At 53.3% G+C, this 141,912-nt stretch overlaps 1 protein-coding gene and 2 long non-coding RNA genes across 12 annotated transcripts in view; 2 read left to right on the forward strand and 1 right to left on the reverse strand.

The window, feature by feature from the left end:
* Window positions 1–885, forward strand: part of LOC130708919 (uncharacterized) — a 2,844-nt gene extending 1,959 nt beyond the window's left edge. The window contains exon 3 of the long non-coding RNA XR_009009298.1: window positions 725–885. This is a non-coding gene — a long non-coding RNA (uncharacterized LOC130708919). The remainder of the gene's footprint in view (window positions 1–724) is intronic.
* An 8,326-nt stretch (window positions 886–9,211) lies between these two features.
* Window positions 9,212–101,317, reverse strand: ANO1 (anoctamin 1). 9 transcript variants are annotated; one of them, XM_057552909.1, is made up of 28 exons: window positions 101,040–101,316; window positions 100,460–100,632; window positions 92,378–92,710; window positions 77,529–77,627; window positions 76,631–76,782; window positions 75,049–75,103; window positions 71,790–71,841; window positions 69,408–69,473; window positions 68,866–68,921; window positions 65,317–65,358; window positions 58,789–58,853; window positions 57,837–57,971; window positions 53,320–53,480; window positions 41,731–41,813; window positions 39,786–39,797; window positions 39,090–39,161; window positions 36,941–37,018; window positions 35,942–36,016; window positions 32,432–32,633; window positions 32,147–32,258; window positions 30,921–30,978; window positions 29,072–29,172; window positions 28,359–28,504; window positions 25,423–25,575; window positions 19,136–19,188; window positions 16,965–17,149; window positions 12,623–12,728; window positions 9,213–10,946 (listed from the first exon to the last, which is right to left on the reverse strand). In XM_057552909.1, the coding sequence occupies exons 2-28, from the start codon at window positions 100,565–100,567 to the stop codon at window positions 10,698–10,700; spliced, it is 3,009 nt and encodes a 1,002-aa protein (XP_057408892.1). In that variant the 5' UTR covers window positions 100,568–100,632; window positions 101,040–101,316; the 3' UTR covers window positions 9,213–10,697. The 9 variants fall into 9 exon arrangements, with proteins under 9 accessions (XP_057408899.1, XP_057408892.1, XP_057408900.1 ...); XM_057552917.1 differs by lacking the exon at window positions 101,040–101,316 and adding an exon at window positions 100,795–100,911; XM_057552916.1 differs by lacking the exon at window positions 92,378–92,710 and having other exon boundaries at window positions 9,212–10,946; window positions 101,040–101,317.
* On the forward strand, window positions 41,550–48,032 carry LOC130708840 (uncharacterized). 2 transcript variants are annotated; one of them, XR_009009255.1, is made up of 4 exons: window positions 41,550–41,648; window positions 41,795–41,905; window positions 43,052–43,253; window positions 47,428–48,032. It is a non-coding gene; the product is annotated as an uncharacterized LOC130708840 (long non-coding RNA). The 2 variants fall into 2 exon arrangements; XR_009009256.1 differs by lacking the exon at window positions 43,052–43,253.
* Window positions 101,318–141,912: the final 40,595 nt, after the last annotated feature.

Genomic DNA, 141,912 nt, shown 5'->3' on the forward strand with positions numbered 1-141,912 from the left:
TACTGTACTGTAAGATAAAAAATGTTTTATTTTTTGTGTTTGTTTTTTTATGTATTATTTGTGTGAAAAGTATTATAAACCTATTACAGTACAGTAGTATGTAGCCGATTGTGTTAGTTGGGTACCTAGGCTAACTTTGTTGGACTTACAAACAAATTGGACTTACGAACACGCTCTCGGAACAGAACTCGTTCGCGTGTAGGGGACTTACTGTAATGCTACTGTGAGCTCTGAGTTACATTTTTATAGAATCACTGGGTAGAACCCAGGAGACTCCACAGTAATCCAGATGAGAGGTGCAGCCTTCTTTTGATTTTGGGGTAAACGAGATTTTGTATGTAAACGAGAGGCATTGAGGATGCTTGTAAGGTCTGAAAGATGGAGCGTCCATTGGCTGACCTGGGGAGGGTGTGGGTGGGGTTGAGGCAGGAGATAGACGGGCCCCAGTTTAGACATTTACAACTAGCCTCCTATTTATGCTTTAAAAATAAAGATAATAACAGGAACAGGATAAGCAGCTGGACTTTGTCTCCTGTGGACGCTTCAAGGGAAAGGGAACGGCAGAAACAGAGAGGGGCTGACCCCTGCTGGCATAAAAGACAAAGAGACCACACAGTTCTCATTCTTGGGGCCAAGGAGACCCTCCCCCCCCCCAGACTACGCATGTGCAGAAAGGTTAAAGGGAGGGGGCGCTAGACCATAATATGTTCTGTTAACCTCTCAGAGACCCTTGCGCTGGAATCCATCTTGGCTAAAAGATGCACGTGCACACAGGGGAGGACCCTGAGTCAGACCAGATATGGACTCAGAGCCGGACAAAGCAAGATGATTGGCCAGAGGGAACCTAGAAGAACTTACCCCATATGATTTAAACCACCCCCAAAGGCACACGCCTCTCTCTCTCTCTCAGCCTGCCTGTGCTTTCTGTCTTCTCTCCTAATAAACACTTGACTTGCCTCACTACTTTTCATCTCTTTGCTGAATTCTTTCTTCAAAGCAGATGAGAGCCAGGGCCCTGCTCCTAGCCAATATTCCCTGGTGGTCTAGTGGTTAGAATTCGGCACTTTCACTGCTGTGGTCCGGGTTCAATTCCCAGGGAACTGAGATCCCACTTCAAGGTGCCGCTCACTGTGGTCGCTCACATCCACCTGAGATCAGAGTGAGTTTGGGGGAGGATCTAGTAGAGATGTTGACTGGATAGTGGGATGCGTGGACCAGGGTTCGGAACAGAGATCTGGGCAGGAAATGTGAAGTTGGGAGTATCCTGCAGATAGATGGTGTTTGTGATGGTTAATTTTATGTGTCAACTTGACTAGGCTAAGGGGTGGCTGGATAGCTGGTAAAACATTATTTCTGGGTGTGTCTGTGAGGGTGTTTCTGGCAGAGATTAACATTTGAATTGACTAACAAAAGCAGATGGCCTTCCCCAATTTGGGTGTCATCATCCAAATAGAACGAAAAGGCAGAGGAAGGGAGAATTCGCTCTCTCTGCTTGAGCACCGTTGCCCCCCTCCCCTCCCCCCCAATTTTCAGGCCTTTAGACTCAGACTGAATCACACACCAGCCTTCCTGGTTCCCAGCTTGCAGATGGCAGACTATGGGACTTCTTGGCTTCCGTCACTGTAAGTGAGCCAATCTTACAATAAACCTTCTCATTTATCTCTATATATCCTGTTGGTTCTGTTTCTCTTGAGAATCTTGACTAATACAGTATTTAGATCACCCACAGAATGAGGTCACCAATAGAGGGAGAGGAGAAAGAAAAGAGGACCTAGGTCCGAGGCCAGAGGGCGGCTAATGTAAGGGAGACATGGAGGAGCCAGGGGGGAGGCTGGCGTGGGAGGGTTAAACCACATCCCCATCTGCTGGATCCCCAGCCCTGCTGCCGCATTTCTTGGTCCCCGGCATGTGGCATCTCCTGACTTTACTACACATTTTGCTTCCTGCTCTGTTTTTTGCCCGTCTCCCCTGCAGAACACTGTAGAAGAGCCCAGAACACTGGCTGGCACTTCATAGGAGCTCACAAAATATTTCTGACTGAATGGATCTTGTACAAGGCTTGGTTAATCTGAATCTCCATTAGCACAATTATCCCTGCGTCTGACCCACTACCTCGCAGTTTGTAGCTTATCTTTTTATCCTCTTTACATGATCTTTCACAGGGCAAAAATTTTAACTTTGGATGAGGTCCAGTTCATCAAATTTTCCTTTTATGGATTTGATGGTTATAAGGCTATTCAAATTGTCTATTTCATCTTAATTGAGTTTTGGTAGTTTGTGCAGTTTTGAGGAATTTGTCCATTTTTCTAAGCCTTAGACTTTATGAACATGGTGATTTGTAGTATTCGCTTATTTTATGTCTCAGTCCATTTTGTGCTGCTCTAGAAAAGTACCATAGACTGGGTGGCTTATACACAACAGAAATTTATTTCTCATGGTTCTGGAGGCTGGACTTCTGTGATCAGGGTGCTAGCAGGGTCACATCCTGGTGAGGGCCTGTTCCAGAGTGCGGACTCTGAGTTCTCATTGTAACCTCACGTGGAGAAGAACAGAGAGGGAAGCAAGTTCTCTCCAGACTCTTTGAAGGGCACTAATTCCATCATGGGGGCCCCATCTTTGAACACCATCACAAGGGGGGAGGGTAGAGTTTCAACATGTGAATTTTGGGGGAACACATTCAGTCTGTAACATTATCCTTTTAATGGCTATGAGACCTATAATGAACCCTCAATTTCATTCCTGAAATTGGTGATTTGTGTCTTCTCTCTTTAAGTTTCTCTGTCTTGCTAGAGGTTTATTGATTTTTTTTTATTTGTAATGAACCAGCTTTTTGTTTCAATGATTTTTCTCTATCTCCCCCCCTCCACTTTTTATTTCATTTTTTTTTTGCTTGTCTTGGCTATTTTATTTCCCTCTCCTTGCTTTGGATTTATTTTGCTCTTTTTTTGTTCGAGGTTGTTGAGGTAGGCACATAGGCTATTTATTTCTAAGGTAAGCATTTAGTTTTATGGATTTTCCTTTCAACATTATGTTAGCTTTGTCCCACAAATTTTGATATGCTGTGTTTTCATTTTCATTCATTTCTATGTATTGTTATTTCCTCTGGGACTTTCTCTTTGACCCCTGGATTATTTGGAAGTATGCTGTGTAACGTACATGTGTTTAGAGATTTTCGTGTTGTCTTTCTGTCATTGATTCCTAGTTTGATTCCCTTATGGTAGAGAACACACTCTGGATGGTTTCAATTCTTTTAAACTTGTTGAGCTTGTTTTAGGGCCCAGTATGTGGTCTATCTTGGTAAGTGTTCCCTGGGTTCTTGAGAGAAAAAAAGGGTGCTCTGTTGTCATTGGGTGGCATGTCTATAGATGTCAAATAAGTCCTGGAACACCCCCCCACCCCCCGCAGCCCGCCCCAGGCTCCTTCTCATGCCTTCAAGTATTCTGATAGAAGTTCTGCCCACCTAAAGGATTTCTCTTCACTGCTGTCCCTCAGGGATGCCTCAGAGATGGGCTATAGTGCTGCAACTGTCCACTTTCAGGGGGTGCCTGTGTATCATGTAGAACCCCCCATAAACCAGGCCTGAGTGTTCTCTTCCTCTGTCAACTGATCATAGGGAACTCCCTGTGAAGCCACAGGTGAACATGAGTGTACAACTGTCTATTTGAGTCCCTGCTTTAAATTCTTTTGTTTATATATCCAGAAGTGGAATTGCTGGATCATACGGTCATTCTATGTTTAATTTTTTTGAAAAACCATCGAAGTGTTTCCTGTAGCAGCTGCACCATTTTACATTCCTAACAGCAATGCACAAGGGTTCCAATTTCTCCACAGCCTCAACAACTCTTATTATTTTGTGTTTTTTGGATAATAGGCTTCCTAATGTGTGTGCAGTGGTGTCTCGTGGGTTTGATTTGCGTTTCCCTGATGACCATCTTGAGCATCTTGAGTATCTTTTCATGTGCTTATTGCCCATTTGTATGTCTTCTCTGGAGGAATGCCTATTCAAGGCCTCTGCGCACTTTTATCTGGGTTGCTTGTCTTTCTGTTGCTCAGTTGAAGGGGATCCTTATATATTCCGAATATAAACCCCTAATTAGAAACATGGTTTGCAAATATTTTCTCCCATTTTGTGAATTGCTGTTTCACTGTTGATTGGGTATCCTTTGATGCAAAAAATTCCTAAATTTTGCTGAAGTCCAGTTTATGTGTTTTCCTTTCACTTGACATTGTCTCTTTAAAAAAAGAAATGAGAAGCCCGCGCACCACAACAAAGAGTAGCCCCGGCTCGCTGCAACTAGAGAAAGCCCACGCACAGCAACGAAGACCCAGTGCAGCCAAAAATAAATAAAATTTAAAAAAAAAGAAAGAAAATGCATCTTTTGCCTGTTTCATGGATGGACATTGGTCTTTATTCATGAGGACGGTGAACAGAGTTCCTTTCCTTTCTTTTTCTCCTGTGTCGTCTCACTGTGCTCTGGGCTCTTTCTTTTTCTGTTTGTTTTGGTCTTTCTCATTCCTTTTGAAGTCTCTCCTTGGATATTTGGGACTCTGGGCTTTGCTTGAGGGTAGTTAGTTTTTTCCAAAAAAAAAACCAAAAAAAACCTCCTTGCTGGGGGCAGGGGTACATGGTGGACAGGACAATGGCCCCCAAGGTGTCCAACCCCAATTCCCAGACCTTGTGAACAAGTTAGTTTACATGGCAGGAGTGACTTTGCAGGTGTGATGAAGATGAAGGACTTTGAGATGGAGCGATCATCCTGGGTTATTCCAGGGACCCAACCCATCACGGTCCTCATGAGCGGAGAGCTGGAGAGACAGCCGCGAGAGAGGGACTGGCCACCACAGCTGGCCTGGAGATGGCGGGAAGGGCCCAGCCCTGCCCACACCTTCCTCTTAGCCCAGTGAGACTTGCGTCAGACATCTGGCCCACGGAACTGTAAGGTAGTACGTTGGTGTTTTAAGCCACTGGGTTCGTGGTCATCTGCCACGGCCACAAACAGAAAACCTACACAGGCCCCACATGCTGGGTATCTTTCTTCCCTAAGGGCAGTTCCCACAGACAGCCAGCAGGAGGCGGCAGCCACCTACAAGCGAAACCAGACAAACACTCCTGCTGCGATCAGGATAGGGATCAGGACAGGGTGACAGCTGGGTGAGGAGGGGTGACCAGAGGGGAGCACCAAAGGAGGCTTCTTGGGTGCTGTAACATTCTGAGTCTTGACTACAGAGGTGTGTGATTTCTGGGGAAATTGCTTGTATACTCAAGATCTGTGTAGTTTTCTGTATGTTATACTTTAATAAAAAATGTTGGGGGAGAGAGAGATGAGGGGGAGGGGGCGGGGGGTGTGGAGAGGGGACAGCAGGAATGGGCACACTAAATAAATTACCTGGCAGAGCTCAGGAAATCAGACCTTAGTATGTACAAGGTTGCCTTTTTCCCAGGGGTGCATCCTGGCAGGCTCTTGGCAGGGGCAATGTCCACCAGCCCTTCTGAGCAAACCAGGCTTAAAATGCTTGTGCTGAGCCAAGTCGGTGTCTCTGGGCATCAGATGTATCTTTGCTACAGGCTTCTCTGACAAAGGCTGTGAGTGAGCATGGGGTGGGCTACTTGCTGTGGGCATATCTGTGGTCCAGAAGGCACCAGACCTTACCTCCCATGGGCCCCTTACCTCCTCCACCACCATCCCTGTCAGCTTGACTCAGAGGTCCACTCGGCTCAAAGGCAGAAAGGCCCAGTCATCAGTCTTTTTGCCATCCATCCATCCATCCAAATGTTCATCCATCCATCCAAATGTCTATCCATCCATACATCCAAATATCCATCCATCCATTCAAATGTTCATCCATCCATCCATCCATCCATCCATCCATCCATCCATCCATCCATCCATTCAAATGTCTATCCATCCATCCATCCAAATGTCCATCCATCCATTCAAATGTTCATCCATCCATCCATCCATCCATCCATCCATCCATCCAAATGTCTATCCATCTATACATCCAAATGTCCATCCATCCATCCATCCATCCATCCATCCAAATGTCCATCCACCCATCCATCTAACTACCCAACCATCCATCCATTCACCCATCCACCCATCCACTCATCCTTCTATCCTTCCACCCATTCAAATGTCCATCCATCCATCCATTCAAATGTCCATCCATCCATCCATCCATCCATCCATCCATCCATCCATCCATGCATCCACCCATCCACCCATCCACTCATGCATCCATGCAAATGTCCATCCATCCATCCACCTTTCCTTTCTCCCTCCCTCCCTCCCTCCCATATCCATCCACCCATCCATCCATCCATCCATCCATCCATCCATCCATGCATCCATCCATCCATCCATCCACCCATCCACCCATCCACTCATGCATCCATGCAAATGTCCATCCATCCATCCACCTTTCCTTTCTCCCTCCCTCCCTCCCTCCCATATCCATCCACCCATCCATCCATCCCTCACTCACTCACTCATTCATTCAGCACTTTCTGGTGCCTCCTCCGTGCCTGGCACTACGTCAGTGCTGCTTCCTGGCCTCTTTTCTGGCGAGTGTTAGCATTCCTCTACTTTGCTGTGGCTCTTACAAAACATGGATGGGTGAATGAGTGTTGCCGAAGTGCGGGGCACACACCACCTGTGGTGGGGGGCACGGGAACCTGTAGGTGAAAGTGTGTGGGTGCTGGGGATGTGGGTGCTGGGGGCAGGGGCTCTGAGTCCAGCCTTGGGGAGGGGACAGCCCTGTCTCAGGCACACACCTTGGCCAAGCTCTGTTCCAGGGAAGCCCACAGCTGGTCCTGGATCCCAGGACAGGGACCGGGCCTGAGGCTTGTCTAGAAGGGCCCGTGACTCCAGGAGCTGCAGTCTCAGCCGCCCCCTCAGCCAGTGGGAGAGTGGGGAGAGGGGCCGTGATCGTCAGAAAGGACACGTGCCTTCTAAAGAAGAAGGGCCACCACTGGTCTCCAGTCAAGTGCAAGAATGTGACATGCTGAAAAATACAGCTGTGTCATCAGATGGCGTGATTTTTCAAGAGAACATACAAATCTGGATTTTTATGTGTATGTACCGGGTTTTTATATATTAAATTAACTAAAAAAATTTAACAAGCACTGAACCTATCAAACAGAGGCATCTTGGGCTGATTGCAGCTCACAGCAGGCTCCACCTTCAAGAGAGCTGCTGAGTCCCCATAAAAGATGCTGGCATGAGTGCCCCCGGCCCCAGACCTCAGGCCCCCTGCAGGCCCTGGTCCTTCACTGTCTGTGCTTGGGGGCCCAGCCCTGCCCAGCTCCCGCCACACCACTCCGGGGACCAGAAGCAAAAACTGTTCAGCGCTGGGTGCCAGGGGCCTGGGTCCGAGGGATGGCTGTGTAGCCAGCTTGCTGTGTGACCGGAGCAGAGCCCTGACCCTCTCTGGGCTTCACTGTGTCCATCTGTGAAATAATGGCACTGTCTGACCAGCTCATCTCTGGGGGTCCTTTTGCTGCCAGATCCCAGGTCCTTGTGATGTTAATCTGTTGGCTTTCTTCCACCCACGGCTACCACCCTCGTCCAAGTCCCATCATTGCTCATCTGAATTTCTGCAACTCTCCTCTGTGGCTCCCCACCCCACTGCAGTGTCCACCCAGAGCCACCAAGACCTCAAAATGTGAATCAGGTCCATCACTGCCCTGGTTAAGACTGCCAGCCCCTGCCGTGGACTTACCACCAAGCTCGAGGTCCTCACTAAGCCGGGGGCTGGTGCGAGTTGGTCCCCGATTCCTGCCGCCTCCTGCCCCATCTCCTGCCACCTCCACCCCCGTGCCTCCCCTCCAGGCATGATGAACTTCTTGCTGCTCCTCCAAATCACCCAGCACACTGCTGCCTCAGGGCCTTTGCACATGCGCTCTGCTGCCTGAACCATCCTACCTTCCTCCAGGGTTTTACATTCTGGCTCCTCCTTGTTCAGACTCCAGGGGCCTCCCTGCCCAGCTTGGTCACTCTGAGTGACTCTCAGTCACACCCCTGTTTTATTTTCATCAGCGCCCCTTCCTTCCTCTGAGATGATCTGGTGCTGGGTTCATTTTCTCGTTCAGCCTCTGATGCCCACTGCAAGAGGTCATCCCCTGAGGGAAGGGGCAGTGTCTCCCTTGCTCACGGCTTCATCTTGAACGTTGCCTGGATGGATCTCTCTAAGGGGTGCCAAGGAGCCCTGTCATCTTGGGCAAGTCACCTCCCCACTCTGAGACTGTTCGCTCATGTACTCATTGGGGTCAAAGATCCTCCCCCTGGGAGGACCCATGAAAGGGGAGGGCTTCCGGCAATGCTGGCCCTGAGAGCCACCCTCATCAGGACTAAGCAAGAGGTTCCAAAGCTTTAGAAGGAACTTTTATTTTTTTATTTTTTAATTTATTTTTTGGCCGCCTTGCACAGCATGTGGGATCTTAGTTCCCCGACCAGGGATTGAACCCGCACCCCCTGCAGTGGAAGCGCGGAGTCTTAACCACTGGACCGCCAGCAAATTCCCCAGAAGGACATTCTTGACCGAGCAGCAGTCAGGGCCTCGTGAGCTCGGGTTTGCTGAGACTTCCCTGGGGATGCAGCAGCACAAGGGGCGCCCGAGGCCCGCCCTGGCCCTGCAGGTGTGCGGGTCAAGGCCTTGCTGACGTTTGAGTGCGAAAGATATTCTTTCTTTCATGAAATGATGGTGATTATAGGTAATGAATTAAAGAAAAAGTGCCCCCACTTGCCCAAATGAAAGCACTGGCAACCCTGGGATGGTCCCAAAAAGGTTTGGGGGAAATTTTAGGTCCGCAAAATCCAAAATACTAAAATCTCTGTCGGGTTGCGGGCACCAGGGGTTGGGATTTGGGTATCGTGGAAGAGGCTGCTGGGAAGGTGTGACCACAATTCCCCCCCGCGCCCGGTGCACATACGTGTACAGGCATGCACACACACAGACAAAACAACACAAACGCATATGCACGCAAATCACACACGTGTGCACAGACACACACGCCCATGCACATACTCGCAGACAGACAACGTCCCAGGAACATCCTGAACGAGCCATGTGTCTGGGGCTGAGGATGCGGAGGCTTATGAGTCCCTCCGCATTTGCAGGTCCAACCACGGGGCTCTGGGGTTGGCCCCTCGAGTTTCCTGGGGCAAAAGTCACGCAGACAGGGTTTGAGAGGAAGGTGTCATGTATGCAAATTTATTCAGACGAGCGTTCAGCCACGGTCCTCTGTGGATTTGTGTACATTCACTTTTTTAAAAAAAAGAATGGTTTCCATAAAAGGATTTTTGGTAATCACCTCATTTTTAATACAATGTTTATATACAAAAAACCCCATTTCAAACCACTTACTGTACAAGAGAAAGGAGAAGCATCAGATTGCATGACTTTAGCAAATAACGAAAATCTGCTACACCTACGGACTTCCCCCCCTAGTTGACGGCTCACAGGAATGTCAGCGTCTCACCGACCACACGTTCAAGACAGACACGTTTATCTTTTCGTGCCTCCCTTCGGTGAAACATTTCTTTTATGTTTCTCTGGGTGCTTGAGAAATTTCAGATCATCGGTTAGTATAATGGCTGCAAATTGAGATCATTCTTATCAGCTATGAGATTTGTTTTCACAAGCTTTTAAAATGATAACAGTCCAACAGTAACATTCCTGTAAGTAAAAATATAGAGAAGTGTTACCAAAATAGAAGCCTTTATTAATAAAAATCTTTGGTATTAACAGTATTTTAAATTCCTCTCAATGATATTTGGTTAGCTAATAAAATAAACGCCTTCCGCCTTTGAGCTACAGAGAAAAAACCCTTACATCCACTGTAGAATTGATTTAAAAAAAAACCCAATAAATATTCTGAAGCTGCAAAAGTACCCCCAGAAGCCTTAAGACTTCTTGCAACCCTGAAGCCGTCTACAGAAATGCCTCCGAGGTCATAATCCCTTGCCGCCTGTTTTTCTGTCACCCTGAGGTGGGGGAGGCATGTGGCTGCTGGTGGGGACCCCAGAGGTGCCAGTCACCGCTCATTCAGGACACCTGCACCCCGCTAGTTCTCCAAGAGTAAATTCAGAGCTTCCTGGCCCTCTGGGTGGACAGAGCCAGGGCACCTCTCTTTCTGACCAGTGTCTCGGTTTCTGAATCCAGGGAAGGAAAAGGTGATGAAAAATCTCACTTTTTCAACCTAGAGACAGGTGATGTCTTTTGGAACTAGTGTCAGCATCGTTTATTCCTTACCCACTTCTCTGTTTGCCCTCAGATCTCGCACCAGCTTTTGTCTAATGCCTTGGAATACCACCTCGCCTCTCTCTTAAGGCATCAGGAGGATTAAAGACGATGTCTTCTGGGGGCTGTTGCTCACCGCCAACGGCCAAGGAGACCCCAGACTCCAAGCATCACTTCCGCAAAGCCCCTGTGTCCGCTGTGTATCACCCTGTCCCCAGCAATCACTCTGATTAACCTTGAATACTAAAGATAACAGAATTCCCTGCCTAATGGTTTTGTGCAAAAACAAGAAAAACAAAACAAAACAAAACAGAAAAAGACGGGGAAATATTGTCCTATCAGAAGAAAGTGGTCTTCCAGGCTTGTCACAAACCCAGGGGCCACTGGGCCAGGGGTTTGTGAGAAATCGCCTGCCCCGGGAGAGGGTGTGCGTCGTCGACAGGGATGCCCGGCAGCTACAGGGCGCCCCCGGGGAAGTCGGGGCTGTCTGGCGGGGCAGGGGGCGTGGGGCTGTGGTTGTTGAAGGGCTCCGCTTTCTTCCGGTCCTTCTCCATCCACGTGTCGAGCAGCTGCTGCTTGCCCTGTTCCTCCCTCATAAACAGCTCCACCATGAGGACCTTCTCCTTGTGCATCTGCTGGCTGATGTCCTTGGGGATGTCAGGGATGACCCAGTCCACAAAGTCGCTCATGAACATGACCAGGTTCTGGAAGGAGAGTCAGCACCAGGGGGTGGGAAGGAGGACCTGGGAAGCACTCCCACTTCCACCTGCATCCCACCTGGCAGTGCCTTGTCCCGTCACAGCCCGGCCCTGGGACCTCAGACACACCTGGACTTCCCAGGCCTTGGTTTCCCGGAAGGTATAAATGAAACAGGAAACCAGCCAGGGGTGGGCCTCCGGTGGCTGACTTTCTTGAAAGAATCTGAGCTCAGTAAATAGGAAACGTGTCTCTGAGTGGTTCTGAATCTCTTGGCTGGGAGGCTTAAGAAATGATCTGATTGGTTACACATCACCAAATATAACAAGTGTTAAGGCTTTAAGGGAAAACAGTCAAAATACAAAGAGCTCAGAAATGCAGGGAGCTTAAACTGTCTCTGATGATTCTGCAGGCCCTTCTGCCATTTGTAAGGTCTCCCGGGATCACCCTGAACGTTTGCCGCCTCCCTGGATGCATTTCTGGTCCATAAGGTGCAAATGAGTTGGCTTTTACGGAAAAACGGAAATCTCTGGTTTTTAAACTTCCGTCTGACCGGCACTTGTTAGTATGTATGGTTGAGTTAGTCACCTTGTCACGGAAGGTGCTGGTGCCCCCCCATCCGCCATCATCTTTCTGGGTTGACGCTCCCAGCCCCCAGCTGTGGTGGGTGCTGGCCGCTAAGGCTCACAGAGGCTCGTCTCCAGGGAACTATCCTCCCCTGTCTCCCCATTCCCGGCCTGGATGGCTGCAGCCAATGACTGGCCAGGTGGGCAGACTAAAGGCACTCTTTTGCATCAAGGTGGACCCACGTGTGTGGTGGGATTCATGGTCCAGCCCAGACTCCCTCCCAGCCGAGCTCTGTGCCCCCATCCCCTTGCAGGGCCTTCCCTCAATGGCCGGCTTGCACCAGAATCCTTGGCTCAGGCTCTGCTTCTAGGGAACTGGGCCCCGGACACTAGTTCTGGCTCCAGAGGGTTATGGAAAGCTGGCGGACAAGGCAGTGGGGCCTCGGGGGCCGGAAGCCCTGCCAGGGCCCACACTGTGTAGAAGGGGCAGGGCTGGGGCTTGAACCCAGTGTCTGGATTCCAGGTTCTGGGGGCCACACAGGAGGGCAACCCCAGCACGGCCTCCCCGGCTGGGACCTCAGGGCTGCGTGCATCAGCTGCTCCCCAGTCTGGGGTCCTGTCCACTGGGAATCGCTCGGGCCTCAGAGTTAGCCCCTCTCCCCAGAGACTGGGCCAGGCGGGGCCAGGTCCCCTGCCTGCGGCGGGGGGCAGGGGGGCGCTGGTGTCAGCCGGGAGCCCACTGCCCTCCTGTCCCTGCCAGCCCTGTCCGCTGGGGCGTGTCTCCCGCTGCACAGTGACAGGGGAGACTGAGGTGGGTCCCTCCCAGGTCTCCTTCAATAAAGATGCCTTGCATTTAACTAAACCTGCGTTCCCTGAACAACCCCAGTCCTTCCGGCACCCCTCCCGCCCTCCTTTAACTGAGGAGGGTCTGGGACCTGTCCTTGTCCAGGGCCTGGGGTCACCAGTACTCCCCACCCTTGGGTGCCCAGGGCAAGTCCTCCAGCCTCCAAGCCCCCGACGCCGGCCAGCTGCTGTCCCCCTGACCCTGTGCTGGGCATACAGCGCCTCCTCGGTGCCTCAATTCCCAAACCTTCCGGAAGCAGACAGGGCCCTCGCACCTGGAAGACGATGACAAAGGCCAGCCGGGCGGCCAGGACGGCCCAGAAGTCCTTGGAGATGTCGTACTTGTGTTCCGACCATGGTGGCTCCCGGTAATCTTTGTACCTGCAAAATAGAGGTGGGTCTTCGAGAGGAACTGGGGTCTGGCCGCACCGAGGGGCTTGTGAGCGTCAGGAAAGCCTGAGTCGGACCCTGGGCCAACTGTAGGACAGCACCCTCCCTGGAGGAAGAGGCCCCCCTCCAGCCCACTCACACGCCCAGGGAGTCTCCCCACGTTGGAGGGGGTACCAGCGCCCACGTGGGCTGGACAGGCCAGAGGGGCGTCCCCCTAAGTCCAGCCGTGGGCCCACAGAAGGGGGCTCTGGGACCATCGGGTCCAGGGGTTCCAAACTTCTGAAGGCAGTGGAGCCCATTTTCCAAAAAGAAATCCCACCTGAGACTCCGGTAGGTCACACAAAGCAAGTGGGGCCTCCCTGGTTGAAGAGGGGTGGGGTCCCTAAGCCTAGAACCTCAACCCAACCCCCATCATCCGCAAAACTCCAGGCAGGGTTCCATGAAATCCAGTTCTCCAGTCTCAACCCTCTCTGTCGGGGAAACGATTGGAAAAAATGAAACATTTTCTCAAAGTAGCCCTGGTATGACGTTAACCATACAGTTGGTGTGGTCAGGGCACCAGGGAACTGTCCCCAGGCCCGCCCTGCCCCACGGGGCCCAGTGCATGTCTCTCCCTCTCCCAACTGTTAGCTCCTTATCTCCGTGTAATAAATACCAGCCCACCCCTCTTCTATCACTTCCAGACATTGCCCACGAGCGCCTGCTGGGAGACAAGTTTGCTTACTTCCCTGGCTCCCAAGGTCCCACCTCTGTCCCTTGTGCAGCGGGAGTGGTGGGTGTCCCCTGGGCTTTAGGTCTGCCTTTTTCTCAGAGGCCCAGAGATGCCTGATGTGGGGCAGGTGAGGATGAGAACCCGGGTTTTGTCCCCACCAACCGCCCCCAAATTTGGGGGGTGCTTGGTTTTAACAGGACTGACCCCCTCTGTGGGGGAAAAGCTTCCATAAAGCCGTGTGAGGAAGCCGTGGCCGGGGCGGTTTCTAGGTGCTGGGCTGCAGGCGTGTCCTGCTGGTTACTTAAAAGCTGAGGCCCAGTTGGGGAGACCGGGAGAGGAGGCACCTAGCTCTGTGGGCACAGGCCTCGCATAGACCCAGAGCCGGCTCCCGCCTTGCTGTGCGTCCCTGCACCATCGCGTGGCCTCTCTGGGCCTCGGTCTGGCATTCCCTCACTTAGTCACATCACAAGTACTTATTGAGCAGCTACTGCATGTCCCTGCATTCCAGGGGCAGAGCTTGCAGGGGGCACAGACAGGGCCCCTCACCCACAGAGCTTTGTGTCTGAGGGAGCTGGATGGGAGTCTTGGAGGGCCTGTTCAGAGCTAAGCTGCCAACCCCAGAGATAGGATTGGGCTGGGAACACACCCTCTGGTGCCAGCTGCTGAGCCACGCAGAAGATGCACCACCTGATCTCCGATGGGAACAGGCATCCCCTGTTCTCCCAGCGTCAGAAGCCACACACATTTTCTCTTCCCTCTTCTTTCTGTTCTCAAGGCCAGCTGCACCAGGATGCTGGGAAATGTGTTTGGGTCACCTGGCAAACTCCTATGCATCCCTCAAAGCCCACTTACATAAAAACCGTCCAGATGCCAACCCCCACCACCTGCACTGACCTCTAACAGAGATGATCTTACAGTTTTCCTTGCTTTGCTCTTGTGCTAAGCCTGCCAGCTCTCCCTGGGGAGAATAATAATGCCCTCTCTGGGGCTGCTGTGAGCATTCAATGAGACCATGCCTGTTTCAGTGCAGGAATAAATGGTAGCCAGCAGTGGTCACAGTACTCAGCTCTGCTAAGCTGCCTCTCCCATACCTGCTGCCCCAGGCTGGGCTGGGTGCTGCTCCTCCCACAGCCAACCCCTCTGGGAGGCGGCTTGACAGGGGAGCGGCCGGCAGTACGGCCGGCACCTACAGCACTTAATAGTGGGCAACGGTTGGGTGGGCCTGGCTAAAGCCCAAATCCCAGGGAGCAGAGTGGACTGGCCCATGGCCTTCTTTCTCTGTGGGGGTAAAAGTAACAAGGGTCTCACTTAAAAACCAGGTCTCTGCTCTGTCTCCTTGGCCTCCCCCTGCGTGGCCAGGACTCCTGACCGATGCATGGATGGGGAGCTGCTTCCGGGGGCTGGATGCCCGATGCCCGATTCTTACCCAGGAAACACCAACACTGACATTTCTGAGGGAATTTATAATAAAATGACCACCTATACCCCTGCCTTCTTTGTTCTAAATCATTCTTCCTCTAAAATTCATTTTGAGTTAAATTGGTCGGCCTGAGTGTGTTCTTGGCGTGGGATGTTCAAACAAAGCGAGAGAAGTGCAGCGCTGGCTGAGAAGCGGCAGGGGTCCTGGACCGGAAGCTCGGGGGTCTCTGGGGCCCGTGCCTGAGGAGGAGGGGGAGGAAGGGACCTTGAGCCCCTGCCCTTGACCCCCAGCTCTCCAGGCCGACCCTGCCCGAGGCGACCATGCAGGGGGCTGAAGCAGATCACCTGGGCCTTTCCTGTGATGTACGTGCTCACATACATGTGCCTTGAAACATGCGGTGGGTGGGATTCTGAAAAGCGGGAAGCAGGTCGTGTTGCATGTTTGTCTGTCACCTGCCCTTTCTCGTTGGCAGGCCTGGCTGTACCGGGTCCCAGAGTAGGTGTGGTCCCTGCCCTGACACAGAACACACGGCATGTCGCGTAATTTCTCTTTAATCCCTCGGGGTCAGCCGGGCACATCCGCTGTTGCAAAGCCATCGGTAGCACCTATGCTGGATAGGTTTGCCTGCCTGTTCCAATGACCGCACGCGGTGCTGTTTTTCCATTTCTTGGGCCAGTTTTTTGTTTTGCAAGCAGCCACATGCCACTGCTCGTTGCTGTCAGCACCCTGGACCCTGGCAGCCTCCTCCACCTCCTGCTACTAGGGCAAGGGTATGAAGACAGACAGGTAAGCTTGATAGAACTATGGGCAAAGTAAGAGTAAACAGCCTTGGGGTAAGTTATCCGCCCTACGCAGAAAGGGCTGCGCGTCATCGCGTGGGCTTTGTGACACGTGTTCTGGCCCTTGCAGTCTTTCGTGTTCTGAATCTCAGCTGGGCTGGAGGCGGTTCGGACTGCCAACAGATGCTGAGCGTGCCCCACTCTGCCTCCCCGGTCTCAGCCTCATGGCAAAGCCCGTGGCCAATCACTCCACAGTCGTCTGTTTCCTGACCCAGGATGCCGTGCCTCTGCCTGCGCCTTCAGTCCTACCGTCCACCACGTTTCCCTTTACGCTTTACGCTCCAGAACAGGCTGCAGCTTCCCACCCACAGACACCCCTGCTCACCACTCTTCTTTTACCCACTTTGCCCCTCCCCTTGGAGTGACCCCTACTGCCTCCACCCTCTACCTGGGCTTCCGGCTACTATCACCCCTTTAACTCGATCTGTTTATGCTTCTGTTGCCCCTGCACAAAGTCCCTGGGCAGCAGGGATCACGTGGCCCACTCCCGAGCCCCCAGCCCTGAGCCCCCGGCCCCTAACCCAGCCAGGCTGGCACGGGGAAGATGCACAGCGAATAGCCAGGCCTGGCTCTGCCCCTCACTCGTGCCCCCCCACTTCCCCGCCTCCGTCTTTCCTGGGGTGCTCCCTGCCCGCCCTGAGTGTCTGGCCAGCTGACGGGGCCCCGCAGGTCGGACCCTCTCAGACTTCTGTTGCTTTTGCCTGCCCAGCACCCAGCACCTCAGTTTTCCTTGGGATGCCCCCCCAAATCTATGGCCATGACTCCATACCCTGGCACACGACCCAGACCTAGCCAATAAGAGCCCCGCACACTCTGGCAACAGTGATTGGTTCACGGATGGGCCTCTGACCCAAGACAGGTCACTGAGACTCAATCCTAGGACTTTTGCTGACTAGTGGGAAAGAAAGTCCCCCTACTGGGACTGCTGAGCAGAGAGGACTGCTGGGGGTCGCTTACTGCCTGTCAGGAAATGATGCCAACATGCAGGAATGTATAAAATCGGGAGGCGGTGTCAGAATGGGGCCAGATGACAAACGGCAGCCCCTGGATCCAGCCATGCCTGAAGCCTACCATGGACTTCTTAGTTAAAGAACTAATAAATCATCTCCTACCCCCACCCCAGAGATACTTTTTTTTTCCCTTGAAGCAAGATTGAGCTCTTCTGTGATTTGCCCTGAAAGAATCCTGGCTTGAACCGGGGTTTTCCCAGAAGCCCACCAAATGGGGCTCTTTAAAGAGAGCTGCCTGGGCGGTACCTGCAGATCTGCACCTCGTAGCCCAGGTCTAGGGGGTCGTTGGGGGCCGTGCCGTTCTGGAAGTCGCTGACATTGAAGGAGGAGAGGGTGTGGTTGACAAAGCCGTGCATGGTCCCGTTCTCACTGTACATGTAGAGGTACACCAGGCGAGGGATGAAGTCCGACGTGAAGGAGATCACGAACGCCTGGGCGGGGAACAGAGCAGTGAGTGCGGACGCCAGCTGGGAGGGGGAAGGGGACGCACCCCACCTGAGCCAGGGCAGCGCTGGCCCTAGGGCCCGGCCATGTGACCCAAGCTGGCAAACATGACCCCATGGCCTCGGCTCGTCAAGTGACAAACGAAGGGTTGGGGGCATTCCTGTCAGCCCCTCCAGCACCCTGAGGAGAGGGCCTGGGGGCTGGGAACAGGGCGCCCCTGTACGAGAAGGCTTGGGGACAATGCTGGCTGCCTCTCACTGGCTGTGTGGCCCTGGACAAATCGCCTGACCTCTCTGTGCCTCCATTTTCTCTTGTCAAACAGGGCTAACAGCGCCCACTCTAGGTGCTTCTCCTTCCTGGCTTGTTTGAAAGAGAGCAAGGCAGGGAGGAAAAGTGCTTTGTAGACTGTGAAGTTCAGATCCAGCTCACCCTATTCTAGAGCAGTCCCTGGGGCAGCGTAGTGTGAGGCCAGTATCAGAGCATGGACCCGATGGCCTGGGGTAAAGTCCAGCTCTGCCTCTTGTTGGCTGTGTGACCTTGGGCAAGTCGCCTGACCTCTCTGTGCCTCGGGTGTATCACTTGCAAGATGGGGCAATAACCCTCTGCCTCCATGGGCCATGTGTGCACTAGTGGGTGGGTGCACTGAATGGGCTTAGAAGGGCCTGGAGCATTCTAGATGCTCAATAAATGTTAGCTGCCATTATTATTATTGTTGCTGCTGGCTGTTCTCATGAGACGTCCAGCCTGTTCCTAGCTGCTCTGCTCTCAGCGCCCCCATGCTCATGCTCCAGAGGGGCTGTACCTTGGTGTTTCCAGCCTCTCCCCATCAAAATGTGCTCCCCAGCTCAGCCCGGGTCGCGGTGCGGAGATGTCGCTGTCCAGTGTGCAAGGTCAGCCCACGGCCTCCCTGTATAAGTGGGGTTTCAAAGCCTTAACCCAGGGAGCTGTCAGCCAGCAGGGAAAGCAGGTCTCAGGGCTCTGAGGTCCCTTCTCCTGGGCCGAGCATCACTTCCTGTGCCGTGGGGACTGAGTGTCAGGGCCTCACTGTGACCCTGACCCAGCACTGTGACCATCTGCTCCAGGGAGCTGCCTGCCCGCCCCCCACCGACTCTACAAGGCGCAAGGTGGCAGCTTCTGGGGGGCTCAGGCTTGGCCGGCTGGTGGAGGGGTTAGGGTCACAGGGCTGAGGCGTTGCAGACCCCACTGGGGTTCTCGTGGACCAGATGCCGGGGCAGGGCCATGGAGGGTGGGGCACTGTCCCCAGCAAGCTCATGTGTCTGTGTGTGCCTGTGTGCGTGTGTGTGCGACTGGCAGCTTCCTCTTCTCTCCGTGTTTCAGTATTCCTCAAACTTTCTTTAAAGAGCGGGCATGAGTTTCACATAAAGGGGGAAAGTTAATTTTGTTTTTTTGGCCGTGCCTCATGGCCTGCGGAATCTTAGTTCCCCGACCAGGGATCGAACCCGTGTCCCCTGCAGTGGAAGCACGGAGTCTTAACCACTGGACCTCCAGGGACGTCCCCAAATTAACTTTTTTAAAAAAGAGCAGAAGAGTTGCTAATGAGGAATCTCTGTGTCTCTCTCTGTCTCTGTGTCTCTGTGTGTCTCCCTCTCCCGCCCTCCCTGTCTCTGTCTCTCTCCCTCTCCCTCCCTGCCTGCCTCTATCTCCTTCTCTTGTTTGTTCTCAGGACTTGGGAGAGAGGGGACTTAGGGGCCAAGGTGGGCACGGTGGAGGGTTTTGCCCGCGGTTGCAGAGAAAGGTCGAGGAGATTTTGTCATTCCCGCCTGAGCCCGCCCCGCCCCCAACAGGACCCATCCCCTCAAGGGATGCTTCTGAAGAGGAGACGCCCCTGCCAGCTGGGAACCGCTCTGAGGCTGGAGGGACGGACCAGCTCCCTGCAAGGGGAAGGGGTGCCCGGCCACGTGGCAGCTGGGCTGGGCTTCCCGGCCGAGGTCCTGACGTCACCGGTCACTTACGTTGATTATGACAGCAAGCTTCCCGACGCCTCTGAGGATATTGTACCAGATTCCTGGTGGGGAGGGAAGCACAGGTTTAAAGACCCCCTTGCCCTGGCTCTCAGTAACCCGGGCTAGCAGGCAGCAGCCCGGCCTTCGCAGGGGCCGGTCTGGTCCTTTTCTGGGGCAGGTCAGACACGTGGTAACAGGGAGTTGTTTGGGGAGGGCCTGGGGGAGCCTGGCTGACAACAGAGCCCATGGCTTGTCCTGGCTCGTCAGCTATCTGTAAGCAAACTGTGTAGCTTCTCAAAGAGATGCTTAGAGACATCTGGTCCCTGGTTCTGAACAATCTCCTGCGAAGCTGCGTAAGCTACTGATCGGCTTGGATGGAGCCTTTTTCTAGAGAGACAAAGATTCCATTTGGATGCAGCTCCTGCCCCAAAGAGCCCACGCAGCAGTAACTGGAGACTGAAACCACGAAGTTTGATGTCCTATGCATTTTCCGTAGCTCTAGTGCCAGGAAAACTGAATTTAGAGACAGGCCAGATGCAGGGCCAGTGTCAAGGAGCAAAGCCAGGGCCCCCGGCTGGTGAGGCTGGGACCATGGCCTGGGTATAATGACTGGACAGCAGTGCGGTACAAACCGTTTCCCGTCTGGATGCCCCCTTGTTCCCGTCGCCCCAAGGTGCAGCACTGCACCTAATCACAGGTGAACAGGAGGAGGATTACACTGCACCTGGAGAATCACGCGCTGCTCCACTGGCCTCGCTCCCAGCAGAGACAAGGACCAGAAAGCCCAGGAAGGAAGCACTTTACCCAGGGCCAGCCACGCTCCTTAGGGCCTCAACGCTGCGACTCCTGGAAGGGCGCCCTGGGCCCCTGCTCGCCCCTGCCCCCGACCTGACCGCGTTCCTATCAGGCTAGGCACACATCATCGAAAAGTTGGGGCTAGAATCCTGTCCCAGGCACTCTCTCTCCCTGCCCAGAGCCAGATCTGAAGTGGTGACAACAGCACTTCTCAGAAAGGGCTGGAGGGGACAGTGGCCGGGGCTTGGGGGTCTCTACCCAGGGCACATAGAGCCGCTCATGGGCGTTCCTGCCCTCGCAGTGAGCGCCCGTCTCAGGGGTGTATGCTGGGGGTCTGCAGAGACAACAAGGGTTCAGGCCCATGTAGCCCAGAAGCTGGAAACCGCAGGCTGGGACCCAGCACCCGAGGTCTGCTGCGTGGGGGCTCCCCAGCCCCCGCCGGGCACCACTCCACGAAGCAAGCATTTACGATGCCCGCTGCAGACCCTTCTGCGGGGCCTCGTGGGAGTAACGCTCACCTCCCTGCCCATCAGCCGTCCGTGCAGGCTATCACCGAACCCGAGATGGGAAGTTCGTCCCGGTTCTGTTGGGTCTTCCCACGAGGGCAGCGGTTTTTGACTCACTTTCGCGCTGGAGCAGTGGCAGGGCGGTCACGGGGCCTGCGCTCCTCGGGGCGCTAGATCCACCCACCCTTCCCGTCTCTCCCGAAGGAAGCACTCGAGGTGCAAGTGAGCGGGAGGCGGCTCCTCGGGCAACGCGTCCTTACGGAATCAGGAATCAGCGCTGTGCACGGCCCACCCTCGCGGCCGGCCGTCTCGGGGGCTGGGAGCCCCTCTGCAGACCCCGAGCTCCCGGGGCGGCTGTGGACTGCACATCCCCCATCCCTCCCGGGCCTGGCACGCAGCCTGGCACGCGGGGCTGGTGCTGTTGGGTAAGCGTTGGCTGAGTGACTGTATGAACGTAGGAAGCCCTTCCAACTAGGCTTCCCGCCCGAGCAGAGGTTGTCACATCCAGGTGTCACATCCAGGGTGTTTCCTCGAGCTCGCCCGCTACTTAAAAAATGCTGATGGATGTTGACAGGTCGGGATGACGTATTATTTTTTTTTAAATTAATTATTTATTTTTGGCTGTGTTGGGTCTTCGTTTCTGTGCGAGGGCTTTCTCTAGTTGCGGCAAGTGGGGACCACTCTTCATCACGGTGCGCGGGCCTCTCACTATCGCGGCCTCTCTTGTTGCGGAGCACAGGCTCCAGACGCGCAGGCTCAGTAGTTGTGGCACACAGGCTTAGTTGCTTCGCGGCATGTGGGATCTTCTCAGACCAGGGCTCGAACCCGTGTCCCCTGCATTGGCAGGCAGATTCTCAACCACTGCGCCACCAGGGAAGCCCCGGATGACATATTTTTAAAAAGCGAAACTTGCTGCTTCTAAAGGAGCCTCAGCTCTGGGTCAGCAGCGGGCTGGCATCTCCATGACAACAGTTGGCCGTGGCTGGCAGTGGTGCCTCCTTCAGGCCACACAATGCACTGCCGGTCTCTCTGTACCAAGGCAACTCCCTTTATCACCACCAGTCGCTTAGAGAAACATTTATCCAAACCCAGACCTGACTAAAGTGGGGAGACAAAAAACCCCGAGGGTTGGATGTTTCGACGGAGCTGGGAACAAGCACGCCTGCTGCGTGTGTTTTGTCCACTTCTTCTTGCGGCCCCGCCTGGCCCCGAGGGGTCTGAGTTTGAGAACTCCGAGTGGGGGACTGGGGTGCTGGTGAGCCGGGCAGGTTGAGGTTTCTGGGTAGGGGGCTGCCTCGGGAGCTGGCTCCTGAGCACAGCAGGAGGAAACGAGTCTGCGGCCGGCCCAGGGAGTGGCCCAGCGGGCTGAGACAGGTGACAACAGAAAATGGGGTTGCTGAGCTGGGAGACGGATGGGCCAGTGAGAGCTTTGCCCGGCCCGGGACTGAGCCTGTCTTCCAGGTCCTACAGTGTCTTTATGTCCAGGCCGACGGTCCTCTGTGCGATCCCCACCCCAGAACTGTGGGCTCCTGTTGAAGAAATGCAAAACCCGGACGCCGCTCCGGCCCACAGGATCAGCCTCTTTTGGAGCCTTGACCCTGCGAGTTATTCAGACACACGCTCCGCACTCCAGGATAAGAATCATTGCTCTGACGACCTGGAGGTACAAGGGGCTGATGTTGTTTGGGACAAATCTTGGCTTCCTTTATGAAAATCTCGCGGGGCAGATGCCTCATTTCCATCTGCCTACTTCTTCAAGGCATCACTGCTGTCCCAGGAGACGCTAAGCCCCGTTTCCAAGCACACGTCAGGGAGGTGTGTAGACGTGCCTGTCAACTCTCAGCACCCAGGAGCTGAGCTCAGGCAGAGTTCCTCACTCGGAAGGCCCTGAAGAATGAGCATGAGGGCAGGAAGCACGCTGGTCTGGAGTCAAAGGTCAGGACTGGGATGCTGGAGCCGGTTCCCACGTGCGCACGGGGCCGGGTCCCCGCAGACACTCGCCCCGCCCCGCCCCCCCGCTCCAGGGCCAAGCAGGGCAGTCGTGGCGCCTGTGCTTCGTGGCAGAGCTTCCTCCAGACACCCCTGGCGCCGTGGGTGCAGGTCATGGGGGCCACTGGGGCCCTCTGTCCCTTCAGGGCCCTGCACGGATCACAGGAGGAATACAAAAGCCTCTTCAAGGAAAGGTTACCGTGGAGGAGTCCATAAACAAACCCAGATTATGCTCCAACTGACCAGGCAGGAACCAGGAAGTGAGCAGCCAATCCGTAAGGACTGGGAAACATCGAGGAGCCGTGAGCAGAAACCCTGAGGATATGATCCAAGCCCTGCTCGTGGTGGGAACGACAACGCCCACCAGGGCCGCGGAGGGCCGGTGGCAGCGTGGCGCCCTGGTGCTCCCTTCCACCCTGGGGGGCTGCAGGGTCTGGGTGCTGCTACAGGACACGGCCATGGCTCTGCCAGGCACAGATGCCAAAGCAAACTCTGGCCGCTGTGGACACGCCTGGGGCCTTCGGGCGCCTGAGAATCGGGCTTTTGTAAGCAACAAGTGGCGGGAGGCGACGCTCTTTTCTTCACGGCCACTGGGCACGGGCTCAGGATTCCCAAGGACTGTCCAGGGAGCGCCTGGCGGGCTGACCGTCTGCCCCATCCAGGCCTCAGGCGTGCACCTCACGGAGGTGTGCCGGGAGGGACCAAGGGCTTGAGTTCTCCGGTTCCAGCTCCGCTCCGCTAACCACCTGGCCTCAGTCTCCCCATCTGGAAAGTGGGACCAAGGATTTGCCCCAGCTTCCCCATGAGGCTCCTGGCGGGACTCGACAGCTGAAAGCCCCAGAGAAAGTTCAATGCCAGACACAGCTCTCTGGGGTCGTCCTCAGAGCAGGGCGTGGTACGCTTCCGAGAGCCCTGGGTTCCACATCACCTTGATCTCGAGACGGGGATTTGCAAATACGGCCTCTGGCCCAAATCAGTGCATGGCTGGTGCTTGTTCGGATGACCCACGAGCAAAGAACAGCTCTTGCATTTTCAAGTGTGAGTGAAAAAAGCGTGAGAAGCTTTGCCTTTCGTTGAGAATCCGACACATCACCTCACGGTCCACAGAGACAAAAACGTTTACTCTCCGGCCATTCATGGAAACGTGAGCCGGGCTCCGACTCAGCGCAGCAGCAAACCCACTGCTTTGGACTGCTGTTCCCCCCCCCCCGGCCCTGTGGCCACGGCCCTCCTGGCTCCTTAGGGGTGTGGTGTGAGGGGCGAAGGCTCGCTCCAAGGCCACAGATGAGGCAGAATCAGGGACCCTGGGGGCCAGAAGGGACTTCACAGGGCCAGTGAGTTCAGGGGCCTTAAAATCTTTTAAAATCATAAACGCAGTCTAGGAGGGAGGACATCTGTTTGCTGAGTCTTTGCTGATTGTCTGGGTCGTCCAGATAGGAAGGAGACTAAAGTGTCAAAACACAGGGCGATGACCTCTGTACTGGAGCTGGGCTTAGACGTCCCTCCTGGTGGAACAGCGAGCGTGCCTGGACCCTCTCTAAGCCTGGGGCCGGCAGGTCACATCATGGACCCCAGAGCACAAATGTAAACCAGGTGAAATCACCGATATCTGAGCGTGTTTGAATTGTGAAAACGGCAATTTCATCCGGTTTAACCTGAGAGGCTGCACCGTGTAAAGCCGGATTCCAGGCTTCTCGGGGGGCAGGGGTGGATGGTGGAGAATCAGTGGGCCTGGCATCATCAGCGGGTGGGGGCCGCACCATGGGGCCCAGCACGGGCCAAGGAGCCCCTGGCTGGGGAACGCAATGGCCTCAGGGGCGTTTTCAACAAGGGCGACCCAATGCCAAGGGCGAGAGAAGGTTTTGGAAGGAGTGATGAAGCCCCTGCATTTTTGCAAGATTATATTTGGGCTACAGAAGCCCAACCCAAAGATCTGTCTCGCTGGTGTGCAAACCTTATTTTGGTAAAATGACAGATAACATCCCTAACACACAATTCAATCTTGTTTATTCTAGGAACCAGCACAGAACTAGCACAGGTGCTGTTGTAACTAAAATTGTGTTCAATAGGAGATAAAACGAATATATTTTGTAATTTTCCATCTCATTTCAAGATAAAATCCCAATAAAGACTTTTTTGTTTTCACCCTGAAAATTGGGTCCCGGATTAAGTTGATTCCCTTTAAGATACGATGAGCATCATCCTTGCTGGTGAGGGCCAGCTCTGGCCAAGGCGTGCATGGGGCTCTGAGCCCTGCCTGCTAGATCCCCCCACTCCTGGACAGACGGGCACCCACATCTGCTTAAATGCCTCTGGTGACAGGGAGCTCACTACTCCGCAAGGATGTCGGTTCCACTTTCGACACCTTTGACTATTCGGAAGTTATTCCTTATGCTGGTGTTAAATGACCCCCAACCCCAAGTCCCTCTTCCACATGGATGAGGAGCCCCTTAGTGACTCGGGGTTAAAAAGCCCAGGCTGCTCTCGGCCCTGACCCGACAGGCAGGTGACACGATGCTCTTCCTTCATTGGTAGGAGGGGGCTCCCTCCTTCCTTTACTCTTCTGTGAACGTTAAATGACTAAATGATACACTCTATAGGAAGGCACTGCTGAGCAGCTAATATTATCTGGTCTGGCTCTGTGCTCTGGGGCCACGCAGACATCCGGGGAGGGGCAGGGGTGCTGAGGACCGTCAGAGGGAATGTATCTTGTGGACCTCCTGGAGCAGCACGCCGGGGAGATACTCAGACATCTGAGACACGCGCTCTTTCCCAAATGTTCTCCGCGGCCCACACATCTCAGGAGTTGGGAGTTCGGGGCGGGGTGGAGAGGGGCCTAGAGGTCCTGCATCCTCACCCCCTGCCCCATCTCTGACTCTCTCCCCAGGGCAGGTGCAGTGAGCAGCCCAGGACCCCACTTTGCCAGCTCTGCCTCTGGCTTCCGGGGAGCAGGATCCTTTCCCCAAGCCCAGTATGTCCTCCAACCCCAGTGCCCGGGGCACTCACCGATGTCCTTGGCTCTGACGGCCACCGGCCTTCGGAGCTCGGTGATGAACTTTTTGGCGTCCAGGCGGATCTCAATGATGTTGTTCAGCAGCGCAAAGAGCGGGGCCAGCGGGAAGGACGCAACGAACAGGGTGACAAAGCCGAACTGGATGACTGCAGACAGGAGGAGGCGGCGGTCAGCATGCACTGTCCCTGTTCCGGGATGGCAGGACCCCCGCCCCACGCACCCGGGTCGGACGGAGCCCTGCCTTGCGTGTGTAAGAGGGGATCTCGGACACGCCCAGGCCGGGAGGGAGCTGTGGGCAAGGTTCCAAGTTCTGCTCTGGACCTGAGTCTTGCCTCTTGAATAAAGGGCGTGTACTCACTTAGCATATGTCTGATCTTAAAAAATCACCAATAATGGGAAAAAGGTGCCCATGAGAACCAAGGCCCAGCCTCAGTCACCCTGTGTGCGGGCTGGGACGGTGCCCTAGTGCTTCCCAGGACCTGGGGGCCCGCGAGCATCACTGCGTCTCCAACAGCCCCCAGCGTCCCCCTCCATCAGGCCTCGGGGAGCCGGTCGGGGACCACCGCCCACCGTCCGGACAATCTCGCCCCTTTGCCGCACTCCCTTGCTTTTCCTTGTTCTCCTCATCATGGACCGGCAGGGCAGGTCGGGGAAAGGGTGCCGAATGGAAGCGAGTGGGGGAAGCTGGCTCAGGAACCGTACAGCCGGACCCTGCCCAAGGGCGCTCGGTGCCAGGCGGGAAACAAGGAAGCCGGCAGAATGTCGCCCCGGGCCCGGCGGGCTGAGCGTGACCATTGTTAGCGCGGCGGGGTGCGGGTGGAGGCCCCGTGTGATCCCTCATCCCAGAGCCACGTCCCTGGCCCCTCACGTGCCCCACGGGGGCTCCGCGGGATGCTTCTGTGGATGTTGGCCTCGCTTGAAGGCTCTGGAGATGATGGAGGGGATGGAGGCCACTGGATAAGCTCGGCGTTGTGGCCAGGGGGCTGCTGAGTTCCCCGACTCCCGAGTGACACTGCCTCCTCTTGCAGGGACAGCAGGGGGGAGGGCAGCTGGAGGTGCGGGTGGGTCATGCCCACTGGGCCTTTTCTTCCACCTACCCCATCCCAGCCCGAGTCGGCCGGGAGGAGACTGCCAGGCACGGGGCAGCTGCTCCTTGGGTGGGCAGGAGGGGCCTGCCCCAGGAATTTCATTTCACCAAACCCCAGAGGACCCAGGACTCTCCAGCCACCATAACAATTAAAATCTGGGGACTTCCCTGGTGGCGCAGTGGTTAAGAATCCGCCTGCCAATGCAGGGGACACGGGTTCGAGCCCCGGTCCGGGAAGATCCCACATGCCGCGGAGCAACTGGGCCCGTGAGCCACAACTACTAAGCCCACGCGCTGCAGCTACTGAAGCCCGCACGTCTAGAGCCGGTGTTCCACAACAAGAGTAGCCCCCACTCGCCGCAACTGGAGAAAGCCTGCGTGCAGCAACGAAGACCCAACGCAGCCAAAAAATAATAATAATAATAAAATTAAAAAAAAATTAAAATCTGGGGAAACGACCGACTGCAGTCTCTCAGCGGATGACCATAGGCTGCTGTTCTCGGTGTCCATCCTCCCACGGGGTCAGGCAGTGGAGACCCTCCTCCCAGGCCCCACGATGAGTATAAACAGCCGGGCAGAGGGCAGGCCTGGGGAGGCGGCACCCACAGGGCAGGGAGCTGCCCGCCTGCCTCGGGTTCAGCCTGGGTTTGATTCCGGGACAAAACAGAGGATGTCACCCAAACACCACACCATCTCCTTGTTTTAAGTCTCAGACTGTTATGGCACTGTCGTCCGGGAAGCTGGGAGTGACTTACTGGGACCAACTCTGCCAACAGGGATAGGGCAGGGAAGCGCCCGCGGTACAACTAAACAGAACCGCTCCTGCAACCCAAGGCCACCCCACCCCTGACCAGCTCACCCTGCAGACCAGTCCCTGGCTGGTTCGCCCAGGTGCCTGTTAAAATGCAGAGTCCTGGGTCCCACTCCGCGCAGACCAGGATTGGGCCCAGGAACCAGCATTAAAAAAATTTTTTTTTGGCTGCACAGCGAGGCTTGAGGGACCTTAGTTCCCCGGCCAGGGATCAGACCCGGGGGCCCGGCTGTGGAAGCCCGGAGTCTTAACCACTGGACCGCCAGGGAAGTCCCCCAGCATTTAGGATAAGCTGTCCATGGTGGTCAGGGGGCACGACACTGTGGGACCCCTCTGCGTTGAGTCTCAGCCTTCACTCATCCATTCATTCAGGGAGCACATATTGAGCACCCACTGTATAGCTGGACCTGTTCTAGGTGCAGGGGGTACAGCAGTGAAGAAGAAAAAAGACCTGCTTTCATGGAGCTTTGATTCTACAGGAGAGGCAGATGGGGGAGGAATGAGAAAGGGGTGGGGACTAAAGATATCAGCTGTGGTGAGAGCCAGAAAGCAGGGGGAGGGGCTGCCTCTAGTAAATGCTGCAGTTGGGAAGACCCCTCTGGTGGGGGACATTCGGAGCAGAGCCCTGGAGGAAGGGAGAGAGGGAGTGACGCTCATACCAGGGGAAAGCATTCCAGGCGGGGCACAGCCAGTGCAAAGGCCCCATGGCAGGAGTGACCTCTATGAGTTTGGGTAACAGCAAGGAGGCCAGTGTGGCCCAAGTGGAGGGAGAGGTCGGAGGTGGGGTCAGGGAGGCTCCAGGTGTCTGCCGTGCAGGCCACACCTGGCCTGTCCCCTCTCTCCCTCGCCCCACTCCTGGGGGTCATGTGCCGCCTCCGGCCATCCTCCCATCCAGCGACACAGCTGCAGGTGACACGGCTGAGTCCGGGGTGTGTCCCGCTCCGTGCAGGGACCACAGCGAGCCCCAGGCGGCCAGCTGGCCCTTTTCCGTCCTGCCCTGTCTCCCAGGACAGGATTCTCCCGTCACTCACTCATCTCCATGTACTCCGGGGTGAGGCCCGCGAAGGGCTCCAGTGTGTAATCCACCTCGTACCGCTGCTTCTTCTTCACGTACTCGTCGTGGTCAGAGGGGCTCTGGTGCTTCAGCCTCAGATAACGGATGAACTTCTTCATTTTCCTGAAAGACACACGACGTCACCTCGGTTAGGTTTCCAGGAAGGTGGGCTTGGGGGTCTGGCCCCTCCAAGTTGTTTCTCCAATTCTCTGAGGCATCGAGTGTTCTAAATCCTGAACTAACATCTTTGCAATGACCCCTCTGTGGATGATTTCCTTTGCCGTTTTCCCCAGGGGCAGGGGGCAAGCGTCACTGCTTTGTTTGTGACATAAGGAAACGGAGGCCAGGGAGGGCCCCTCAGGTGTCAGGGGTCTGGCTGGGCCCAAGCAGACTTGGCTGCCTTGGACCATGGAGGCTGGCACGTGGGTTTGGGGCCGCCTATGGGTACCCTGCATCCTCAGCCAGTTGGGAACAGGGGTCATCCTGGCCTCGTCCCTGCCCTCGTCCACTAGGGGTGGCTAATGCCCATCTTCCTCCTGTGTCCTCACCACCTCCCCGTTTCTGGTGCCCCCACACCCTGCTCCAGGCCCCACATCACCTGTCACCCAGACTAGTGCAAGGGTCTCCCGAGCAGCCCAAGGCCCTGATCTCCCCCCTGCTCCGCTGTGACCTGAAGCTGACGCTACTCACGGGATGCCAATCTCAAACAGGTTGTTCTGGATCAGCTGCTTCCCCAGCATGATAATGCTCAGCTGGATGCAGAGTTCCATCAGGCATCCCCCTGGGGCGCACTGCGGCACAGAGAACAGGGGCGTCAGCCCTGACCCCTGCCCTGCCTATCGGGAGAGACGACCCCAGCCCCCAGCGAGGGGAGGTCGGCCCCCGTGCTGAGGGTTGAATTGTGTCCTCCACATCCCAACCCCCGGAACCTTGGAATGGAACCTTATTTGGAAATAGGGTCTTTGCAGATGTGACCGAGTTAAGATGAGTTCGTGCTGGCATAGGGTGGACCCTGCTCCAATGGCTGGTGTCCTGATAAGAGGAGGAAACACACAGGCACACTGAGGGGAGGGGGCCCCGTGAAGACGAGGCAGAGATTGGAGAGGACCGTCGATTAGCAGGGGGACGCCAAGGATTGCCCGTGGCCGCCAGAGCTGGGAGAGAGGCCTGGAGGGACCCTCCCTAGAACCTTCGGAGTGAGCGTAGCCCTGCTGACACCTTGATTTTGGACTTCTGGCCTTTGGACCCATACGAGAATAAATCTCTGCTGTTTTAAGCCACCTGGTCTGTGGTATCTTGTTACAGCAGCTCCCGGAAGCTAGTACAACCTGGCTGACAGGCTCTCGGGGCTGGAACAAGGCTCAGAGAGCGAGCACACTGCCAGGGAGTAGGCAGCGGTGGGGCTGGATCTCAGGGCTCCTCCTCCCCCAGGGCCACGCAGGCTTGGGCTGTGCAGCTGGGAAGCCGCGGGGTGAGGAAGCCGGCCACCCCTCGGAGGCCTTAATGCCCTGTCCTTCGTGGGCTTGTACTGGGGGCTGGGCAGGCGGTCAGAAGCTTAACTTGTCCAAGTGAAGGGAACTCAGGGGACACTGGGTGACACTCTGGGGCACAGCTCACTCCTCTCTGAGTCCTGAGCAAAACTTTATACACCATTAGCAAAAAATTTATCTGGGACAGCCATCATCTCATTAAAAAAAAAATGTCCTCTGCTTTATTCTACTCCACAAAGGCATTTCCCCAACTTCTCCGACCATTAAAGAGCTTAACAGGGTGTCATCTATGTAAATGATGTGTTATATAGCAGGGGAGCACATCGTGGGCTTTTTGCAAACATCCCTTACTGCGGATGAGGCCTGTGTCTTGGGATGTTCAGGGGCCGGCATTCAGGTGGCTGAACTTCTAGACTGTGCCCCAGGCAGTCAGATCACCCCGTACCTGATGCCCACCCCAATCCTCCCTACCCTGTTTCACAGAATCTTTATCAAGAAGACCCTGATAAAAAAGAGCCTTCTTTTCCGATAAGCTGAATTATTCTGGAAGTTGGGAATTCGGACTGGTTTCCCTAAGACCTGAAGCCTGGCTTGGTCTGATGGAGCTGACAGAGCAAATCTGGGGGCCAGGACTCAGCGGCACAAGGCAGCTGGACGACTCACCAGACCTGGAGTGGCCGGAATTGCTGAGCAGAAGCCAAAGATCACCAGCATTGTGCTTGGCGAGGAGAGAGGTGGGCATTTTAATGTTAAAGTAAAAGAAGTCTGGCTGAGTCCTGTTTTTTCCTCACTAATTCATCTTAACCAAAGAGAAAAACATTCAAGGTCTTACAGAAAAAGAAAAAAAAAAGTGGGTGTAACTTTTTGGCTTCCATGACCCTGAAGAGACGTTCTCCTTTTAGGGTAATCCTATATGGACAGGCCACAGAAGATCGAAGCCCCATCCCTGCAGCTGGAGAACAGAGCAGGGGTCTTTCAGGGCAGGGAACTGTCAGGTTTGCTGTGTGAACAGAACCAAGAAAGCAGAGCAGCGCGTACGATCTTGTTACCTCTTCCATCCGGAAAGAACGGAAAATGTACACATAGTCTCCTGGGCGTCCGACGAACCTGCAACAATCGGGGGTCATTTAGAGAAGGGAGAGCGGGCTTGGGGAGACCCCCAGGTGGGGACTGGGCCGTGTCATGATTCCCCAGGTCAGAGCCTCCGGAATCTCACAGGCTTTTCCCTCCACCCATTTCACCAACTAAGAATCAGCCACAGGGGTTTTCTGTTGGTCGAACGTTCATGTGATTCCCAAACCAACAGGTGGGTAAGAAAACAGCTTCAACAGGAAACCGAGAGGCTGAAGGGCAGATGGAGGGGAGGGAGCCCAGGAGGGGCAGAAGGTACAGCAGCCTAAGGGCAGAGGGTGCCTCCCGCCGTGGCAGGATTACGGAACCACGCTGGGGACCGCGGACCGGCTGCGGTGCGGGTGGTCCCCGAGGCCGCCTCTCAGCCTCCTGTGGGATGTGGGAGTAGGGGGCCTCTGAGAGCCTGCTCCGATGTGGGTGCTCTCAGGGGGGCCTGGGCACCTTGGCCCAGCTCCAGGACCCCAGGGTGGAGTGGTACTTATAAATCACATGATGCCGAGGAAGGTGACTTCGGGAGGGGTTCTGGGATCAGCCCTGCCAGCCCCTAGGCGGAGGGGTGGTGGGGAGTCTTGGTGGGTGGGCCACAGGCCCCGATAAACCCAGGACGGCTCCAGAGGGTCAGGGCATGGGGTTCACCACCCCCCCACCAGCCTGGAACACCAGCGGCTGCCCTTCCTGCATCTTCTCCTGCAGCCCTCATCCCCTGCACTGCGGGAGCCCCTGGAGCTTGCTGCCTGGGGTCCCTGTTCCCTGGGGTCCCTGCTTCCCAGGGTCCTGTTCCCTGGGGTCCTCAATGTCTAGGGTCCCTGCTTCCCGGGTCCCTGCTGCTTGGGGTCCCTGTTCCCTGGGGTCCCTGCTTCCTGGGGTCCTTATTCCCTGGGGTCCCCGATGTCTAGGGTTCCTGCTTCCCAGGGTCCCTGCTGCCTGGTGTCCCCAGTGTCTAGGGTCCCTGCTTCCCAGGGGACCCTGCTCCCTGGGGGCCCAGAAGGAGCCAGGCCTCTCCCCAGACTCGGCGGCAGTGGGAGCCACACTGACTGCTCTGCCCTGGGCCCAGGTGCCTCCCCCCTGAAGAGAGATGAGGGAGGGGAGCCTTGTACCGGACTGGGGAAAAGCAGTGCGTTTCAGTCACTGAAGAAGCCCCTACCGGCCTTTGAAGAACGCCACGTAAAAGATGGGGGTGTAGGAATTCACGAACTTCAGCAGGAAAGCCTTGAAGATCAGCCTTTCCTCGAAGCTCTTCTCAGTCTTTGGAACCTCTAGAAGGAGTGAGACACACGCTGCTGAGCCACTGCCCCGGGCCAGGCTGACCACTTCCCTCAGCTGTCACAGCAGTGAGGCTCAGAGAGGGTGAGTGACCAGCCCAAGGCCCCACAGCCGGAGGGAGGCGACCTGGGGCCGCCTGGCTCCAGGGCCTGGCCGGGGCACTCACCGATCTTGGTGAGCCACCTGGCTATGCAGCCGTACACCTCGTCCAGCAGGATGATGACCACCAGGTTGATGATGACCGCCGTGGCCGTGACAGTGACCCGGATGTTGGACCGCACGGAGGGGGAGGAGTTCATGGCTAAGGCGGCGGCCGTAGAGATCCTGTAGATGATGACGCCGAGGACGATGGCGAAGGTCACTGCGATCTGCGGAGGGAGGAGGGGACTCTTGGATGGGTCCCCCTGGGCCCATTGGACCACCTCCTCCGGCTCCCTGGGCCCAGCTGTCCCCCCACCCAGGAGCACTTCCGCTTCAAAACAAAGATGGGTGTTTCCTGTCACCCACCAAATGCCACGGGCTTTATGGGTACTAACTTCACAGATGAATGAGTGGCTAGGTTCTGTTTTATAGAAGAGGAGACAGAGAGGTTGGGTCACCAGGCCAGGTCACCCAGCGCATGAACTGGGATTTTCCAGGGGGGGTCTACCAAGCTTGGAACGCAATGTTCTGTGCTGCTCGCTATGGGGCATCGCGACATCTTGCCCACTGTCCCCAACAGGATTTAGGGTCGCTGCAACCCCAGTAGCTGCCTGGCTCGTGCGACGGCAGGCTGACTACAGGGGGGGCTTCCCCCCAGCCTGGATGACCCTGTGTGGAAGCAGTGACGTTCTCGATGCTATTGCAGGAGGTGGGTGGGGCTTGGGGCGGTCTGGTCCCACTGGGCGACGCTGCAGGCCTGGCTGGGACAGACGGATGGGGTCCCTTCTCCCAACCTCCCCAGGAGCCTCCCACACCCTTCGGCTTGTCCCTGCGAACGAGACCCTCATCTTGCCCAAACCACTGTGGGACCAGAACATTCCCTGAAACTTGGACTGGCGGTTGCTCGAGAGAGCGGGCTGGGCGAGGATGACAGGTCTGTTCCCCGTGGAGCTGTCTGTCTGCCCGGGCTCTTCTTCCTTGCCCTCCAAGGCCCTGACGCAACCTGCAAGACCTTGTCCTCACTCTGTCCTGCCCTAAGCGTGAGGACGCCGGCAAAGCCCAGTCCTGAGGGGGACACTGAATGGAGGGCAGCTGTGCAGGGCGGTCACCCGAGCCCGACTACACTGCACCCTCTGTGTGTCCAGGGTCCCGGGCATGTCACTCGCACTGAGGCAGTGCAGGCCCACCCCTGCCAGAACGGCCCCGCGAGGCTCCCAGGACAGCCCCGGAGGGGCACCGAGCCATGCTGTGTGCCTCTGGTGGCAGCTCGGAAGGGCTGTAGCTGCTTCACCCCACAGGGAGGCCACAGCGACGGGCATCTCCCATGGGCATCTCCCAGGAAGCTCTTCTTGTAAATTTCGGACCAGTAACTCTGTAGCTGTCCACATCTGTGGGCGACTGAACGGTGACCACACATGCCCGGGGAACGTCCTGATGAAGGGGGGGGGGCCCTGTGGTGAGGTGTGGGTACCTCTCCCCGCCAGCTCCCAGCTCCCGGAATGCGGGCTTTCCTGGGAAAATCCCTCGCTCCTGCCAAGAGGCCCCTCCCAGGGGAAGGCACCGCCCTGGGCCCTGGGACGTCCCTCCTGCCTGTGTGTGGAGGTGCAGACGGGGCGCCAGGCCTGCAGGGTGACTCAGCAAGGTACCCCCTTTCCCTGTCAGAGGGCCGGTGCACCCCCATGACAAGCCCTATAGCTGCGTCACCTCCTGGGTGCAATGCCCCCTCTGGAAGGAAAGGGCTGTGAGGGCCAGGGTTCGGCCATTGTGCTCATACCAGCATCTCCAGGGCCAGGAGCATGGGGACACCTTGTAGGTGCTCGATTGCTATTTGTTCGGAGAATGAAGCTCCCGAGTGCAGGACAAAACTGATTCATCTGTGATGGGGTCCCCAGTACCTCAAGAGCCAGCTAGTTCCCTACCCACTGTCCCACCTTTGCGGCAGTGACAATGTGCCCATTTCCCCACCTCTCTGCAGACAGGGGTGGCCAGATGCAAGCAGAGGTGTGGGCAGGCCTTCTGGGAAAGCACATTCAAAGAGGGGCTGCCTCCGCTGGCCTCTGTCTCCTTCCCCTTCCTCCTGCCTGGAAAGTGGAGGTGATATTGGAGGTGGAGCAGCCATGTTGTGACCAAGAGGGACATAGGCACAGGACAAGTGCGCAGAAGGCCAGAGAAACCTTATGGAGGTGTGCCAGACCAGCCCTCCACTGCCCACCACCTTGATCCTTATTACGAGAGAAACTCAACCCCCCCTGAAGACTATTCAAGGAAGTAACCCGAGGACTCTTGTCTGAACTTGACGTGGCGCAGAAGGGCCCACAGCATCCCCCCTCCTGTCACCCCCTCACTGGACCTTCTGTGCTGACATTGCTTCTTCTCTGCCAGGAGGGGCTGAACCTTGGTGCCTGAGTCCCCTCTTTCCCGCACCCTGTCCCCCGTCGGGTGAGCCCCGGGGATGCTCTGGGCAGGGACCACGTCATCCTAGGTTACCCCATCAGCACTCCTGTGCGTTTGGGGGGTGTGCTCCAGGACCCTCAAAACACGGCTGGGCCCACTGCCACTCAGTCATCCTGACAGCCCAACGGCCCTCCCCCCACCCCCCAGTGGCTCCCACCCTGTGGTCTTGGGGGTCCCCACCATGGACTTCTTTACATCAGAGAGGTCCTTCTTGCCGTGTGAGAGAGCGTGAGGGGAAGCGGAGTCCTTCCTCTGCTTCAAACTATTCAGCTTAGGGGGCCTCAGATGCCACCCCCAGTGGAAAACCAAGGCAAGCCCACCTGTGTGTCTCCAAGTTCATACGGAAGGGTGGGGGCGTCTCAGGGCAGACTGTCTGCCTGGCCTCCGGCCTGGGGAGGGGATGAGACCTCTGGCCTCCGTTTCCTCATCAGCAGGAGGGGGACAGGCAGGTGTGAGGCCCTCAGGCCACTGGGCACAGCCCAGCCCTTGGTCCACAGCAGCCATGCGGATGACCTTGATAGCAAGGTCATCACTACAGTGACCACAGGTGGGGGGAATGAAAGCATGGCTAGCATGGGCCTGAGGCCTTCCAGGGATGCAGCCCAATTAACTGGGGATTGAAATCCCCTAATAGAGCCGGCCACGGTGTTGGCAATTTATTCAAATCAGCAGCGTCCGGATGAGCCTGGCATCACAGGCCCTCCAGCACCTGAGTGGCATCGTCCTGATTTTTGTCCTGTGTTCTTCACTGACTGGTTTTCTTTAAAAGCCCTCTGTTTTGTCTTAAATAATACCTGTGAACTCCTGGGTTTGAATGACTAGTTACTTATATGTGTCATTCTCAGAACGAAAGATGTGTGTCAGGGACCAAAGGAAACCACCGCACAGGCCCCAGGGCTTGGGAAGCCCCCTGGGGGTCACTGCAGAACCCTGGCCCCTCCCCAGTTTAGGGGGCTGGTGGAATCCCCCCATCACCCTGCCCAACCTGGGTTGAACACAACTGCCACGAGGATGGCTGGCCCCATCCAGGTGAACACCGCACACCTTGGTACACCTCCCTCCTTTACGTCCCAGAGCTCACCATGAAGATGATGGAGACCAAATTGGTGAAGTAGGCTGGGAACCGGTCTTGCCAGGTCAGCTTCACCTTGTCCGTCTACAACACGAACAGGGCTGGGTCAGCGGTGGGGACCATCCCAGTGGAAAGATGTGTGTGTGTGCACATGTGTATGGGCGTGAACAACTTGGACAACAGAAACACGGTTAAAAAAAAATGATGATGAACGAATGCAAACATCTGGCATCCGGGGCCTTATCCCCGATGAAGTGATGCTACGAAATGATAGAAATAATAGTTGTCTAAAGACGTGAGTCCTCTGTGTACGGGGCGTAATGGTGCCAGAGGCCTTTCTAAATTAGATGATCAGACCCCCGTCTGGGAGGAGCCCGGACTCCTTTTCTTGGCTGAAGGTCTCATTTCCAAGGCCAGAAGATCTAATCTGTTTTCCTTCGCCACCCAGACCATAATAGTAATTTTCCTTTGCAGAGCAAGTTGAAACAAGCCACCAGCCCTCTAAGTTCAAACGCTGCCCACCACACAGCAACGGCGGAGAGCGGGGACACGTGGTCCGAAGGCTCTGGCACAGGGAGAGCAGGGTCTGGAGGGACCTGAAGTGGACGCTTGTTGCTAACCCGGGATGTTTCAAGAATGGGGTGGATTTTTAACGGGAAAAAATGCATGGATGAGGTCAAAGAATGGTGGCAGGCATGACACCCGAGGCCACGCGTTCCAGGGCAGGTGGCATGCATGTTAATGAGACCAGGGACCGCTGGCAGGCAGCTGTGACAGGCACGTTTCACAAGCTCCAGAGACAGCCGAGCTCCCCCCCATGAACCCACCATAGCCATGCACAGACATCTCAACACACGTCACAGCCCGGGGGTGCTGAAGGAAGGCAAAGGAACGTGGATGTGAATGTTAAAAGGATGATACAGCAGTCAGAGTCGGTTGAGGAAAACACAGTGGACTTTGGTCATCTGCAAACACTCAAGACTCGCAACGGCCCGACGTGACATGTACCAATTTCACCCCCGCCATGGCTGTCTTAACCCTCTGCCTCCATTTGTTTGTTGGCTCCTCCGGAAGGTGCTGGCGCTTCTGGGGCGGGTGGAGGGAACAAGAGAGCACCGTGGGGTGAGACCGCCACCCAGGCCCCCATCGGCCCCCTGGGCAGCCAGTGCATCCCTGGCTGTGCCGGCTGCTGGGGCTGATTCAGGCTCTGGGCATCTTAAACCCATCAGAGATGGCAGAGACCCACATTCTAAAAGAAAGGCTGCCACAAAGGTAATGGAAATGAAAACTCCAGCCTGGAAGCTCGGTGGGCTCCAGGGGGCCCCTCTCACCAGACAGTGGCCGTAATTCGGACGGTGCATCTTATGCAAAGGCGAGGATGACCCTGAGCATTTTACGCCAACGAGAAGGAAGCCACGCTCAGAATCCTAACACGCCAATGAAGGGGTGGACCTTTTCTTTCCTAAACAAATTTGGTGCCGTAGCTGGGGGAAAAATTAAAACCACAAAGTTGGGAGCCAGGGAAACGGAGGAGAAAATCAAGGGAGGGTGTGGCCCCGCGGAGGCATTCAGGGCCTGACGTCACCACCGGAAGCTGGCAGAAACGAACCCCGACCTTTGTCTCTCTTGTGATCAAAGAGCTTGGGTCAAAGCCAAGAAGCAGATTGACCGGGGAATCTGGCATGGCTGCCCAGGCCCGGCGCTCGGGCTTGGTCGAGCCCCTGGCTTCAGTGGATGTGACGTGGGCCACTGAGCCCTTTTTCCCTTAGGAAGGAGTGAAATCCCATCCACGTTCACGCTATGAGGGGCCACCGTAAAGCTGTGGGCGAGGATGCCGCACGGCACGCGGGTCGTGGTGGCTCACCGTGGGGGCCTGGGGGCTTCAGAGCAGCGGCGATCACGCCTCCCCCTTTAGGAGAGGGGACGCAGCCCGGCGGTGGGGGGGGGGCTGTTGGAGCCCTTGGTTCAAGGCCACAGGGCGGCTGCTCTGAAGGCAACGTGCACAGGACATGCAGGCGTTCGGATGCGTTAAGTTAAACGGACGGTCTCCTCATTTGGGGCGAGGACTCACGCTTTTGTGCTTATTTTCTCTGCACCCGCGGTCCCTCTCGGACTCTGAGTGCAGGGAAGTGCACCCGCTTTCTGGCCGCAGGAGGACTGAGCTGGGCGTTTGCTCTGTTACGGGAACTGGGGCCTGAGAGGGGGTTTTGCTGCACCCACTTTGCCCCCCGCAGAGGGGACTTTTGGTAATTGGGACCCCCGGCCACTCTGTACCAGCAAACTCTGTCCATGGGACACAATGACAAGAAAAGATCAATGCAGGGGTTTGCTCTGGTCACTCCCAGCGGCCGAGGGTGCAGATGTGACCCAGAACACCGGGATCTGGGAAGAGTGTCCGCAATTGCTCCCCATCCCTTCAAGACCTGACTTTCCAGCCTCAGTGAGAGGTTGACAAGGGCCCGGGGGCTCTGTGCTTGTCCCATGTCATATAAAAAGGCTCCGTTAAAAAAATAACCAAGCACCCCCAGAGGTCTGTGAGAATTCAGGCTGCAAACATGACTGCCAGTTTGAATGAGAGGTTTTGGGGAAAAAGAAAGGCATTTGTTATAAAAAAGGTGATGGCTTCAGGAACATCACAAAAACACTTCTCTCTCTCATTCTCACGGTCTGTGAGTGAGACAAGGAACTGGCCAGCTGCTCAGGGACCCTGCTGGGGCAAACCCTTCCAACCATCATTCAATGTAGAACTGGAGGGCTGGACAGAATGACCACCCAGAGCAAAAAAGCTGCAAAGCTACTCGGTTCTTGATGTTGAAATGTTGGCTGAAGTTTGAGATCCCCCTCAGGATAGATCAAGAAGGTAGATCTCTACTCTAGCAGGTTTGACAAATCGACCCCTTGCTTGTTTTATAAATAAAGTTTTATTGGCACACAGCCAGACCCATTTGTTTACCTGTTGTCTATGGCTGTTTTTATCCTACAATGGCAGAGTTGAGTCGCTATGACAGAGGCCTGCAGGGTCTAAAATATTTACTATCTGGCCCTGTCTGGGGGCCGGCCCCCCAACTACACGGTGTTTGCTGATCCCTGGTCTGAAATGTTGATGAATGTAGAATGTTTTACTGCTGGGAAAGCCAACTGGCAGCAGCCACCGTACCTCTTTGTTTTTGGATTCTTTCCTAAGAGACTTCTCCAAAACTCTGGCTTCGTATTCGGCTCTGGGATGGTCCTGTGAAAGAAACCAAGTCAGCGGGGAGCCTTTGTTAATTTTGTGAGTTTGAGACCCTCAACAGGAGCACGCATGGCAAAATCAGCCCAGACATTCCCTTGGACACCCTTTGGGGCCAGTTCCTAGCTGGCTGTTTGTACCATTTCCAATTTAGAACTCATTGTATGCAGTTCATCCAGGATTCTCCACCTTGTGGGGAACCCTAGCCCACTTGGAAGGCCACAGAATCGGGCTCTGTGTCCTGCAGGCAGGTCAGTCTGCACCAGGCTGCAGCCCATCCTGCAGGCCACTCACTCTGAACACCCAGCCATGAACTGGCCCCTGAGACTATCCTATCTGGAGCCGTGGGGGTCAGAAGAGATGGCAGTAAGTGTCAGCAAGCGGGAGCAGACCAGAGGCACCAGACCTCGGGGGAGCCCAGAGCAGATCAGCGAAGGGCACTGGAACAGAAGAACAGGGGTTAAGAGAGACCCAGAGGTGAGGGAGGAAACGGAGACCCCTGCCCGCCATGGAAGAGCTGCAGGGAACCGCTCAGCAGAAACAGACGGATCAGGTGTGCGAGAAGGTCCCTCTCCCAGGGAGACAGGCTACCGGAAGACAGAGGAGTGACAAAAAATTCCAAACCTTGACAGCCTCCTTCCGGGAACCAGAAACGTAAAACAAAAACAAAAAGATTTCATTACTTGTGTTGTTTTTTTAAGAAACAGGCTACGTCTGCTAAAGATGATATTTTTAAGAACCTGGATGAAGGTAGTTGGATGTGGGTGGATAAGGAGGGCTCGCTAAAGGCTGATGCTACTTTAGGGTGACCATGTGTGTTGCTGCTTCTGCAGGTCACATGGTCTAGGTAATTCCCGAGGGAGTGCTAGGCTGAACTGTCTTAGACTCCGGGAAGGAACACACAGGCCAGATGACTGGGTACAGGTTTCCTTCTGCTCTGAGAGCGGACACCTGGGGTCCTGTCGCGAAGAGGCTGCCCCTTCGTCTCGGGTGATTAACCCCAGAAGAGGCCCTGGCCAGCCGTGGGGGGCTCGCTTTCGGGGACTCATTCAGGGCCCTTGGGGACGCAGTGGCTCTGATCGCCACCCCACCATCTAGGGTCTGAGCCATCAGGGTGAAGAGTTCATGGGACGGGTCCCCAAGGGGTCAAACTGCCCCAACCCCAGGGACATCATGAAAAGGGATGTTCTAAGTCTACTTCCAAAATAACAAGACAACCCTGCTTTTTGTTCTGTTTGAATCTTTAGAACACGCTCCGGCAGACAGCTGACCCAGGGCGCGTCATGGGGGATGGAGTTCCACGCCTGTCTCTACTCCTAAGGAGCCGCGTGTCTCTCCTTGCATCAGCCTCGGTCCCGCCATTTGTGAAACGGGACGATGAGACCCACTGGGGAAGAGGTTGAACCCAGAGGTGGGAGACGGGTTAAGGGACACCCGCTGGTGCCAGGCCCTGCTTGCAGTGCTTTATATCTGCTGACCCAGGGAGACCCCCTCAAACCCTACTCCTCCATCCCTGTTTGAGAGGTGAGGACACTGAGGCACAGAAAGGTTAAGCAACTTGCCCCAGGTCACACAGCGAGGGTGGTGCGAGGACAGCCTGGTCCCAGAGGCCGTCTCGTCTCCACTAAGCTGGTGCCTCTTCCAGCAAGCTAGTGCCCTTGTCTGTTGACAATACTTTCAGCACAGAGCCTGCACAGGGGATTCTCAGCTACACATTTGGCTAAAAAGTGATCCAGTCTTGGAGGGAGTGCATGTGTGGGGAAATATAATAATAGGGATGTTTAAAAAGATGATGGAAGAGATTTTCACATTACAGTGAAAACGGATGAGCAGTTTCTCTTTAAAAAAACTGAGCAAAAGATTTCATAGCATGAAGTTGTGGTCATTGTGGCCACACCTAATGGCTCTGCTATTTGGGAGACCTTGCTCCTTTTTATTCCCACTCATACCATGGGGATTCTGGCTGGAGCTGGCAATTCGGGATGGGGCAGTGGCAAAGTTTCTCCTGAGAAACCCCGGGGAGGGGGGTCCACCCGCCATCGCAGTGGCCATTCGATCCCGAATGCCCTTCTCTTTGGTGCACGAAGATGCCCAGTACGTGGCTTCCCTCTATTAGGGAAGGATCTGCCCCACTTCTCAGCCACGTCCGACTGCAGGCCAAGAGCTGGCTCTAAGGATCGTGGGTTTGGCGCCTGGGGCAAAGCCTCACGGCTGCCTTTGGGGACTCAGCCTCGTGGGTGGTGATGATCCCCTCCCCAGACCCGCGGTGCTGCCCCCAGACAGGATGAGATCAGCATGGTGAGCCTTGGCTGGAGTCCCCGACCACGCTGCTGGGTGGTGCGTCCATGTGAGCACGGAGATCAAAAACACTAGAACAGACATCATACGGTTGCCCTGGCAACTGCGGGGGAGTCAAACATCAGGGAGGTGAACTGAGAAGCAGGCAGGGAGCAGCCTCGCCTGGGCTTTAGGACCTAGGGCTTCCACGTGAGTCTCCCAGAAGGAGCAGGGTGGGGGCCCGGGGGGACACGGGGGAGGGCACGGGGGCACGGTTGCCAAGCCCACTCACCTCCTCCTCCTCGAAGCCTGTGAGGTCCCAGCGGTAATTGAGCCGCATCTGTTTCCGCTTCCAGTGCTCCATGAAGGTGGCGGCTGCAGGGAGGGAGGAAAACCGGGAAGTTAGGGGCTCAGAAGCCCCACGACATCAGATGCCATGAAAGCATTCTCCTCTTCTGCACCATTTGGTAAGTGAGGGCAACAAGTGCTGGACCAAGAACTTCACATGAATTAAACTGTTCAGCTCTCCCACTGACCCCGTGAAGCAGGGATGATCTATCGCTCATTTAAAAAAAAAAAAAAACTTATTTATTTATTTATTTGGTTATTTATTTATCTGGGTCTTAGTTGCAGCAGGCAGGCTCCTTAGTTACAGCACGTGGGCTCCTTAGTTGCAGCTCGCCGGCTCCTTAGTTGTGGCATGCGAACTTTTAGTTGCAGCATGCCTGTGGGATCTAGTTCCCTGACCAGGGATTGAACCCGGGCCCCCTACACTGGGAGCTCAGAGTCTTATCCACTGCACCACCAGGGAAGTCCTTATTGCTTACTTTACAGTTGAAAAAACTGAGGCACAGGGAAACCGAGTCCCAGCCAAGGTTATTCTGCCAGCTGGTGAGGGGCTGGGCAGGCTGGTCCCAGAGCTTGTGCTCTTAACCATCCTGCTCCATCGATCTTGGGGACCCCAAGTCACAGGTGGGGTCAGAAAGAGTGAAGGGGGAGCCAAGGCCACTCACTCAAGCTTCAAACCCCTGCAGGTGGCCTGACTTTAGAGCTGCACTCTTAGCTGCTACATCCTGCTTTGTAGTCCCAACAGACTAAGCATAGTTCAAATGCCACCTCCTCCAGGAAGCCTCCGATCATCCCCCTCAGTGTCAGGAAAGAAACCAACTCCTCTTGGGACCTCTCCTGTTCATGCTGTCCATGCCACCTTCCATTATGATCCCTGTCCCATGTCTCGTGGCCCTTCTGGGGTGTGGGGCAGGGATGGGGCCTTGCCATCTGGGTCCCCCACAGAGAGCCAACTGTCGGGCACAAACAGGTGCCTCAAGAGAGCTCACTGAATGAATGAATGGCTTTTATGAGTAGACACTTGCAAATGGAGATATCACTGACTGAAACATTTATCATTAATTCTTCCCACCCATAAGGGAAAATCAGCAGAGGCTGAGGGTTGGAGTAGTGATAAGGGTGGCCATAAAGTTAACCAGAGCTCCGTATTCTTGAGCTGCTATGTGCCAGGCACTGTTCAAAGAGCTATCACATGAAGTATTAATCTCATTTAAACCTCATAGTAATCATAGGAGGGAGGTGCTATAATTTTCCTCATTTTACAGATGAGAAAACTAAGGCTCGGCAGAATTAAATGGCTTATCTGATAAGTGGCAGTGTCAAGATGGACATTCAATGAGGACTTTACTGCAAATTCTCCAATGTCATCCTTCACCAGGAAAGAATACAGGCATTGGACCTGGCAAGAGATGGGTCTGAATCTGACTCACCTCCTGGTTCAGAGAACATGCCCGCCTCCCCATTAAGGTGAGGTGAGAACAGGGCCTCTGAGCTTGCACATATCTGTGCATAACGGGTATCTGCCCATCAAATATTAGCTATTGTACCAACCAGCTCCAGCCAGGAAACAGGAACCTCTTAGGTCTTTCGGACTGGGGTAATTTAATCCTGGGACTTGGCCACGTAGACAATGGGAAGAGCTGAGAAGACAAGCAGCGGATGGTGAGACCACCCAGAGATTAGCGATAGCAGGAAGCTGCTGCCTATCTAGGGGTGGCGGGACAATGGGAGGTGGTGTCCCCAGAGCCAGAAACTGGAGCTGCCCAGAAGAAGCTAGGATCATGGAGGAAGGGCTTTCTGGAGAGAGGTGGAGCCAGGGAGAAGGCAAAACCTTTGCCAGAGGTGCCCCAGGAAGCAGAGGAAGAGGAGGAGAAATACCCTGACTTCTCCCTTCCTCCTGCCTTCTGATCCCCCATCAGGGCTTCCCATTGGCTGAGCCTTCCAGGAAATGGGACAGCAAGGGAGCCTGGGAAATGTAGTTCCCTGTGATACAAATGTACTCTCAGCAGACACATATGGCTGGTGGGACAGGCCCATCTGCAGCCTGCACTGCCTCCTAAGAAGGAAGGTGTGAGGATGTTTCCTTCTGTCTCTTTCAACATGTCCCTGGGTCACTGTAGTGGAGGCCCTGGTTGGGGCCCATTCCCACACCGCCACCAGTTCTGGAAGGCCTGTCTCTCCTTCACTGTTCTGACAGCTGTCTCTCTCTGGCCTCCTCTGACTGCCCATGGCAAGGCCTCCTTTGAGACCTTGGGCTGAGTGGGGGAGGAGGGCTGGCTCCACTCACAGCAGGGGAGCTGGCCTGTTTACCTTCCCTGTCTCAGCCTCCCCATGTCTCCCCATTCCTAGGCTCACCGACCCACACCTCTACCTCCTGGACCTCCCCTTCCCTCCACTCACCAGCCTGCAGTGTGATAACTGTTACCTTTTAATGAGGACTCAGCCTGCACCAGGCTCTGTGCTAGTGATTTAGTGACACCAGTTACACGAACCCTCAAAACAACGCCATGCAGTAGGAGTGATTTCCACTCACTCTTTTACAAATGAGGACAGAGACTCAGGATTAAATGCTCTGCCCAAGGTCAACTTCAGGTTAACAGCAGGAGTGGGATTTGAACCGAATTCTATTTGACCCCAGAGTCTACACTTAACCACCATACTTGACCGACCTTCTGCACAGATATTTGATTTTCTTTACGGGAATAACAACTGTAGTCATAATAAGTCTGATGATTACAGCAAAACTTGTATTGCCATTTTATGGATGAGGAAATAGAGGCACAGAGAGGTTAAGTAATTTGTCCAAGGTCACACAGCTAGGCAGCTGGTATTTAAACCCAGGCATTCTTGCTCTAGAATTTTACTGTTAAATGTCTTAAGATAGATACAAGGGCCCTCTCCCAGGGGTATCTGTAGGTTGACCAGGACCGAGACTGGACCTGAGGTCACACCTTGGAGGCCAAGGAGTGGAGATGGTACATAGACAAGGCTTGTTGTGCTCGGCTATGTTTAAGAAATGCAGGCATTTTATATAAAATCATGGGTTTCCTGCTTCTCTTTTAAAAATCAGAAACTCTGGCACCAGAAGGCTAGGGCCGAGGAGTGACAATCCATTTGCCAAGGTTTGGGCATGCCTTCTCTGCTGGGCCACAGACCCCACCATGCCCTATTGCCTGGGCTCTCTGGCTCCGCGTTTGCCATGCCTTTGCTCTGCAGCAAAGGGGCGGAGCTGTGACGTTCAGGCTTGGCCAGTAGGACGGGCGACGGGAAGGCTAATGCTGAGTTGGGGGCAGTCCTGAGGTCTCAGCTCAGAATCAGGCATCGTGAGCAGCGTGAAAACCCACCTGCTACTGGACTGGGCAGAGGCAGGAAGAAAACCGAGGGCCCCTCCTTTGCAGCTGTGCTCCTGCAGCCCTCCCTCCCTATACCAGCCATGTGGACAGCAGCGGGTCCTGGCAGGTCCCCATCCCTTCCCTTCAAGGTACCCAATAATGGTTCTCCTGGCTGACGTGCCAACTACATCACACAGACGTAACGGGGTGTCTACCTGGTGTCGGGTGCTGGGTGGGCTTGGGGCATCTCCTTTCATCCCACCCGCAAGCCCTCAGCGCAGAGATAACGCACTCCTTCACACCGATGGGTAAACTGAGACCCTGAGGAGTCAGGTGACTGGTTAATATACAGCAGAAACCTGGATCCAGGACTTCTGACCCCAAGATCGACTGGGGTTAGGGGTGTGGCTTCCCACCCACTTGAGGACAAGCTGTGGGCCAAACCCGGTCCAGGGTACAAAAGACATGAAGAGATGGCCTTGACCCCAGCCGCCATACAAGGGGGCCAAGGAGACAAGACCATCCCCCCCAAATCCAGAGCCCAGAGGGCAGTGCAGCGGAAATCGCAGGTAGTGAAGAGGGAACCCAGGCCAGGGTGCAAGCAGGTGTTGGAGCTTCTCCCTTCACACATTTGTTTTAATGACAACGTGTTAGACAAACACATTCTTGTAGAGGAGGCCAGAGGCAGCAGGTCAGCGATGGACCCTGGATCTACCGTGGATCAAAGCAGGTATGAGCTTGGGCATGGGACCGCCCCCCCCACCTGCCTGCCAGCCTCAGTCTCCACGTGTGTACAATGGGTTTGACAACAGTGCCCGCCGTGGGGCCTACGGTGAGGCGTCCATAAGCCGATGCACCGCGGAGCCCAGGGCAGGGCCCACCCGTGACAAGGGGCTCGACAAAGGAGCGGTCCCATGACGTGGCTCACCTGAAGGATCTCCACCGCTTCTCATTAAGAGGCTGACGATAGAACAAAACGTATGGTTGGTTCCATTTATACAAAGCATCCAGAATATCTACAGAGAAATCCATCATAGAGGCAGAAAGCAGACTGGTGGTTGCCGGGGGTGGGGACAGGGGGAAAGGGACGGATTGTTAAATGGGCCCCAGGTTGCCACCTGGGAGGACGGTGGTAATGACGGCACGACATGGTGAGTGTACCAAATGCCACCGAACTGTGCGCTTAAAGCGGTTCATTTATGTTATGTAAATCTCACGTCAATTAACAAAGAAAAAGAATCACAGAACAATGGGTACAGATCCTGCTTATGGGCTTAAGTGCCCCTGCTGTAGGCTGGAGCTGCAGAGAAAATGGACCAGGACACACCCGCATGGTAACGTGGGGAGGGGACAATCTGTCCATTTCCCCCAGGATTTCTTAGAGTGTGGGCTGTACCGGAAGACGCACCGCAGGGGGCTTGCTGAAATACAGATTCCTGGGCACCACGCTGTCCTGGAATCTGCGTTCTGGACAAGCTCTGCGCGTGGCGCTGTCCACACAGGCGTCTGGACGCACTGACCTACTCACTCACTGTCTGTCCTTTCCTTCCATCCATCTCTCTACCCATCAGATGAGCTGCCGGTCTACCCCCCACGGGACCCCGGGCCTCTGCTTCGGCTCTCCTCCCAGGCCGCATCCCACCCTACCTCCCTCGGGCCCTGCTTGACCTGTCCAAACTGCTTTCACTCCTAGGCCTAACCCCAATTTCCCTAATTCTGGATGCTTCCTGGGCTGGCTGCTGACCACCCCCCCCCCCCCCCGCACCTTTCTGAGCTTTCACTCTCCCCTGAAACGCTGCTGCTGACCCTGTGGCACGATCTTGGACATGTCATTAGACGCTCCTGGGTCGGCCGTCCCGTGGTCTTTTGTGCCCGTGGGAACATCACAGACTCTCAGGCCTGCCGTGGGAATCTCACAGGCCACTGAGGGAAGGCTCTGACGGATGCTGGGGCGCTTCTGCGGCTGCCCGGAGAACAGCCCCGTCTCCCTGGTGAGGTCCAAGCTCCTTATGGGCCGGGGTCTTGTCTCCCAAACCTGTGCCAGGCACTCTTGAGCCTCGGAGGCCCCGGGGGCAGGCAGGGCCGCACCCTCCTTAAAACAAGACCCCTGAGAGCAGAGACCAGCTTCTCAAACCTCTGGCTGCTGACAGTCCGACGTCTGCTCAGCACAGACTCCTTTCTCTGAATGTGGAGATCAGAGATGCATGTCCTCGGGCTGCAGGAACCGGACAAGAGAGTGACCTGAAACTGAGCGGGGCCCTGCGGGGCTCCCTGGCACAGAGGCCCTTTTTGTCCCCCGTTTTTTATAGGCAAGACTGCAGCCCCCATGACCGTCCCTGAGTTCCGAAGGGTGGATTCAAACAGTTGCTAATCAAGGGAGAAGCAGCCAAGCAACCACCCGGGGCAAGATTAAAGGGACCAGAGAAACTCATCAAGATCAGGAGACAACCGCTGGGCTTCCCTGGTGGTCCAGTGGTTGAGAACCCGCCTGCCAATGCGGGGGACGCGGGTTCGAGCCCTGGTCGGGGAACTAAGATCCCACACGCAGTGAGGCAACTAAGCCCCCGCGCCGCAACTACTGAGCTCCGCGCCTCAACTAGAGAGAAGCCGGCGCACCACGATGAGGAGCCCACGTGCCGCAGCGGAGGATCCCGCATGCCGCAACTAAGGCCCGACGCAGCCAAAAATAAAATAAATTAAAAAATTGGGAGACGACCACCTGAGATGAGATTAAGGGAGTGCAGGCCCTGCTCACCACACCCTAATCTTGTCAGAGAACCACCCCCCCCGCCCTTTGAACCACTGCCATAAAGCCCTTCATCAAATCCTCTGGCGGGGGACACACACAGTTTTTCGAGGCAGAAACCGGCATGTCCCCCTTTGCCTGGCAAAGCAATAAAGCTCTCCTTTTCTACTTCACCCAAAACTCTGTCTCCGAGATTTGATTCGGCACCGGTGCACAGAGAGGCCGAGCTTTCGGTCACAAACACACCTGTCGGCCCACAGGGGAGACAGGGCTCCCGCACAAAGGCCCCCCGCCCTCCATTTTCTCACTGATTCTATTTATTTATCCCCTGAACAACTGTTCACTCACAAACCCGCTGCTGGCCTTTTAATTCCAGCAGAGACTCAGTCTCTCTCCCTTCGTCCCCACCCAGTGCGGGTGACTCAGCCGGTGACCTGCCCACTCCATTCAGAGTCTCGGGTGCAGCCCCCCCAGGAGGGGTTTCAATCACACCTGTCATTCCATTAATGCCGGGACCATCTTTCTCCAGCTCCCTGCAGCCAGGCTCAAATCAAATAACCCCCTTTGTTCTGCCTGGAACTGACAAGGCTTTAAAGCCCCATTATTATGCCATAATTTCAGAAAATTGATCCCGGGTGCCAACAGCTAAATGGAGCTCAAAGTTTCTTCGTGTTGACACCTTAGTGAATGAAGGCTTTGAATTGTCATAAATCCCAGGCAGGGGAGAGCTCAGCCAGAGCTCAGGGCTCCAGGACCAGCGGGTCAGCCTCTGGGCAAACCGGACCCCACAGCGGAGCAGAAGCGACATGAAAACAGCGGCCAGAGGTGACTCCTGGGGCGGTACAGCCCTGCTACCGTCAGTGTCAGGTTTGGGGTTGCTCTCTGTCACCGTGTGAGCAGAAACCTTAGCAGCTGGAGGACAGGAAAAGAAAGGACACAGCGGGAGAAGAAACACCAGTGGGAAAATGATCCTTTAGAGGATAATGAACAAGTAACTGAATAAGGGACTAAAAAAAACCCCTCAACAATGGCAAGCTCGCTGCTAATTACGCCTGACAGCGTAAAGTGTGAAAGAGGGACTGAATCCCCTTCCACCCTGGGGGCAGGGGCGGGTTGTCAACAGGCACCTCTCAGCCCAGCAGGCCCTTTCCTGTTGCTTCTGTCTTGATTTATAATAAGCTCCTCTTTCCGTTAGTGCTTCATGAGAGTGGTTTGGCTTTTTTGTTGTTTTTTTCTTTCTCCCCCAAATGGGGGGTGTGTAGACTGAACTTGCCCTTGACAGACAGGCACCTCTGTTGTCTCCTACGGTGCAAGTGGAGCTGGAGGACGTGGGGACAAACAGCGGAAACACAGATTTGCCCGTTTCCCTGCATCTTGGATAGGGGAAGGATGGGACCATCTGTTTTTCTCCCAAGGACGGGGCTACTGGTAAGGGCTGGCCAACACCTTGGAGGCTGTGAAGTGGTACCCCTTTGCACACAGTAGGGGTAAAGAAGCATGATGTGACCAAGCTGGCTTCATTGAGGGGGTGCACAAAATTCAACCAACTCCCTGCCTCCTGGCGGGTTGAGTGGCATTGCTGCCTGTGTGCCCCTCACCGCCAGCTCATGGTGAATCTCTGCTCCCCCAGGAGGGCACAGAATGGGGGTGGAGGATGTTTGGATGGAGAGGTGAGACCAGGGCACTAGCTTGGACCGCTAAGGCCGGCGGGCCAGGCACGGGTCTATCATGTCTGTTACAAATCTGCTAGCTGTGTGACCTTGGGCAAGTCACTTAACCTCTCTGTGCTTCCGTGTCCACATCAGAGAATAACAGTGTTTCTCTCCAGGGTTGTTGTGGAGACCAGTGAGGTAGCCTGTGCAGAACTCTGTGCAGAACTCTGGAGGGGAAAAGGGAGCCTGTTTGTTTGGAGGGAGCTGGGGAAACTATTCCAGGTGAGAGAATGAATTTAAGGTAAGCCTGCCAGGAATAAGCACACACATGAGCTAGACCTGATTAGTAACGCTGACAGAGAGAGTAAAACCCAGGGGTCAAGTATTTGGGGCTGGGGATCCAGAACGCTGGGGTTCAAGTCTTGCCTCTGCCTCTTGTTAGCTGGTGTAACCCTGGGAAAGTTGCCTCAATTTTTTCATCTGCTAAATGGGGTAGTAAAGCCTGTTTCCCTCCTATAGTTACTGGGAGAATTATTGAGTCGCTCACATAAGATGCTCAGGACAGTGCCTGGCACACAGTAGGAACCAGCCAGCCAAAGCTAGTGTTCTTTTCTGAAGGAGATGAAGTGACATAATTCACAGAGGCCCCCAGGCACAAGGTGACAGGTTAGATCTGAGCTCCAATCTCCAAGGGTCTAGGCTGTTTTCACATTTTCAAGAAGCAAGGGCTCACTGATCCGATGTAACAGCCAGCAGGACATGACAACTAGCACCAGGCACAGCCCTAAGACATCACAAGACGTGACTCATTTGACATTCCCAACCACTGTCTCCATTTTACAGATGGGGAACCCAGGGCCCAGAGAGTTGAAGCCACTTTCCTGAAGTTGCACAGCTGGCGGGTGACAGAGCTGAGAGATGAACCTGAATCTGGCCCAGGGACTGGTACTATTACCTGCTGACTAGTCATCCTGACTCACAGCCAGCACAGCTGGGTACTGAATTGGACCAAACCGTCTAGCCGGCAGCTGTGCATCTGGGCTCCACCGTGGGCGTGAATGCTGACGGGTGAGCCTCCCCCGCTCGGAGCTGGGGAACCGGGAGGCTGGGTGCCCAGCCAGGAGGTGTTCCAGCCTCAGCTTGGAGCTTCCTGGGCCCCGATCAGAGAGGAAGGAAGGGAGCCAACCAGAGATCTTGAGGAAGGCCAGGGAGGCTGGCAATGAGAAGCAGAGGGTGGTGGGGGGCAGGGGGATGGTTCTGAGAGATGCAGGGTCCAAAGAGACAGGGGCGGGCAGGGGAGGCGGAACAGGCTCAGGGCAACGTGGGCTCCATTCCTGGCCGTGCCAGTGGAGACCCACTTTCCTCATCTGTGAAATGGGGACAATTTCTCAGCTGTGGGATAAGGTGGGATGAAGCTCAAGGAGCATCCAGCCCCATGTCAGACACATACACATCAGCTCAGTGAAGATGGCCATTGAGCCTAAATCTACAGTCAGATTGATCCCAGAATTAATCATCCGAGCTAGAGTGTGGTGCGGGGAATCTTCTCATAAGCCACCATGAACCACACACAGACATCACCTCCCCATGCTCTGTGGTAGCCCCAGCAAGGACTCCTCCAACCTCAGCTTGAATGCCTCCTGAAACAGGCTGCTCACCACCTGCCAGGCCAGCCCAGCCCAGCCCAGCACTCACTGCTGGAAATCTCTCCCTTACGCTGAGCTGGTGACCTGTGACTCTCATTCTCAGCCTCGTTAGGAGGACCAGCTTGTGCCCATGGCGACTGCACTGATCGTGAAGCTGTGCTTCGAGCTCCCGGAGCTTGGGTGGATGGACAGTCCTGGGTGTCTCTATTACCCGGGTGTCCATGGGCTACAGGCCACTGCCGAGCCGGGGGGGAAGGATGTGGAGGGGTGATGTTCATGAGTGGGGTGGGGGCTGTCATTTGTACCCCTGTGCTCCATGCGACACGGGCTTCGCCAAGCCCGAGGCATCTCCTTAGCTCACAGGAGGGGTGGGCACGAGAGCACTCTGGAATGACCAGAGTCTCCTCCATCGGAGGCCCTCAGTTTGGCGCAGCTGTTACCGGGTGTCTAGGCAGGACAGTGGGAACAGATGGAACACAGTCGGGGAGCCCAGGGCCAGGGAGGGAGGGCGCGAGAGGCCCGCTAACTGCTGCTCTTGCACTTTCTCACTGGCCTTCTTCCCCCCACGGTGCCGCCCTCGGGAGAAACAGCTTCTCGCTATCACGTGCAGGTGGTTGAGCATCTGCCCTGGAGCTCGCGTGGGTCTTGAGCGAAAGCCCCGCTGCTGTCCCCAGTCAGAGCTGGGTCAGCCTCCCTCTGTCACCTCCTCAGCTGCTTCTTACGTAAGTTGCCGTCTCTGACTCAAGTTTAAGACGAGAAAACCTCTGATACAGCGGGCCAACTGCACTGGCTTCTGAGTCCTCCCAGCGAGAACACAAAGTCCTCTGCGGCCCTTGCTGGCCTCCAGGGTCCTCCTGCTCTCACTCCCACTTGCTCCCTGCACCCGCAGGCTCCTTCAACAGGCCTGCACCCTCACCACAGGGCCTTTGCACGTGCTGTGCCCTCCTGAATCTTGGACTAAGTCAGTGGATGCAGTGGTTTTTCCTCCCATGGTTTCCCCTGTGCCCAGCACAGGCACTTGGTAAATACCGGTTGGTACACACGCTACACGCAAGTCACATCACCTTACTCAGTCTCACACCCCCGCTGTGTGTCAGGCAGCCCCGCCTGTGGTCTGTGGTCACAAGGGCAGGACCGTTTACTGAGAGTCAGCCATGTACGTGCTAAGCACTGGCTGAGATTTTGCGCCCGCTGTCTCTGATCCTTGTCACACCCCCATTTTACAGGCAAGGAAGCTGAGGGTTGAGTTATGCGGGGAAGGGCAGAGCTGACGTCCCTCCCCCAGGGCTCCTGTGCCCTCTCTGTGTGCAGCTCCATCTCCTACTAGCTGGGAGCCCCTGAGGGCAAAGACTGGGGCTCTGGTGCCCAGGGGACGGCTCAGCACACGGGTGCCCGAATCCTGAAGGCCCTGCTGGCAAAGGTTGTGTCACGGGGCCACAGAGGAGGAAACAGCCTTATCTGCTAATCCAGAAACGTCTGCGGAAATGCATCCAGCCACCACTTACCCACCTCCCGTGCCCCCCAAGCCTGAGATGGGTACCAGGTGGGACCTGGATTCAGCAAGAATCCCGGAGGAGGAGCCGTCTGCCCTGGACTCCAGGTAGCAGTGGAGTCCAGTGGTTAAGGGCACAGGCTCTGGAATTGTATGTTCACTCCTTACCTTGGCTGCTCAGGAGCTGGGTGGGTGATCCTGGGTGAGTCACATCAACTCTCCCTGGGCCTTGGCTTCCTTACTTGTAAAATGGGCATGTGACACCCGCAAGGGTGCTGGGGGATAATGAGAGCTGTGCCCCAGGGCCTGGGCCTGGTCAGCTTTCCCAGCATCATCGGGAGGAAGGGAGAACCCTCGGCACTCCTTGTTCTAAAGCAGCAACAAATCCCGGCCCCAGGAAAGAGGTCCCGGTTCCGGGAGCAAAGCACCCTCCTAGGCTTTTCATGAGGGGCTCTTGGCCGGGTCAGATGCATCTGTGGGTCGTGACCCAGCACAGACCCTGGTAACCTGCAGACAGAAACCTGCGGATTCTTTGTGCTGACCGTTCCTCCTGTGTGCATTCCTGGCAAACGGTCCTGCGGGTAGCCTCAAGGAGAGGGAGGGAATGTGGGGACCCACCCGAAGTTGCCTCTGCCCCACAGATGGGGTGGCGGCGCTCGGCTTACCCCAGAGGGCCATGAAGACGGAGAAGAAGACAGTGGCGGGGTTGTCGAAGAGGTGGCTGGCGCGGGCCGTGGCGCACGCAGAGCTCATCTTCCAGTAGCTGCAGGTCTTGTCACACAGTGGGCACATGGTGATGTTGTGTCTCTGGTCACACATCTCCATGCTGGAACAGAGGGAGCAGCCCAGAGTCCCGATGGGCAGGGTCCCTGCCGGCCCACGTGGACCGGAGCCTCCCGGAGCCATGTCGGGTGGGAGAAAGTGCTGGGGGTCCCCGCCGTGGTGGTCATGGTCTGGCTCATCAGCCAGCTTCCGCCGGCGCCCACATCCTTCTTCTCCATCCCAGGTGGGCTTCAGGGACGTGTGACAGGTGCTGCCACACAGGGGCCCCAGCTCGGTTTCACACTCTGTCCCCCTCTTAAAGCCTTAATGATTTTTGTACAGGGCCCTGCATTTTAATTTTGTACCCAGCCTGCAACTTCTGTAGGTGGTCCTGGGTGTGGACCCATCGGACTTGCCGTGTGGCCGGTGAGCGTTCATCTTTGAGGCCGAGGTCCCAGCCAGCCTCCCTCTGATAACCAGGCACCGTCAAGGTTGTGCTAAGAGGGAATGCTGTCCAGGTCCTGACCTGACAAGGCCCCGGAGACCCGAAGGAGGAATGGGATCAAGGCCCCAGAACGCCACGCCCCTCCTGAGCCCTGGCCGTGAGCCTGGCACCTGCTACGCGCCGTTCCTTCGGGCTTCAGTCCATCCCTGCGGGGACGCCGTGGGACAGCTGGCCCCGGGCAGGCCTGGGTACCAGCCTGCGGACATTGCTGGGCACTCTGGGCCCCTAAGAGGATGGAGAAATGGTTCTCCCGGACCTCGTCCCGGGAGACGGGTGGTTGGGTTGGAAGGAACACACCCACAAGCTGCCTGGGGTTGGGGACCCACCACGCTGGGCTCACCCGGAAAATGAGGGGGAGTTTCTGCTCAGGATACTAGTCCGGCTCAGGGCAGGGCTTTTGTTCTGCTGAGTCTGGGGCTCGAGCCCAGGGGGTGTGGCTGGACAGGATGGGGAGCTGAGCGATGCCCAGTGGCCTTCCTCCTCCGCCCTGCCCAGCCCTCAGGTTCTCTCCTACTAATACTGAAAAATACAATAAGGGCCATTAGCTGTGTGAGCAGGAGCCTGCACCGAGCGTCTACCTGGCCTGGACCAGCTCTGGGTCTATGACAATCCCATCTTCATAGATGAGGAAGCGAGCCCAGAGAGGGGAAGTCACTTGCTCAGGGCCACACAGCAGAGTGGGGATTGAGCCCTGGGCTCTGTCTGTCAAGCCCGGGCCCTGCACTGCTCTCAGTTGATGCCCAGAGGCCACAGGAGGGCTCCCTGCTGAGACCAGGGGGCGTGGCCCAGGTCCTTGATGGGTTGGTTATTCCTGCCCTCTGTGCCCCCGGCCCAGTCCTTTAGCCTCAGACTCAGTTTCTCCTTCTGGAAGATGAGAAGGGAGGCCAGAATTAGGCCCTGCCAGCTCTGCCCTGCCCTGCCCTGCCCTTCTCCCTGCTAATTTGGACAAGATACTGAGCTATTGTTAGACATGTGGCAGGAGTCTGATTCCCAAGGGTTAGGTGGCTATCGAGGAGGGGGCCGAATCGGGTGGTTGTTTTTGGCTTTTAAAAAAAATTTCTGGATGCACAGAATCGTGGCTGGGCCACAGCCAGCGGTGTTGGAGAAACATTTGCTGAGAGGCTGTGAGGGACCCTCCTCTGCTAGCACTGCGGGCATTCAGCTCAATTCTCTTCTCACGGTTACTCTTACTATAGACTTATTAAAAGATTGTGTACATGCTGTATGTGCCAGGCACGGTGTCAGGCATGGGAGAGGGAAAGATGGACCAGCTGCTGCCTCGAAGCATCTGGGGGAGTGTGTGTGTGAGCATGCGTGTGTGTGCCTGTGTGCACGTGTATGTGGGGCGGGGACAGGCACACAGAGGCCGTAGGGCACCATGGACTCAGGAGCCAGCCAGCTCTGGATTTGAATCTCAGCTCTACCGCTTGTGAGCTGTGTGGCCTTGGGCAGGTTGCTCCAACTCCTTGGGCCTCAGTTTCCCCATCTATAGAATGGGGATGCTGAGAATAGAGAACCCATTTTATTTTTTAAAAGGCCATGGCATTTTATTCAAGTATATTGGGTGTTTTTTTTTTTTTTGGCTGCACTGCGCAGCACATGGGATCTTAGTTCCCCGACCAGGGATTGAATCCAGCCAGGCTCTCGGCAGTGAAAGAGCGCAGCCCTAACCACTGGACCACCAGGGAATTCCCTGAGAAGCCGTGTTACTGGGTTGTTAGGAGGATTAAACAGGGGAACGCACGTGAAGCCCTCGGAACGGCCCTGGGACTCATCCTCTCGTTCACCATCATTATTGTGGGAATAGTGGAGCACCGGCAGCTGCTCTGACTTTAAAAGTAGGCGGAGGAGCCGCCTCGAGGGGGTCCATCTCTTGTCCCTCCCTGAGCTTCCTCTCTTCTGGGGGCCTCTCCTGAAAGGCAGAGGGGCAGGACATCCCACCCGTGCAGGAGCCCAGCCCCTCTCAGGGAACCTGTGGATGGAAGGCCCCCTCCACCATTGTCAGGGTGCCGCCTGGGGCCCTGAGGATGGGAGGGGCCGGGGGGGGGCCGGGGCCCGCGTCTCTGCCTGCCTGTGAGCCCCACGGCTGCCCAGCCCTCCTCCCTGCCAGCTTAAACAACGTCAACCAATCAAAAAGCCTGTTTCTGCTGGTTTTAAACCCTCAGCCTCTCCCTTCACTGCCTTCAGCCAAAATAAAGACAAGCCATGGGTGGGCCTGCTCTTTGGGGGCAAATAGAGGGGCAGGAGCGGCAGGGCAGCATCGTGCGGGGCGCAGGGGGTGCAGGGGGCACTGGCTATCCTACAAACTGGCTTGTGCCAGATTCCAAGGGGAATGCACACTTCCTGCTTTGTTCAAGGCACCAAGTGAGCAGAGGCCGAGGTCAGACGGGGCTCCAGAATTCCCAGTAAACGCTGTTTGCATCCCTGGCTGTGTGACAGCGCTGGCCTGGCCTGGCCTGGGGATGTCGGCGTCCTTGTCAGGGAGCCCGCGCCTGCCTGGGCAGAGCATCCTGGACGAGGCCACCAGCCCAGCTTCCCCTCCAGGACCGGCAGGAAGGCAGATGGAGAAGTCTCCGTGGGGGGCTCCTCACCCTCCACTCACAGCGTCTCTCTGGTTTTGGAGTTCAGTCCCCTCCGCGTCTGGGCTACTTTTTGATCTCTGCCTTCGTCAAACCCCAGCACAGTGAACTCGTGTCATTAGCAAACAAAGGGACAAGCTTTCTCCTGCCTGTGCCCAAAATAACCCTGGAGGGACATAAGCCAGATTCCTTTAACGTTCTGATTCCGGGTGGGTGGAATATTTTAGGTGTTATTCATGTATTCACACATCACTTGCGCAAAGTTACTGGATGTGGCCTTTCTGCACCGCTGAGTCCTAAGGAGTCAGTTTCTCCACCAAGTAAAAGACTCCTTCATTGGCTCTTTGCTGATCAGAACCACGGATGGATTGTCTAAACCACAGCTCTGCTTCAGAGACACTGGGCTGAGCTGTAAGAAACGTAAACTGCGCTGATGTACCGGGACTGTCCCCGACAGACCGCCAGCTCCCAGGAGGCAGGGCCAGGGGCGTCCACTTTTCTATCCAGTGTTTTGCCCATCGGCACAGTGTTCCTGATGGAAGTTAGGCCTGAAATCCTGGACTCATAACACAATCAGTTATCCCTGGGTCGGTATTAGCAAGTCTAGGAAACCACTAGAAAAGAGGGGAGACGGTGTCCTCAAGCTCCCGCTGCTTGACTCACGTTCTGGCTGCCATTCTGGGAGAACCACACCCGGCACGACGCCGGGCTGTCTCTGGGGTCCTGACCTCCTTCCAAGAGCCCCCCACGCCTGGCCCACCCCTTGGTGAATAGTAGCAGGACTATCAGCCCTGCGTTCAGAGACCGGGGCCTGTTGCACCAGGTCAGCCCTCATGACGGTCCTGTTGTTGCAACATTTCCCAAAGCCGTGGGGACAGGGGATGCGGTACGGACAAGGGCCTGGCCGGCTGAGTGCGCTGCCCCGAGGTCTCCAAATGGTCATCCGTCTCATTTCCTGACCGCACAGGGAAGCAGTCAATTTTCTTGTCACATAATGACCAAGAACTAAACGGGGAAAAAAGCTTCAAAGAACGAAAAGGAGTTGGATATTTATTCTATGTCTTCCTCTCGATAATAAAGCGTCTCCGAGGGCGATCGTGCCTGCAAAGGCCGCCCGCGCGCTCAGACGGCTATTACACCCTTTGGACTGGGCAGCTCTCTTTCTGACAGCGCCTGGCCTGGCCTGTGACGTCCCCGGGGGGACTGAGCGGGCGCACGGCGGGGCAGGGGTTGGGGTGCGGGGCCCGAGCCCCAGGGAGTTCTGCTCCTGCAGTAATAGGAACGCGGCTCCTTAGTAAGATGAGGATGTGTTCGGAGGGAGGGGCCGCCCGCCTACCTGGGGATGTTCTCATCGACGGTGGCCCATCCGTAGAGGAAGACGATGATCCCGACCATGGAGGCGGGGATGAGCATCTGGGTGTAGACTCCCAGCCAGGCGAAGTACAGGCCAATCTTCTCCCCAAAATACTTCCTGCAGCGCAGGGCAAAGCCAAACAGAGACACATTCTCAATCCACATCAGGGGGAAAAAATTACACCGTACCCCCTCCCCACCAGCGAGGAATAGCTCGTGGGGGGCCCCTGATTCTCTCAACCAAAGAAGCAGAGACTGGGGGCCCTTGAGCCAGGCTGCCAGGTTTGGGGTACTCTCTGCTTTCCCTATGCCAGCACTTCTCTGCTGTGCCCCGAAGGTGGGAGCACTTCCGCTTGTGATGCCCACGCTGAAGGGCATGATGTTGCCCGGAGGCTGTCAGCTCTGTTCCAGCCCTGCTCAGCCTAAGAACAGGAATAAACTCCGGCCCCGAGGCACCAAGAGAACCAATCACTCTGCATATTAAGCGTTTCTGGCTCCTTGATGGGCTGGGTTCTGGTCTACGTGTCCCCCAGCAGCACACCCATTGCCTGATCTGTTTGCCCCTTCCTGGCCCGGGATGGAGGTCCCCTCAGGAGAGGACGCATTGCCCAGAGGGGCAATTCTTACAAATTCCCAGGCAGCTCTTTTCTTCCTTTCAACACAGAAAGAAATCACACCAGATGCCTGGCTGGGTCGAGCTGGACTGTGGATTTAGGGAGAGACAGTGAATATGACAGATAAGAGCCGGTCCTGCAGTGAATCTGAATAAACTGCTTATCTAAGGCTCCGCCAGGCTCCCGTCCTGCCGGGAGACCTTGGCTTTCCTGCACAAGCTCTTCGAGTTCAAGCAGGCCCCCATGCACTGCACACTTAGCACAGTCGAAATGCACAGGGACATCTATCCGATCAGGCCTGCTCCCAGTGTCCCCTCTCACCTGACCAGGTCGATGGGCTGGTACTTGTAGAAGACCCCGTAACTCGCCCACTCTTCGTACAGGAGCTGGGAGAGAGGAAGTGGTGAAGGGCTGGGGAAAATGTAACGCTCCCAGGTTGCTCCCCAGAACACAGGGCTGCTGGGCCCCCGCTGAACTGAGGTGTCCGCTCACAGCTACGTCATTCATTCATTCAACAAACACGTACAGAGGGTCAGCCCTGTGCTGGGTACCGTGGTGGACACCGGGTTCTGAGCTGAGCACAGCAGACACAGCCCTGAGCCCTGGAACTCCCGTTCTGGTCAGGGAGACGGACATGAAAAAATGGGTCAAAACGTTCAGCTCTGGTAAGGGCCCTGAAGAAGCCGCGGGTGGTGGCGGGCTTTCCGACGAGGAATAGGCTTACGTTTTTAGGTGACGGTGGGGATAGGAAAGAAACTTCTGGCATCATTATAGAGTCCTCATTGCTCACAATTTGATCTGGAATTGATCTCAAATGGCCTGCCGCTGTCAGACAGCTCACTTTCTTTGTAAAAAGACAGACCCACCAGGCTTTGCAGCAGAGAAATACCAGTGGTACGATTTTTAAGTCTCACGGGACGCACAGAGAGCCTGATGTGTGTCTCCTGAGCTGGGCTGTCTGATTAACACAGCTTCGTGAAATAAATGAAGTCTACACACCCCACCATGCCCCAGGCTTTGGGCAGGATGGCAATGAGCTTGGCGATTGGAAGCCTTGTATGAACGCATGGGTATAGGGTGTCCTCGGGAAGATGCTGGGTTAGGACTGACTGCTGGTTTTAATAAGAAATCCCATGCATGTGGGTAATTAATGCTTTACCAACCTTAACTCAAAGCCTACGGTGACACTGCTGGCTGGAGGGGAGCTGGGCCCCAGCTGGGAACCCAGGGCCTCAGCTGCCCATCTCTGCTGGCAGGAAGCAGGCGTGGGCACGCCTGTGAGAACTCACCATGGGCCCCAGGTCTCTCCTGTACACTGAAGCTTGGCTCGCATCCTTTTTCCTTTTCTTAATATTTAGACTTAAAAACCTGGGGGTCTCCTATATACAGATTCTGCTGTGGCCCCGAACACAGCCTTTTATATCATCGCCCCCAAATACTCTACACTATGGACTGAATGTGTCCCCCCAGATTCATAGGTTGAAGCCTTAGCCCCCAACGTGACTGTATTTGGAGGCTGCGTCTTTCCGGAAGTAATTAAGGTTAACCGAGGTCATGAGAGCAGGGTTTTGACCTGACAGGACTGGTGTCCTTATAAGAAGAGGAAGAGACACCAGAGCTTTCTTTTTTCACGTGCACACACGGAGGAAAGGCCGTGTGAGGACACACTGAGAAGACGGCTGTCCGCAAGCCAGGAAGAGAGCCCGCACCAGAACCCAACCCTGCCGGCACCTTGATCTGGGACTTCCAGCCTCCAGAACTGTGAGACATAAATGTCTTCTGTTTAAGTCTGGTATTTTGTCACAGAAGCCTGAGCTAATATTACATTCTCCCCCACTGACTTGGAAGATCCAGAGCTGATGGGATGGATTTCTATGCACAAAGATGCCTTCAATTGAGTCTCTGAAAATTAAAAATGTGTAAGAGGCTCATGGGGACGGGCCCAGCTTTCACAGACCAGAGAGTCAGGGGTCCCTAGAAATGACCTTCTAGCAAACTTTTCCATTTCCTCTGTCTTTCTGCAGCTCTGAAAATAATACTCAGGAGAACACAAGTGCTGTGTTTCATCAAAAGTCAGCACACAGGGACAAAATAAGCAGGGAGGAAAAAACAGGGAGGAAAATAACATAGAAAAGCTAAATGTGTTCTTAATAAATTATGAGCGAACCTTGCTGTCAAAATCCTGGGTTTCGCCGGCTCTGATCTTTATTAAGGGTAGCTTTCTTTAGATTTTAAGTCTCTCTGTAAGTGGCGCAAGCAGGATGTGTTCAGCATGATTCCAAGTTCTGAAAGACTTAATGGCAAGTCTGGCTGCTGGTGCGGAAGCCTCTGTAGCTTCTGGGTAAGGAAGTGGGATGCCCAGGGCCTCCCCCCATCTCAGAGGAGAAGGGGTCCAGGAATTGGAGCCGTGGTGCCCTGCTAGGACGGTGGCCCTGCTGGGTCTGGAGTGGGTGTCCTGGGCAGAGTCCCGAGTGGGTGATCCGAGCCAGGCCTTCCCCCTCTGGTCCCCGCTGGGTATCAGGGCAGACCCCCTCCCCTCTGAGCTCCATCACCTCCTTGATACTGAAGGAGTCGGTCCTTCCTCCCAGGTCACGGAGTGGACCCAGTTGGGCTCATGCTTTGTGAAGTGAAGTGCTGGGCGCTTGTTATGTGTCATCTGTCTGATTACGCAGAAAAGGAGGAACAGCCTACAGTTTTACTCTCTAAAGGAGGGGTCTGAGCCAGCAAACTCTGATGAGATCGCACAGCACCTCTGGAAAAACAAAGCAGCCGTCACCAGTCACCAACCCGGCAGCTTCCTCCCCTCAGCTGAAATTTACACCATAGACCAGCATCATGGGGAGGGAGGGAGTGGGGAGGGATGAGGGGAGAGACCCTGGGATGGAAAGAGAGGGAGTGGAGATTGCCGCGGGGGAGGGGAGGCACAGAAAGACCCTCCGGAAGGCTTGCCCTCATCATGCTGGTCACCCTGTTCCCGGGCCCACTGGGACTGGCCACAGCAGGCCGGCCACCGTCCCCTGAGAGATGTGGCAGATGGGGGCACACTCCAGCTTTCTACATAAACCACTTTACCTCGGTGGACTTTTCTTCCTGCCAAGAAGAGAACATCAATCACCCTGTAGCTGTCAGCGTAAGGAAATCAAGCATCAGATTTCCTGGCTGTGGTTGGCAGAACTCTGGGGGCCCCTCAGTCTGTGAGCAGGTGGGAGGTGTCGGGGGCCCCTGGGGCAGGTCAGCTGGGCACCGGTGGCTCTGGTCACCGTGACCCTGGAGCCTTCCAGCACCTGGACCTCAGAGGGATCCTGGCTCCCTCCACCGGCGTCTCTCCTGCCCTGACCTCCCACCTGGGCCCATGTGGCTGGGCAGGTCCATCACAGCACTGACGCTGTCCTTAATTACTGTGTGTGTTACTCAACCCTTGCTCTCTCCCCCTAGGATGGAGGCATCAGGTTTGTCCGGTCTGTGTCATCCCCAGCTTCTCAAACAGGGCAGATAACAGGTTTCCAGTAAGTAATTGTTGAATGAATGAGTGAATGAATGAATGAATGATGGGCCAGGGCCCCGTGGCTCTCAGTGCAGTACAGGAATGAGGCCACCTCAATCCACGCCTGGAGTAACCCTCCCGCCCCCCCAGTCCTGGAGGAAGGAGCGCTTGGCCCCAAGGCCCCGAGTGTTTGTGGCCCAAAGATCAGGCCAATAGTTATGGCCTTGCTCGGCCCTGGCCCAGGCCTGCCTCTGCTGAAATATCCCTACCGTGCCCCTGCTCTGCCGGCTCAGCACAGGACCAGCGCCTTGGCTTGGCTACGTCCCCCCTTCTGTCCTCGGGCACTTGGGGCTCCTGCCACTGACGGGATGCCACAGATTTTGTCATTGTGAAAGCAAAATACTCAGAACCAGATCACTTTAGATGGAGCGACCAAGGGAGAATGAGTTCTCTGAGTTAGGACACAAACACGTTATCTGGCGCATTTCCCCTTCCCCCCTTCCTTCTTTCCTTCCTTCCATCCACCCACCACTACTCATCATCCATCCATCCCTCCACCCCTCCATCCATCCATCCATCCATCCACCCATCCATCCATCCACCCATCCATCCATCCATCCATCCATCCCTCCATCCCTCCATCCCTCCACCCCTCCATCCATCCATCCATCCATCCATCCACTCATCCACCCATCCATCCATCTACTCACTCACCCATCCATCAACCATCCATCCACCCATCCACCCATCCATCCATCTACCCACTCACCCATCCATCCATCTACCCACTCACCCATCCATCAACCATCCATCCACCCATCCACCCATCCATCCATCTACCCACTCACCCATCCATCAACCATCCATCCACCCATCCACCCATCCATCCATCTACCCACTCACCCATCCATCAACCATCCATCCACCCATCCACCCATCCATCCATCTACCCACTCACCCATCCATCAACCATCCATCCACCCATCCACCCATCCATCCATCTACCCACTCACCCATCCATCAACCATCCATCCACCCATCCACCCATCCATCCATCTACCCACTCACCCATCCATCAACCATCCATCCACCCATCCATCCATCCATCCACTCATCCACCCACCTATGCATCCACTCATCCACTCATCTACCCATCAGCCATCCATCCATCCATCTCTCCACCCCTCCATCCCTCCATCCCTCCATCCATCCATCCATCCATCCATCCACCCATCCATCCCTCCATCCATCCATCCATTCCTCCATTCATCCACCCATCCATCCATCCACCCCTCCATCCCTCCATCCCTCCCTCCATCCATCCATCCATCCATCCATCCATCCCTCCACCCCTCCACCCCTCCATCCCTCCATCCCTCCATCCATCCATCCCTCCATCCCTCCATCCCTCCATCCATCCATCCATCCATCCATCCACCCATCCATCGCTCCATCCATCCATCCATTCCTCCATCCATCCACCCATCCATCCATCCATCCATCCCTCCATCCCTCCATCCATCCATCCATCCACCCATCCATCCATCCATCTCTCCACCCCTCCATCCATCCACCCATCCATCCCTCCACCCCTCCATCCATCCCTCCCTCCATCCATCCCTCCATCCCTCCATCCCTCCACCCCTCCATCCATCCATCCATCCATCCCTCCACCCCTCCATCCATCCATCCATCCATCCCTCTACCCCTCCATCCATCCATCCATCCATCCATCCATCCCTCCACCCCTCCATCCATCCATCCACCCGTCCATCTATCTGTCAGTCCATCTGTCCACCCATCCACCCACCCATCCATCCACCCACTCATCCAATACTCCCTGATCATGGACCAGGCTTTGTATTCATTGCTGGGACATAACATTAAGTGAGGAGAGGGGGGTGGAAAGTGGGCCGCATTCCAGGCAGAGAGCTTTTGGGTCTGGATGAACCTGGAGCTGTCTGTTGGGCCTGCACACAATAGTGCCCAGTAAGTAGTTCCTGAGTAATAACTGAATGAGACAGTCTTGGCACTGACGTGACCATCAGCCGAGTCGTCTTTAGATTAGAAAGGCGGCAGTGCGGCTGGAGCATGGGGAAGAGGGTGGGAGATTAGGGCGGAGGGGCCTGGGACCTGGAGGCTAAATGGCCAGAAGAGGGTCTCTGTGGAGGAAGGGCATCAGGCAGTGGCAGAGGGCTGCAGAGGGACGAAGGGGGCTGGGCTCTGAGGCCAGGTTTGGTGCAGGGCAGGCCCGTGGACGGGATGGAGGAGATCTGCAAGTCACGGGCTCTCAGACGAATGCCAGATGTTACACTAAAAATAACCAAATATGTAATTTTTGTGCTAAATCAGATAGCATCTTCAGCTGGATTCCCGGGCGGGCGGGCAGGCGAGTTGTATCAAGTACCGGAGGCTTAAAAACACATATGGGGGGCTGGAGGGAGGTGGGAACAGAGAGCATTCCACATGCAGAGTCTCCTGGGCCTTGCAATTTGGGACAAGGCCTCCATTGTGAGGTTCTCAGGGAAACATCCCCACCTAGCACCTTGGAAGGATCCGTTCTTGGGGAGCAAGAGATGGGACAAAGGGGGCTGAAAGGAACACAGAGCCCAGGGAGGGCTGCTCCCTGAGGTGAGGGAGGGCAGGGCTTGTTGGGGAGCTGGGAGGGGCTCATTTGGAGGCAGGGAGGCTGGGATCCGGGTGTGGGCATGCGAGGGAAGGAGAACTGGCTGTGGTGGCGCGGATGTGGGGTGGGTGCAGGAGCAGAGCTTCCTGAGAGCCTGGGTGGGTGGAATTAGGGTGAACCATTGAAGAATAAAGGATCACTAGGCATTTCCCAAAGTGTGTCTCATGGGACACCAGCTCCATAACTTTCCCATTAAAAAGGGTTCCAGGTCAAGTAAGTTTGAGAAACACTGGCTTGACCACCATCCATTGTGTTCCCCGTGCGCTGGCGGGGGCTGGGGCACTCCAGGCGGCTGGCCCCGGGGCTCCCAAACTTATTTTCCCGGAAGCCAGGCAGGCTTAGGCCAAATGTCAGCAAAGAGCCCTGGAGGTTCTGACCGATCCAGTGAGACACGGGTTTGAAGCTGGCCAGGTCAGTGCAGGAAGGAAGGACAGAGGAAGTGCAGGTCAGTGCAGGAAGGAAGGGCAGGCCGGGGGCACGTCCCTTCCCTTCACACGCTCGGACAACCTGCCAAGGATGCTTTTGAGAATCAGAGAGGAAAACAGTCCAACGAGGTGGGTTCACCAACCTTCTCGCTCAGATGTGGGGCTGCAGTCCCGTGACCCCCGAGCCCCTGTCCCCCGCTGGCCCCCAGACCCCCAGACCCCGAGGAGCGGTCTCCTGGCTCTGTAGCACCTACCTTCCGGTCGTTGAACTCCACGTTCTCCCCTTCATAGTCTCCCTGTAAAGAGAGAAAGGTGTCTTACTGTCCTTTAACCTTTCCAGACATACACTCCAGCTGCCCCCACTACGCAGGTGAGCTAGTCCCAGGACAGAACTTCACACAGTGTGGAAGGGCGCCCAGGCCCCCTCCTCCTAGGATAAAAAGCGTCCCGGGAAAGCCCGAAGTGCCTTCCCCCGACACAGAGACGACGCCCAGGATGGGAACGCGGTCAGGTCCTTGGAACTGGTGACACCGAGGAAAGCGGGCTTCAGGGGCTGGAGGGATTGTCAACAGGGTGAACATGCATCCCACTCTGCCAGGAGGGTCCTGGCGTCTCATCCCAGGCCCCACTAGGGTGGTGCCCCCTTCCCTCTCAAGTGTCCCAGGAGGGACCATGAGTTAGATGATCCCAGTGCCTACAGATCGGTGAGCCCAATGCTCCCATTTTACAGATGGGAACACCCAGGCTCAGAGGAGCAAACTGACTTTCCTGGCAGAGATAGCAAAATCTGGTCAGACCTGGGACTTGGATCCAGGTCTCCAAATCCAATGGAAGAGAAGGAGTGTCTAAAGGTCGAAAGCTAGCCCAGTATTCCAACGGGTGACACTGATGACTAGAAGCCTGGCCAACCGGTCCTGAGGGCTGCCGGGCAGATAAAGCTCTGAGGGCTCTGGGAGGTCTGCCTGGTGCCCGCTCCTCTCACCAGCTCCTTCCGTGACCCCCGCTTCTGGCCCCGTCAGCCCCCTCCAGGCGGGGAGAACTTGACCACCAGGTGGGCAACCGATGCCTGTGGTCTTTGAATGAAGATGCTCTGGGAGCAGTTTAACCAAATTCCCCCCTGAGTCTTCAGGGGTCCTCCCCACCCAACCCAACCTATCCCCTTCCCAGAGTTTTCCCTCTTGTCTAAGACGGCCCCATGATTCCAGCAGCACCTCATTTCTGTAGAGGTCAGTTAGCCGGTGACCTTGAAGGGGGCAGATGCCAACCAGGAAGGAAGCCAAAAAGCCACCCAGCAGCGGCTGAAACGCCAAGTTATGGAGTAGAAGGCTCTTCCTCTATGTGCAGTCCTAACAGGCTGCTGTCTGGTTGGCAATGACCCCGGCCCCTGGCCTGGCAGATGCTCTTGTTGAATGAATGAATGAGTGAGTGAACGCAGCAAGCAAGGCCCTGGAGAGGGTGGGATGCTCTGGGCCACGCACTGAGATGTGACCTAGGACAGCTCAGGGATGAGAGGCAGATGGTGAGAAGCGTACACGCGCGGGAGGGGCCTGCTGCCTGCCAGAGGCCGAGGTGCAGCCTAGCAGCAGCCGGCATCCTCTGTTTAAGGCAAGGGGTCCACAGGGCTAGCTTCAGAAAGATTTATCTCCCCAAATATTTGAACATCAGCTTTGGTACTTAACGGGGTGTGTGTCCATCAGCTGTACGGAAAATTCATGCATGTAAAATCTCATATTCCCTCGAGATGACCGAGATCCATCATCCCGCTGGAAAGAACCCTGGAAGCAGAGCCAGAGGATCTGGGCTCCACTCCTTGGCTGTGTGCCCGTGGGCAAGTTGCTTGAGCAGCTGCAGCCTCAGTTTCCCCATCTGTAAAGTGGGAACAGACCCCACGTGGCAGGTTTCCCTACTGCTGTGTAAGGGACAAAGATGATGGTGCGCAAGGAGTTTCTAACATGAGGATCTTGGAGATGCTTTCTGGGGGCTCAGTGGAAGTCTTGTACTCGTTGGTTTAAACTGCTGCGAGAATCGATTCCTAAGACAAATGCGGCAGCGAAGCCTGAGAAGAGGGGTGCCTCGGCCTCCAAGGGAGGACGCAGTGGTGGTGCAGCCAGGGGTGGAGTAGCCTGCTGTCAACCAGGGCTGGCCTCTGGCCCCAGCTCCTCCACGGGGGCTGTGTGAACTTGGGCGAGTCACTAAAGCTCTCTGAGCCTCCGTGTTTGCACCAGATTAAATGAGATAAAGCTCCTACTAGACACAGTTCTTTGCACACAGTAGGTGCTCAGAAATGTTGATCTTTCCCCTTTCCCTTTCAAGACTTAAAAGGCTGAATCAAACAGGCAGGGAGGCCCTGAAACGTTTCGGCTTCTGTCCCTGATGTCTTGGCAGGAGTGACAGCTCAAAGGCCAAGTGGGGCTGAGCAAACCTGAGTGGCACAGACGGGACGGATGAGCAAGGCGCCTTCTAGGGAGAAGCCAGGAGCGCCAGCGGGGACCTGCGGGGTCTGAGTCCTCCCTCGAAACATTCATCCTGCAACAGGTCAATCACCAAGACAACTCGACTTAACCCCACACTGCATTTATTGAGCACCTACTAGGTGCAGAGGCTTTCATGAGATGCATGCATAATGAATGGTGGCCAAACAGTGTTGTCTTTGTGGGACAGGGAGCATGGAGGTCCAGAGAGGAAGACTCAACCATGCCAGGGAGGCGGGGAAAGGAAGGCTCCGTGGGGACGTTTTGTTTGCCCTGGGGAGGGGTTGTCCAGGCAGAGGAGGAGGGAAGAGCATTGCAGGCAGAGGGAACAGCATGAACAGAGGCACAGAGGTGGGAAAACGGGATCAGTTGAGCCCAAATCCTCACAGTGAGTGACGGGGGACGGCGGCAGGTCGGCTGAGCATCTTTCCCTCTGAGTCAACGGTCTGGGTGGACAGCCCTTTGCTGTCCGGCCCCACCCCCCGTTCGTCCAATGTCTTACTGAAAGCCCTTCTGTTTCTGAATTCCTGCTAACACCCTCTGCAGCCTTGGCAACTGGACAGGGCAGGTATTATTTCTGACTTGCAGATGGGGGCACTGGGGCTCAGAGAGGACAGGGGCTGCCTCTGCTCAAGGTCACAGAGGAGTGAGCGGCCAGGACTAGAATCTGGGTCCCCGGGCCCCCATGCCTGTCCTCTCTCTCTCCTAGCCTTTGCAGTAACACACATTTGGAAAGTTCCAGAGATCCTCTGTCCAGAGTTCCCACACTGCTCAGGCCCCATGGCCCATCCCCAGTGCCCTGCTGAACTCTAGTCCTTGTTTCCATAGAGACAATAAGAAGAGAATCTTCTCTCTCTCTATCCCAAGCCAAGACAACGCAGCCGTGGCCACAGGCTATATTTGTCAGGGGGATACCAGTGGGATTTGGAGATTCGGCTCAGGAAACTGGCCACTTGCTCTGCAGAAATAGATACATAACAGAGCTCTCTGGTCATTCTGCCAGAGCCCGGGCGGGGCGGGGTAGGGGAGACTGAGCCAGGGAAAGTTCTTGCGGACCAGCTGGCTGTGAGGTTCAGATATGGCCGTGCAGAGTTTCTGCCACAAGTGCCCCTGTCTTGGTGGAATGATTCAGTAAGAAAAGATGGCTCTGTGTGTAATTCTGGTCCCCACCTGGGGAACCAGGAAGGGCCGTGAGCGGCTGACATTTACAGGAGCGCCAAAGCAGGAAGCCCCGACCACAGGATAAGGAGATCTCCCTGGGGGGTGTGGCCCTTGGGGTTTGGAGAATCAAATGACGCGCAGAGATGAACTATGTTTGTCAAGGTTACTTACATCGTGCAGTGGGTAGGCTGCCGAGTAAACGCCATTGGCCAGCAGGCTCGTGATGCCTTGAAAACAAAGGCAGAGAGAGGATTACGGACCAGGCCCGTCTCCGACGGCTCCGTGTTCAATCAGAGTGGTCCCAGGGCTGTCTCAATCACCGAGAATTTTCTCAAAGCGAGCCACACCTGGTTGCACAGAGCCCGACCACCTTTCTGGGGTTTCCTCCCCGGGTTCGACTAGGAGATGATAAAAACATGCTCTATTGGCAGAATTAGGAAGACACAGAGGAAACCCCAAGAGGAAGTTACATCTGGGAGGAAGGAGGTACCCCCAAACCTGCGATTCACCAGCTACCCCCACCTGCTGGAGGGCAAACCTGCAGGTGAGGAAGGGGGATTGTAAGTGGTTAGAAAAGCTGAATCATGAGAAAAATATGGATGGAAAAATTGATGGTGTCAGAAAACACACATACAATTTGGAATTAGATTTCAGGTTGATTGGAAAAGCCAAAGAGGAGGCCTGCGCGCCCCACGCGGGGGCAGAGCACTTACCATATTTACCACATTTTCGCCTTTTACTTAAAAGGGCAGAGTCCTTCTTTCTTCCCTCTCCTTGCCCTGTTTACACATCCGGCTATTAGTTACATGCAAAAGGGCCCGAAAGGGTCAAAGCTGCATTTGGGGGGCAAAGCACTCACGCTCACAATCTAGCACTCCTGGGGGCAGGGGAACAATGGCCGGGCCCCTTGTTTGCTGCCTGAAGCCCCGCGCTGGGAGCAGGATAAAAATAACCACACCTGCACCTCCTAGAATCCAGAGGTGTGGGCTTGGGCACCCAGCCCCAGAAGACAGCGTCGTGAGGGGGTAAGGCAGAGCTTGGCCACGCATGGGTCTGGGGCTTCCCAGAGATCTGATCTTGCTTTGCACACATCCTTGGGGGCCAGTACTGCCCAGGAGTTTCCACGAAGCCCTTTGCTGGTCACAGAACCCTCTGCCTGGATGAAGAGGCTTTCTAGGTGGGAAGGGGGTCAGATTTTTCAGTGGCCTGACCGGCCCACTCTTGACTACTCTGCTGTGACACTGGTGGGAAAGGCACTCCCTGAAATCCACTGAAAAATAGACCATCTCCTCAGCTAGTGATCTGGAATGGTCAGGGCACCTAGGGACACTTAGAAACCCAAACCGGAGCCAGGTGGGAGCACGTGGCCAAAGCCCCATGAATGGAAAGTTCAGCTGCAGTAAAAAATGAACAAGGGGCCGGATTCAGGTTCACTGGCTTCTCACCGTCACTAGAATGCTCTCAACACCGTGCTGCCTCAGGGGTTCCCTCTATCCGGAAGCCTCACCCCTCCAATGTCACCTCATCAGAAGGACCTCTGATCACTGGTTCTACATCCCCCATCACTACATCCCCCTCAACCTGCAAGATTATGTTCTGGTTTACCTGGTCATCTCTCTTGTGTTCGTCCTCCAGAATGGAAACTCCCTGAGGGTAGGGACCTTCCTGGCACAGAGGCTGGTGGGTGACCGAACCCATCAATGAATCTGGAGGTCAGGAGGGCTCTCAGACAAGGCCAGTGTGAAATGGGGTGCATAGAAGGCCCCTCCATCTCTCTGCTTCATCACTGGCACTGGGAACCAGTGCTGCCAGGGGACTGGCCAGAACACACAGCATGGCCCGGGGTGGGGATCAGCTGTAGCTGAGAAGCGCCAGACCCTGGATTCCCTGCAAACCTTCACAGCAACCACACGAGTCTCCACCAGAAGGGACCCTACAGGGACGCTAAAGGGAGACTTGAGTTCTGAGATGCGTCGCTGGGACCAGACCCACGCTTCTCCCCACCTCTGGTGGCCGGGGCCATGTTGCTCCATCGGGGACAGTTTTCCTGGCCTCCTCTCGACTCCTGAGTGTCCGTCCCCTGCCATGACTTAGTACACGGGCTTAGAGATTTCAGGCCCAGAGGGCGGGCCCGTGCCTGACCACTGGCCCACCCTGGGCAGTCTGTCTGACCCTGGAGGTGTCGTCCTCCCCCCCACATCCTGGGCCCGCCCCAGACTTCGGCTGCGAGCACCTGAGTCCTCTCCTGCTCTTGCCTTCCTTCCCTCGCAGGAAGCCAACAGGCAGGGCGTCTCTCCCAATACAGAGGCTCTTATCAGTCCTGCCCTGCGCCCTCGAACCACAGGCTCGGAGCTTCAGATGCTTCCAGAGCATGAAGGATTCTGCCGTGAGCTCCGCTCTCAGCGGGGCATAAAGCAGCTCAACGGGAAGGGGGGAAAGACTGGGGAAAGGCATCACTTTGCCCTGAAACGTTTTGCTTTAGCAAACTCAGCCTGCGGCGGTGGGCAAGGGACCTGCATGGCGGGGGGGTGGTTCCCTCTGTACGCTTTAATTGAGAAGGTTTTGCACCTGTGGTTGAGGTGTTCTGTAAACCGGTACCCGAGGAGCCCAGCGGGGACGGTTTTGTGGCAGGTTCCGCCTAAGGGCACACGTCGAGGGGCACCCCTTCCAGCAAGGCCACGGCCCGGGGTGGGGCACTTTCTAGACTGTGTGCGTGTCCGGCTGCTGCATCAGGCTGCTGCCCCGGCTGGAACCCTAACTACCTCCCCCTGGACTGTGAAGGTCAAGAGAGGGTCAGGGCCCCTTGGTCACCCTCCAGTTTCCAGCGGCCAGGATTTACCGCCTCTGCATTGAGAGGCTCCACAGGCCACCACAGATGCCTCAAGCCAGAGAGGAGGATCCTTCGGTGCTTAAAAGGGCTGTAAAACCGCCCCTTGGTCCCGGAACGGCCCTCCTGCCTGAGACTGTTACACCAGGCTTAAATCAAAACCCTCTAAAAAACCCCAGCCCGGCCACCCGCCTCCCACGGAGAAGATGGGGAGGCAAGATTACACAGCGAGATGAGTGCTGAGCTCAAGCCCCAAGCACGCCCTTACCCATGCTGTACTTGGCTTTGGTACACGTTGTTCTCTTCAGGATTTCGTAGACCTGTTGTGGAGACAAGGGGGGACCAGAGCTACTCCATCACGGGTCACCGGGAAGGGAGGTGGTGACTGTTACCAGCGCCAGCCTCCTGCGTCCCCCAAGGATGGGGTCAGGACTTGCGTTCTTGGGGACAAGGTCACCTCGAAAGGCCCACACCGTGCTTGGGCTCAGGAGTACGGGGGTCCTGTGCACTCTGGTGGTGGATTTCCACCCCTTTTGGCTGAGAGGTGAGTTGGAATTCAGAGGCGTGAGGACTCCGCTGATAGGATCACTCTCGGGTGTGGCCCTGAATGTTCTAGAAACCTGTGCCCCTTTTACGAACAAAACATTTCACTTCGCCGCCTCAGGAGCCCCGGCTTGGGGGTCTGCCTGCTTGGGTCTGCGTCCTTGTAGCCGTGTGGTCTTGGGCTAACTACCTCGTGCCCCGTGCCTCAGTTTCCCCATCCGCAAAATGGGGTGAAAAGAATCAGCCCTGGGCCATAGACGCATGGGTCAGAGCACTCTAACCCCCCGAGACCCCCTCGAGGTCCCACCCTCCAGTGCCCCCCAGGCCCTGGGCCATCTGACCTTCTCTCCTCCTCTCCGTCCGCCCAGCCCTGTCCCAGCAACCCGGCCTCCTGGCTGCCCCGCCTCACTTGCCAACCCTCTCCTGAGGCCACAGGGCCTTCACCCTGGCTGTTTCTTTTTCCAGAAGCGCTTCTCCCCCTGAGAGCTAAATGGCTACAGAGCCACCTTAACAAACAGGTCATCGAGCAGACACCGTCCCTGTTGCTCTGCCTTCTAACTTTGCTCTTTCTCTCTCTTTTTTTTTTTTTTTGGCCGCCCCACTCGGCTTGAGGGATCCCAGTTCCCCGACCAGGGATGAACATGGGCCCTGGAGGTGAAAGAGAGGAGGGCCCAGTCCTAACCACTGGACCACCAGGGAATTCCCCAACGCTGCTCTCTTGTCCCGGATTTCTCACCCCTGCCATGTGCCTGTTGCCTCCCTCACCTCCCGCCCATCTTGGGCAGACACCAGGTGCTCAGTAACGGACTGATGAATGAATGAATGAATGAATGAATGACCCAGTTAGCTGGCTCTCTCCCCGGCACCTCTTGAATCTAATCGGTGGCCTCATCCTGACCTTGCTGATTCTCCCATAACCACCTCCTCCCTTCCACGTGCAGCCACAGCCCCCCTTCACAACCACCCCTGTGATCCCACATCCACCCTCCATCTGCCCTTCCATGACTGGCCACTGGCAGTGATCTTTCTAGGACCTTCCTCCACAACCATCTATGGCTCCCTAGTGTCTACAGGCTGAAAATCCAAGTCCTAAGACCAGCACCTCAGGTCCTTCCCCATTGTTCCTTGCTGATCCCGACTCCTACCCGCCTGCACACTGGGCTGCCCCGATATGCTAGGAGCACAGGGAAGGAGACAGGAGGGACTGTTATATCTTTGTCTAGAAGGACGTTGGGTCTCAAGACCACAGGGTCCAACTAACCAAGGGCAAAGTTTTGAGTCACCAAAGAGTTTCTCTGGAGCATTGGTGTTTTACAAACAGGCCTTCAGGGTCTCTGGGAGAGAGGGCCCCCCACCCCAGAGGTAATCGGAGTCATGGATCATTCAGCTAACACTTACTGGCTCGGACAGAATTGCCTTCTGTGACTTGGGGATCACGGTCTGAGCTCAATTTTAAAGTGGATTCTCCACGAGAGGGGGCCTAGAGCTTCCATTCACATATGCCCCCCAACCCCAGGCCACCACCCCGACAGCAAGAGTGAATTTACGGGGACTTCCCTGGCGGTCCAGTGGTTAGGACTCTGCACTTCCACTGCCAGGGGCCCGGGTTCGATCCCTGGTCGGGGAACTAAGATCCTTCAAGCCACATGGTGTGGCCAAAAAAATAAAATAAAACAATAAAGTAAAAAAAGAAAAAAAAAAAGAATGAATTTACGAATCTGTACCCTGCCCTGTGCTTCCAGGAGCATCCTGGTAGCTCCAGATAATGTAAAAACTGGGGTGCACGTACGTAGGGAAACACAGCATGTGCCTCAGTTCCCCCAGCCGGCCATTCCAATTCTCTCCCATCCCAACATGACAGAGAAAAAGTGAAACCGTTCAGGTTCAACCGCATCTGGTTCTCCCGAGGGGTCGGTGTCCGAGAGGGAGAACTTACCTTTCCTGGACCACATGTCAGCCCCGAGCTACACTGGCTGCTGACATTTTTGCACAAACGAGTTCCTCATTGTTTATTATAATGAGATTTAATTGCTAATGTCATCAGTAACATGGTCAATAATAAAAACCACAGCAGCGGCTGTGTTCCCGGCACTGCATCCAGGTTACCCTTGGTGTGGGCGCACGGCTGCCCTTTGAGCAGGACGCCACCTCGTCCCATTTGCCAGTCGCTAGGCTGGGAGGGGACACAGGGTTGATGGGACAGGGCTCTGTCTGTCCAGGCAGTGGCCTGAGCCCCCCACGCCAAGGCGGCCTACACCACTCACTGTCCTGTGCCCGGGTGCCTGCCAGTCTCAGGACGTGGCTGTGAGGGGCAGTTATCTGCTCAAGGTCAAGCGGCCGCCTCCTCCCAGCCCTGCCCTTCTCCTCGCCAGGCTGGGCTTTCTGGGCCAGGAAGAGAGAGAAGCAGCAGCTTGGCCCCGAGGTTAATACTTGTTTAGATAGAAGTTGGGTCCTGAGCCGCGCACAGCCCAGCTTGGCTGGCGGACAACTTGGCGGCCGATGGATAAACATTAAGCCAATACCTGGCGTAGGGCAAGGCGGCCTGGTCAGATTTCAAACCACAGTTTGCTCGTCTGGCAAAGCTCTGGAAATCTACCCAAACCCTCGCCCCTTTGCCTACACCACCCCATCACTCCTGCCAGGCCTGCCTGCTCACAAACCTCCAGAGAGACAGGGACGTACTGATTCCACTAAGGGCAAGTGGCAAGGAGGCTGGAGAGGCGTGCTGGGAACTGCAAAGATGCGGGAGCAGTTTGAAATAACCCAGCTGGTCTGGAATCCCTCTGCTTCTTCCCTGCTGCCCCACCCCGGCCATCCCCTGGGCCCCTCACAGCCCGCTGGTTTTATTATTCTAATTATTTCTGTCACAGACAATTAGAGCCCCTTCCACCCAGAGGAGCTTGGCTGAAATGAAATTATCATCCCGTTTCCCCGGGGCCACCTTGCTGGGGAGCTATGGATTCCCACGAGTGAGCGATACTTACTATCGTGCTCCGGGTTTTGCTGTCGAAAAAGGAATCCTTGTCAGACAGGTCAAATCTGTTGAAATTTTGGGAACAAAAAGAGACACAGCTCACTGGAGTCAGCGCTGCCGGTTTCCGAGGCCTTGGGGGACCACGCTACCCCCATGAGCGGTGACCATGAAACTGACAAAGCTCTGTCCGCACGCCGGGTGTGACCCGACCCTGGGCATTTGGAAGAGTCTATTCATCCCCTCACACCTCGGGGAGGCTGGGAGACCCCCGTGGGTGGGAAGTGACCCCAGGGGCAACTGAGGTCAGACCTCCCTCGCCAAGGATCCCTTTTCCTTCCAATGACACCCTCAGGGGCAGATTTTAGTCTCTGCTGCAGCACTCCTGGGGTGATCCCGCCATCGGACACTTTACTATTTAAGGCAGTCTCCCTATAATTTCCAAATGGTTTCCGTCCGGAGGTCTTGGGCCACACAGAGATTTCCTAAGGCTTCCTGAGGGCAGAGGGATGCCTCTGGAACACATTACCCGATTCCCAACACACTCAGGGTAGAGCCGGGGAGGGCGACTCGGGGCTGGGGGTGGCCCAGAGCCTGGAGGTGAGCCAAGCCTGGCAAGGCAGGGGGTGCCAAGGGAGGTGGCCAGGGCCCTGGGGGTCATGGAAAGCAGGCGTCTCCCTCTAATGCGCGGGGGGGCCCGGGTCCCGGCGCTGGTGGGAGGAGTTGGGCCGGAGCTACTTCCTTCTCCCTTATGTCTTATCCCCAGGAGGATCGGGAAACAGCGAGTGAAGCACGTGGCCCCGGCCCTGTGACTAATGCCCGGGCCAGGGCGGAAGCCCCAGTTCTGAGCGGAGGCTCTTCATGTCCCGTGGGACCAGGGGTGTCCAGGAGCCTCCCATCCCCTAGAGCTCGTCATCCTAGCCCCACAGGATTCCCAGACTCCAAGCTTTCTATTCCCACCCCTGCCCTCGCTCCAGCTCTGCCCAGTGAGGCCCCACGGAGGCCTTGCAGCTGCCGCTGACCCAGGTGGCTACGCCTCATTGCCCCTCAGGAGCAGGGGAGGAGGGAAGGTTCCAGAATAGGTGCAGCCCTGCCAGGCAACTGCACTGGCTCTCGAGTCTCTGGGGCCTCAGGACTCCAGCTGGGGCTGCTTTTCGGTTCTTGGCTCCCAGAGCTCGGCAGCCTTCAGGAGGCGCAGCTAACAAGACCCAACTCCTCGGGACACATCCCAAGAGGGACAGAGCAGGGCAGGGGGAGGGTACCCAGGCCACTGCTTTGGGGCTTTAATCCCAGACCCAGGCCTTCCCACACCTGGGCTCAAGCCAGTTTTCCCAAGTGTCACCCAGCAGGACAAGACTTGTCCCCTTAATTCCTCAGTTAATAATGACCTTGGATATTATTTCCAGGGCCTCTTCTGTGCTCAAGAACCACAAGCTCTTATGCGAATATGCTCCAGGGGCTGAAATCCCCACTTCGTTGGGGGGACGGAGAACTCCCTCTGGCCTCAGAGGACCACGTCCAACACGGGGTGGAATCACCACACAGCGAGGGGGCCCTCGGGAAGGGGCAAGCGGGTGGGGGGGGTCCCCACTTACAGGTGCTGCTTCTCCCGGGAGAAGGGATAGGAGAGCCTCTTTGTGGTCTGGGGTCTGTGCTCCGCCACCTTGGGCTGGATGGGGTCTGTGATCTTCTGGAGCACAGAGTTGATCTTTTTCAGGAGGCCACGGGTCTCATTAATGTGATACAGCTGCGGGCGAGGCAGGGAAGGGGGACGCATGTCATCTGCTGAACCATGACTCTGGGAATCTATGCTGAGACGGGCAGGGAACTAGCCCCCCGCCACAGAGACGGCCCGGCCTGGGAACGGGGGCGGGGATGGGCCACGATGCCCCCTCCACGCCCGCGTTTCTAGATGAGCCTGAAAGCTCAGAGTTTCGGGAGATCCCGGCCAAAAGGGCAATTCTAGTACATTCCAGAGAACTTCCCCCAGCTTCACTTTTGTTTAAAAAGAGGTAATCCAGAGGATTCTGGCGGATTTGAGAAGCTGGGAGCTGACTTGCTGCCGAGAACAGCTTCATCCCCCCCTGCTTTCCTCCCCAAGGACCAAAGTAAACCCCGATGCCTCGCTAAGCTCCTCGGACGCACTGGCAGACTGCTTCCCAGCCCGAAGCTGGGAAGAGATTAAGAAGAAAAACCCCAGCAAGCGAGGAAATGGAATTAAAGTGAGTCTGATAAATTAGCTGAAATACTGAAAGTACGACCGGTCAGAGCGGGAAGTTTCACTGTGTTTGTATCTGTGAGAAGTTCCCGGGCTCCTGTGGCATCTCTGGGCGAGCGGGTTATACTCTCCGCCCGCAGGACACGGGAGCCCTCCTGCCCTCCCGGGGGCGGCTGAAGCTCCCTTGGGCTTTCGTAACAGCTCAGACCCTCCCGATGACGCTTTCCTGCCGGGCATCCCCGAGACGACCCCTGTGGAGTAGGGACACCACTCACCTTCTTCGTCGGCATCTTCAGTTTCAAAAACTCAGCCTCTCTGCACAGCACGTTCCAGGGTGCGTGGATTTTTACAAACCCAACCCCGTGAATTTTCGTCTAGAAAGAGGGGAGAGGTCCTTGGTCAGCGTGGGCAGATGTTTGGGGCTGAAAACCATTTTCACCCTCGGGGGCAACTACCGTTTACTGGGCAGCTGCTTCTGCCTGTCACCTCATGGCTCCTCTGACGATGCTTTGAGGCACTGCTACAATCCCCTCCTTCCAGATGATGGAAGAAAGCTGCAGGGCTGAGAGGGCTCCCCCCGGCCCGGGTCCCACGGGAATGATCAACAGCCGGGAGGGTGCCTGGAGGGAGGTCCCGGATCCCACAACACCTGGGAAGTTCTCAGAGGGGTAGCCGAGGGGCCCCAGAGCAGCCTGAACCACAGAAGACCTTCCACAACTGAGAGCCCAGGCCCTTCGACTGAGTGGATGTACTCGGTGTCCCCGGGGTGCTCAAGCAGAGATGAGGAGGTGATGGTGAAGATGGTCCCCTCTGGGCATCTCTGTGGGGTCAGGACATACCTCTGTCTGGACCCGGCCACCCCCCGGGTTCCCTGGGTCAGCACTGCCTTTATCCTAACGCGAGAGGACTCGAGGCAACGCTGCATTCGAGTCCAGCTCCCATCCCCCACTAAGCTGCTGTGAACTTGGACGAGTCACTTCTGGTCCAGCGTGTCTGAATGACAGGACTGGGCAGCCGAGGGTCCCTGAGTGCTGCCCCACCAGGAACTGCACAAGCTAAGAGCTTCAAGAACTGACTCCAAAGCTCGATGGGAAAGGCAGGACCACTGCCCTGCTTCACGGAGGGGAACACTGAGGCTTGAGAGATTAAGTCACCGCCTAGGTTCCTCAGAAAATTAAAACTAGAGCCATGATATGATCCATCCATCCCACCTCTGGGTAGTTATCCCAAGGAAATGACATCAGGATCTGCACCCCCATGTTCACTGCAGCATTACGACAGCCAAGATACAGAAACAACCTAAGTGTCCTTGGATGGATGAATAGATCAAGAAAGTGTGGTAGACATATACAGCGCAGTATTATTCACCCATAAAAAAGAAGGAAATCCTGCCATTTGTGACAACGTGGATGAACCTGGAGGACATTCTGCTACGTGAAATGGGTCAGAGAGACAAGCATTGCATGGTATCACTTATATGTAGAATTAAAAAAATGCTGATTTCATAGAAACGGTGTAGAGTAGAACGGTGTTTGCCAGGGGCTGGGTGGGGGGATGGGGATGGGGAGATAGGTCAGAGGGTACCAGCTTTCAGTTATAAGATTAAGTTTTGAGGACCTAATGAACAGCAGGATGACTCTAGTTACTAATATGGTATCGTATACTTGAAAGGTGTTGAGAGATCAAAGTGTTCTTAGCACGTGTGTGCGCGCACACACACACACACACACACACACACACACACACACAGAGTTAACTGTGTGAGGTGACGGGCGAGTTAATTACCTTGATCTGGGTAACCATTCCACGGTGTCTATGTGCATCAAGTCATCACAGTGTAGACTTTAAATATACACAATTATATTTGTCAATTACTCCTCAATAAGGTTGGGGGTGGAAAGTCAGGGCCTGGCATCTTGCAGCTGGCGGGTGTGGGAACCCGGGTTCACATGCAGGCCATACACACTCTTAATCATGGGTGAGACCACACACATCCCAACAACTCTCTATTTTTCTGGTTTTCTCTGTTCCCCGTACCTTTCGTGTTTAAGAGATTCCCTTTATTGAGCGAATAGCATCAATGCGGCGATAACACGTTTCCCCATCTAAGACGCAGGTAACACCAGCAGACTTCCCAATCACCCCGAGATAACTGGGGTGCCCCATTGCAACAAAAAGCAAAGAAACACATTCCCCTCAGACAGAGCCGTCCTATGGCAGTGGGTTCCTCTGTCCACCAGACGTCTCAAGGGGACCCCCAGGGGCTTGGAGCCCACGCTGGGCTCCCAGGTTGAGGTCCCACTTCACCTTTCCACAATTCCGGGGGTCCTGGCAGAAAGGAGCCAGGCCACGGCAGGGGGTGTGTGTGGCCGGCACGTGGGACTCAGTGTGGCGCTGACTCGGGTCTGCGTTGGGCTCTGAGCCCCCGGTCCCATCACCAGCCTCAGAGTGTACACAGCTCATGGGATCACTGCAGGTTTTTGGCAAAAAGCAACAGAGTCAAAGTCACTTGGGACTGATGTTTAAGAAAAAATCCTCAGTGGTCCAAACACATTCGTCCAGCGCCAGCCTCGGCCCCCAGTGAGACGTGGGGCTCCTGGTCGTCCACGTGGAGAGCCACAGACGGCTCTGCCCGCACCCTGCCTGGGCAAGGGGACCCTCCCGGATGCCGAGCTCCACGTGGGGCTCCTTCCTCACCTCGAGAGAAGGGCCACACCTGCTGGGAGAACTCCGGCTCACCTCTCCATCTCTGATGCAGAGGCCCCCATGCCCCCCACAACCAGAAGAGCCAGCCTCTCCCCGGGGCCTCAGTGTCACCGCACAGGCCTTGTCTATGTGGCCCCAGCAGGCAGGCGAGTCCTGCCCGGAGCCTCCCAGCTCCCTGGCCCTGCTGCCCACGTCGGGGCAGTGCAGATGCTCCACGTGTCCACTGAACGAGCGGATGAAGTCCCCTAACAATGATGATGATGAGGGGGGGGAGGAGGAGGAGGCTGAGGCCCACCAGGCGCTCACTACGTGCCAGTCCCTGCTTCAGGCATTTGTGCGCATTCACTCATTTAGCCTCACGACAGGCCCGTGAGGGTGACCCTGCCGCTGTCCTCACCTTGGAGCCGAGAGGTTCACACTCTGCAAGTTCACTGTGGGTGTCCAGGGCAGGCTGCAGCCAATGGCCACAGATTGGGCAGCTCTAACAACACAAATTCATTCCCTTCCATTTCTGGAGCCAGAAGTCTGTGACCAAGGTGTGGGCAGGGCTGCGCTCTCTCCAGAGGCTCCAGGGGAGGGGCCCTCTCGCCTTGCCCAGCCGCCGGGGACCCCAGGCCTTCCTGGGCTTGTGGCCATATCACCCCAACCTCTGTGCCCATCTGCACGAGCCTTCCCCCCTGTGTGGCTCTGTGTTTCAAGTCTCCCTCTCTTTTCTCTTCCAAAGACACCTGTCACTGGATTTAGGGTCCACACGAATCCAGGAAGATCTGGTGCAGAGATCAGTAACTTAACTTACATCTGCCAAGACCCTTCTTCCAAATAAGGTCACATTTGCAGGTTCCAGGAGGACAGCTTTTGGAGCTGCCACTTGGCCCACGACACTCGCCATGAAGCAGCAGGTCAGAGCCCCACAGGGCTTGGTGCAGGGAGCTTATCAAAGTGGCTGGAAGATTTGAAGAAGCAGGTCCAGGAGCTGGGTCCTGAGGCTGCTTCAAGGACCAGGGTGCCCGGGCACAGGGACCAGATGTGCAAGGCTCGAGGTGTGCTGGCTGGCGTGGGGCACACCTGCAGGGAGCCTGGAGCCCGACACCATGGCCCAGGGCTGGGGACTCGGCGCGTGGGCTTGGGAACGGACGCGTGGACTAGTGTGGACCAGAGGAGGCAGCCCGGGGGCTCGGGCAAGGGGAACCCAGATCTTCCTGCTGCCCTCAAGGGGCAGGTCGGGTGGGTACCAGGGGAGGCCATGGATTGGGCGGCCTGGGTCCGAGTCCTGGCGGGCTGCTGTGTTGTCTCCAGCAAGTGACTCAACCTCTCTGAACCCCCTTTTGCTCAGCTGCAAATCTTTGCAGTAGAAGGCTTGCTTCACAGCTGGGGGAGTCCCTGATGCTCCTAGCACTTCCATCCAGCCCTGTGGCTGGGGCTGGGGCTTCTCTCCGTGACCTTGAGGCTGGTGAGACCACGCCTGAGTGGACTCCTTTGACCAAGAAGCTTGAAGCTGCCTCCCCAGCTCCAGGAAGCCCCGGGGGCACCATGAAATGACGGAGAAGTGGCCACGGACGGCCCCGTGCGGCAGACCTCCTCTTTCCTGTTACAGCCCAAGTTTATTTCTGCGCGCACTGTTCGGCCACATGCAAAGACCCAAAATATATACTTCCGAGTCCGTGGAGAGTTCTCTCGATGGTGGTCAAGGACCAGTGCCCGGGCCGGCCTCCCTGGGAAAGCACGCTCCGCCGTTTACGTGAGCAACGGGGTCCCTCCCAGGGAAATATCTGGCAGGACTGGGGAAAGGGGTCATGGGACCAGTTGGATAAGAACACATATGGGATGTTTTAAACCTTGGTGCCCGGCCTGACAGCAGCCTGGCCGCTGCAGGAAGAAATCGTGAGACGTCGAGTCCCCTCCCTGAGCCAGATGCCCCGGAGCCGTGGGTTCTGTCCTGACTCTGGTCCCTCTGGTGTGGGGAGGTTGGAGGCCCCAGAACTGCTGGGGCCGGGCACCATGGCGTGGGCGTGGGGAGGGCCAGGCGTCAGGGTCCCGCAATGGCCTGCCACCCAATGCTGGACAAAATAAATAAATAAAATAATAAGTGGCATGTCTTAAAGTTGCTGAAGACCTGAGAAGACCCAGGGGAGCAACCTAGACCATGCCATCCAAGGGGTTTCTACCGATGCAGACACTCGGGCTGGAGGGGGAAGGGAGGTTTCTGCCCCAGGCCCGCCCCAGATGGGGAGTCTAACAGAAGACCCTTCCCCATGGAGCCTGACCCCCACGAGATGACACTTTCAGGTGACCCAGAAAGGGCTCCCTCCTCCAACCCTGGGGATTACAAGGCAGGCAGTCCTGGTGCTGAGCAGGAGAAGGAGGGGATGAGGACCACCCCGAGAAGTCCTGGTCCCAAAGGTCACGCCCCAGTGGGTCTGGGCACCTCAGCCTGTGACCTTGGCTCAAGGTGGTTCTGTCTATACTGCCCTCAGATGTGACGAATGCAAGCCTTTCTGGACAAGGGCATCTTCCTCCTGGGCTTGGGGAACCCCCCCCCCCCACCCCATCATGGGCTACATAAGGGTGGTGGCCAGTGGGCAAGGGCGCCAGGCCCACCAGGATGGAAGACAGCTGGAGGAGAACCAGCAGAAGTGACCCCCTCAGCCTTGGGATTCTGAGAGGATTATATGGATAATAAATCAGCTGTGCTCACCTTGTTTAAAGAAATAAACCTCAAGACAGAAAGGTTCTGCAAAGGACAGGAAACTATTAAAAAATGACACAGCCAACTTGGAAAAGAACCAAACAGAACTTGCAGAAATAAAAAAGTGTCATAATGAGAAGTGAAAATTCAACAGACACGTTTGAAGGTACTTGACCTCTCCAAGGAAAGGGAGACACATGGGCGTATAGCAGGGAGATGCCAGTAAGGAGATGCCAGTAAGGTATGCAACCCTCCACAGCCCCCCTGCTCTCAGGAAGAAAAAACCAACCCTGATCTGTAGCTGCAGCATTTGCCAGTTTCCACAGTGTACATACTCCTGCCATGGCCTATTTCAAGCTACCAAAGTGTTAGCACCCGGCTGGCAGAATTCCTGATGAGCCAGAAAGAGCTGACTCTGGCACGCCACAGGCCTAGAGACACAGGAGGATGTCAGAACTGCAGCCAGAATGACACAGATTTTAGCCCGACTACTTGGGACCTGGGCAGAGCTGCCCTTGGGGAACTTTAAAGACATGACTTTTAAAAAGTGTCCAGAATTCACTTTATAGCAAGTATGCTTCCACAAAACCAAGACAGGCCCAAAGGAAGTCAGGTGGGGTGTGTAAAAGCCTCAGCACTTAAGACTCAAGAGACATAAAATCTTTAGGGCCAAAGAAATGAATGCGTAATGGTGGAATTGTGGAGAAATGAGAGCTTCAGGACTAGACAATGGCCCCTAACATCCCACTGTAGGAGAGGCTCATGAGAGAGGCACTAAGCCTGGGGATGGGAGTGGGGGTGCTGAAGACCACATGGTTCAGGGCAAAGAGCGTGACACTGGGAGCCAGGACCCAGGTTCAAGTGCTGGCCCTGCCCCCGTTGGCCCGGTGGCCTTGGTCTCCTTGCCCCGCCTCTCAGAGCCTCAGTTCCTTCCCTCTGTAAAGGGATCTGATCCCTGTGCCACATGGCAGGCTAGGGCGCCCACACCAGGTGGGCTGGGGTTTGCTTCCAAACTGACAAGTCCCTGAGAATGTCCGTTGCGCCTTTGTCCTCATACATGCAGATGTCGGGATTAGACCTCAGGTTCCTCAAAGTCAAGGAGCCCCACCCCAACGCCCAGCCTGCGAGGAGGGACCGCTCCTCTGTGCTCATCACCATGCTTGTCCAAGCCCCAGAGCCGCCTCAGAAACCAGCTCATGCCTGCAAAACCTCAGCTGGAAACTGCAAGAAACACGTCCCCCTGCCTGTCCCATGGCCACCCCTCCAGGAGGAAGGACATGCCACCACCTCCATTCTACAGATGGGAAAACTGAGGTCCAGAGGGGGGAAGCCACTTGCCTGAGGCTGCTCGGCCAGGAAGTGGCTGAGCAGGGTCTGGACCTGCACACGTGGCCCTCACAGGGGCCAGGCGGGGTCTGAGCCTCATTGGGAGCTCAGATACACTCACCACCTGACGGTGCATCCCAAAGTTTGGTGTGGAAGCAGCACCCATCCTCCCGCAGTCAGTTCCTCACTTGCTTTTCAAAAGCAACATCCACAAAGATGGGAAACAGATGCCACAACGGCCCACACCAGCTTCGGGTAGGAACACGGAGAAACAACAGCCCATCAGCCCCGGGGCGAGGAGAGGAGCCCCGAAGAGCAGCATGAAAGCAAACTGATTTTACAGGGTTCGCGTGTCCGCGGCCTTAACAGTTCCGCCAAAGCCGGGGTCAAGTTCAACTTCAGGGCAGTGCGGGCCTCGGTCACCCCCAGCACACAGCCGGCATTTTAGTGTGTGGCCTTCTTGGCAATGGCCAGTGGACATAAATAATGTCCCAGCTTTGAGGCTGGACTTGAAAAATGCTGATGGATTTCAGTTGCAAGGAAACGTGTTGGCCACAAGCTGCTCTTGTCTGTTTACTGGGAACCCTGGACGCTGACCCCACTGCCGTGGGGGGGAGGGTGGGAGGAGGGTCTCCTTGAGAAGGAAGGCCTGGGCCGCCTGTCTCCACGACCTTTTCCTCCCTCATTTCCAATCACGTGTGTTGTCCCAGGGGGTCTCTGACAGGACACCCCTCTTGGACCCTCATGCGTGAAACTGACTTTGGGGACCGTCCTCTGGATCAGGCGCCAGACCCTAACTTCACACCCAGGGCCCCTCTCTTGCAGGGAAGCAGTGTTCACATTGGGTTCCCCTGAGCCTGCCCGGGGGAGGGTGGGAGCAGTGGGGAACCTATGGTTAGAGCCTTTTGGCCAGGCTCAACCTCTATCCATCCTATAATGAGGGTTATGAGCACCTTTCTTCCAGACCCATCACTTCCCTCTCCACGGTTCTTGGCCCAGTGTACCCAGTACGGGGGTCTCTGTCTGGGGCTACCTCTGGGGCACTGAATGGTGGATCAGGGGCTTGCGTGGATGTTGGGGGCCCCCTTCCCTGGGATGTTCCTGATGGCTCATGGGGAACAGGCTTGCACGTTCCTCACACCTCCAAGTATGGTCCAGGGTCGGCCGCGTCGTATGCCCTGGGAGCAGGTTAGAAGCGCAGTGTAGGGCCCACGCAGACCTGCTGAGTCAGAGCCTGCATCTTGGCAGGACCCCACAGGGTTCCCGTGCACATCCCGGGCCCTGCACCGAGGCAGCCAGGCCAAGGCTTTGTCCCCCCCAGACCACCTGCCCTGCTCTGCCCTCCAGCCACGAGCCATGCCTCCCCCACCCACTGCCGTACCTCTAGGGGTCCTGCATGAGACACCCCACTCCTGGGCTAACACCCCTGTGCAGAGTCTCAGCTCTGTAGCGCGGGGAATGGTACCCCCAAAAGAGACGTCCACACCCTAACTCCCCGTATCTGTGAATGGGACCTCATTCGGAAATGGGGTCTTTGCGGATGTAATCAAGTTAAGATAAGGTTATACTGGATTAGGATGGGCCTTAAGCAGAATGACTGGTGTCCTTATGAGAAGAGGAGAGACGTACAGAGGAGGAGGCCACGTGAAGACGAGGCACAGGTTTGAGGGACGCGGCCACAAGCCCAGGAACACGTGGAGCCCCCAGAAGCTGGAAGAGGCGAGAGGAATGCTCCCCTAGAGCCTTGGGAGGGAGCGCGGCCCTGCTGACACCTTGACTTTGGACTTCTGGCCTCCAGAACTGGGAGGGAATCAGCTTGTGTTGTTTTAAGCCCCCCCACCTCAAGTTTGTGGTCATTGGTTCCGGCAGCCCCAGGACACTCACCGTTCTGTGTCCCTAAGAACCGCCCCCCACTGTGCCCTCACCAGGCCGGTCTTCCACTGGTCATCACGGGATGTCTTCACAACAATAAACCTCCTGACTCGGGAGAAAGGCTCGCACGGCACACAGGGGCCCCATCCGTGTGGGGCTCGTGGCCCACGCTGCCCAGGAGCGGCTCAGTCTCACACCCCCGCTGGCCCCTGGGGGAGCAAAGGCAGGTCACACACCTCTGTGCTGCTGGTGACCTCCATGTGCTGCCTGGTCACAGCCGGGCTAGCAGAGAGTTGAGGAGGGGTTACCAGGTGCTCAGGAGGCCTTATTTATCTGCCCCCACCCCCATTTCTCTCGCTCTCACTTTCCTTTTGCCCTCCACACCCACCCCTCCACCCCCATCCAGCCTTTAAAGCAGGCTCTCGATGTTGGCTCCCCGGGGATACTGGCGATGTCTGGGGACATTTTTGGTTGCATTTAGGGATGCTGCAACATACTGAATGACAGCAGTGCCGAGGCTGAGAAATCCCGCTTTAAAGCAAGGATTCTTCATCTTTTGGGCGTCACTGTTTGAGTATCTGATGGATTCCACGGATTTTTTTCTCCCCAGGAAAGTGCACATAAGTCCCTAAATTTTGCTTCGAAGTGGGTAAGATTGTGCGATTGGGCTCTCTCTCTGAGGCTATCTTGTTCCCCAAACTGCAAACCCTTTCACTCCTTGTAATCAGAGCACACCCCGGGAATGAGTCATGAGCCGGGCATCTCTCTGCTAATCTCACTGGCAGGGGACCGTATACACCCCGCAGACTGCACGCACCCGGCCGGCCGGCCCCTGAATAGATTCTGGTCTCAGGTGAGCAGGTGAAAGGCTGCAGCAAACGAAGGTCCTTTCAACAGCCTCGGGGCCTAGTTCACCTCAGAGGGAAGCCCGGGATTGCAGGGGCCCATGGGAAACTCGGTTATGATCTGAAAGACTACAGCAGGAAGATGGTCACACTCAACTCCAGCTGCTTGGAAACCCTGAACTGTCTAGTTTATGCCACAGTAATATTTTCATTTAAAAAAGACCCAATCTGCATGAAGAACCTAGGGGCAAGACGGGAATAAAAACACAGGCCTACTAGAGAATGGACTTGAGGATATGCAGAGGGGGAAGGGTAAGCTGTGACAAAGTGAGAGAGTGGCATGGACATATACACACTACCAAACGTAAAATAGATAGCTAGTGGGAAGCAGCCGCATAGCACAGGGAGATCAGCTCGGTGCTTTGTGACCACCTAGAGGGGTGGGATAGGGAGTGTGGGAGGGAGGGAGACGCAAGAGGGAAGAGATATGGGAACATATGTATATGTATAACTGATTCACTTTGTTATAAAGCAGAAACTAACACACCATTGTAAAGCAATTATACTCCAATAAAGATGTTAAAAAAAAAAAAAAAAAGACCCAATCTGAAAAACTGAAACCATTTCCTCTAAGATCAGGAACAAGACAAGGTTGCCCAAACTCACCACTATTATTCAACAAAGTTTTGGAAGTTTTAGCCACAGAAATCAGAGAAGAAAAAGAAATAAAAGGAATCCAAATCAGAAAAGAAGAAGTAAAAGTGTCACTGTTTGCAGATGACATGATACTATACATAGAGAATCCTAAAGGTGCTACCAGAAAACTACTAGAGCTAATCAATGAACTTGGTAGAGTAGTAGGATACAAAATTAATGCACAGAAATCTCTTGCATTCCTATATACTAATGATGAAAAATCTGAAAGAGAAATTAAGGAAACACTCCCATTTACCATTGTAACAAAAAGAATAAAATACCTAGGAATAAACCTACCTAAGGAGACAAAAGACCTGTATGCAGAAAACTATAAGACACTGATGAAAGTAATTAAAGATGATACAAACAGATGGAGAGATATACTATGTTCTTGGATTGGAAGAATCAACATTGTGAAAATGACTATACTACCCAAAGCAATCTACAGATTCAGTGCAATCCCTATCAAACTACCAATGGCATTTTTCACAGAACTAGAACAAAAAATTGCACAATTTGTATGGAAACACAAAGACCCTGAATAGCCAAAGCAATCTTGAGAAAGAAAAACGGAGCTGGAGGAATCAGGCTCCCGGACTTCAGACTATACTACAAAGCTACAGTAATCAGGACAGTATGGTACTGGCACAAAAACAGAAATAGAGATCAATGGAATAGGACAGAAAGCCCAGAGATAAACCCACACACATATGGTCACCTTACCTTTGATAAAGGAGGCAAGAGTATACAATGGAGAAAAGACAGCCTCTTCAATAAGTAGTGCGGGAAAACTGCACAGCTACATGTAAAAGAATGAAATTAGAACACTTCCTAACACCGTACACAAAAATAAACTCAAAATGGACTAAAGACCTAAATGTAAGGCCAGACACTATGAAACTCTTAGAGGAAAACAGGCAGAACACTCTGACATAAATCACAACAAGATCCTTTTTGACCCACTTCCTAGAGAAATGGAAATAAAACCAAAAATAAACAAATGGGACCTAATGAAACTTAAAAGCTTTTGCACAGCAAAGGAAACCATAAAAAAGACAAAAAGACAACCCTCAGAATGGGAGAAAATATCTGCAAACGAAGCAACTGACAAAGGATTAATCTCCAAAATATACAAGCAGCTCATGCAGCTCAATATCAAAAAAACAAACAACCCAATCCAAAAATGGGCAGAAGACCTAAATAGACATTTCTCCAAAGAAGATATACAGTTCGCCAACAAACACATGAAAGGATGCTCAACATCACTAATCACTAGAGAAATGCAAATCAAAACTACCTCACACCGGTCAGAATGGCCATCATCAAAAAATTTACAGACAATAAATGCTGGAGAGCGTGTGGAGAAAAGGGAACCCTCTTGCACTGTTCATGGGAATGTAAATTGATACAGCCACTATGGAGAACAGTATGGAGGTTCCTTAAAAAACTAAAAATAGAACTACCATATGACCCAGCAATCCCACTACTGGGCATATACCCTGAGAAAACCATAATTCAAAAAGAGTCACGTACTACAGTGTTCATTACAACACTATTTACAATAACCAGGACATGGAAGCAACCTAAGTGTCCACTGACAGATGAATGGATAAAGAAGATGTGGCTATATATATACAATGGAATATTACTCAGCCATATAAAGAAACGAAATTGAGTTATTTGTAGTGAGGTGGATGGACCTAGAGACTGTCATACAGAGTGAAGTAAGTCAGAAAGAGAGAAACGAATACCGTATGCTAACACATATATATGGAATCTAAAAAAAAAAAAAAAAAAGGTTCTAATGAACCTAAGGGCAGGACAGGAATAAAGACACAGATGTAGAGAATGGACTTGAGGACATGGGGAGGGGGAAGGGTAAGCTGGGACAAAGTGAGAGAGTAGCATTGACATATATACACTACCAAATGTAAAATAGATAGCTAGTGGGAAGCAGCCGCATAGCACAGGGAGATCAGCTTGGTGCTTTGTGACCACCTAGAGGGGTGGGATAGGGAGGGTGGGAGGGAGACGCAAGAGGGAGGAGATATGGGGATATATGTATATGTATAGCTGATTCACTTTGTTATACAGCAGAAACTACACAACACTGTAAAGCAATTATACTCCAATAAAGATGTTAAAAAAAAAAAAAAAGACCCAATCAACTTCTGGAAAAGCTTTTTAAGCTCTAGAGCTAAATTATCAATGAAATTTTGGGTCACTGTGATCTTGTGATTTGTAATAAGAAATAGATTTTCAGTCTTTGTCCCCTGGTCCTGGCACAGAGTTCCTAAAACTCTAGGAACTTCCTAAGTGGGGAGAGCAATAACGGTGTCCCTTGTTAGGTGAATGAGGTGACTTTTTGGAAAGAACCTCTTTTCCAAAGGATGGGGGCTGGTTGCCAGGGGAACCAACCACGTAGTTAAAGGGTTGGAACTTCTGGTCCCTCCCCGGATGTCTGGGCAGGTGAGAAGGGCTGCAGGTTGAATCAATCGCCAATGGCCAGTGATCTAATCAATCGTGCCTGTGTAATGAATCCTCTATAAAAACTCAAAAGGACAGGGTCTGGAGAGCTTCTGGGTTGGTGAACACGTGCAGATTTGGGGAGAATGGTGCTCAGAAAGCATGGGAGCTCCACGCCCTTCCCCACACCTTGCCCTGGGCATCTCTTCCATCTGGCTGTTCCTGAGTTATTTCCTTTTATAATAAACCAGTGATCTAGTAAGTAACATGCTTCTCTGAGTTCTGTGTGTTGCTCTAGCAAATTAATAGAACCCAAAGTCCTTAGAACCTCTGAACTGTAGCCAGTGGGTCAGAGCACAGGTGACAACTTGGGCTTGCAAATGATGGCTGGTGGGGGGTGGGTGGCCTTGTAGAGCCCTTAACCTTGGGGTCTGACGCTACCTCCAGATGGGTGGTGTCCAAATTGAGTTAAGTTGTAGGACACCCAGCTGGTGTCGGAGAAGTGCTGGGTGGTGTGGGGAAAACAACCTGTACGTGTTGGAATTGGGTGCAGAATCCTCATCACTTATTGGGACAATTCAATCTTTTTTGGGGGCCATAATCAATGTCTTTATGTTTGCTATTTATTTCAAAGTCATGGAGTTTTTAAAAAGATATGTGTGGTGTAGTATTCAATTGGACTTGGAAAGGTTCTTTCCTCTGTCCTTCGTGAGCACGGCCACTCCATTTCCATATGAGCAAAAATATATGATTGAATATTCACATCAGCCAATGAGAATTTCCCGACTGCCAGACTCTGAGTTAAGTACTTTATGACAATCCAGTGACATAAACACGATTGTTATCTCTGTTTGACAGATGGGGAAGCTTAATAAGTCTTGCAAAGGACAGGTCTGGGATCTGGCCCGGAGAGGGAGAGTGAATTACCAGACCCAGGGGGCGGGGATGTCCTTTCAAACATGAGATTTCAGAGCTGTAGTCAGGAAAGTGAGAGAGAGTAAATCTCTCGGTGAACAAAAAGGCACGCGTAACACTGTGCCCAAGATCACAGCTCCCAGGAGAGGCCTCTGCCACCAGCCTTCCTCCAGCCTCCCCTGCCTCCAACGGAGGCCATTTGTTCCTCCAGTTATAAAGGACACTCTGAAGTCAAGCCTGCATCGTAGCAGTATTGTTTCGACAAAAAGCCGTGGGGCTGGCCGGGCGGGACTGGGAAAAGTCAGCGTGAATGACTATTCTCTCTCCCGAGCGGCCTCAGCTCAGGTCTAAGACAAAGTGAGACAGAAACCTCCAAAGGACCAGCACAGGCCTGTCTGCAGCTGCAGCCCCTCAAAGTCAGAGAGACAGGCTCTCTGTCACCCGGTCAGGATCCAACCTTTGCTTCCTGATCATCAAAGTGTTTTAAGGTCCCTCACGCCCTCGCAACTCCAGTTTGAACCAACCCTACAGCCAGAACTCACCAACACCTGCTGGCAGCCAAAGCCTCACCCAGAGGGGTGGTCCCCGTTGAGAGCAAGACGCCTCTACCATCAACCAAGTCAAGGTAGAATGAGGCCCACCGAGCATATCTGGTTGCTTTCAGGGGAAGTAACATCATCTTGTGAAACAGCATTCACACCAGCTCCGCTATTGTAGCTTTCTAGTCTAGGTACCCCTAAAAGTCTCCTCACCACCAGACCCAAGGCCTTCACTATTTAAGGACGCAGTGGTTCTCATTGATGAAAATAGCCAACTAAGACCAACTTCTATTTTAAACATTCACGATGGACTCATGGGTCCCTAAGTCAACCTGCTGACGACTCTTTCTGCTCCTAACGTGTTGTAGAGACTTTGGCTGATTCTTGGTTAATCTACACAGCGACAGCTCCTGCGGGCTAGAGGACTGACCCCCGCTGTTCATGGAAGAAATGCTCCCCACCCCACCGTGCACAGAGACGTTAAGGAGTTGTCAGGGGAGCATCAGCAAACCCGCTGAGAAGTTGAGGGGGCCGGCCCGCTGTCCCCAGGGCCACCAAGGTCAACTCTCCGTGCACTGCTGTGCTTTCTGCCAGCCGGCCAGGCAGCCGACCTTTTGCTCTCCCCAGAAAGCTTCCCTTAGAAAGACCCTCAGGCTTTGCCAAGGAGAGAAGCTCTGGAAACCAGTGTTACGGTCACAGATTTCAGTGCACCGGGGGCCCCCCGGGGATCAGCCAGGCCAACCTCCCCCTTTGACAGATTGAGAAACCGAGGCCCGAGAAGCCAAGGTCAAGTGCCAGGGAGACTCCTAGGAGACCTTCATCCTCCGCCCGTGAAACGGTCATCTGCCCATCTTCCCAGGGGAGGAACTGACCAGAGCAGGAAATGCCTTGACCCCGGAGGTCACTGCCGAGAAGGCCAGCCCCTCCCCGGGGCAGATGTGGGGAGGGCGTTGGTTCGGGCTCCCCACACTCACGCAGGAGGGCGCTGGCCTCGGTGCTTTTCTAAGAGCAGGTGACGGGAGAAGGCCCTTCCCGCCCACCCGGCCGCCCGCCCGGGAGGAGGGGATAGTTACGTCCTCGTCCCGCTCCAGCTCCAGGCCGGCCTCCGCCAGGTTGCCCTCGTACTCCTCCCGGCGGAAGCGCTTGTCATCCTCGTGGTAGTCCAGCGGGGGCTCGGGCTCGCCCGCACCCACGGGGCCCGCCTTCCCGGGCAGGGGCAGGTCCTGCCGGGCGCTGCGGGCGGCCAGGCCGGCGTCGCTGTGCTGGACCCTCCTGGCCAGGGTCCTGCTGCCCGAGGCCCTCTTGTGATGGTACACCAGGACGTAGTCCGCCTTGCGCGCGCCGTCCCTGAAGTACAGGCCATACTTGCACTCGGCATCGGGGTCCACGGACAAGGAATTCAGCAGCTGCGGGGCAAGAAGAAGAAAGCCACTCGCCGTCAAGGGCTCAGGGATGGGCCTTCGGAGGGGAGCGCGTCTCCAAGACAACTGGCCACCCACCTGCCCTCCCCAGCTCTTTCCACTCATGCCGTCTGAGCACTAGGGGCCCAGATGGCTGAGAACACTGCAGAAGGCCCTGCCTTCAAGGAGCTGACATTCCATAGACGTCGCTGCTCACGGCACATGAAGATGCCAGGCTGGGTGCTCACACGCAAAGGCCTCCCGCCTCTCCCCAGCGAGCTCAGGTTGCCCGGGAGGGACCAGGCGGCTGGAATGCGATGTGAAATCTGCACGGCCAACCCCCCGGCGGGTGCTCTTCGCACAGGCCCACAGGGTTCCAGGCAGAGCGGAGCTGAGCTCAGATTCTGCACATCGCGACCTCTGATGGCCAGCAGGCGTGGCAACGTCGTGTCAGGGTGGCTGCGGGACCGACCATACCGGCCCTCGCCTGGCCCGGCTCTGCCACTGATTAGCTGTGTGGTCGGGGCCAGGCAACCACTGTGTTAGTCTGGACTCTCCCAAGTCAACTCCCAGACCGCGAGTCGAGTATTCAGCAGTTTGTCTGGGGGGTGGTCTCAGGGGCCAGAGCGAGGTGAGGGAGGGAGGGCGGTGGCCGGTAGTGGCGGGGTTCAGGGTGGGTCGCTGCACATACAGTCCTGCCTTGGTTTCCTTATCTGCCTGAAGGGCTCCAGGGGGCCAAGGAGACGGGAGCCCGCCTGGGGTGGAGGATTCAAAGTCCAGGTGCCACGGTTCATGGCTTCTGCTAAAGCCACACCCGGATCTCCAGCATCCCCGTGGGACTCGGCTGGTTACTGAGGGTATTAGGTTCCGCTGCAAGCTGGTCTTCGGAAATAAGAGAAAATAAATAAAATCATGCTGGGAAGAGGTCACACGAGCAACTTGCACCATTCAGAGTCTTTGGAGCTGCACCAGGGCTAAGGAGCCAGGCCCACACCCAGGCAGGCAGCTGGTGCTGGGAGAGCTGGGGGCCTGGGTGGGAGGAGGGAGGCCCAGCCCCCACCAGCCCAGGATAGAGACCATGGGCCACCCCAGCGTCTTTGGTGGGTCATGTTGCAGGAGAGGCGGGAAAGAGTTGTTTATCTCAATTTGTCAGGGGAAACTGAGGCCCGGTGGGTGAGGGGCACCCGAGGTGACAGCGCAGGCAGGCTGAGCCCAGCCTGCAATCCTGTCTGCACACCCAGGGCGGCCCTCCTCAACAGGAACAGGGACTTGGGGTGACACTATTTCTCAGCATGGGACACATCCTTTCACGGAGTCCCCACGTGAGGGCCACTATAATCAGGGCTACTTGACCCGGAGGAAGTTGGGGCTCACGCGGGTGAAGCGATCGGGCCCTTGCTGCCCGGCTCCACTGGACACTGTTAGGGTGAGTGTAGCCGCTCAGCTGAGCTGCAATTCCACCCTCACTGCTCCTGGAACCACAGGTCAGATCAGGGTGGAAGGGAGCTTTGGGCAGCGAGAGGCCTCAGGTAAGTCCAGGCTTGGTCCCTCTCCAGCTACGAGTCCTGGGGGGATACTCTACCCTCTCCGGGCCTCGGTTTCCGCCTCTGTAAAGTGGGTGGATAATAGAAGCCGCCCCCACTGGCAGCCAGGAGGACTGAGTAAAAGAACGTCTGGGCTGGGCGGACTCTCCCTCTAACCCCTGGGACAGGCGTCCCGGGCCCGTCCCGCCTCCCTGCCCTCCATCCCGGTGTGAAGGCAGGTGCTCATTCTCCTGGATTATATCAGGAAGGGCAGAGAAATGCAGCGTCACGGGGAGCTGGCCGCTAAAGGTGGTTCCTCTCCTCGCAGGAGGGTGGGCAGAAAAGCCAGACCCGAAGGCTGCCTGGGTGGAACGTGGAAGACGCTGGCTAGCGCTGGGGAATAACGCTGCTGCTGACGGGCAGGGCAAGAGCATGGGAGGTGGTCAGAGCCAGGTGGACACGCGGGCTCTGGGCGGGCAGGGCACACCGCCTGCCGCCAGCGTCCTGGGCACTCCAGACTCTCAGCGTCTCTATAGGGGGCTCATCCCTATTTTCCAAACGGGGAACGCGGATCTTCTGAGCTGAGCCAGGGGCCGTGTGCCGCTCCCGAGGGCCGGAGAGGTCATCCTTGTCTCCTGCCTGCACCACCTCGCCAGCTTCCTCTCCCACCCCGCACCCCGGCATACACCGGAGCCAGGGCATCGCACCCCCTCCTCCCTGCCTTTGCACGTGCTGTGCTCCCCAGCTGCACGTCTTCCCTTCTTCCTCTGTCCTTCGTAGTTCTCCCCAGCTGCCCCAGCACTGACACACCCCCTGTCCTCTGTGATCTGAGGTCCCTGACCTCTCCAGATCTCATGTCCTGGGACTGCCTCGGAGCCGTCCATGTATAAGCTCTTAACTCATGGGGGCCCCTCAGCAGGCTGGCAGGACGCCGGGGGCTGGGCCAGGAACTGCCCCTAACGCACTTCCCTCCAGGACCTGCTGCACACACAGCGGGCTCAGCACCTGGTGTGGGTCCCAGAAATGCTCCTGGTTGGCTGGAATAATGGCTGGTACTGAGCAAAGTGGACCAATGAGTCCTTAGTGAATGGGAAGGAAATTCAGAGTGACCCCCATCAAGTCAGAGAGCAGGGAAATTAACGTAAGGAGAGAATTCCCCACCAACACAAGACAAGAAAATGTTACCAGGTTCAAAACTGAATGCCCATCCATCCACTGGGGCCTGATCGAGGACCCTCGGAGTCTGACAGTCTGGGGAGCACATAAACATCCCCTAAACATCTCCTGCCATTGGGGGGAGTGGTAGCATGGAGGCCAGACAAGAATGGGTGTCCTTTGCTTTCATCTGAAGACCAGCTCTGCCACTTCTAGCTGTGTTACCCCTAGGCACGTAGCTTAATATCTTTGTCCCTCTGGACTTCTCTTTGTAAAATGAGGGCCAGAGGGAATAAACAGACCTCCCTCAACTAATATGACTTCCCTCAAAGGGTTGTTGGAAGGATTAAACATGTTAATATATGTAGAGGGTTTACAACAGGGCCTGGAATACGGTGAACCCTCAACAGAAATTTGCTCTAATTGGGAACTGAAACATGGCATAAGTAAAGAACTAGGGGAGGACAAGAAAAAATAATCTCATGGTCGAAGTGGACCACAAGTTAAAGATGGTGGCAGTGGAAAAGGGAGCAGGTCCAGCAAGAGGCAGAACCAAGCGCTGCTGTGAGAGTCCCAGATCCTCCCCCAAGGCCTGGCCCTGTCACTAATTTGTTGTGTGATCCTGGGCAAGTTGCTTTGTCTGTCTGCATCTTGGTTTTAAAAATTGGGGATGATCCTACCCGAATAAGTGTAAGGGGCGCGCAGCCTTCAAACAGAAAGTATGGGCTCTCTTCCTAGTACATTCAACACAGGCTGGTAGGCCCACAGGGTTTGGAGAGCAATTCTGAGCAGGGCTCAGAGGGAGCTGGGGATGTAGATGCACAGCGAGGAGGCTGTAAGGGTGGCCACAGAGGCTGTCAGGGTGGCCATGTGACTTTATGGGGCCCTTCCATGGAACCAGAGCGGTTGCTTTTCTTGTGCAGGACAGGACAAAAAGGCAAAGATCTAACTTGCAGTGGGAGCAATATGGGTTAGACTGAATGCCTAACTTCCCAATTCAAAGGCTTGGGAAAGCTTCAGAATGTCCTTTCTGTATCCTTAAGAAAGGGACAGTAGGGTTTCCCTGGTGGCGCAGGGGTTGAGAGTCTGCCTGCCAATGCAGGGGACACGGGTTCGAGCCCTCGTCTGGGAAGATCCCACATGCCGCGGAGCAACTAGGCCCGTGAGCCACAACTACTGAGCCTGCGCATCTGGAGCCTGTGCTCCGCAACGGGAGAGGCCGCGACAGTGAGAGGCCCGCGCACCGCTATGAAGAGTGGCCCCCGCTCGCCACAACTAGAGAAAGCCCTCGCACAGAAACGAAGACCCAACACAGCCAAAAATAAATAAATAAATAAATAAATTAAAAAAAAAAAAAAAAAGGGACAGTGACCTCTTGGTGCACTTTTGCTAAGGGCGAGGGATTTCTCATTCATCTTTTTAATGGTCGGCACCAAACGCACGGTTCTGGAATGAACACATGCATGGGGGAATGAATGACAGAGGTGTGGGGTTTGCATGCTGCTACTAGTAGGGGCCACCAGATCAAGGACACCGAAGCTGAGACCCAGCCAGACCAGAGCTTAAACACCACACCCCCCAGCTCCGAGCCTCAGTTTTTCCATCTGCGAGATGGGGACAAAAACATCTCCTCGACTTAGGTCACAGGATTCTCGTGAGGACCAAGTGTGATGGGAGAACTGAACGTATTTTGAAGATGAACCCCCGAGCTGTCCCAAGGAAGGTAGAAAGATGGCTGTCTGAGGTTACGTGGGAAGAGGTCAGGGGCCAAAAGTCCCCTTCACAGCAGGTGTGCCCTGACCCAAATACCACAAACAGCGAGAGGGCAGTCTACCTGTCTCTGCAAACTTCCTCCCCAGACTCTTAGAAAAGGGCAGAAGAAGAGAACAGAGCCCTGTATCCACACCTTGGTCGCTAGACTGGGACCCAGTGCATTCTTTCTTTTTATTTATTTATTTATTTTTATTTATTTATTTTTTATTGACGTATAGTTGATTTACAATGTTGTGTTAATTTCTGCTGTACAGCAAAGTGATTCAGATATATATATATATATGTATATATATACATTCTTTTTAAAAACATTCTTTTCCATTATGGTTTATCATAGGATATCGAATATAGTTCCCCGTGCTATACGGTGGGACCTTGCTTTTTATCCATCCTCTATATAATAGCTTAGATCTGCTAACCCCAGCCTCCCACTCCATCCCTCCCCAAACCCCTCCCCCTTGGCAACCACAAGTCTGTTCTCAATAACCAGGATCCAATGCGTTCTTTAATTTGGCTTCTTACCTGGAGTTTGGAGCTCCAGGAACGGAATTCACACATTTGGGTGAAATAGCCCAAGTCAGGGAGAGTCTCAACGATCATTCTAAGGGAATCTACTGTATTCACTTTTTCCATTTCATGGGGAAAATGAAATCGGTGACCTGCAAACTTTCTTTCCATTTTGGGACTCTTTGAATTTCAACTCCGAAGGGAACATCACTCTTAAACACTTTTATTCCAAAAAAGTTTAGATTAAATCACTCACACTGCATATCAATTTATGATTACTGGGCGAATTCCGTGACCTATCAACAGATCATCGCCAACAGCAGATAAAGAGGGTGCTCTTATCTTGAAGGCAGGCAGATGCCAGCATCGGGTGCCTGTCCCTGGGGTGTCTGGGCTTGCTGGGACACAGATCCCAGGCCACTGACAGCCGTCAGTTTGAAGGAAGAAAGTAGAAACACTCAAAGATTAACATAAAGAAAACTTAATGAAATTAAGTTTAATGAAACTGCACCCAACCTGGGCTCTAGCTTTTGAGTCATCACTTACACATCTTTTTACAGAAACAATGAAATGACTTTTACCCTTGAACTTGGGAATGACAGAGGGAGGAGAGGCACAGAGACAGGGACTGGAAACCGCAGCCTGCCTGAGAGGGGTGTATTCTGATGGCCGATTTAAATGACGTTGACACCCCAAGTATGCGATGCATATTTGGGAAGGGCTGGGAACTTTCTGAAATGCAGTCCCCGCCCTCTGGCCTTTTTGCCTGCACAGAGCCACCTTCGCTGGGCGACTCAAAGTAATGACTGAGCAACAATTATTGGCTTGAGCTGTGCTGGGGATGCCCTCGGAGGCTCTCCCCAGCACACTGCCTGCCCTGCACAGACAGGCCCCCAGCTCCTAGAGCCACTGCTTCCAGCCTGTCTGTGGCCATTTCTCTGGTGGGACGCTGCTCAGCCCTCCTTCCTGCGCCCACGTGCTTCTGATTCACAGCCCTCCAAGCCCGTCATACCTGAAGCCTCCCCACCGTTAAGAGTTGTGTGCAAAATAAGTCACTAGTCTCCTCTGGGCTTGTCTGCTTGCTTCTGGGCTGTGAAAAGCTTGAAATAAGAGCCGAGCTGCCTCTTTGCAGACTTTGTGGCCCTCACCAGAGTTTGGGGGAGCCGAGAATTTCTGGATTGGGATAGACAACGGGTCCCTGAACTAAAATTCCAGAGCCCAGGGGCCATTTGTTAAGGGCTCCATTTTTAATTTCACAGCCCGTTCATTCTCAAGTTGAATCTGGTCTACTTTGGAATGTCTGTTTCTCTCCATTTCCTTAGATGCCACCCCTACCTCATGCCTCCTAACTGGTGTCCCCCTCATTCCCACCTCTGGGTCTTCAAATATGTGATTTCCTAGTGTGAAAGGCCCCACCCCACCCCATTATGGGTATAACTGGCCCCTTCTCCTCCAGAATGCTCATCCCTCCAACAGGCTGTCCGTGGTCACCTGCCTCTGTGTCTTGGCCCTTCCTAGCTCTCTTCCCAGCTGGTGGGTGACATGGGACAGTCATCTGCCCCCTCCTGGCCTCAGTTTCTTCATCTGTGGTAACAGCACCTACCCCATACAGTTACTGAGAGAGTGAAGGAGTTAACACACAGCGGCTGGCCCATCGCTCTGGAAGCGTCCCTTGTCGCTGTCTTGGGTAACTTCCACCACTGCTCCTTAAGCCCCAGCTGGGCGGGGTTCCCCGGCTCGTTCGCTCTGGTGGTGTCCAGGATCCCACAGGGCCTGGCATGCAGCAGGCACACAGTGTGCGCTGAAGTGATGACCCTAAACTTTCAAGGTCACCACCAACACTGGTCCCTAACATTGCCAGCATTTCTGCGCAAGCCCAGCTGTAGAGGACACCCCCAAAGCCCACAGGAGCCCAGTCACGACCCCAGGGGGTGCAAGGCCGGAGGGTCTCTGCCTTTCCCGGACCGCACCCCACAGGCACCTCCCTGGATGGCCGGCCGGACTCCGGCCGAGGCTAGAGAGGCAGTCTAGGGCAATCCTGGGCTTGGTCAGAGGGAAACACGGGGCTGGGGCCTCCGCATCTCCTGGGGAGGGGCTTTGGCAGTGGCTGTGTGGGCACCGGGGAGAAAGGGGAGTCTATTCTCTGGCCCCGGAACGAGCGGCAGCGGGGGCCCCCCGGCTGAGGGCGCTGGTGTCAGCCCTTCCCCCTTCAGGCAAACTTCGTTCCAGCGTTAAGCCAAAACCCACATGGGCGAATTCTGACCTCCGGGGATCCTTACGACCGCTGGGTTCCGCCCCAGAGAGAGTGGTGGGGGTACCGGGGACCCCAGACAGAACACCTAACCACGTGGTAGGCCAGGCGCTGGCCCACGCGGCCCGGCTACCATCCAGGTCGGGCGCGAGCGCCGGGCTGGGGACCGGGACCAGCGCGGAAAGTCAGTCTCGAGCGACCGGCGCCCGCCTGCTGCCCGGGGTGTGCGGAGCTCCCGTGCCGGACCCCGCGCCGCCCCGGGGACTCCGCGCCCCGTACAGGTCGGTCCCCGGAGGGTGGCGGCGCGGGGGGCCTGGAGGCTGCCACCCTCCCGGGGCGAGGCGGCTATCCCACCCGGGGCCCCAGAGGCCCGCTCGGGCGAAGCGGCTGCGGGCTGGGACGCGGGCGCGGGAGCGGGTGGCCGCCCCCCCACGCGCCCCGAGCCCCGCGGACCTGGCGCGCCCCGCCCCCCCCCCCAGTCGCGCCTGTCCGGGGCGCGGCGCAGGTGCGCGGCCCTCCCGCCGGATCGCGGTCGCCCGCACTCACCGTGCCCTCGGACGGCAGGTAGCCGATGTCCTCGATGGCGCAGATGTTGATGATGTGGACGCTGCGGTCCGCGGCCGGGAGCGTCGAGTACTTCTCGTTGACCCTCATCGCGGCCGCCTGTGCGCCAGGACCGCCGGGCGGCGCGCCCTCCCCATCCACGGCCCCGGCGGCCTCTGCAAGCGGACAGGCGGCGTTCGCTGCGCGCTGGCTCGCGGAGGGCCGGGCCTCCCGCTCCGCCCGCCGCCCGCGCCGCCCGCGCCTCTTGCGCCTCCCGGCCCCGGCCCCGGCCCCGGCCCCGGCCCCGGCCCCGCGCGCTGCGGTGCGGGAGCGCCCACCCTGCCGGTCCCGCGGGGCCCACACGCCGGCCGGCTTCCTTTGCCTCCAAGAAAGATAATCCGCGCTGTGCGCCCGCTTATGGCCGGGGCGGCGGCCACGCGGGTCAGATTTTCCATAGAAATTTAAACACAGGAAGAAAGTATTCCATTCCTGCGGGCCCCTCCAAGTTTTATTTTTATCCGGGGAAAGCGCCCCTTGGTGGCCCGGATTTCACGTCAGGGAGGAAAGGTCCAGTAGCCCCTACCTTGCAGAAAAGTCTCTGCTCCTCGCAGTTCAGTTGCGGGTCACCTTGCAGGGGAGACACGCTTCTGAGATTGAAGTCAGGAATGCTCTCCCTGCCCCTTCCCGCTCCACCCGCTGGCTGACTCCGGCCGGCCGTCACTCAGCTCTCACCTCCTCGGGGGAGCCTCCCCTGCTTTCTGCATGCCCGCTCCAGCTCCCCGGAGCCCCCTAAGGTTGCCCGCAGCCCCCATTTATGGAATGTTTAATACTCTGTGCCTGGGCACGAGCAGAGTCTGGGACACAGTTCATCTCATTTAACCCCACACCCTGGTCCTCCTTTTGCAGAGGGGGCTGGGGACTTCAGAGGCCAAGGAAGTGTGGGCGGGGGGAGCTCGTGCAGAGTTGCCTGCACTCCTTCATGATGCTCTGCTGCCTCCCTGAGGGAGGGACGGTGACTTGGATGGTCTCATCCCAGGACTAGCAGGGCTCGGGCACACAGTTGGCACTCAGGACATTTTTAATCCTCCATCCCTGCAGGAGGGGGACGCAGGTCTCTGGGGGCAACCATGCTGAGGTTTAGCCCTCGGGGGCCACAGTAGCAACCCTGCCCAGTGGTAATGAAGTCTCCCGTTTTTCTGCCCCTCTGCATGCCATTAGATCCTCAAGGTGTGTGTGCCAAATGCCACCTCCTCCAAGAAGTCATCCTGGACTGCTCCTCACCCAATCACTCAGGCCCAAGAACCTGCCTGTACCTTGACTACAGCACTTTCTTTACTCCACCTCATTTTACAGTGGGTTCATACAGCTGATGCTCAATAATTGCTTGTCAAATGGCCACGGAGGAACATTCAGGGCCTACAGAAATGATTCTAAAGAATGATTATAAAGTTGCCTTCTAAGGCCATGATGTCATCAGCCTGCTGTGGTTCTAAGAATGCATTCTGGGATCAGACAGGATGGGGTGGGGGAGATGGGATGGGGTTGGGGTCCCGCTCTGGCACTTTCCAGCCCTGTGACCTTGGACGAGGCTCCTTAAGCCTCACAGAGACTCCGTCTTCTCCCGTGAGCATCTAGTGTGTGTGAAGCTGCAGCTCAGTGCCGGGCACAGGGGAGGCTGGGCAGTGGCCACCACTGTTACTACAAACTATCATCTTGTCATTGTCGACCTTCTTCCCTCCCCCATTTAGGCTCAAGTTCATGAATTTCTTGAACTTGGAGAAACGCAAGAAGGTTACTCCATCCTTGGGCTGGCCTTGCCAATGGGAGCTGAGTGGCCCTAAAGGACTCTTTATCTGCACCTTGGACAGCTAGAGTAGGTTTGGAGAAGTGTGCTAGGCTGCCCAAGGCCGGAAACAGTCCTCCACAGTTTCTGCCACGCCAGGGAGACCTTGCCCCTAAAAGTTCAAGTTTTCAGGGCTGGGAAGAATCTCTCTCTCTCTCTCTCTCTCTCTCACACACACACACACACACACACAAAAGATTATGTAACTTCATTCTCTTATCCGTGTTGGTAAACAACCAAGATTGTGTAACCTTAATGTACCATCTTTCTAAATTTATTTTCATGTGGCAAAGGGTCTTGCGGAAGTCTACGAGATATAATCTGTGAAGAAAAGAGGAAAGATGTAATTCCTCAATTCTAGGTACGTTGGCATTTCCAAACGTTTGGCTGGTGACACTTGACTGCTGACCCCGGGAGGGCCTGGGGGGCTTTGTGCCTGAGCCCTTCTGGGGGCTGCAGGGTGGGGGACAGTCTTTCAGGCTTGGCAGCTCCCCACCTCCTCCGGAGACAGCGCACCCTCTGGCTTTGCCCCAAAAGCTGTGTTTCTCCACTTGTTTCTATGATTCATGCCTTAGCCAGGTTTAAGACATCTGCTTGCCTGTAAAGCATCACTTTCTTTGCCACATACAGTCGATTTCCTTGCTTTGCCCCGCTCCCTGCATCTGCTTCCTCTCGCCCCCTCCCCTAAGCTTCTGAGGTGGACGGTGTAGAAATGCTTCATCAAGGGGAGGGGAAATGCAGGGTGGCCTCTGCACAGAGCAGGTGCAAGCATGGGCCAGCTGGGATCAGTTCCATCTCCGGGCCACTTATGGTCTGGGCCGGGGGGTGGGGTTGGGGGTTCTTGGGTCTTGGGATTCCAGGGACCAACAAGTAGTAAAAACATTCCCACCAAATCAGGAAGGAGGAATGGGATGCTTCTAGCTGAGGTATCTCTTAAGTTAGAAGGACTTTAAAGGGTCCCTTTTGTTCTGGTGATGATTTCACCTCCTGGGTTCCCTGCCTTACACTGTCTCACGGGCCATCATGTTGGGATTCTGTCTCTACTCTGAATCGCTAATTGCTTATAAACAGATCCTCTAGATAAACTGTTTCATTAATTTTGCATTTTCTTCTTTTTGACTCAGTGATTCTCACCGTTAAAGATCCAAAGGGACTGATTTCACCAGCAGGATTAATTCCCCGCTCATGAATTAGTAAAAACCCGTCTCATTAGTTTAAGTGGTACCTTTTATTATGGGAAGTTCTGGGCCTCACGGCTCACCCTCTTCTGCCACCGTGTTGCCTTTTCGTGTCATTGTGATGTCACCCACCATTAGGCACTTTCATCTCTGCTGACATTTTAATAGTCACCAGGAGTGCAAGCACAGAGTGACAAGGGACGCAGGAGAGGAGGCCGAGCATGCTACCGGGTGAATGCCTCCTTTGTAAGTGGCTCAGGAGGGGGCCCTTTCCAGTGGTGTTTTCTTTGCAACGTCAGTTTCATCTCCTTGGCATTGTGCAGGAGAAAGAAAGAACTGTGCACGAGAAAGAGAGAACGTCTCGCATTCTTCCTGCTCGGTGGCACTGGTCTGAGCCTCCCCAGGAGAGCAAATCAAGCTTTGCACAGCGAGTGGAATGAGGCCATAGTGAGCCCGGGGCAGGGATTTTTCCCGCAAAGGTCTCTCTGATATGGCGCTCTCCGGCGGGGCTTCTCACCTTGGCCCTGTCGACATCTGGCGCTGGATCGTCACTTGTCCTGGGGCCGCCCAGCGCCCTGTGACATCCTCAGCAGCACCCCTGACTTCCTCCCACTAGATGCCAGCAGCACCATCTCCCTCCCAGTGTGACAACCAAACACATCACCAGACATTGTCAGGTGCCCCCTGGGGGCAAAACCCCTCCCTGTGGAGAACCCTCTTCCCAGGCTGCAAGGAAGACCCAGGAGGCTGATCTTACCACCCCCATTTCTCTGATGGGAATGGAGGCCTGGAGAGGTACTTGGCTTTTTATTAGAGATACACGAGGTGGGAGTTATGATTTGTTTTTACAAAATATGCAGATGCCCCCCCAGGGCTGCTCTCAGTTGGGGGAGGGGCTGGTACAGCCCAGGGCACACCAGGCTGCTCTGTCCCTCATTCTGGCCACCCCTGCATGGGGCAGCCTTCTTCCCAGGACAGATCTCTGCACTCAGAGGTGCTAAATAAATGCCGTTGACTCACGGGCAGCCTGGGTGGGGAGAGGAGTGTGGAAGAAGTGAGCAGCTCATGACTCAGGGCTATTATGAGCGCCAATGGCCACCCATCCCCCGCTGGCCCTGCGCCCCCTTCGAGTGTCTGGTGGGCAATCCCTGTAGGGAAGAAACGAACACCCCACAGGTATATGACATGCTAAAAGCGACTCAGGGTGTAATTACGCGCAGGGAAGATGTGCCTGGGGAATGTGTAACTGAGATACGGTGGGTGGGAGACGGGACCCCTGTCATTTCCTTCCTTCGAATGATATCAGACCTCTGAGCAGAAGCTTGCAAGCTGCAGCTGGATGGGAGACTCCTTGGGCACGGAAACTGCCAGCCCAGAGTTGTGGAATGTAGCCAAAGCATGCAGCTCTGTCTGGGGGACTTCCCCCACCCACACAGACTCCATGGGTGTTGTTTCCATCAGAGGGTTTTCAGATGTTTTATGTGTTTTGTTAACCCAAGGCCCGCCTTCTGAGAATTCCTAGGAACTCTCAAAACATGCCCAGGGTAAGTTAGAACCCAGCCCGTCACCTCCTCCTGGAAGCCCTTCTGGCCTGAGTCAGTTGGCATTACTCATCTCTGTTCTGCTGGCTCCATCCAGGCACTCAGGCCCATTTCTGCTCCATCTTCCTCACGTCTCCTACTTTATTTCTCCACTCTTAACCCGCCCCCCCCCGTCCCATCTTTGGCACAATATAGATTTCCCTGTTTATGTTTATTTATTTAACAAGCAGTGGGGCAGTGCTTACTACAAGCCAGCACCGTGCTAAGCTCTCTACAAATATTAACTCGAATTCTTATAGTGATTACAACCATTTGCAAGTGGATTCACACAGATGTCACCCCTCCACCCCCGGCCAAGGTCCTTTCTTTGGAGGTCTTGGGAGAAGTCCAGACTGAGCCTCCAGTGGCTGCTCCCTCCTCCCCAGAGACCCTACAGGAATCATGACATTAATTCCCATGATGACAGACACTTGGGCACCAGAAATCCTGCCCACCGGGGATGGGGTGCAGGATTCAGCCGAGCCAGTCTCTGGACCACCCTGCCCAGCAGAGTGTGGAGACTCTGGTCACAGCGTGCTGACTGCCCGCTTCTCAAAATGAAAGCCCTGCCCAGGGGTCTAACGCTCCTTCTAGGGTCTTGAAAGAATAGCAGAGCTTCAGCCTGCCTTGCTCTGAGTAGTAGCTATTCCCTTTCATTAGCACTCCCCAAGAGAACAAAGGATTTCCAAGTCCCACGCACAGATGGCCTCCGTCTGGGCTCACACCACACCAGGCAGAGCCTTCCAGATCACAGGGCTTCTGAGAGATAAGAGCCAGGAGCTCCAGGCTGAAGGTGGCGTGAGGCCCCCAGGCTGTGGAGCTGGGATGGAGCTCGGCCCATGCCCTTGAAACGTGTGAACAGGAGCAACCGCTCTCACCTGCACAGCCCAACCGCCTGCATCCTCCCCATGCATGCATGCGTGTGTTTTGGAGTGCATCACATGTGCATTATTGCTGTCCTGGGGTCAGTGGCCACACACAACCCTTAATTTCCCTAAAGACCCATCTCGCGGGAGGCTGGACCCTGACGTCACAGCCTAGGTCGGTGACCTGGGTCTCCCTCCAGAGCTGATCCTCTTGGACCACTCTGTGTGACCTCACACAGCTTCCCCAAAGATCAAGCAAAACCAGAAATCCTTGGACAGAGGACCAGGCTTAGGTATCTTTATGGGAAGACCCTGATGCTTTCCTGTGAGACCCCAGGGCTGGAATAAAAGATCTTCTGGGTTTTTTGTGAGGCCACGAATGGCCTTTCCCTGGAAACCTTGCTGTTCATGTGGTTGTGCCTTCAGGTGTGTATGATTCAGTGCAGAGCTTCTGTTTTGTGTCAGGCCTCTGCTAGGTCCTGGGTCTCCGTCCTGCAGCCAGGCTGCTGGGCTGCAAGCTTCTCTCGGGTACAAGCTCACTGCATCCTGTGTTCTGGGGCCTGCCTGGCTGGACACCCAGCCCAAAGCAATGACCCAATGTTTTTGGGAGGCGTGAGTGAGCTGATGAACCAGAAGTCTCACCAACAAGGCACTGGCTCTCCCTGCCCCGGTGCTGCGGGTCAGAACCACGGACCTCCTCCAGGTTTGGGACCCTGGACCTCATCCTCCGATGGAACTTTCTGGTGTACTGAAGGAGTGGGTTCTTGGGCCCTACGGAACAGCACTGTCCAATAGGAACGTGATGTGAGCCGCTGGTAATTTGCGATGCTGAAATAGCCACATTACAAGAATAAAAATCATCAAGGGAAATTGATAAAGTATTTTATGTAGCTTATTCTAGAAAATGTTATCTTTTCAACACGTGATCAATAAAAAAATTATCAATGAGCTAGTTGACATTCTTTTTGCCCTATAACAATTTGAAATCTAATGTGTATTTTATATGTACACAGCACACCTTAATTCAGACAAGCCCTATTTCAAGGATCAGATCTGCCTGTGGTCAGGGGTGAGGTACTGAACAGGTTAGCTACAAAGCCTTTTCTTATTATGTAGGAAAACTATATCGGATGGCGTTTATTTTCTGCTTTACATTTCTCTGTGTCTTTTAAGATTTCTGCAGTGAACCCAAATTAGTTTTATCACCAGGAAAAAGGAAACTATTATTAAAAACTCTGACATACCATATAACTTGCAGGGTTACATGGTACCCTTTTTACTGTGTGAGGGAAAATGGCCAGTTTATCGGATTTTTATCTGTACAGCACCAATTTAGAGAAAACCACCTTTGCTTAGGGCCAATTGGAGACACGTTCCTAAAATATTTTGACAAAGTTTAGTCTTTAATTACAAAGCTTATATGATTACACAGCTGGTCACAGAGGCTTTTGAGTGGAGGAGGTGAGAGAGCTCTCTATTTGGAGACCCAGAGGGCGGCCACCTGGTCCACCTGAGGGCATCCTCCAAGGGTCCCCATGCTAAGTGTTAGGTTCAGCAAACGTGGGCTGTCTACCCCACCATGGAGCACGGGAGCGGATGCTGTCTGAGATGCCAGCCCAGTGCATGGGGTGGGGCATCTTACCCAGCTGCCTGCCTGGAGGACTCTTGGCCTCAGGCTCTTCTGATAGCACTGCCTGGGCTGGTGGGGGGGTCATTCATTCACTCACCCATGATTTACCCACTCAGTCACTCATTCACTTATTCATTCACTCACACATTCATTCATTCATTCACTCACCCATCATTCATTCACTCACCCATCATTCATTCACTCACCCATGATTTACCCACTCAGTCATTCACTCATTCATTCATTCATTTACTTATTCATTCACTCACACATTCATTCATTCATTCACTCATCCACTCACTCTCTTGTTACCTCCCCCCCAACACCCTGTCCATCCATCTCTGTTTTTCTCTGCAGATTTCACCCCACCCCTCATCCACTGCATAATTCCCTTCATTGTCTCGTTTCTTGTCCGCACCACCCCCTCCCTTGGCTAGAATGTCAGCTCCAGGCTATTTTGTCATGATTCATTCAGTGACTCCAGATTTCCGTGCCTGAAAATGACACCAGAAGTAAGCCACCGAGACGAAGACAAAGGTACAGAATTGAGCCAACGATTCAGTGAGTTTGGGCCCCAAAGCATTTTCTCTTAAGAGGTAAAATGTTGGGAGGAGGGGAGAGGGTGAGGGAGAGAGGAGGCTCTGTGAGCCAGGACGGCGTCTGACTTTGAGAATGCATTAGTAACCCACAAGGAATTAACTCAGCCCCTTCCATCCCTTTGCTTATGGAGACAAAACCCCAAAGTGCGTGTCCTGTACAGTTAGTAAGTGCACACACACACACCACCTGATCCCTAAAGGGTTAAAAATGGGCCCAAAGTATATGACCTCCTCCCTCACGTTTATACAATTTGTGGTCCTGGAATACCCCCAGAAACCCACCCCGACCACAGCCCAGATCCTCCACAGTCTGTGATCCTGCAGATGTTGGAGGGCCCAGGGCCGCCCCCTTTGTGGTGCCCGCACCCCTGCACCTAACACCATCAATTCCAAAAGCGAGTCACCTTCCCTGCTTCTTGTGTGAGAATTATTACATCTGAAATCAGGCTTTCTGGAAAACCAAATGTCTTCTTTTTTTTTTTTTTTTTTTCCTGCCCCTTCCATCCACCCCTACGTGGCAAGAAAGAGAGTCCCTTGGAGGAGAAATTTTTAATTAATTCACGTTTTAGTCTACAACTCGATTCTCAGGGCAAGCACCTTGAGATCTTCGTAACCATCCCGCCCCCCCCTTCCTGCTTTCCGCCCCATTTGGCAAGAGGCTGACCTCTGGCCTCAGCCCCAGACCCCTCGCCTCCCTGTAGAACTCACTCCCGGCTCCTTCCGGAAGAGAAAGCGCATCCTGTCCTTTGTCAGGGAGGATGTCGGTGCCCCCAGTTCCTTCCTGGAGAAGGAGAGCAAGGGAGAAGCATGGTGCCCTGCGGTGGACCCTGGCCCGTGTGAGCAGAGGCACGTCAATCGTCTCGTGGGGCAAAGCGTGTAGGGGAGGATGCCTTGTTATGGGGGGGGGACCGAACCAGCCCGGCCCTCCAGCCTGAGAACGCACGCGGGCACGTCGCTGGCGGCTGCGACCCCGGCATGGATCTGGACGGGCCTCTGCGGGGCCAGTGACATTTGGGAGCCGCTGACACGGGAGGGGCCGGGGGGCAGGGACCCTTCCTTCTCCCGTCATGGCCTGTTAACTTTGCAGACCCCAGCAGGGGACTGTGTTTCCTTGAATGAGGGCCGGGATCCCCTCTCCATGGCCAGACACTTGTTAATGGCTTCACAGGAGTTAACTTTCTCCCTGGGGTTCCCGCTCAGGTATCGCCTTTCCCGAAGGCCTTCCCTGTTCCCCCCCCCGGCCCCCCGCTTTGCTTCAAGCAGCACTTGTTACCCGCCTGTTTACTTTCTCTCTGTGCCAGGAAAGCAGGGCCCTTGTCTGTCTCTCTCGGCTGTGTTCTCAGCACCTAGCAAAGCACACAGCAGGTTGCAAAAATAGTAGGTTGGCCAAAAAGTGCGTTCGTGTTTTTCCATCCGTTTCGGGAAAACCCGAATGAACTTTTTGGCCATCCCAATATTTATCGACAGCACGAATGAGTGAATAACGTGTGCTTCGCCAGTGTCTGCGGACTCCAGCACCACGCAGAGCAAGCACTGTTACGAGGGGACGATTTTAATCTGACTCAACCAACCCTTGAGCTGCCTCTTGGCCAAAGGAGGTGCAGAATCTTCACCAACGGGTTCTCCCAGGAGCCCGGAGGGTGGAGCTAATGTCTTAACATTTTCAGGCCGCTGGGGCCGCTGGGGAGAGTCCTGGGGCCACTGGTCCAGCCGCCACAGGAGCCCAGTGACCAGCCCTCATCAGACCTCTGAGCTGCAGGAGGGAGGGAGCAGGGCTGGGCTCTCCAGGCAGCTGGGTTCCTCTCCCTCCACTGGGCAATCAGCATGTTCACTAAGGTCCTACTGTGTACAACCACAGAGCTGTGAGCCCCAGACACAAACGGAAAGACAGATCTGCCTTCATGGCGCTCACATTGCCGGGGAAAGTCAGAAAACCCAGGGAGAGGCCCGAGAAAGAAAGATCATGGAAGCTCCTGGAAGGTTCTCCAGAGCGAGTGGTTCTCAGCCGAGCCCTCAAGGGTGACCGGGAACCAGGAGGATGAAGAGGAGGGGACAGCTGCTCCAGGCAGGGGAAAGGCCTGCAGGCGAGGGCGCCAGGGGTCTGGTAGGGGAGACGGTAGGGTCTGGAGGGGAGGGCAGTGGGGAAGGGCGAGGGACTGCCGATTCATCCATCAGATAGCTTCCCCAGTAGTGCTGTCGCCCTGTCCCCGTGAAGTTACAAGGCTGCCGGCGCAGGGGAGAGGGGAGGGGGACGCCCCCAGAGAGTGGGGTGGGTGATTTTTCATGGGCGGCCACAGTGGCCTCTCCGTGAAAGGGACATTCATAGTCACTCAGGAGAGAGAGACCTTGGGAAGACTTTGACACCCAGACTCTGTTTCCGTGCAAATAAAAGGATTTCTAAGGATGTGCGCTGGTGCTTCCTTTTCAAGAGCAAGGGCTCCCCTGCAGGGGGGGAGTTGAGGGGGGCAGGAGAAGGGACCAACCCTGGCTGAGCTGGTCTGGGGGGGGGGGTGTGGGCGCCTCCTCCCTCTGGACCGCAGTGAGGCTGTGCCTCGGGGACCCCTTCATCCAGCATCCACGGCGGAGTGGAACGTCACGATGACGGGCTGGCTGCATCCCTGCACCTGGAAGTAATTGAAATTCCACGGGACAGCAGACGCCTCTGCTGTGCTATTGCCAGGTGAAGGCCAAGGTCAGCCTGCCTCTGCACATCCACGCACACCGAATCCCCAACGAGAGGGAGGTGTCACGTGCTTCGGCCCTGACACACAGTACGTGCTCACAAACGCTCGTGGAAGGCATTGTCCCAGAGGACACTTAGAAGTGTTGACTTATCTATCAACATGGCGTAGGCTTCTTCCCTCCAGGGACCTGCGTGCCTGCAGGGTGACCTTGGACAAACTAGGGAGACTCTGGAGCAGGACCCGGCAGCATGAGAGGACCCGGCCCTGGACAGTCCGGGGAGGAACATTCCAGGTGGAGGCTGCAGCCAGACGGGGGACCTGAGCTGGGATGAGCGTTGAGTGAGGGGCATGAGCATGGAGGCTGCCGGGGCTGGTGGCGGACCTGGTCAGAGCAGAGGCGGGGCGGTCGGGCTGCAGGGCCTCGGCCCCTCTGGGTGGGGGAGGAGCGCAGGAGAAGAGGGATGCGGTCCGAGCTCTTTGGCTCAGCAGATGGAAGGGTCGTGCCAGGGTTTGGCAGAGTGTGGGGACCCAGGGTGTGCATTGTAGCCAAGGACCCCGCAGCCTCTGACCTGGCACCACCCCTCGACAATGCACAAGGCCTCCCCTGATGACGGCTGAACCCAGGAGATCTCAAGCCCTGTGACGGAGGTTTCACTGCCTCTGAGGGCAGCTGACTGCCCCTGGGGCAGCTCTGAGGGAACCTGCTCCGAAAAGCCAGCCCTGCTTCCAGGCTTGGGCCACCTGCAGAATTACCCCATCACGAGAACAACATCCAAAATTTAGAGTCAGCCGTGCAGCAAAGCTCCCTGTATCTCCTCCTTGCTCGGACAACCAGCCACAGTTTTCTCTACTCCGTGTCCCTGGTAATGCCACGAATCACTCTCAACCGTATATTTTCAAAATCCTTTGTTCCGGAACATGGACAGATACAAGCTAAGTGAGGACTCAGTGTTGGCAGCTCCGTGTGTGAGTGCAGGGCTCTGCAGAGGCCCTCCTGGGTCGCATGCCCCTCCATCCTTAACTCCTGTTCTCCTGGAACTGCCCCAAATGTCTATATTGTGGCCCTAAGCTCTTCATTGACTGAGACAGCAAATCTCATGAGAACAGGCAAACTACTGATCTAATTCATACTAAGGTGTAAATGACTTTTCTCTCCCACATACTTTTAATAGGTGAACAGGGCAACGAGCATCAGGTCCACGGACATCTGGGGATGGGGGAAGTGGAGAGAGGGAAAAAACTTCCCACGGCAAAGGGAAAGGGGAGAAGGAAGAGGTTTGGGAGAAGGGGGGCAGGGAAAACCTTTATTTCCTGTTGGTCTGGCCTGGACTGACCCAGTCCTTCACTGCCCGCTGACTTGACTTTGGAGGCCAGCACAACCAGGGAGGGGCCAGCATCTGTCTGATCCCTGGGGGCAATTTTAAAGCTCACTTCAGTCCAAGGCTTCCAACTGAAAAATCTCTCCAGAGCAGAAACGGAACCAAGAACAAAGGAGAAAAAATTGTGAAGCCCACAACAAAGGGCGCATGGGGGACTGAGAAACCTGTTTCTCAGATAATCATCTGGCCTTGGAGAAGTGTTCCTTCTTGTCTGCGGGGCTGAGGCCGGAGAACCAGCCCTGGGGGGCGGGGGTGAAGGAGACACGTGGTGCTCTTCTCGACAGATGGACAGATGGACAGACAGATGGACGGATGGGGCCCGAGAGGTGGCCATGCTTCTGCTCCTCGGGCACAGGCTGTGAGACCCCTACCCTGGCCCCGATCTACCCTGCAGGCTGGGGGTCCAACCACCCCAGCATGATTTCGGGAGCAGGAAGGGCTCTGCCTGGCATTTCGTAAGCCTCCTTCCCTCAACAAGCCATAAATCTGCCACATACTCATTGCGGGAACAGCCTCTGTGCGCTGGGAAAGTGCCCCCCACCTGTACGCGCCAGTCCGCTTCCAAAGCGTGAAGACTTCTAGTACAGAAGAAAGAGGAACGAAGAAAAGAGGGGAAGAAAAAAGAACTAAACAGGAGAATGAGGGAAATAAAGGGAGAGCAAGATTCCCTGGAAACGTAAAGACCTGCATCTCAGAGAAGAGGGACGAGGAAGCCCCAAGGTCAGAGTCAGGACCTCCCCCTGCCCATGTCATATTGAATATAGTTATTGGTGGTGGCTTGACTTTGATTCATCAAAAATTTACCCAAATATCATATAATATTGCTTATATGTGGAATCTAGAAAAATGATACAGATGAATTTATTTGCAAAGCAGAAGTAGAGACACAGACGTAGAGAACAGATGTATAGGTATCGGGGGGGAAGGGGGAATGGGATGAATTGGGAGATTGGGATAGACATATATACACTATTGATACTATGTATAAAATAGATAACTAATGAGAACCTACTGTATAGCACAGGGAACTCTACTCGGGAAGGAAATCCAAAAAAGAGGGGATATATGTATACGTATAGCTGATTCACTTTGCTGTACAGTAGAAACTAACACAATACTGTAAAGCAACTGTACTCCAATAAAAATTAATTTAAAAAAATAACGTCTCTCTCCAAAAAAAAGTTACCAAAAGATGGGGAAAAAAAAGACTTGCTATGACCAGGTCATGTTTCTCCAGAATCAATGGGGTTGTGAAGCCCAGGGTGGGTGGGGTATGGAAGGCCCGATTTCCATCATCACATGTAATGAGACACCAAAAAAACAGTGGGCGAGACACTTGGGGACGGCTTGGCTTCCCAGGAAAGGGTACTAATGCCAGGTGGTGTGGTAAGACTTGCATTAGCGTAAATTTAACCTTATCTTTAAGAAAGTGGGGGGCTTCCCTGGTGGCACAGTGGTTAAGAATCCACCTGCCAACACGGGGGACACGGGTCCGAGCCCTGGTCCGGGAAGATCCCACATGCTGCGGAGCAACTAAGCCCGTGTGCCACAACTACTGAGCCTGTGCTCTACAACCCGCGAGCCACAACTACGGAGCCCGCGAGCCACAACTACTGAAGCCCAAGTGCCTAGAGCCCACGCTCCGCAACAAGAGAAACCACCGCAATGAGAAGACCACGCACCACAACTAAGAGTAGCCTCCGCTCACCGCAACTAAAGAAAGTCCGCGCACAGCAACAAAGACCCAATGCAGCCAAAAATAAATTAAAAAATAAATAAATTTATTAAAAAAAAAAAAAAAAAGGCGGGAATCGCTCAGCTAAAATGCGTGCTTATGCTGCCAGGCCACTGGTCAGCAGACCAGGGTGGAACTTGCTGGGATTCGAGGGGCTGAATGCTCCTGCCCCCTCCCCACCTGCTCTCCACCTTCCCCTCCCCGCCCCCCCCACAACAAACATATAGTACCAGGCACGCTTGGGCCTATGGCAGTTTCTACCCCAGGGAAGTTCAGTGTCTTGACTAATGTTTGTGTTGGGCTTCACAATCTGAGATTTTCAACTGCTCCCAGGGGCTCCCAGGGCAGCTAAGTTTGGGACCCACTTAGTCTCAGGGGGACAGACACGCACACTGGTGACCGTGGTGCCGTGGGACCAGTAACCCATTATGGAGACAGGCATGGAGTCCACGGAAGCCCCGTGGAGGGAATGCTGAACAAAGCTTCAGAGGGAGGGCAGCTTCTGGACCCTCTGCCCACCTCACTCCAGCCTGATCCCTTCAGAACCCACAGCGCCAGTGCACATTTGTTCCCAGGGTTCTGCCTTTGCTTACAAGATTCAGCTCACTGGGCAAGTGTCTTTAGGGTCTTCTGGAAGATGCGTCCCCTGGGGAAGGCTTCCTGGAGCACATACCAATCCTTTGCAGATGTTTGTAAATATCTATCAGGGGTGTGGCACCTCCACACAGCAAAAGGCTCTGGTCCTGATTCTGCCCCTGTATTCAGGGCTCACAGCATCTTCTTAATTAAAAAAAAGGTCACATCTCTCTTCTCAAAGTACCCTTGGCTGCATTCCTTAAGACTCATCCTCACACAAAGTCTATGAAATACACGGCACAGGTGTCATTAGACCCATTTTGCAGATGAGGAAACTAAGGCCTCAGATCCAGTGGCTTACTCAGGGTCATGCACTGGAAGCAACAGAGGTAGGGGACCCTCCCCTGACCACCTGAGCCCAAGAGCATGCTTTTCTGCTGTTGTCTGAGAAGTTCCAACTCTCAAGGCCCCGCTCTGTATGTACACCCCTCTAAGGCATAAAAGGGTCTGCAGGAGGTAGCAGCTGGTAAGATGCATAACGGGAGCTCTGCTTCTGGTCACAAGAGTGTCAGAGTAATCTTTCTGCCAAGGACAACTGTAGAAGCTGGATAAAAACAACACCCCCAAAAAACACTCCTAGGTATTGGAAGAAATTGGAGGACAACTGAGGCAGACAGGACTCAAAGGCTAAGACCCCAGAGAGAAGGGAACCATGGAGAAACGGGCTCAACATTCTGTTTACTTTATTCCCAAACTGCTCATGTACAAGGCTGAGCAGCTGAGAAATAAGGCAGAAAGTGACAGCTAAAAGGATACAAAGGCAATCAGAGATTTGGGCAGTCTCTTGATTCTGGGAAAGCAACAACTGGAGTTCAGGGCCTGCCAAGAAAGGGGTGGGTCCTGGTAAACTGTCCAGCTTTCAGATGAGAACCCTGAAAGGCTATGTTCCCGAAGGAGACCATCCTTCCCCAAATCTTGAAGTCCAGCCTCAAATCACATCCAACCCTGATAGAAACAAGCTGACCTGTCTGTATTCTGCCCACCAAAGAACCTAAAATCCTCTCTGGAAGAAGCAAACATCATCCACCCCGTTTTTCACACACAATGTCCAAGATTCAATGAAACACTACCACAAGTGCCAGGAAGCAGGCTCAAATCATTAAAAATCAAGCAATACAAATAAACAAAGGAGTCAGAAGCAATACTTGAAAAGAGTTCGACCAAGAATTTTCCACAACTGCTGACAGATATCAGGCCACATTTAATTATGGATGTGAGAAGCTCTATCAACGTCAAGTGGGGACATACAAAGAAAACCACATGTAGTTACAAGTGTACCTTGTTTTATTGTGCTTTGCTTTATCACGCTTTGCATACATTGCATTTTTTACAAATTGAAGGTTTGGGGCAATGCTGCATTGGGCAAGTCTCTCAGCCCCACTTCCCAACAGCCTTCGCTCACTTTGTGTCTCTGTGTCACATTTCGGTAATTCTTACAACATTTCAAGCTTTTTCATTATTCTTACATTTGGTATGGTGATCTGTGATCAGTGACTTTGATGGTACTATTGCAAAAAGATTACGACTTGCTGAAGGCTCAGATAATGATTAGCATTTTTTAGCAGTAAAGTATTTTAAAATTACGTACATTGGTTTTTTTTAGACATAATACTCTTTCACACTAAAAGACTACAGTATAGTATAAACACAATTTTTATATGCACTGGGAAACCAAAAAATTCATGTTACTCACTTTATTGTGATATTTACTTTATTGCAGTGGTTTGGAATGAAACCTGTAACATCTCTGAGGTATGCCTGCACATAATAGTGACATTGGTGAAAACAAAGGACAAGGAAAAAAGATCTTAAAAGCAGACAGAGAAAAAAAGACACCATTTTCAAAAGATCAATAATAAGGTTAATGGCTAACACTTCCACAGAAACAATGGAAGCCAAAGACAATAGAATGGCATATTTAAATTGCTGAAAAAAAAAACAGCCAACTTAGGATTCTATATTCTAAGTATTTTTCAAGAATGAAGTTGGACTGTAAATATATGAAAGATTTAAATGGAAAAGTAAACTTGCTCATGATGCCATGGAAACTCAAAGAAAAAATATTCTTAAAATGTTACTATGGGTATTTTCTTTCTATGAATACAGACTGGATTTAATGTTGCTCTGTGGGTCTTAAAAGCTGAACTAAATAAAGATTTGTGAAATAAGTTTAAAAAAAAAACAATGAAGGTGGAATAAAGATGTCTTCTGATGAACGAAAACTAAAAGAACTCATTGCTGACAGGTCTGCTTGGAAAGAAATACTAAAGGGAGTTTTTCAGACAGAAGGGAAATAATCCCTAATGCAGGTAGAAAGGAATGAATATCACGGAGAAGGGAAAATCTGATGAATATTGATTGTTTAAAATGGCAATAATAGTGTCTTGTGGGGATTGAAATATAGATAGAATTAACACCTGACAAAAATAAGACAAAAGGTAAGGGGGTGAATGAAGTGAAAGGCATTTAAGGTTCTACATAGTCCAAAAGTGAACGGTAAAAGCACTATTATAAGACAGACTCAAAAAGCTAGGATGTAATTGATAAATACATTGTAACCACCAGAGGAAGAATAAAAGAATGTATAACCAGACAATAGAATAGAAATTGGAATTAAAAAATGATTTGATTAATCAAAAAGAAGGAGGTAAAAATGTACCCCCCAAAACCCAAATGGGACAAATGTGAAACAAAGAGTAGATGGTGGGTGTAAACCCAGATATATGTCAACAATTACATTAAGTATAAATGGGCTAAATCCTCCAATTAAGTGGCAAAGTAATCACACTAGATTTTTTAAAAACTTCAACTCTATACTATTTACAGAAGATGCACTTTAATATAAAGAACCAGAATGATTAGATGTTGAAGGTGGAGGAAATATATACCATGCAAACACAATCAGAAGGAAAGTTGGTGTAGCTATACTAATATCAAATAAGGTAGATGTCCAGGTAAGAAATTTTCCTAGAGATAAAAAGCGATGTCTTAGATCAATTCAGCAGAAAGACATAACAATTCTAAAATATGTTTACCTCAAAGTACATAAAACAAAAACTGACAGAATTAAAATAAAAAATAAATCCTCAATCATAATCGTTTTTTTTTTCATATGTTACATGGAGCTATCTATCTATTTATTTATTTATTTATTTATTTATTTCTTTATTTATGGCTGTGTTGGGTCTTCGTTTCTGTGTGAGGGCTCTCTCCAGTTGCGGCAAGTGGGGGCCACTCCTCATCGCGGTGCGCGGGCCTCTCACTATCGCGGCCTCTCCTGTTGCGGAGCACAGGCTCCAGACGCGCAGGCTCAGTAGTTGTGGCTCACGGGCCCAGCCGCCCCGCGGCACGTGGGACCTTCCCAGACCAGGGCTCGAACCCGTGTCCCCTGCATTGGCAGGCAGACTCTCAACCACTGCACCACCAGGGAAGCCCTAATCGTATGTTTAACTGTGAAAATTTAACTTTCAGAGAATGGTAGGATTGCAGACAAAAATATCAACTAAAACTACAGAATACAGATTCTTTTCAAGCACATGCAAACCATTTGCTGCAATGGCCCATGTCGGGCCATAAAGCCAATCTTAACATATTCTGAAGGACTGAACTGTTATTTTCTGATGACAGTGGAAATAAACAGAAACCAATAACAAAATGACAATCCCCAAATGTTTGGAAATTAAGTGATACTCTTCTGAATAATCTATAGACCAAAGAAGAAATCACTTTGACAATGTGAAGATAGTTTGAGCTGGATACAATGAAGATATGATATCCCATACCATATTATCATATGTAGCTAAATCTGTGCTTGAAGATTGTATAGCCCTAAAAGCACATGTAATCAAAAAGAAGAAAGGCTGATATCAATGATGTAAGTGTGCATATCAAGAAGCTAGGAAAAACCAGCACATTAAACTCAAAGCAGAAGGAAGCAAATAATAAAGATGAGAGTAGACATCACTGGTTTAGAAAACAAATGCATCATGGAGAAATTAGCAAAACTAAAAGTTAGTTCTTTGAAAAGACTGCTAATATCGATAAACCTCTATCAAGACTCAGGCCTGCCCCTAACAAGAGAAGACTGTATGCCATATATCTAATATTTAAGTTATAAATCAAGCTAACAAACTATTAAATAAAATATTTTCTCTCCTCCTACTTTGAGAAATATACCTTTGCACAACAGAGAAGGTAAGGTCCACATCTAGAAGTGGCAAAGTCCTCAGAGATCTGTGCTGGAAGATGGGGTGTTGGGGAGATGATGCCTTCCCCCCAGTCTTGTCACCCCGGCACCACCTCATACCATGAGGATCCTGCACATCCACGCTCTGACCACAACTCCGCAGACAGCTGCCCTCAGCCACCCAAGGGGCCTGCACAGCAAGCCCATGCTCTGCCTTTGAGAGGGCAGTCTAGGGAAGGGGCCCAGGCAGGCTCTGGGGGCCATTTGGGTAGGATCTTTGGAGCCTGAGTGTCCAAGCATGGTATCAGAAGTGGGTGTGGGCTCAGAGAGGGCAGTGATTTCACCCCACGGGGAGGGGTGAAAAGGAGGAGATACAGAGCAAGGCACATGCAGAAGTGGGTTCTGAGCAGGGCCCCTCTTGGCAGGGGTGAAGAGAAGGAAGTCCATGATCACTAACAGAAACAAGAAGGCAGATATCACTGCAGCTCCCACAGACACAGAGAGATAGCACGAGGGCATCATGAATAACTTTACACAAATACATTGGAAAGGTTACACGAAATGGACAGTATTCCAGAAAAACACAACTTCTTAAAGTTTTCCTATGAAGAGATAACCCCAATAGTCCTATATCTATAAAATAAATTTGATTTAAATCCTTTTCACAAAGAGAATTCTAGGTCCATATGGCTCCACTGGTGAAATTTTCTAAATATTTCAGGAAGAAATACTTTGTAAGGCAATTATACTTCAATAAAGATGTTTAAAATTCAAAAAAAAAAAAAAAAAAAAAAAAGAAATAACCCCAAGGTCCCACAAACTTTTCCAGGAATAACGAGGGACTACTTCTCAATTCACTTTAACCAAGAAAGGACATTACAAGGCACAATATCTCTCTTAAACATATATGCAAAAACCCTAAACAAAGAGATTCCGTTAACAAGGGTAATATATTATGACCAAATTGAATTTATTTCAGAAATGTAAGCTTGGTGTAATATTTAAGAATTAACAAAGTAAAGAAAAAGACAAGTGATCATCTCCCTAGGTGCTGAAAAAGCATTTGGTAAAATTTAACACCTGTTTATGATAAACACTCCTAGCAAACTAAGGATAAATGTCTAAACCTGCAACAAATAGCAACTAAATAGTAAAATATTGAAAGCTTCGACCCAAGGTTGGAATTGAAACACATCTGCCATCTCCACTTCTATTCAACATTGCCCTGGAGGTCCTAGGAATGCAATAAGGCAAGAAAAATAAATACGAAGCTATGGACTGGAAAGAAAGAAACAAAACTGACATTATCCACAGACAACATAATTCTGAATGGAGAAACCCAAGAGTATCTACAGATAAATCATTAGAATTAATAAATGAATTAGGCAAGATCATTGAATATAAGATTAACATTTAAAAGTTAATTATTCTTCTGTATTCTAGGAACCAACAAAATCTGAAAAACTTATGCCTTTTAAAATAGCATCTGGGGGCTTCTGGTTGTGCAGTGGTTAAGAATCCGCCTGCCAATGCAGGGGACACGGGTTCGAGCCCTGGTCTGGGAAGATCCCACATGCTGTGGAGCAACTAAGCCCGTGCGCCACAACTACTGAGCCTGCTCTCTAAAGCCCGCGAGCCACAACTACTGAGCCCACGTGCCACAATTACTGAAGCCTGTGCGCTTAGAGCCTGTGCTCTGCAACAAGAGAAGCCACCACAATGAGAGGCCCGCGCACTGCAACAAAGAGTAGCCCCCGCTCGCTGCAACTAGAGAAAGCCTGCGCGTAGCAACAAAGGCCCAACGCAGCCAAAAATAAATAAATTTATATAAAAAAATAGCATTAAAAATGTGAAGTAGCTGAGAACAAACAAAAAAATATGCATGACTTCAACAAAGGAAACCAGGAAATCCATTCTGTGTTTATGGATTGGAAGACTCAATATAGCATTATATGTTGTCAATTCTCCCCAAGGTGATCTATAGATTCAATGTGATCCCAGTCAAAATGCCAGAAGTGGTGTGTGTGTGAGAGAGAGAGAGAGAGAGGGAGACAGAGAGAGAGAAGACTGACAGATTGACAAGCTGATACTGACATTTATATGGAAATGCGAAAGGCCAACAATGGTAGAGAAAATTTTAGTTCAGGGTAGAGGACTTATCTTATCTGACATGAAGACTTTTCAAGCTGCAATATTTAACAGTGTTGTGTTGTGCAAGGATAGAGAAATAGATAAATGGAACAAAGCAGAGTCCAGAGACAGAACTACACATATACTGTTATTTGACTTACTGCAAAATTGCCACTGGGGGGGAAGGGATCATCTTTTCAACAAATGGTGTGAAATCAATGAATGGTGTGGACAGTCCTAGGGAAAAAGATGAACCTTGACCTCCTACCTCACACCATACACAAAGCCAATTTCAGATACAGGAATAATACAGCAAAGCTTCTAGGGATACTGTAGGAGACTATCTTCACGACCTTGAGATGGAGAAACATTTCTTAAACAGGACACAGAGAACAGTAACCACAAAGGAAAAGATTAATACATTGGACTTAAAATGAAGAGCTTCTGTTGATCAAAAAATACCATTGAGTCAAAAGGCGAGTCATAAAGCAGTAGAAGGTGTTTGCAATACATATATACCTCAAAGGACTTGTATCCAAAATATATAAATAATTCTTATGAAGGAATCAAAAAAGACAAACAACCCAATTTAAAACCAAAACCAAAACCAAAACCAAACAACAACAAAAACAAACCTGTACAAGCTCTTCCTCAAAAGAGGCTTTCCAAATGGTCTATATGCATGTGAAGTGGTGATCACCATTATTGGTCACTTCCTGGACTACTACCACTACCTTTTAGCATTTGTCTAGTGAGCTAAATTTAAGACTAAGATTTATAAAATCCATCCTTAGTGCCCGTAACAGTGCCCATAACATAGTAAGTACTCAAAGCACCACCTGCTGAATGAATGAACAAGCTACCATTTATTCAATAACAACTACGTGGTAGGCATTGATTGCATTTTATACCTGTTGTTTTGGTCATCTTTGGGAAAATCTCTAGGCAGGGACTAGTATTCCCATTTGACAGATGAGGAAACTGAGGCTTAGAGAGGCAAAGTAACTTGGCCAAGGTCAGGGCTTGGAACTGCAAAGCCAGCGTGGTGGGCACTGAGGCCCCCAGGCTGCTGCTGCCTTGGCTGGGTGACTGGGAAGTTGCAGGCAGCAGGAGCTGACGTCCCCGATCTTACTTCCTGCCAGGCCGTAGCTTACTCTGCTGAGCTGGATTTTGACACCTTTTTGGATGTTAGATTTTCACCTTCCAGGTGCTGCAGCCGACTCCCAACATAAGCCACCAGAATCAATCAGGGGCTGTCGCCGTTGGCAACTCCTGTGAAAAACAGTCGTGGTTCAGGAAGAAAACATATCCTGCCCATCCGGGAACCGTATGCCCATGTGTTCACAGGACACACAAATCAACCTGAAGAAACTAGGCATAGCCCTTGACATTCAAGAAGAACTTGTTTCCGCTGGCAAACACAGCACCTCAAATCCTGTCTATCCACTTTCTGGTGCGGTGGTGAGGCCCCCAGGTATGTCATTTCCTGATAAGCAGAGACTACTGCCAGTTTGGCTGCCTCCAGGGTGTGCTACACAGCACCTGTGGCTGGCAAGGTGACTACCACCTGTGCCCCACTCTGGGCAAGGAGAGAGAGGGGAGAGGAGGGGGGGAGGGGGGGAGGAAGGGAGGGAGGAAGGGAGGGAATGAAAACCAAGGATAAAGTTTATTTCAAGTTTTGGAGTTCCTGACGTTCAATCTTACATCTAATCAATAAGCCACTCCTCACTCATTGCCTAACCTCAAAAACTTGATTAAACACAAGCAGAGATGGCCTCCATAACCATTTTTGAAGCAAGATGGGGAAGAATATAAACTCACCTTAAAAAAAATATTCTGGGTGAACATTAAACTTTATTCAACCTTCAAAGAAGCTAAAACATCTAATAAATTGATACAGTTTATAGAAACTAGATAGATTATTAAATAGGAAAATGTTTACTATGTTTCAAAAATTCAAATCCACCAGTTCATCCATTGGGTAAATGTTTATCTAAAAGTTCAGGGGCAAAGTTAAACAGTTGAAATAAAATGGAATTAAGCCTTAATATTTTGTTTTACTTTGAGTACAGAGGGGAGACAAAAATAATATCTCATAAAACGGAAAGTTTCTATTTTCACCAAAATATTTGGAAAAGTTATTTTATTTTTAATTTGGATTACCTAGATTCCATGTAACTTTTGCAAGGGAGGTTTCAACATAATACTGGGAGCTGGAGCCTAGCTGGAAACTGGCTTTGGTTATTATTTAAAACATTCATTCCACAAAGATACAATTTGTTTCAAAAAGTGTCAAACCAGCCAGAAACTGCCTGTTAATGTGGTGCTTGTAAAATCCTGATGACTCCAGGGGAATTTCCATTCTCCCTTCCTTTCATTTGATTGTATCTCAGGTAAAAAGGCTCATCCTGCATCTTCATACTTAGGTTACTGCCCTACTAGATGCTGAGTTCTTCATTTCTGAGTTTTTTTTTTTTTTTCTGGGTCTTTCGTTTATGATGATGATTTTATACGCAATCATCAGAATTCTTTTAAAGAGTGGCACGGAAATGCGGTATTACAAGAAAAGGTCGTTCTAATTCAAACAATGGTACCGAAAATGTTATCTTTTCTCCTTGTTTTCAGTTGAGAAGAAGGTCTTCAGAGACCCAAAAGTAAATGAAGTTATTCTTAATAGAAAGCCCTTCTTCGGTATTTTTTTTTCCTCCACCCCCAACTGCAGAGGAAGAATTAGTTTCAGCCTATTTTTCTGTCTTCTTCATACTGTATCAAGTCTTGGCCTCACACATGTAAGCTTTCAGAGTCATATACCTTTAATGTCTTTCAATCTATTGTGGCCATTATTCTTATTTTTCCATACATTTTTTGTTTGTTTTAAAATAGCTTCAGATTTACAGAAAAGTTGAGGCGATAGTACAGAGAGTTCCCATATACCCCCCCTATTACTAACAGCTTATATTAGTATGGTGTATTTGTTACACTTAAAGAACGGATATTGATACATAGTTATTAAATAAAGTCCAGACTTCATTGAGATTTCCTTAGTTTTTACTTACTATCCTTTTTCTGTTCCAGGATTCCGTCCAGGACACCACATGATGTCGTTATTCTTTTTGATGCTCTTTCTGACTCACTCATTCAGCTTTGAACATTTCTTTGCTGCCTGGTACAATCAGATGCTCCAGGCTCATTTTGGTCCTTTCTTACCCTGGGATCTGGAATCATCCAGTTCTCATAGGATCCCAGGTGGTCTCATTTGCCTTAAATTGCCATATTCCTGGAAAAGCTGGAAATCACAATAAGCCAGGTTGTGTTTGTGTCTCCCAAATGTTAGAGCTGCTTTTGCAGTATTCATAGCCTTTTTTTTTTTTTTTTCGGTGCTCTTTGCCCAGGTAAGTTTTGCTAAGCTCTCTGGACTAGAGGTTCCCAAGCCTCGCACATTGTTAAAGGGCTCCTGGAGATGGAGTCTTGGGTGGATGTCAGGTGACAACCAGCTACTGTGCGTGTCACCCTTACACTTTGCATCCCAACGCTTGGATAAATAAAAAGAAACTGCTCCACAGGAGACCATGTGTGCTTTTACGGCATTTAAAGAGCAGAAAGTTGCCACTGCAACACAGGCGGGCACTGGGCATTTTCTGCAGAAACAGTTCTTTTTCGTGGTTATCCGTCACAGGTTTCTTGTGCATTCAGAGGTTTTTTTTTGCTCTTCCCTGTGAGGCCCGTGTTGGCTTGTGTGATGCCCAGACCGACTCAAAGATCGGATCTCGGTGATCTGGGGACTGAACTCCCTGCTCCTGTCTTGCACCTAGTTTCTGAACAGTCATCTAAGTTGATGTCACATATTCCAGAGCAAGAAAAGACTGGACTTGGGGGGAAGCGATAAGGAGCATCCCTTTTTCTCCCAAGGCCGGTTCCAAATGAACAAAACCCTCACCATCTTGGATCCCTATCTGTCCAGATTCTGTACCACACACAGAATCCTCCTCCTTTCCATCTGAAGCTAGGCAGTCTGCTGTTTGGTCCTCAGATGCGGGGGTGCTTATCCAGAAGTGCTTTTTCCCAGGGATAGGAGTGGGAGGGGAGAGAGCTCTGGAAAGCAAAGCTCTTCCCTAACACATCTCATTCATAAGATATTGAAAACAATCTGTTGTGTAAATCATGCTCAGCTTCACATCCGGGTGAATTCGAAGCTCCATTAATTCATTAGCGACTGAACCTTGGCCCTGGTGGCCTGGCCTGGAATGTTTGTTGATTCTTTTGCTGGTGCCTTCCGTGTCTCAGTTATGAAATTTTAGGGCCAAGTGGAGGACGATAGAACCTTTTGCTCTAAAATAGCCTTATTCTTCAGATTTGTTTTCTTTCTACATGAACACAGCTTCTTAACATCCAGCCAGTTCCAGAAATTCTGCTTTCAGAACACATTTGGGATGAACCATTACTTACAAAAAAGGAACAGTCAGTTCCAAAGCACTGAATTTTTAAACATCCTTTTTATTTTGGAAAGAAATTTAATATTGAATAATTTCGAACACATAGAGAGGTTTCAAGGATAGTACAAGGAATACCTGAATGCCTTTTACAAAGATTCACTAGTCATTTCTGTCTGTCCCGTTTGCTTTCTCATTCTCTCTTTTCCTACTTCCATTTCTATTTTTATTTCCATCTGTATGTATCTACAGAGTATTTCTTTCCTGAACCATTTGAAAGTAAGTTGGTAACTAAATACTTCCGCATGTATTTCCTAAGAATAAAGACACTCTCTTACATAACCACAGTACAATGATAAAAATCAGGACATTTTACATGGATACAATGCTATCTAATCCACAGCATATATTCAAATTTTGTCACTGTTCCAAAAATGTCTTTAGTAGCATCCCACAGCCCCACTCCAGATCCAGAATTCAATCAAAGACCAAGGGTTGCATTTCACTGTCACATCTCTTTAGTCTCTCTCTCTTTTTTTTCTTTAGTCTCTTTTGATCTGGAAGAGATCTCCGGCCTTTCTTTGTCATTCTGGATCTTAAAAGGTTTTAAGAATACAGGCCAGTCACTATTTTTTCCTTTGTAATCAGGAAGAAATTTATTGAGAGATAAGCTTATGACTATGTAAATGTTATATTCTTTATCAAGCATTCACTGTCAGCAGTAGCTTTAGCTACTTCTATATTTATAATTTGGTATTCAATTGTAAGGAAGATCTTCCTTTTCTCTCTCTCTCTTTCCCTACGGACTCATAGCTTTCTGTTTATTTAATGAATTACAATCTGTTACTATAGTATTTATTTTGATGGTCCAACTGTTCTGGACTTGGCCAGCGAGAGTCCTTTCAAGCCGATTCCTTTTGTTAACAACATACAATTAAGTCTTATTTTTTGATCCAAATTGATAATCTCTGCCTCTTAAATGGAAAGTGTGGACCTTTTATATTTAATGTAATTATCAATAAAGTGTAGTATAAATCTACCATCATTATATACAACAAATATATATATATGCTTTCTTCTGAATTAATTGAGCATTTTTTATAATTTCATTTATCTCCACTATTGGATTACTAGTTATATAATTTTGTTTTATTTTACTTTTTAAGTGGTTGCCCTTAGGTTTACAATAGACATTTTAAACTATAATAGTCTACCTTCAAATAATATTTCACCACTTCACATACAGTTTAAAGACCGTACAACAACATACTTCCATTTCTCTCTCTCATCCTTTGTGCTAATGTCATCATACATTTTACTCCTATGTGTATTGTAAACCCAGTAATACTTTTGTTTTTCTTCTTCTTTTTTTTTGCTATAACAGTCAATTATCTTTCAAGGAGATAAAAAATAAGAAAAAATTTTATGTTAATCCACATATTTGTTATTATTTGTTAATTATGGTGCTCTTCATCCCTGCGTGTAGATCCAATCTTCATTCATTATCACCTTTCTTCTGCCTAAAGAACTTCCTTTATCATTTCTTGTTCTTCTGGTAATGATTCTCTCAGCTTCTGTTTTTCTGAAAAAGTCTTTATTTCATTTTTAATTTGAAATATATTTTTGCTGAGTGTAAATTGTAGGTTGCCAATTTGTTTCTTTCAATACTTTAAAAATGCTGCTGCACTCTCTTCTGACTAGCCTTATGTTTTGAGGAGAATTCTGTTAATTCTTAACTTTGTTCCTTTTTATATAACATGTCCTTTTTCTCCGTCTTCTTTTAAGATTTTCTCGTTGTTACCTGTTTTCAGCAGTTTTGACTAGGATGTGCCTTCGTGTGTTTTCTTTACATTTTTTCTACTCGGGGTTTGCTAAACTTTTTAGATGTATGGGCTTGTGGTTTCGTGGTTTTCATTCATGATGGAAAATTCTTGGTCATTATTCCTTCAAATACTTTTTCTGTATGCACCCCCGCCCCCCATTTCTTGGACTTTGACATTGCCCCACAAGTCACTGCTGTTCTGTGTATTTTTTTCCTAGTCTTTTCCCCTCTGGGCTGTATTTCGAAGTGTCTCTATTGCTGCATCTTCAGCCTCACTGATCTTTTCTTCTGCAGCACCTTATCTGTTGTTCATCCCATTCTGTGTATTCTTCAGATCTAGAAGTTCTATTGGGATCTTTTTCATATCTTTCATTGTTTTCCTCATTTGCTAATGATTCCTTCTACTTTTTTAAATATATGAAGCATATTTTTAATTGCTGTTTTCACATTCTTATGCTCTAATTCCATCATTTGTATCATTTCTGGGTCTTTTTTGTTAATTGACTTTTCTCCTAGTTATGCGTCATATTTTCCTGCTTCTTCACTTGTCTGGTACTTTTTAAACTGGATGCCAGACATTGTGATTTTATGCTGTTGGGTGCTGGATTTTGCTGTTTATTCCTTTAATTAGTGTTAGATTCTGTTCTAACACTAAGTGAGGTTGCTTAGAATCAGTTGAATTCTTTCAAGGTTTGTTCCTATGCTTTGATACTGCAGGTCCAGAGCAGACTTGAATCCAGCTAATGCCCTGCTGTGTGATGCCCCATGTATTATGGGATTCCCCCACTGCAGCTGGTGGGAACACAAGCCATTCCCAGACATCTGTGAGTCCTCAGAAGTGTCTGATTTACTGCTTTCTGTTGGTCCTTTCCCCAGCCTCAGGTGGTTTCTTCTCATGCCTGGGAAGATCAGTACTTGCCAAAGACTCAAGGGCACTCTCTGCAGCTTTCTCTTTCTCTCTCTCTCTCTCTCTCTGCTGCATCCTCCTCTCCACTCTCTGCTTCACAAATTTTAACTGCCTTCGCCCCCTTCACCTCTGATCTTTGTATCCTCAACTCAGTGAGACTTCTGGGCTCTTTGGGCTCCTCTCCCTGCACTGCAGCCTGAACACTGCCTCTAGGAAGGAAGATGGGGCAGTTATCATGGGTTCACCTCGTTTGCTTCCCTTTTACGAGGAATCACAGTCTTGAGCCGCCTGTTGTCCAAAATTTGAAAGCCACTGCTTCATAGATTTAAAAAAATTTATTTTATTTTATATTGGAATATAGTTGATTTACAATGTTGTGTTAGTTTCAGGTGTACAGCAAAGTGATTTAGTTATATGCTTTATAGATTTTATTTCGATTTCTAGTTGTTTAAGGCAGAGTGGGGACTGCTAAGTCTGATCCCTCTCACTCCACCATGGTCAGCATCATGAGTCCTGCCCTGTGTCTTTTTAATGCTCTCCTCACCTCAGAGCACATCCTTCCCCTGGTCTCATTGTGTACTTTCCTGGCCCGAGCCCTGGAATCAGCCATCTCTCTGAGAAGCCTTGGTTCCTTTTATTGGAGAAGGATATTTAGAAGCCAAGATCTAGGCAACCAGGTGTACGCATCACTTCCGGTTTGTTGGCAAGTTTTTAAAAATAGAAATGAAACACCTATGCAGGAAAACAAGCAGGAACCTCAGGGGGAGTTCAGTGTCCCTTTTTCTTGAAAATGAAACGTTGCAGAATAAAAAAATTCCTTTCTCATTCTCCACTAATAGAAAAAGGAAGAACAGGGAAACTGCTCTTTCAACAAATCTGTGTTGAGAACTCCTGAATGCCAGGCTCTGTTCTAGACGCTGAAGATACAGCAGGTACCAAACCAGACAAAGATCCCTGCCTTGATGGTGCTTGCACACCATGACCACTGCTATTATGTTGCTGCTGTAGTGTCTCCTGAGGTCACACCTTTTTTATGACAGTAAATGTGGCCATTTCTACATAGTTCCAACATCTGCTCAAATCTCAGCCATGTTAACAATCACTTAAACGTGTGTGCTTTGAATCGTTTAGATGTGTGTTTCCCCGAGACTAAATAGCTGGGTGTGTGTGAACTTAAATTTCAAATCTCAGGGTTATATTTGTAAATGTCCTCCTGAAAAATCCATGACATAAACCCAGATGTTAAAAGAATAAAAAGAGTACATGCTGTCTTGAGGAGCAACCCCTGGCTTTGTTAGGAGGGTCAAGGTTCTTTCAAAGCGTTAATTTCCTTGCACTCTCATGTTTGCCACTGCAGCAAGGCACTCACAGAAATTCACAGTTTTTACAGAGAACTTGAAATGTGATGTGAATGCAAATGTTGCTTGTGATTTAAGGGGTCAGCATCCTGTCCTCCCAAATGCCATACATGGGATCGGGCGCTCAAAGCATACGGCTCCGTGGGGTCTCTGGGCTGTAAGGGGATTGAGACCCCACCTACTTCAGAACTTTATTCAATGCTTGAACCGCAAGCTCCTGGGATGTCTCCACTGACAGAGCTCCTTGAGCTGAGATGCTTAGAGAGCTCTTTCTCTCTCTGGTCCTTTAAACACCACTAGTCAACTGTTTCTTTATAATTTTTGCCCATTCTTCTATGTTCTGCTTTCTGAGGCCACATGGAACACATGCAAGTCTTTCCTAGTCCTGCCCTTCAGAGGCAGCTCTGTCCCCCCGCACCGGCCAGTCTTCACGGGACCTGGTTCTGAATCCTTGCACGTCTGGCCACATCCAGCTGTCACGTTTCCATCGTCACGCTCACTTGCCTCTTCTTTTACAGCATGGGGACAATTTCCTGCTTCCTCCTTGGGTTGGAACCCAAGACTCTGCTACAGAACGAGCTCGTGATCCTAGACGAGCTTCTTGACCACCTCAGTTTCCCCATTTGCAAATGGAAGTAACCGTCTGCAGCCCAGGGTTGATGTGAGTGTCAAATGGTGATGCAGCTGTCTTCTCACACAGAGCCCAGGCAGGAAGCCCTCAGCAAACACGAGATAGTGATGCTGTGCTATCTGGCGGCTGTTTTACTACATGCTTTGGGTCTATTATTTCAAGTCTTCAAACAACCTTTTCAGGAGTCCAAAAGGAGGCTCAGAGAGGCTGGGTAACTTTCCTGAGGTCCCACAGCCAACACACACCCCTGCTTGCTTGACCCTAAAAGACATGTTCTTCCCGCCAGGCCTCCTGGGTCAAACTAGTACGGCCCCTGATCTCCTGCCTGTTTTCCAAATGGGGGTGTTCCCAGGGTTGGCCCTCCTACCCCCGAAGTTTGTGCATTCTTTCCGGGCCATCATATCTCAGCCACTGTCCCCATCACCCCATGTGTTAATTAACCTCCAATCCAAGGGCTCTTTCGTCTCTTACCCTTCTCCACAGCTCCAAACCCCTTTTCCAAAGACCCCCCCCCCCACGGCTCCACCTGAGTATCCCAGGGGCATCTCTCCCATCTTTCCTCCTCCCGTGGATCACGCCCCCTTGGTGTGCTGCCTCCAGGTTAGCAAAGTGCTTTCACAGGCATCATTATTTAACACGACCATTCAACGGATTTACCCAGCAAGGCACTGGTGAGCCCCTTCTGCAGCCCACGCACTGCATGCATGAGTGCTGGAGGGCCAGTGACACTGGAGTACAGACGCACTGGAGGCTATGCCCAGGCACGTAGCCAGAAGTCTGAGGGCAGAATTCTGAGAGCCATCCTCGTGAAGGGGATGCTTATTAGGTAGGATGGTGGGATGCAGGGTGATGGAGGAGGGGGAAGGAGTCTTCCATATTGCTCATTCGCTCATTCATGTATTCATTGAGTAGGTGTGTACTGAGTGCCAGCAAAGCCCCAATCTCTGCCTTAGACGCTGGGAGGCAAACATGCCTGAGACGGGGCTCCCGGGCTTTGGGAGAGAAAACAGGTCAAAGACTAGGTGTAGGGGGCTTCCCTGGTGGCGCGGTGGTTGGGAGTCTGCCTGCTAATGCAGGGGACACAGGTTCGGGCCCTGGTCTGGGAAGATCCCACATGCCGCGGAGCAACTGGGCCCGTGAGCCACAACTACTGAGCCTGCGCGTCTGGAGCCTGTGCTTCGCAACGGGAGAGGCCGCGATAGTGAGAGGCCCGCGCACCGCGATGAAGAGTGGCCCCCGCTTGCCACAACTAGAGAAAGCCCTCGCACAGAAGCGAAGACCCAACACAGCCAAAAATTAAAAAAAAAAAAAAAAAAAAAAAGACTAGATGTAGTCGAATGTCAGAGCTGGTGGGGGGTTGGGGGGGAGGGAAGGGTCCTCAGCCCTTTCTCTCTTCATCCCCAAGAGGAAGAGTCACCAGTCGCGCCTCAGTTACCAGTGGGCAGGTGCAGTGGACGGAACGGTGGCCCCCAAAAGATATGTCTACATCCTAACTCGTGGGACCTGTGAATATAACCTTATTTGGAATAAGGGTCTTTGAGGATATAATTAAGGATCGCGAGATGAGGTCATCCTAGATTATCCAATGCAGGTGTCCTTATAAGAGACACACAGGGGACAGACACAGGGGAAGAAGACAAGGCAACATGATGACAGAGGCAGAGGCTGGAGAGACACAGCCATGAGCTCTGGGATACCTGGAGCCCCCAGAAGCTGGAAGAGGCAGGAAGGATCCTCCCCTGGAGACTCTGGAGGGAGCATGGCCCTGTCAACACCTTGATTACGGACTTCTGGCCTCCAGAACCCTGAGACAATACATTCCTGTTGTTTTGAGCCCCCATTTGTGGTTATTTATTCTGGCGGTGGCCCCAGGACATGCACACAGCAGTCATGATAAGTGAAAACGTCCCAAGTGGTAGAAGGACTTGCCTCCTTGCCTGCCCTTTGCATACTTTAGCCCTCGGCTGTTCTCCTAACCTGGCAATACAACCTACAACATGGACACAAGCCTCGTGTAGATCTGGACCTAAGACTCGTGCTCCTGTCCAGCTGCCAGGCAGCTCTGTGGGGGGCACAGCCCTTGGCTGGCTGGAAAGGGGGACCCCGTGTCCCCTTTGCCACTGTCCCTCTGTGCACAGCACACTCACTCGGGAACTCACAGGGAGAGGGGAGGCTCACCCAGTGGGGTCCCGCCCCGCTCTGGCCATCAAAGTGTCTAAGAGCACCGGGTCCCACAAGGGCCCAACGTTAGGCCACTTGGGTGCAGAGAGGAAGGTGTGGCCACTAGATCCTGTTGTCCTGCCCCTTCCTGGTCTGGGATGCGTTCAGAACAATACATTTGTCAGTTCAGCAAATATTGACCAAGAAGCTCATTCCCTGCTGGGCCTGGGCCACTGCCCACTGCTTGGGCTTTTCTAGCTCTGGTTTCACTTCTTTAAATTTATATCCCATTAGATGCAAAAGCCCCAACATTGAAAACAATTGCTTGTCCGGAAACTCTAACTTTTCTGCATGTAGTTTGGAATGTCTTTGCTCCCTGCCCATCTTCTCGAGTTTTTTTTCTCTTCTGAGGTATAACCTTTGTCCAGATCTGTCCATGAAAGCAGTGCCCTGGCAGCCCCCTTTCCTGTGGCAGAGACCACCCAGCTTGTGGCCACGACAGCAAAATAAACGCCAGGGGAGGTGGGCAGAAATCAGTGTGTTCTTGTTCTTGTATGATGAATAATTTATGTTGGTTTTGGACACTGCATTGATCAGGGAAGAAGAAAGGCTGACCTTCCCTCTTGGTACAGCCGCTCACGAGCTGACCTTGTACTCTGTGCACGTTTGCCTTCCCACCCACACTCTGATGCCGCAGGCACCAAAAGCCCGTGGAGCTTTCTGGGTCCCTCAGCTAGGAGGGACTTCTCTGCCCTCTGAGCTCCCGACACATCGTGCCTGCCCTCCCAGATGGCATGCAACACTTTCTACCTTGAATCTGTCATGAGTTGGGTGCCTGTCTTATTTTCCAGACCAGGATTGGCCAACTTTTTCTGTAAAGGACCAGATAGTAAATATTTCAGGCATCGTGGGTCATACAGACAGGACTGGCTGCATAATTGATGGGCCTCAGTGCAAAATGAAAGTGCAGAGCATTTTGTTAAAAAATTGTTAGGAATTTCAAGATTGTGACCAGATGATCAAGATAGTGACATGGAGCCCTTCTAAGTGCAGGGCCTCATGAGACTGTACAGGTCACATTCTATGAAGTGGTCCTGCATATGGTCTCTGTAGCAATGACTCAACTCTGCCGTTGTAGTGCAGAAGCAGCCAGAGACAATATGTAAATGAATGTGGGTGGCTGTATTCCAATAAAACTTTATTTACAAAATCAGGAGGGAGGCTTCCCTGGTGGCGCAGTGGTTGAGAGTCTGCCTGCCAATGCAGGGGACACGGGTTCGAGCCCTGGTCTAGGAAGATCCCACATGCCGCGGAGCAACTAGGCCCGTGAGCCACAACTACTGAGACTACGCGTCTGGAGCCTGTGCTCCGCAACAAGAGAGGCCGCGACAGTGAGAGGCCCGCGCACCGCGATGAAGAGTGGCCCCCGCTTGCCACAACTAGAGAAAGCCCTCGCACAGAAACGAAGACCCAACACAGCCAAAAATAAATAAATAAATAAAAAGAAATCATTAAAAAAAAAAAATCAGGAGGGGTTGGGGGAAGATTTGGCCCCAGGATAAGAGTTTGTCAACCCCCGTTCTATACAACTGTAAGTTCCTTGTAGGCAGGGCATCTCCCACCCATACGCTCAACCACCCATCCATCCGTCCACCCACCCATCAACCATCCATCCATAATCCACTCATCCATCCATCCATCCCCCATCCATTCATCATCCATCCAACCAACTATCCAAACATTTACCCATCATCCATCCATCCATCCATCCACCCCTCCACCCATCCACTCATCCATCCATCCATCCATCATCCATCCATCCATTTGTCATTCATCCATCCACCCACATCCATCACCCATACATCCACCCATCCATCTATCCTTCCCGTATTCATCCAACAAAGCATTACTGATCACCTACTATGCTTCAGGCCCTGCACTAAGTGGGAGGCTACAGAGAGAAGAAGCTGTTCCCTGCCTTAGGGACATGTCAGACTCAAGAAGGCACATAATCACCTTGGTGCAATATGGTGTCAGAGACTCATGGTAGAGTTTGAATTGCACTAAGGAAGGATTTATTTTCACATCCTCCCAGGTCCTCATAGGCAGGAGAGGAACAAACATCAGTGAAAGACTGAATGAAAGCCTGTTTTGATGATCTATACTCTTGGTCTTGGAGGATTTGTTGGAACCCCAGATAAAAGCTGGGTCTGACACCATCTGCACCTTCTATGACTTTGGGCAAATGACTTAATCTCTCCGTCTTAGTTTTCTTGTCAGTAAAATGGGGACAAGCTGGTCGCCTGACAGGGATGAAGGGAAGATGGAATGGAATAACCCAACTTGGAGCACAGAGCCTGACACCTGGATGCACATCACCTGAGTCTCCTTCCTTCCCCTGGCTCAGCACCCAGCAGGCCCAGAGGAAAACATGCTGAGCTGAAGCGTTGGAGATACAGGAAGATGCCGTTAAAGGGACCTGCTTATGTTTGTACAGACACAGAGAAAAGCCTGGAAGAGAGCCGTGTACACTGTGTGCCGTAGTCTTCACCCGGGGAGACAGTCACTTATTTCTTCTGTAACATTTCAATTTCTCTTCCCTCCCTCCTTCTCTCTCTCCCTCCCTTCCTCCATTCTTCTTCCTTCCATCCTTTCTTTAATTTCTCCTCCTCTCCTTCCTCCCTCCCTTCTTTCCCTTTTTTTTTTTAAACAATGAACTTGCATCAGTTTCTAATTTGAAAAAACAAAAGGCAAAGGCAACCCTCTTCCATCCCCAAATGAACTGACTGGATTAAAACACAGGCACAAGGATCCCGGATCCATTCTTTCTTTTTCCAGATGAAGGGAAGCTGCAGAGTTTCCGACCTCGTCTCAGTAGAAACTAGAAACTCGGAAACCACCACAGGTGCCTTCCTCCCCTGCACCCACCTGGGAAGTTCTGTGGATTAGACTCTTCAGGTTCACCCCGAATCCACCCACCTCTCTCCACGTCCACTGGCCTCGCCCTGGGCAGGGCCCCTGCCACCTCCCCTGTCCCCACTGGTCCTCCTGGCTCCTTGCTCCCTCCCCACCTCGTCCCTTTTTCCTACCCAGAGTGGCTTTTCAAGACACAACCAGATTGGGTCCCTCTGCTTCTTTCAAAGCCACCTGGGCTCCCCATTGTCTTAGACATAGGTGCCCAGCTTCTCACAATGGTCCACGCCCGCCTCATCCCCCGCCTCCACCCTTTCTGATAATTGCTCTCCTGTCACGGGGGCCCCTTTTCTGGCCCTCAAACCAGCCAAGCCCTTCATCGGCCCATGCTGCTCTGGCTGGCCTCTCTCCCCCTCTATCTCTTCCGGACCCCTAGTCTGGGGTAACTCCGGGGTCCCCCCGTCAGCCCCATGTTTACATCCTTCATCACACAGACCACAGTCGGAGCTGTCTAGCCGTCTGGTCTTTTCCTACCATCTCCCTCACTAGACGGCAGGCTCCAAGGGGCGGGGCTCGCATCTGTCCTGCTCTTCTCTGAGCTTCCCATCATGTGGCAGAGCCTCAGTAAATACCGTCGAGTGAATGAAAGCAAACGAGTGGACAGTGGGTGAGGGGGTGGGTCGGGGTGGGAGTTTGTGGTCAGGGTGCTGCTCAGATTCCCCTGGCATTGAAGTCGTTTCCACAGGCAGAAAAAAAGCTTCTGGGCCCCTAAGGATCCTTCAGGGTGGCGAGGGCGTGAGTCTGCAGCCTCCTGAGTCGTGATGCTCAGGGCACCGCTGTCCCCGCGAGTGGCTGGGGCAGCCTGGCCAGTACTAGGCAGGTGGAGGCTTCTCCATCAATACCTGAGATGCTGGCCCTGGCGACCCAGGGTGTGGCTGGGGTCTTCGACAAGTCCCCTGCTCACGTCTTCACCCCTGGGCTTTCTTTGTTCCCCCACCTTAAACATGAGACCCCACCCTCCCTCGTCTGGTCTCTTGGTCTCCTGGACACCCCCCTCTGGTTCTCAATGGCTCCCCTCAAAAGGGGCCCTTCTCCTCTACTCCTCCCTCGTCTCCCCAACGGGGTTCCCTCCAGCTGGTGTCGTGGCCTTGGTCAGCTGGATGATGGCCCCTAAAGATGTCTAGGTCCTACGTCCTAAGCGCTGGGACTTATGACTACGTCATCTTATATGGCAAAAAGCACTTTGCAGGTGTCATGAAGACTCTTGAAATGGGAGATTATCTTGGATTATCTGGGTGGGTCCTAAATACCATCATATGTGTCCTTGTAGGAGGGAGGCAGAGGGACATTTGACTACAGATGGAGACAGAGGCTGGAGCAATGTGGCCACAAGCCCAGGGACGCCTGGAGCCCCCAGAAGCTGGAAGAGCCAGGAAAGATCCTTCCCCAGAGCCTTTGGAAGGCGTGCAGCTCTGCCCACACCTTGATTTCGAGTTTCTGGCCTCCAGACTGTGAGAGACTAAACTTCTGTTATCTTAAGCCATCAGTTTGTGGTCATTAGTTCTGTGGTCACAGGAAGCCAACAGAAAGTCCAGCAGGAGCCCCAGGATGCTTTCAGGGGCCTGTGCACTACCTGTAACCTTCACGGCTTTGACCCTTATTGGCCGAGTCACGAGTCACAGTCACGGACGTGGGTGGGGCTATTTGCTGGAAGCGATGATGGAAGCCCCCCACCCGACGCTGCAGCAGCTCCAGGGGGCTCTTGGCTCTCAGAAGCCCTGACAAAGTGTGCGGGGCTGTGAGCTTGGAAGGCTGCTGAGGGCTGTGAATGTGCAAGTCTCCCCATCCCCTCCCCCTGAGAACAGGCGGTTTTTCCCCCACAGCCCCTGCCAAGTGGAGGCCGACCTCCCCTCCCCAGTCCAGCCTAGGGCAGGGGGAGGAAAGTCCACCCTGTGAACTTGAAGGAGGAAGGGGTATCCAATCCTCAGGTGCCCCATTTTCTCACCCTGCCCACCAGCACAGAAGTGGGAGAAGGCTCCTGGGTTCCAGCTGCCCCGGGACACGAGCCTCTCCACACACATGTGCAAGGTGCATGCACACACTCACACACCTGCCCTTAACCTTAGCTCGGCATTTTGGAAATGAGAAAAGAGAACGATAACGGCTGGAGTGCAGGGAGAAGGGACCCGACAGACACTTGTAAGATAAACACTAAACCCCAGGCCCGGCCTGGCAGCAATCACAAGTTATTAGGGCTTCAACGAGACAGACCTGTCTTTAAAGACACTTCATTTTTACACCCAACAGCTCTGAAAACATATCAGTCTCTCTTTGGTAAACCTGGAAAAGTCTCTCTTTGGTTTGGTAGTACCTTAACTTTTAATGAAATGATCTACTTGTTAAGAAAACAGAAATACTTTCTACCCTTAAAAAAACCCATGGGTATATTTAATGTAATTGTTTTAAATACAAAAGAAAACCACAGAAGTTCAAAAGCCAGATGCCTTAAAATAACACAAATGCCAAAATGACATTAGACAGAGACTATGATTTTCATGGTGTGCTTTAAACGGCGCTTTAAACATGTGCAGAAATCATGGGAATTTAACTACTTTCAGCTAAAGGTGAGCACTACTTCACATCTTCACACTAATGAGAAGTTCACCTGCATCCAAAGCATCCCTGGGCATCGTCCTTCCCCTCCAGGTAGGACCACAACAGAGCACCCTGCCCAGATCCGCCTTTATCGTTATTACCACATTACAGAAATGGCAAATTTTGCTGATTCACCCACAAACAGTGGGCCTACTGTGTGTGAGGCACTGTCCCATGGGCCGAGGAAACAGGGCCCCCACCTCCTGTGGCTTACATGTTAGTAGGGGAGATGGACAACCAACCACTCGCTACGTGGTTTGTCTGGGAGCGCTGAGTGCTGTGGAGAAAAGTAAATCGGGAAAAGCACATAGAAAGGGTCTGGTGGGATGGAATTAGGGGTGTTGCTGTCACACTTAGAGGTGTAGGGGGACACCTCTCTGAGCATTTGAGACTTTTGAATGCAGATCTGAATGAGGGGAGGGTATGAATCTTGTGGATAACTTGAGGAAAAATGTTCCAGGCAGAGGGAACAGCATCTGCAAAGGTCCTGAGGTGGAAACAACGTTGGGTGTATTTGAGGACTGGTAAGGTGGCCAGTGTGGCTGAGTGGGGTGGGGGAGGGGGAGGGTCCTGGGGCATGAGGTCAGCAATGTGGGCAGGGCCAGACCCGGTAAGGTCCTGCGGGCCATGTACAGTGGACAGCCATTGGAGGGCTGAGAGCCAGGGAGGAGCAGGGTCTGCAGTTCAGGAAGGCGCAGCATCTTGAAGAAGATGGGAGCAAAATGCTGATCCACTGTCTGTCTGCTCACTGCAGTCTCCTGATTGCTGCATGTCTTATTGGTTTGAGAAAGTGAGCCCAGTCTGTTGAATAACAGTAGCAGGGATGATATTCCTCATCACCACTCCCATCATCACAACCATCATCGCCACCACCATCACCATCACCTTAAGGGTCACTACCATTATTGTCATCACCATCACTACCATCATCATCATCATCAACACCATCATCACTACCACCACCATCATCATCATCATCACTAAACCACCGCCACCATCACCTTCATCATCACCACCATCATCAGTAAACCATCATCACCATCACCTTCATCATCACCACCATCATCAGTAAACCATCATCACCATCACCTTCATGATCACTGCCATTATTGTCATCACCATCACCACCATCATCACCATCATGACCATCAGTACCACCACCACCATCACCTTCATTATCACAGCCATTATGGTCATCACCATCACCACCACCATCATCACCATCACCCTAATCACTACCACCCCCATCATCACCACCACCCCCATCATCACCACCATCACCATCACCTTATTGTCACTGCCATTATGGTCATCACCATCATCACCACTATCATCACCACTGTCACAGCAGATATCAAGTATGTCCTACATGTCAAAAAGACTGAATATTGTTTCATCCTCACAGTCACCTTACGGGCTGGGTATTCTGTCCCATGACCTCGTTTGGATGAGACACAGAGAGATGAAGTGACTTGCTCAAGGTCAAACAGCTGGTGAGGAGAAGAGCTGGGCATGGAACTTGGATCTGAGGCCAAAGCTGGGCTCTGAAACTGCACTCGGGTCTGTCTGGTGTCCTGAACAGCCATGGACAGGACTTTATTTTTTTCTGTTGTTTTCCCTCTAACTTAGACCCTCAGATGCTCTTCCACTGTCAGGGGAGCCCAGCATTTCATCACCGAGTCCTTGCAGCTGTCTGTCCCCTCCCTGCTGCCCTCAGAATGCCTGTGTGGGTCACTGGTGGCCCCCTGGTGTTCTCTGCCTCCGTATGTGACTCAAGAGACCAACGTGTGGGCCGGGTCCTCCTCTCCAGTGGAGACAGCTCTGGCCACAGAATGCACGCAGTCCTGACCCAGCTGTCAGCTGAGCCTGGGCGTCTGTGCACAGAGACCACTCTGAGCACGTGCAGCTCAGACAAGACACTGGTCATGGCAGTGGTTAAGAACTTGGGGTCCTGGGTCAGAGCGGATGTCTCTGAAACTCAGTTTCCTCCTCTGTGAACTGGGAGGAGGGCCATGAACCCTGACATCCCACAGTTGCTGCAAGAATTAAAGCAGATTGTGCCCGTGGAGCCCCCGGCACAGTGCCAGATCTGTCAGACCTGAGAAATCTGGGTTGTTTTAGTTCTTTTGGCCATTGTCCGAGGGACCCCTTGAAGAGAAGTTATTCTCTATGGGGTGGACCCAGCCCCCCGCATGAGTGTCCTCTGCCAGCTTCTACTCCCTGCCTTTGACACTCTGGTTTTCCTTGAGGAACCACTACCGTTCCCTCTCAGCCTACATGGTTTAGGGCAGTGGACCACCCCCACACCCCTGCCAGGGCTCCAGGAGTGGCCACAGGGCCTGCTTCTGGCCAGTTACAGCTTAGCAACCCCCAGGTCATAGTGACTCATTTAGGAATGATCACAAACCTGACCCAAGTCAGTACAATCAGAGCTAACCTTGGGACTCTAGCTGGAGGGCACAGGGGACAAATGTTCTTGTTCCCTGGAGTTGTACAGGGTGGAGGCCAGGAGGTGTGCTTATCATTTGGTTACCAAGAGAATCTTCCTGTGGGTGGACCCCATCCAAAGAACAGCAGAGTCAACAGATGGAGAAAGATAAAGCTTTGGAGACATTGAGCCCCTGGATCCAGCTATGCCTGAAGCTGGTTTTCTTTCACTTACGATCCAAACAGACCTGAATAGTACAGATGGGTTATACTGACCCACCTGTGTTCTCTTGTTCAGTCTCTATCTGGTGAACAACCCCAAATTTAAAGCACAACTAACTGCAGCCCTGTTTTCTTCCTCATCTTTCTCTCAGCAGCCATCTTCTTTCTTTGACTCTCAGCTCACAGATGGCCTGGGGCAGAGACACACACTCTTATGAAGATTCTGGGAAAGAAAGTTCTACATGAATTCATTAACAGAGCCTTTATTATTTTAAGCCATCTAACGATGGTTTAAATATTTGGCATTTCTTAAAATAAACAGATCTTCCCATTTGGGTCGTCTTGAGGTCTGGGCATGAGGCTGTGACTGCATAACCAGAAAGAACAAAAGCCAACCTCGCCAAGCCCTGACTTTGGCAGAGACCGGGACATCTCAGTGTTGGTCCAACCTCACCCTGGAGGAAAACAATGTGACCTTGTCCCCATTCAAAGGGTTCCGTGGTCACCTAAATTTGGGGAAGTCTGCGCTGCACCTTTCTTGTGGGCATTCATCATGTATGTTAGCATCAGAAAAGACATGCTATCCAGAAATGGACTCAGCTTGGTTTAATGCAGGCACCCCCAGACTGGTCAGCTCCTGAGGACGGGGGTCGTCTGCCCTGCTGCATGAACTCAGCACTGAAGCCTCAGAACACCTTTCCCCTTAATTCCTAATGCAGTGTGAGTTTCCCGGAGCTGTTGTAACAAATCACCATAAAACAAAACACATCTACTATCCTACAGTGCTGGAAGTCAGGAGTCTGAAACGGGTCTCGCTGGGCTAAAAGCAAGGCATCGACACAAATCTCTAGGGAAGAATTTGTTTCCTGGCCTCCTCCAGCTTCCAGAGGTTGCCAGCGTCCTTGGCTCATGGCCCCTGCTTCCATCCTCAAAGTCAGTCACTGCAACCCTGACCCACTGTCACATCCCCTCTGGCTCTGACTCCCCTGCCTCCTTCTTTAAGGACCCTGGGATTCCATTGGCCCCAATCGCATCATCCAGAATAATCTCCCCACCCCAAGATCAGCTGATCGGAGCGTTTTTTCCTAGAGATTTGTGCCGATGCCTTGCTTTTAGCCCAGCAAGACCCATTTCAGACTCCCGACTTCCAGAACTGTAAGATATTAAATGTGTGTTGTTTTATGGTGATTTGTTACAACAGCTCTGGGATCTTTTTTTTTTTTTTTTAAATGATATTATAAGTGCTTTACTCAATAACCTGGGTGCTGTGCGGGTGAGGTGGGAACTGCACCGTCATAGTGCAGTACCTGGACATTTGTGGGGACTGATTCCAGAGTCTCCTCTCACCCTTGGCTGCATTTGGGGGGCACCCTAGGGTCAGGGCTCCCGGGATCATTCGGTCGAGCGGTGCCGAGGCCTCAGACCCGGGGTCGGGGGGTGTTGCCTGAGCACCTTGGAGCCTTGCTTTACCTTCGGTTCCTCGGC

The sequence above is a fragment of the Balaenoptera acutorostrata genome, chromosome 9 (genome assembly GCF_949987535.1).
Source record: "Balaenoptera acutorostrata chromosome 9, mBalAcu1.1, whole genome shotgun sequence".
Lineage (NCBI taxonomy): Eukaryota > Metazoa > Chordata > Mammalia > Artiodactyla > Balaenopteridae > Balaenoptera > Balaenoptera acutorostrata.

Excerpts from the sequence above, each read along its gene's own strand:
- ANO1 (XM_057552909.1), bottom strand. The coding sequence starts at position 100,567 with ATGAGGGTCAACGAGAAGTACTCGACGCTCCCGGCCGCGGACCGCAGC. Across the intron at positions 41,814-53,319 it reads CGTCTTCATGGCCCTCTGGG|CCGCCACCTTCATGGAGCAC; the intron begins GTAAGCCGAGCG and ends CCCTCCCTGCAG. Across the intron at positions 30,979-32,146 it reads GTGGCGTTCTTCAAAGGCCG|GTTCGTCGGACGCCCAGGAG; the intron begins GTAGGGGCTTCT and ends CGATTGTTGCAG.